Below are 141632 nucleotides of genomic sequence, written 5' to 3' on the forward strand. Positions count from 1 at the left end.
CCAAGAGTTCCCGTGTCTGAACACTTTCAAAAAAAAATATTTAGTACTTTTACATATGAAGACTTAAAATAGACATTTTTCAATATTTCATACATTAAACTATGCTCTGCTGGCAGTTTTTTCAGAGTTCTGGTTTTCTTTCAGGCTAAATATCGTAGAACTACCTGTATTCTGTTGAAAAATGAAGAGTTCTCGCTTCTGAGCAAGATATTCATATTTTTAAAAAATATTTTTGCATCTCAACAAATTAATTTGATATTTTTCAACAAATTCAATCTTCAACTATGCTCTGCTGGCATTTTTACAGGAGTTCTAGTTTTGTAATTGGCTTTTTATAATAGAATAACTTATATTCTGTTAGAAATCTAAGAGTTTCCGTGTCTGAACACTTTCAAAAAAAAATATTTAGTACTTTAACATATGTAGAGTTAAAATTGTCATTTTTCTACATTTCATACAATCAACTATGCTCTGCTGGCAGTTTTTTCAGAGTTCTGGTTTTCATTCAGGCTAAATATCGTAGAACTACCTGTATTCTGTTGAAAAATGAAGAGTTCTCGCTTCTGAGCAAGATATTCATATTTTTAAAAAATATTTTTCGTCGCAACAAGTTAATTTGATATTTTTCAACAAATCGAATTTTCTACTATGCTCTGCTGGCATTTTTACAGGAGTTCTAGTTTTGTAATTGACTTTGTATAATAGAACAACTCATATTCTGTTAGAAATCCAAGAGTTCCCGTGTCTGAACACTTTCTAAAAAAAATATTTAGTACTTTAACATATGTAGAGTTCAAATGTCATTTTTCTACATTTCATACAATCAACTATTCTCTGCTGACAGTTTTTTCAGAGTTCTGGTTTTCATTCAGGCAAAATATCGTAGAACTACCTGTATTATGTTGAAAAATGAAGAGTTCTCGCTTCTGAGCAAGATATTAATATTTTTAAAAAATATTTTTGCATCTCAACAAATTAATTTGATATTTTTCAACAAATTCAATCTTCAACTATGCTCTGCTGGCATTTTTACAGGAGTTCTAGTTTTGTAATTGACTTTGTATAATAGAATAACTCATATTCTGTTAGAAATCCAAGAGTTCCCGTGTCTGAACACTTTCAAAAAAAAAAATTTAGTACTTTAACATATGTAGAGTTAAAATGTCATTTTTCTACATTTCATACAATCAACTATGCTCTGCTGGCAGTTTTTTCAGAGTTCTGGTTTTCATTCAGGCTAAATATCGTAGAACTACCTATATTCTGTTCAAAAATGAAGAGTTCTCGCTTCTGAGCAAGATATTCATAGTTTTAAAAAATATTTTTCGTCGCAACAAGTTAATTTGATATTTTTCAACAAATCGAATTTTCAACTATGCTCTGCTGGCATTTTTACAGGAGTTCTAGTTTTGTAATTGGCTTTTTATAATAGAACAACTCATATTCTGTTAGAAATACAAGAGTTCTCGTGTTTGAGCACATTCAGAAATAAATTATTTAGTACTTTTACATATGAAGAGTTGAAATGGACATTTTTCAATATTTCATACAATCAACTATGCTCTGCTGGCAGTTTTTTCAGAGTTCTGGTTTTCTTTTAGGCTAAATATCGTAGAACTACCTGTATTATGTTGAAAAATGAAGAGTACTTGCTTCTGAGCAAGATATTAATATTTTTAAAAAATATTTTTCGTCGCAACAAGTTAATTTGATATTTTTCAACAAATCGAATTTTCAACTATGCTCTGCTGGCATTTTTACGGGAGTTCTAGTTTTGTAATTGGCTTTTTATAATAGAACAACTCATATTCTGTTAGAAATACAAGAGTTCTCGTGTTTGAGCACATTCAGAAATAAATTATTTAGTACTTTTACATATGAAGAGTTGAAATGGACATTTTTCAATATTTCATACAATCAACTATGCTCTGCTGGCAGTTTTTTCAGAGTTCTGGTTTTTTTTTAGGCTAAATATCGTAGAACTACCTGTATTATGTTGAAAAATGAAGAGTTCTCGCTTCGGAGCAAGATATTAATATTTTTAAAAAATATTTTTCGTCGCAACAAGTTAATTTGATATTTTTCAACAAATCGAATTTTCTACTATGCTCTGCTGGCATTTTTACAGGAGTTCTAGTTTTGTAATTGGTTTTTTATAATAGAATAACTCATATTCTGTTAGAAATCCAAGAGTTCCCGTGTCTGAACACTTTCAAAAAAAAATATTTAGTACTTTAACATATGTAGAGTTAAAATTGTCATTTTTCTACATTTCATACAATCAACTATGCTCTGCTGGCAGTTTTTTCAGAGTTCTGGTTTTTATTCAGGCTAAATATCGTAGAACTACCTGTATTCTGTTGAAAAATGAAGAGTTCTCGCTTCTGAGCAAGATATTCATATTTTTAAAAAATATTTTTCGTCGCAACAAGTTAATTTGATATTTTTCAACAAATTGAATTTTCTACTATGCTCTGCTGGCATTTTTACAGAAGTTCTAGTTTTGTAATTGGCTTTTTATAATAGAACAACTCATATTCTGTTAGAAATACAAGAGTTCTCGTGTTTGAGCACATTCAGAAATAAATTATTTAGTACTTTTACATATGAAGAGTTGAAATGGACATTTTTCAATATTTCATACAATCAACTATGCTCTGCTGGCAGTTTTTTCAGAGTTCTGGTTTTTTTTTAGGCTAAATATCGTAGAACTACCTGTATTATGTTGAAAAATGAAGAGTTCTCGCTTCTGAGCAAGATATTAATATTTTTAAAAAATATTTTTGCATCTCAACAAATTAATTTGATATTTTTCAACAAATTCAATCTTCAACTATGCTCTGCTGGCATTTTTCCAGGAGTTCTAGTTTTGTAATTGGCTTTTTATAATAGAACAACTCATATTCTGTTAGAAATCCAAGAGTTCCCGTGTCTGAACACTTTCAAAAAAAAATATTTAGTACTTTAACATATGTAGAGTTAAAATTGTCATTTTTCTACATTTCATACAATCAACTATGCTCTGCTGGCAGTTTTTTCAGAGTTCTGGTTTTCATTCAGGCTAAATATCGTAGAACTACCTATATTCTGTTCAAAAATGAAGAGTTCTCGCTTCTGAGCAAGATATTCATATTTTTAAAAAATATTTTTCGTCGCAACAAGTTAATTTGATATTTTTCAACAAATCGAATTTTCAACTATGCTTTGCTGGCATTTTTACAGGAGTTCTAGTTTTGTAATTGACTTTGTATAATAGAATAACTCATATTCTGTTAGAAATCCAAGAGTTCCCGTGTCTGAACACTTTCAAAAAAAAATTTAGTACTTTAACATATGTAGAGTTAAAATGTCATTTTTCTACATTTCATACAATCAACTATGCTCTGCTGGCAGTTTTTTCAGAGTTCTGGTTTTCATTCAGGCTAAATATCGTAGAACTACCTATATTCTGTTCAAAAATGAAGAGTTCTCGCTTCTGAGCAAGATATTCATATTTTTAAAAAATATTTTTCGTCGCAACAAGTTAATTTGATATTTTTCAACAAATCGAATTTTCAACTATGCTCTGCTGGCATTTTTACAGGAGTTCTAGTTTTGTAATTGACTTTGTATAATAGAATAACTCATATTCTGTTAGAAATCCAAGAGTTCCCGTGTCTGAACACTTTCAAAAAAAAAATTTAGTACTTTAACATATGTAGAGTTAAAATGTCATTTTTCTACATTTCATACAATCAACTATGCTCTGCTGGCAGTTTTTTCAGAGTTCTGGTTTTCATTCAGGCTAAATATCGTAGAACTACCTATATTCTGTTCAAAAATGAAGAGTTCTCGCTTCTGAGCAAGATATTCATAGTTTTAAAAAATATTTTTCGTCGCAACAAGTTAATTTGATATTTTTCAACAAATCGAATTTTCTACTATGCTCTGCTGGCATTTTTACAGGAGTTCTAGTTTTGTAATTGACTTTGTATAATAGAATAACTCATATTCTGTTAGAAATCCAAGAGTTCCCGTGTCTGAACACTTTCTAAAAAAAATATTTAGTACTTTAACATATGTAGAGTTCAAATGTCATTTTTCTACATTTCATACAATCAACTATTCTCTGCTGACAGTTTTTTCAGAGTTCTGGTTTTCATTCAGGCAAAATATCGTAGAACTACCTGTATTATGTTGAAAAATGAAGAGTTCTCGCTTCTGAGCAAGATATTAATAGTTTTAAAAAATAATTTTGCATCTCAACAAATTAATTTGATATTTTTCAACAAATTCAATCTTCAACTATGCTCTGCTGGCATTTTTACAGGAGTTCTAGTTTTGTAATTGACTTTGTATAATAGAATAACTCATATTCTGTTAGAAATCCAAGAGTTCCCGTGTCTGAACACTTTCAAAAAAAAATATTTAGTACTTTTACATATGAAGACTTAAAATAGACTGCTGGCAGTTTTTTCAGAGTTCTGGTTTTCTTTCAGGCTAAATATCGTAGAACTACTTATATTTTATTGTAAAATAAAGAGTTCTCGCGTCTGAGTATCATTTTATTAATTTTAAAAATTACTTTACCTTTCGAACTATTTTCGAAACGAACGTTCTTTTTTTCTGTTTAAAAATTTTTTTCTTCGTGAAATTAACAGAACTATTGTTAAAAATTATCAGGAACTATTTTATTCATCCCTATGAGTGCAGATCTCGCCCCGATTTTTATTTGCAAAAAAATGATCTGCTACGGGAAGTCAGCAGATCATTTTTTTACATAACTTTTTCAGGGGTAAAAACGGCAGAACTATTTATAAAACCTATCAGGAACTATAGAACTCAGGTGCATGCGAAGAGAACTCCATTTTTTTTTTGATCTGCTGGACAATGCTCTGCTAAGTTCACAGACATAACGGATGCAGAGTGCAAACAGTGCGGCAGTTTATCAAACATATATATGTATGTACCTATATATTAATATATAAAAATAATTTATTTAAATTATATATTATATATTAAAATATATATATTAAAGGTAATACTGACGTCTTGCTTTTTTAAATACACATGTGGCCAGCCTTTTGCGACATATATAAATCGTTTTCGTATGATACAATTCTAAGCTATTGCACAAAATAGCCCATAATTAAGCTCACACTAAAAGAAAGTGTGGATTTTTTTATTTTGATACTCTAGTAAGTAAACTAGACGAGTTAGTATACTCGTAGGTACTTCACTAGAAGTAAAGGGTAAAATTGATGACTAAAAGCGACGCCGGCTGTAGCCAATTGCAAAGTCTTTGTGAGCCAGAGGCGTTTACTAAAGTTACTTCTTTCGTTATTTGTCGAAATACCATCAGGTCACGAAAAGTGTTCTACGTAGAAGAAAAACGCCTCGAGTCCTCCTAAAGTTTCCCGACATGTTTGTTAAAGTCGCTACGGAATTAACCTTAGATAAAGTTCCCTGTATCCCGCACACAGCATGGAACCTAGTGTATAGATGCGTTTTGATGTTGATAATAAGCAATTTAGTCCACCAGTGAACAGCTAGAAGCCGGCGCGCGTTTATCTTGTGCAACTGACAATTTTTGTTTGTGATTTTATTCAAATTTAGATATGAGGCCATAGAAGACACACGTCTAAGAGGCACGATGGGGTATGTAATCCCCTGAAAAACAGACTCAGAAGAACGAGAACATGTAAAATGGGCGAAGACGTGCTGAAATCCAAATGAGCGGCTGATAAATATATCGGAAAACCAAGCTATTTTTACCTAGAATTGGGTATCCTATACTGCTCGTACTCTGGGATACTTTGAAGAGTATAATTACATTATAATTCCGTAATATTAAAATAAAAAATATTATTTAATTACGTGTTCTGACAAATTCTATACCAAATATTAATTTAATATGTAAGCAAAGGGTTGAGTTCATCAATATATTTGTTTATTTGTGTATATGAAATTATCTAATTAAAAAGTCCATAAACTAAATAAACATTATTCAAAAATATATAACAACTAGTGGACCCGGACGCGGCTACGCCTGCTTGAACTATAAGAATATTTATTAAATATATTTATGAAATTATTTTCAGTTTTCAATAGAATTAGTAAGAAAATATAAGCTGAATAATCAAAAAGAATAATAAGTAGAGACGTATTATTAGAATATCTAAGTTATTGAAATGAATCAACAAAAGTAGTAAAAATAACTGAAGGATATTCTTAATATTAGAAAAAGTACCTAAAGTTTTCCGTGCGTGCGAACATAGGTACTCGTAGATATCGACTCTATGAAATAACTAAACATTTCTCCTTATTAAGTAGGATAATTTTAGCGGGCAATATCAAATAAAATAAGAAAAGAACCAAAGTGTAGCTTAAATTAATTATAAACAGCAAATAATTACATAAACATTTACAATAGTTCGAAAATGTATGAAAATTTATAAAACCGTCAAAGTCATCTGCCCGTAAGCTAGGTCATTTGGAATCAGTGACATCTCCTTAATTATTTATTAGAATGCTATACAGTAAACTATAATTTCAATCTAGATAAAATGTTAAGAGTGACTATTCATAAGGATGAATATCAAAATGTCGCGGTAACGGTTGCGTAGCGACGCGACGGTTGTTATTAACATGGCAGAATAAATTGCATGTCAAATTAGAATGTACTTTAAAATATATTAGTTTATATGTGTAATGTAATGTTATATAGCCTATAGCACTTCTGAAGAATGCAGCTTTCATACAAAACAAAAACAATGAAAATCGGACCAGTAGATCCAGAGATCTTAGCGTTCAAACAAACAAACAAACAAACAAACAAACAAACAAACAAACAAACAAACAAACAAACAAACAAACAAACAAACAAACTCTTCCGCTTTATTATATTAGTATAGATGAACAATTTTATAGAGAGCTAAAACGTGTATGGTTGCAATTGATATACGGCTTTTAATGAACATGTTTTAAAATACAAATTGAAATATCAAATTTAGAGAGATGTAAAGCTATGTGAATAACTTTTATAAATTCCAAGCCAACTCGCTAAAGTAATTATAATTTTTCCAACGTCGCCATTGTACTACAAACTCCGCTCACGCAAACTTTTAATGCGACTTAAATTCAAATGCTATTTTACAGTTTCTCTTTGAAGAGTTAATTTTAATAAAATAATAATTACTAACTTGTTAAGTATGTACTACAGTTTTGAGAAGATTTTGTTATACATTTTTGATGTCACTTGTTCTGTTACAACACTTATCTTTTTTTTAGTTTAGATATTTTGTGCGAGTGTTTTTTTTATAAATTATTGTGAATAAAAATGGTGTTATTAAAAAAATTAGAATATAGAATATAGGTTAGTTAGATGGAACCTGAGAATCTAGTGTTAAGACACTCCGTTCTCATTAAGACATTTCCGTTCCCCATTTTCCGCGGAATTCCGGATATATATAATTTAACAAATATACATTATCGAAAACATAAAATTAATTGAAATATTCGATAATATAGTGAGATATATATTATAAAAAGGAAAAGAATAAAACCCTTATATATTCAAATAAATGACACTAAAGCCAAGCTTCAATGTCATTTGCAAGAAGCTCGAATTCCATGCAAATAGGTGCCATCAATCGAAGGATCTCTCTATCACAGACAAGGGACAAAGGCCCGCGAAGCTAGATCCGGAAGACTTATTACATCAACTAAAGTTTCAGAAAGATGTCTTTATTTTACCTCAACTCTGATCGAATATTTACTATGTAGGTACGGTTTGAAATAGCTCTATCATGTTTACGATGAAGTATAAATCTAAAAGCATTATATTACACTTTGAAAATAAAATAGCTTCTAACATAAGTACAATAAAAGATCTCTATTATATAAAGCCAAAGTATTCTTTTATTGTTCTTCACATTGTATCCCGCACCCGGCAGCGTAACCAGAAGGAAGCTGGGAACCTAGCTCGGAACCTGGGAACAGCAAAGAGGACTAGAAATTCTAGTAGTAATATTTTTCCTTCTCGTAAAAGAATTACATAAATAAACACAACATTTAAAGGTTAACAATCCCTATTTAGAAGAAACTTTTCTCTAGCCGGATATGTTTCAATCAATTATACGTACTTTCTGAATCAGCGAGCTGAGAAATGCATGGCTCGTGATCTAAAGCTCACTAGAGGTATGCTTTTCGAAGAACTAACAAACGTTTCCCTCTTATACTACTTGACTTGGAAAGGAAAACTTAATATATACATATAAATGAATAGTATATTTACTTTTATATATAAAATTCATTATTATTACTTCTTTGAAATTGACATGTTGCTTTTATTTCCTTTAATAAAACAGTCCTCAATCAATACAAATGTAGAGGAATATTTTAAACTTTTAGACAATTCTTTAGATAGACAAAATTTCCATCGGTAAAGTTTATTTAACAATGTATATTTAACAAAGCACTATTTCATGTCTTCTCAAATAGTGCTTTAATCAAATTGAATCGCACACTGCGCTATGAGACTTGGGTAAAACGAATAATATTATGGAAACAAGATACTTTATATTCTAAGCACGATAAGTCGATTAGCTTTGCTTTTCATATTGTTGACTGTACGAATTTTAAATCAACTTCATCTGAAATAAAAATTGAATTAGTACAAACAGTAAGAATTACATTTTTTATAAAATTAAAAATCAAATCAGCTTCACGCTGTATCCCGCACACAGAAGGAAAGGCAGGAGGTCTTGATTGTGGTGAAGCTAGAGTTAAATTTATCTCTTTTATTACCTCTTCATAGTGTTGCACTATATTAGTCACGAGACCTTTAGCTGACCTTTAGCTTCATTTGCCTTGCCGATAACGAATTCCTCGGTATCAGAGTAGTAGAGGCATCTCTTAATGTGTTCTCTTAAGGCGACGATAGCGTACGCTGTGCTATTGTGTGGGACGCTCTTGGCGGTCTTAGTTTATATGTCACATATGGTAGACGTAGACATCTACAGTATTTCGGTAGCTCTTGACTTAGGGCTGTCATGAGATTTGGGCAGATATTTTTGGCTGAAGCTGGAATGGATCGCAGTACGTCGATAACAGTACCTTTATCAATCTGCTTTCATATTATAAATGTTTAATATTCATTAAAATAAGAAAGAACGATTATAAGCAATAACATAAAAATGCAATAGTTATTATATTTCAGGTTAAATTTTTTCAAACTTGGATATTTAACAATTTAAATTCTTATAAATGAACGCCATTGAGGCGACGTCAAATAGCTTCTGACTCTATACGATACTGTTTAAGTTAATTCCCACACCGTATTAAGAACAATGATATTTTTAATACACTACCTATATTTTTATTTTCATTGGCATTTAAATATATTGACGGCGTTGGATAATGGCCACCACTATAATATTTAAAATATATTTAAAGGAAAATGTTCAGCTATTTGCTTTTTTTAGTTTGACGCTCTATCCCGAACACTGCAGGGTAGATACAAAGAACGTGGGAACCTAGTGTTAGGGCACTTCCAATCAAATCAAACGAATTCTGGAGGCATTGCGTGTTGAGTAGCGGAACTCAACACCGCGCTTTGCCTCATTACTACAGCGAGGAAATGAAAATATTAAACATTAAATTTCCTCAAGTGTTAATCGAACACACAATTTATCAAGTTTACAGTCTACCTACATAATAATAAATCAGTAAAGCACATACAAGACGATAATCAAATACAAATCAAAAATTTCAAATGTAACAAACAACAATTTGCTAATTTATAATGAAGTAAAATCGTTTACTTTATATATAAATAATTCATAACTTACAATACGACAATGGCCATTATATTCTGGCGGCGCCAGCAACCGACTCGCTTAGGACAGAGCGTGTGCGCTCTTGCAGAAAGAGTGGCGTAAGGAATCGATATTAACTATTTTACTTAAATAAAACGTAGAAAACAACGAAGGCGACTTTTTCGCAACGTCACCTTGACACGAGGTAGCCTTGATACGAGTGAAAATGTCTCACCGTGTCATCCCTCAATATTAATACACATTAATTTCAATTGTTCTTTTCTATAAATCCTCGTTTGTGGCACAGATTAAACAAAAAAAGAAACTGTTTCAGTTACAAAAAGAAAAAATGCGGCGGGTTTTAAAGATTTTAAGCAAAAAAAAAACAAGTCATAATACTGTGCAAAGTACATAAATTCATATGGATGGGTACACACACACTACTTTTCAATAATATTATATTTATTATAGGTACTACATGTTTAAGGTGAACCTGGAATGTAAGTTATCTTATAATATCATAGGTATTTGAAGCAGTCAAAGTCTAAAAAAATAGTCATATAATATACTTTTTAGATCAGTCGTGGGTTCGATTCCTACTCGAAGAAATCAAATATTTAATATTTTCATTTCTTTACTCTGGCGTTGAAGCAAAAGCTAATTGCCTCTAGAATTCGACCGAAAATGGGCAATAGAAGTGTCTTGATGAAAACGTAGTCTTAACACTAGGTTCCCAAGTTCCCTCTGACCTTTTGTTCGACGTAATTATTAAAAATATAAAAATGTATAACTACATTATGGTTCCGAGTTCAATTTTTACTGGGAGAAACAAACTCAAGACTTACGAACAAAGAAAGGTATCATGAAGTTCTCTACCTCTTTTGAAGCGGAAGATTTATGAAGGCAAAAATGAACAAAAAAAATATGCTTTTCATTTTATATTATTTATATTATATTTTTTTTTACAAATACACTAAATATATGTTTCTACAATAATCAAAGACATAAAGTAAATTGTAGCTTTAATAAAAACATTTTGAATTGTATCAATACAATAAAATCTAATAAGAAGTGTTTTAATGATAACAATAAAGCTAATTTATTAATAATTTAGGTCAATCACGCTGATCGTGGCCGTCATTTTAGCACTCACCCTGACATTAAAGGCAATACAGTGTATTATTGGTAATACTATATAAGTTACGAAAACTAAGCAACAGGCATCATTTGGCAATAGCTCACTGCATCCAGGAGAACAGGACAATGAAGACCAGCGTGGTATTTATCTTAAGTATCTTAATAGTAGTTACATATGCAAGAGATGTCCGCCACAAACGAGGATTAGATCTCGACGACTCAGCATCTAATCTATGGGAAAAAGGTGATGGTGGGGACCACCATGGTGAACACCACGCTGAGGACGGTGGATACGGAGAAAAAGGATACAAGGGACACCATGGATATGATTTTGGCAAAAAAGGACACTCATTACATGAAGGAGACAAAGGCAACTTCGGAGAGAGTAAAGGTCACAAAGAACATCATCACCATGACGATGGGTACTACGGTGAAAACCATCATGGAGAAAAGGGTGAAAAGGGAAATAGTTATGAAGAAAAAGGGCATTTCCATAAGGGACACTCAACTAAAGGTCATCACGGAATTCATAAATTAGATGAATTTAAGAAAGACAAACATTTCCACGATAAGCATGGTGAATCTGGTTTTGAAGAAGGGTATGGTGGCCATGATCATGAAGGTAGCTACAAGGAAGGAGGGGATTTCCACAAGGGACATAGCGAAGGGGGTTTTAATGAACATGAGCACGGCCAAAAAGGGCACCATGAAAAGGGAGGTCACCACCATGACCACAAGGGCCACCACGACGAAGGTGGCAACGAAGAATACTGGGGCCACCACGCAGGACATGGAGACAAAGGAGGACACGAGGATCACAAAAGTTGGGATTGGAAAGGTCATTGATTATTATGTATAAAATACATGTTGAATTGAACATGTATTAACGAAATGATTTGATATTTTTGACTGTGGTTGTATTTTACTCATTTGCTAATTTATTACAATAAACTTTTTTATTTATATGTGCATATATTGAATACTTCCGCCCCTCAAAACATAATTAGTATATTTAACAATTTTTTAAATTTAAGCCCTACAATTTATAAAATCTATTAATATAGAAATTAAAAATCACTTTATAAACAGAAAATGTTAAAAACTTCATAAGGCCACATGCACTGCTAACTCATTATAAATCAAACTGAAAATTAGTTACTTCTAAAAAAAGAATAAATCGAAATAATCAAAATGTCTGCCAAAATCTCTCTATTCTCATAAAATATATTATAATAATTCTTTATTATAATATATTTTATGATATATATACTCTAAAATTTTAAATGTAAAAAGATTTTGTTATGGTACTGCCATATAAACCAACACTGAAAATGTAAAATATTCTATTACAAACAACATGTTGTTTAACCTAAGTTTAATATTGAAGTATCCATGGATATGTTTCATATCCTTGGAAAATAATTTAGCCTGGTTGTGTATTTACTGTAGCAAGTTGCGGTAGTTGCTAATTTCCACAAAGAGGAAATGATAAAACAAGGCTCCAAAAGCTGTATCATAGCAGTTCCAATGTTGGATTCTACGTTGTTCAAATAAATAACTTTAAATTGCGTTTTCTGCATTATTTTATGAAAGTTTCTATTTAAACTTATATCCTTATTACTCATACATAATAATTCGTCCCGTTTTGACGCAAAAGTTAATGAAGGGATTTAAATGAATCTGATAGTTTATACATCATAATAACGCATAGGCTATAAACGATTTTTGTATAAATTTTGTATTATTTGACCATAATATTAATAAGTTTTAGCGAAGGAAGCCGCATTTGGGTTCCTAGTATTTTTTAAATTGGATATTGCAAGACAGTAGCAATTACCCGTGACTGTTATAGGATAGATGATATAGAACAAATGAAAGGATTAAAATCGTCTTTTTTATTTTCCATCTATTCTAAGATAAATTGCGTACGTAATATGCGTGGAATCATAACTCTAGGTTTACTTTGCCTACTCTGATAATATATTAAGAATACGCGTGAAATTAAACATATTATTTTTTCATTCTTATAATCAGAAATTAAAAAATCGAGGTATACGTGGCCTTTGATTCACAAAAAAAAGAGTTAGATGGTAAATGGCAAGATTCCAGATTTCAGAAATAAAAGACACAAAGTAAGAAATAGTTAGTGAAATAAAGTATTCAGTTGGTAAAGTTCGACAAATTTAGCTTTAGTCTTAAACGTGGTTGGTATTCAAATTTTTTTTTAAAGTTGCGATTTCATAAAAAAATTGGAATATATATTTTTTCATTTTATCTTTATCTAAGAAAAAAGAAAACGATCACAAATAAATCACAACAATCTGCTATTAAATGGAGCTTATGATTTGCGTTGTATCCCGCACATAGCGAGGTAGGCAGGGGGAATCTGGGAATCTAGTGTTAAGACAGTCCGTTACCCTTTAAGACACACTTTCCGCTGAATTCGTGAGGCTCAGCTCCGCGATTTGTATGGCCTTATGAATATAGCCGACTTCATTCCAACGTAATTTTAAACATATAAAAGATCTCAATATACCAAAACTAATAAAGTTTGAAGTCTAATACCAGCTTGTAATTAATTCTATTAATATTGTAATAACATTGGACTGTCTGAGTTCACTGCATTAAGTAAATGGTGTCGTCCAAATAACGTGTCCAGTATGTATTCGAATAACATAGAATATAATATTCTTTATTACGCACAAAAAAAACACGAACAAAAGTACAATAACGATACATGTTTATAAGATGTAGGCAAAGGTTGTAAAAACAGTCAAATTCTTCAATTGATCACTAAATCTAGTGAAAGAAGATCTATTAATTTCATACAAAAAATCTAACAAAAAAGTCAAAAATATAAATAAATTGAATGCTTTGAAATAATTATAAAAAAATAAAATAAAAGTAATAATAAAGAATTTTTTTACATAGGATTATAAATTTCCTATTATAGGTATTTTTGAAAATCAATAAACTATCATATTAGGTATTATATATTATTTTAGCCACTTTCATTTCTTTCATTACTACGAGTATTATGCTTGGCAATACTAATCACGTACCACAAGAAAAACCAAAGCAATTCCGCCTCGGACCACGCCGGCTAAGCCGCTCAATCCTGATCGACAATATGTATTACAAAATAAATCACGTTATATTTCAGGGTGTACTTTGTCACATAACTAATGATACAGTCATCAAAATGTTAAATACCTGGAAGTGGAAATCTTTCCTATCGTTCATTACTTTTACAACCTTGACACTATCGAGCGACAATAAATTTCTTAATCATAGCTGCTAACTAGTATAAAATATCATCGGTACCAAAGCAGGTATCAGTCAACAACTGTAGCTTGTCTTACCAGCCATGAGAAGTCTTCTAGTGTTATGTGGGCTTGTAGCCTTCATTGCCGCGGTCTCCGCTAGGGAGATCCGGGAGAAGAGGGAAGCAGATCTGGAAGTTGCAGCCTCAGGTCATCACTGGGATAAGGGTGGCGGCCATGAACATCACGGACATCATCACCACGACCACGGCGACCATGACCATAAAGGACACAAAGGGCACCATGAACATCACCATGGCAAGCATGGCCATCATCACCATGAAGGCCACAAGGGACACCACGGCGAACATGGCGGTCACAAAAAGCATCATCATCACGATGAAGGATATCACCACCATCACGGGCATGGGGAAAAGGGAGAACATGGTCACGGTCACGATGAGCACGGTCACTGGCACAAAGGACATGACACAAAAGGACACCATGGCGTTGAGAAACATGATGAATTCAAAAAGGACAAGCATTTCCATGACCACCATGGCGAAAAAGGTCATCATTCCCATCACGGTGGACATCATCATGAGGGCGGATACAAGAAGGGTGGTCATTTCCATAAAGGACACAAACACGGTGGTCATCACGAACACCATCATGGCAAGAAGGGTCATCATGAAGATGGAGGACACCATCATCACCATAAGGGACACCATGGAGAAGGTGGTCACCATGAGCATCATCATCACCATCATGACCATGGCAAGAAGGGAGGTCATGAAGACCACAAGCACTGGGGACACAAATCTGGCCACTAAAATGTGGAGCTTAGTAGTTAACAAATTGTTAATTGTTGATTTTACATGTTTATTTTGTTATGTTTTTACTACAAGAAATAAAATCATTTTTAATTAATTCATTAAAATATTTATTTCCATACTAGACAAATAACAAAAATAAAATATTATTCAATTTATACATTAAAGTATTGCTCATATATGTGCTTTATCGATCACACATTAATCTAAACTACAAAAGGTGGCAATCACAAAATTTTAAAATCTGAAAATACATAATATGTATACTAATATGTATAATATACTATAGTAACTAAGTATAATAAAAAAATGGTTAAACTCAATTTTCATATTAAGCATATATTTTAAAAATTCTTCTTTAAAAATCGTACCTTTGTAATTAAATAAGATAGTTCGTGGATTTGCTTGCTTGAAGCACATCATCTCTATTTCCAATTTTATTAAAAAAAAACAAGAAAAGTAGCTTAAATCAATCTTTCACATTTACGTTATGATAATACTCCGAGTTAGCAACATAAAATTACAAAGAAAATGAAGAACGGAGTGTTTTAACACTGGCCCTCTACCTTTATATTAGAAAGAATCTCAAAAGCACGTATATAGTAAATATATGTAATAAAGAAAATAAATTTATTATTTATTTAAAGCCGTCGTGGCGCAGGGGCACAAGAGAGCGACTGTAACGCGACGGGTTTGTGTTCGATCCCTACTCGAGGGAACGAATTATTATTTATTAATGTTTTCATTTATTCAAATTCGGCGGAAAGTGAGCAACTACCCTGCCGGGATGTACGCGATACAGGCTACAGTTGATTGACTATTACAAATTTATATTCCTATTGAATAGCAAATATTTTTCATAGCTTTAAATCTATGATAAACCTGTACCTTAAGGTGCAGACGAAGCCTCTTGACGCATACATCAACAAAACGACGGACTTTGCGGGTCCTGCGGCTGTACGTATGTACATATATTGAAGGATAGCTACGCAATCAGTGAACCTCCCTTTACTATGTTTATACAAGTATTTAAAATTGAATCAAATCAGCCCACATATCCCGGCAGGGTAGGCAGAGGAAACCTAGTGTTAAGACACTCCATTCCCCACTTTCCGCTCAATTTTGGAGGCATTGCGTGTTGAGTGGCGGAACTCAACGCCGCGCTTTGCCTCAACACCAGAGCGAAGATATGGTAAAATAAATTTAAATAAATATTTCCTTTCCTCGAGTGGAGATCGAACCCAGAACCAGTCGATTTTGCAGCACACTTTGCGCCCCTGCACCATGACTGGCCTCAAGTATTTATTTCTATATATTAAGATACATCTTGAGCCACACACACACACAATGCTCTCCTGTTTTATAATTACTACTTTTTATTTTAAAAAAGTATGCATACAAGTATATTATACATTTATACAATCATAAAAAAACCATACACCATACATTTATTAATTTTATCATAAAAGATAGAAATAGTATCTCTTTGTATAATGTATATTATATTAAGCAGTGAAATTTATAATAAATTTTAAAAAAACTTATTTCTATAAGATCTTTAACTAGAAATTAGTTATTAATTTAATTAATAAGTAAGTATAAGATTTTGCTTAAGTTTTAACATCAAAATAAACAAGGAAAAACATTGTCTTTTTACTGAACTACACAATAGGGGGATGTAGCGTTACTTGTATAAATCTTGTAAAACGATGGATTGCCTATGTCAATGGGTGCGCCACTGTAACAGACACATACATCTACATTACAATATTTCTCTATCGAAAGTGTTTTTATAAGCCTTTTTCTTTCTCATAAAACATTTTTAACAGACATTTAAAATAAAAAGAAATGAAATTCCTCAATCGTTGTATTTCTCTTCAACCAACTTCAAAAAAGAAGATGTTCTCATTTTCATCCGACTTTATAAAAGGCAAGAAAGTGGGGAACGGAGTGTCTTAACACTAGGTTTCCTCTGCCTACCCTGATGTGTGCGGGGCACAGCGTGAAACTGACAATATAAATCATAAATTACTCAAAATCAGATTGTGAATATTTTTTTACGTATAAGAAGGCAATACATTTAAATTTAATATATGTACATATATTATTTATGTATTGAGTCCTGAATTCGGCGGGAAGTGGAGAACGGATTGCCTTAACACTAGGTTCCCAAATTTCCTCTGCCTACCCACCCTGCTATGAACGTAAAACGTGTGAAAATGTAAATAGGATTAATTACAACTTTTCATTTAATAAATTATTTCACTTGGTACTACTAATAATAATAGAAAGTATTGAAACCTAACACAGAACAAATAGTCATAGCATAAAAGATATTTAATAAATCTTACAATAATTGAAATTAAATAGTTAACCTTGACAATACAGTACAGCCAAGCACTTGCCGTCTATTGCAATCATTGCCTAATATTGGTACTGTGAAAATTGATCGGCAGTGTTTATAAAACGTTGTTGACTATAATAATATCCATAGATTAATAAGTGTCAGTAAAAATAACAACAAGCAGCATCATGAAGGTGGCTCCTTTATTGGGCTGCCTCATAGCCCTCATTGCTTTAACAAGTGCACGGGATATCCGAGAAAAGCGTGCTGCCGATCTCGAAGCTGCAGCTTCACATCACGAGAAAGGGGGAGGTAAAGAACACCACGGACACCATCATCATGAACACGGCGGTAAACACCACAAGGGATATAAAGGACATCATCACCATGAACATGGCAAGAAAGGACACCATGACCACGAGGGCCACAAAGGACACCATGAACATCACGGAGGACATAAAAAACACCACCACCATGATGACGGCCACCACCACGAACATCATCACGGTGAGAAAGGCGAGAAAGGCCACGGATTTGAAGAAAAGGGGCACTACCATAAAGGACACTCTACCAAGGGTCACCACGGTGTTCATAAAATAGATGAATTCAAGAAAGACAAACATTTCCATGACAAACATGGAGAACACGGCTTCGAAGAAGGCTATGGTGGACATCATCACGAACATGGCCACAAAAAGGGTGGTCATTTCCATAAAGGTCATGACCATCATGGACACCACGAACATCATCACGGTAAGAAGGGCCATCATGAGAAAGGAGGTCACCACCATGAACACAAAGGTCATCATGATGAGGGTGGACATCATGAGCACCATCATCACCACAGCGGGCACGGCAAAAAGGACGGCCACGATGATCACAAGCACTGGGGATTTAAAAAGGGTCATTGATACCTTTTTCATAGTTGTTGTAATATTTTTCACGATTGTTATTGAATGTAATTTAAATATGTTAAAGTAGGACATGTAAATAAACACTTATTTTAATACAACTCTATATTTTTTTCACACTCTTAAGTTAATGCTGGTAGTAGCCCTATTGGCTTTTACAGCGACACCGGGTGTCGGGTCCCTGAAAGATTTGCAGGCACAATGTGACTGCTTGAGAGGATGTCGACGGCGGCAAGGGCGTCTCCTACGGGACTCGACTTTTGGACTTCGGCTTGCAGCATTGAAGTCCGAGTTATTAACACCCAATAATCGACACCTAATTATCGATTTTCTTTATAATAACTCCGAATACAAATTATCTTGTACTAAAATACAAAAAAAATGTGTATTTTTTTATGTGTATTATGTGTTATATCGTAAGTCCTTATACTTTAATGTAATGATCCTTGCCTTTTGTTCAAGAGAGTAGTTGTTTCTTTAAAATGTAAAACTTATTACAACGGAGTGTCTTAACACTAGGTTCCCTCTGTCTACCCTGCTGTGTGTGGGATACAGCGTGAAGCTGATTTGATTTGATTTTTGATATAATTTTTCTATTATTTCATACTAAATCCTCTTAAATCATTAATCCTCAAAAATTAGAATTATTATCGACTTCTTTCATACAATGTTAATTTTTCTTCTACTTAGTCGTCATCTAAATGCTCCCGCGATTTGGTACGGAACAGACAGACAGATAGAGATTATTGGCTTACACTTGACTAATTTAATTGTTATTTTTATAAAATGAATAAATAAATAAATCAGCTTCACGCTTTATCCCGCACACAGCAGGGTAAGTATCTCCTAATTAGAGATATTACGTTTAGTCGATAATTTTAACAAAAAATAATCGCATAATAAAAAACCTAAAGAAAAGTTTTTATAGCAGCAACAATGGCGATTATATTTTTTTTAATCTCTCTATTTTATGAACCACTACAAAATTATATAGTATGATTTTGTAAAATAAAATTATTAAAGGTAGCATAAAACTAAGGGATGAAAAACAATCGAGAAAGCATGCAGTGTGGTATGTCTTAAGATATATGTATCTAATAAAAAGAAAACAAAAAAATCACAAAATACCACCAAAAACAAAAAATGAAAAAAAAAAAAACATTTTTTTGTTAAATGGTATGGAGGTTTCTATAAAAGATTTTGTATTATGCCATTACTCTGTGAGTTATGCGCTTCTAAAGTAGAAAAAAATGTGCCAACTCTCCCTGTAACTTTTCAAATACGGAGAGGAAAATTGTAGAAAAATTGGGATTATAGAATTTAATTAAAACTTCCAACAGAAATTCGTTTAAGAGATATGATAAGTCAAATTGAGAAGCTTATCCTTTTAGTCTAATAACTTTAATCTTTGTTTATAATGAATATAAATAATTTTAATCTTATTACTATGTGATATTAGCATTCTATTGATAAATCTATGGTAATTGTTTATGGTAAATTGATGTAATACTAGTTGGAATTTTATTCTAGTAAGAAAGATTTTTATTATTAATATTTTTATTAAAAAAGTCTGTAAAAATGACATATCATATCATATAATAATATAATGGCGGTGGTGGCAATATACTCGCATGTATGCTTTTTGTTTGCTGCTAAGGTACCATTAACAGGCGACTCGGTCTTGGCCGGTTTTAAATATCATTTCGGCTTTGAATATGGTTATTAATTTCATATATCCACCTCTGGTCTGTCCGCAATTTGCAGGAAAAGCGTAGGTATTAAGCGCTGACATTTACTATATCGCAAATCTGATGACTGTTACCTTTGCTGAGAATGATGTAATTAGTGAAAATATCCCCCCGGATTAATATCACATTAGCTTCTGTAGGTGAAGGATTTAACGCGACGTTAGATGAAGCCATAAATCTAGTGTGAGGTGTGACATCGCTAAGCCCTCGCCCGCTCATTAATTAGTGTAAAAGCATTATCGTCAGAATACATCTTATCTATAGGTTATGTGTCCAAAAAATCACCCGAATTAAGAAAACGAGAGGCTTTCATTAAAACAAGAAATCTAAACTTAAATAAAACACGTACACGATAACGAATGAATACAGATGTAGAATGAAATTTCTGGTTACATACGTATGTAACACTCCGTGGTTCTCTTTCTCCAAAAACCAACACATAACGTGTTGAATGGCGTAACATAACGCCACATTTTATCTTGTCTATAATAATGATTTAATTATAATCACACTACTATGGAATCAAAACCACCGTCATGCTTCAGAAAGAAAAAAAATAGTAGCACAAAGAAAGAACATATTTGTACAATGTATTGAGTGCAAAAGTTTTGAAAGGCTCTTACTACAGTAAAGCAATAAAAATATTGAAAAAATATGAAGCGAGTAGCATTCTTTGACAATAAGTGTTCTTTCTTAGCGACAATTGTTACAGAAACTCTAACAACAGAAGTTGTAACAACAGTGTAGAAATTTTTAATATGTATTTTACTTTGACAAGATACTTGGACGCTACCGTCTTTATCAAAAGATGCTGAATTTCGTATAAGTAAAATATTGTATTCCTCCATATTCTTCGAGCTATTATCGTTTGATTACGATTGTAAGTGCAACGAATTACTTTTCCATGCAAATGCGTAATATTTAAATGCTTACACAGTTCCAGTTAAACGTTTGAACTTTCTGCTTTTTCGTTATATTTTAAATATTTGTAGTTTTTTTTCAGCTGTTTAAGCTCAGTTTCAGTCATAAAAGTAGCGACTTAACAAATTACCCGTAATATGTTCTTTCTGACTCTCCCTCATTCATATGTTTAATAACGTATTTGCTCGAAAGAATTTATTTGTATACACAGAAAAAAATATTTATCTAATAATTATGATATAAATATTATTTTTATCATTCAAACAGGAAACCGAACATAAAAAACAGCATACTCGTATTGGCCATTGTTGTCTTAAAAATATTTTTCTGTTATATTTTCTCGAATAAACGCCTAACTGTGAAAAATATATTACTTTCCTTACCTTTCGTATTTATTTAATACCATTGCTTACAGCTGAACATTTAATTTTGTTTTTATATCTAGACAGATACTTATAGAAGTATGTAGAAACTATTTGATTAATTATTTTTTACTCAGTGTTGAACAATGGAGATCAAAAGACTATAACATTTCATTTATTAAAGTCAATTAAGCTCTTTTTAATCACGTTTTTACTGTACAACTTAATTACCTGTTCCAATAATTTCAATTAAAAATAAAGTGAATAATAATTTTAAGACATGTTCAATAATTTTAAAATAAGATAAAAAAGCTTTATTTTCTTATAAATTATTATTATAATTTAATGTTTTTAAATACTTATTAAATAACATTATCTACCATAATAGCTATGTAAATTCAGGTCATTTTGAATTGTCCCATTTTCAATAGCACATTGCTATTATTAAATAAATATTTGACCAGACATTGTGTGTAAGATATTGCAAGCCATGTCAATGTGAACAGTATAAAGTCTATTTCGTGAGCATTTTGGAAGACTTTAATGGCCTTTTTTGTACCCATATTTTTTGTGGTGATCATGTCCTTCTTTTTTAGCGTGATCGTGATGATGATGATGGTGTTCATCGTGTCCTGCGGAGTCCTTGTGTCCTTTATGTTCATGGTGGTGACCTCCTTTTTCATGGTGACCCTTTTCCCCATGCTCATGTTCATGATGTCCACCATCATGATGACCCTTCTTGAAGTGACCACCTTTTTTGTGCCCGTGTTCTTCGTGGAACCCACCATGTTTCTCTTCATGCCCAGAATCTCCTTCTTCGTCAAAGAAATGTTTATCTTTTTTAAACTCGTCAACTTTGTGTATTTCGTGGTGTCCTTTAGTGGAGTGTCCTTTATTATAATGACCCTTTTCTTCATACTTGTGGCCCTTTTCTCCTTTTTCACCCTTATGATGTTCATCGTAATGTCCATCTTCGTCATGATGTTCTTTTTTATGACCGCCGTGATCGTCATATTCACCTTTGTGGTGTTCTTTATCGTGATGGCCCTTCTTCCCTTCCTCATGGTGATGATGACCTTTGTAGCCCTTGTGACCTTTCTCCCCATGCTCATCATCATGATGGGCATGATGCTCCTTGCCACCGCCTTTCTTAAATTCGTGATTTTTACTTTCTTTTTTGTGTTCAGTAGCGGCATCTTCTTGATCGATTAATTTTTCTTTACTCGATAATTCATCTTCTTTCGAAGAAAGTCGTCTCGCATGAGCGAAGGCAATTAAAGTGACCAAACCTACGACTAATATTAATCTCATGCTTAAAATTTCGAGAGACGGCTCGGTGCAGATCAATTGTAATTGAAATTGGCGACATTACTGATAGCGCACTAGTTTTATATAAGGAGTTGAGTAACCGCCGCCAAGTAGCGCGTCGCGAGACAATCTCAATAGTTCATTGTCGCAAGAGTGTACAACTATTTCTGGTATAAAATATAAATATTGTGCATATTCAATATTGTTATATACAACTATATAAACATAGCTATGTTTGCCGATGTCGATGAATTGCCTCGGAATAGCAATAGTCATTTTATCAAATGAGACAAAACATCGAAAAAAATAGAATATACATTGACTAAACCTAATTGCATGCCATATATATATATATATATTTATTTAATTTATGTATATCTTTTTGCAATTGTAAATATAGCTTATATTTAATTATTTTTTTGCTTTTGTAATATTATATATGTATGTATGTCGATATTGATATATCATTATTTAGCAGACATTATTATGAAAACTCCTAAAATAGATACCTACTATATTACTTAGATATGAATTTGATTAGAAACTTTTAGTTAAATCATGAAATTTGCTGTTTATCATTTTTATTATATTACCTACCCTTGACCTGGACTCACCTGTTGTTCAATTATTCAAGGCTTGAATTTCGTAATATTTATTACTTATTGTCCAGATATAACATAATATTTATTAAAGAAAATATACTTGGACCAGTAAGTGAAGTAATGATTTAAGATAAATCAACGTCGACACTCTGTTGCCATTGCATAATTTGTACTATTATCTATGAATTTTCATTACTTTTAGATTCGTTTTTATTATATAGATTAGAAATATTTTAATTATAAAGCACAATAGAAAAATTCAATAAAAGACATGAATGTTGTATATTTAATTTTCTTTGTATTTCTATCTGTATGTAGAAACTTTTAAATTATTTTTAACTCAATGTCCAACAATCGATGCTTTATTTAATTTAAATTAAATTTATAATTTTCTGCTTTACGTTTTATCTGGCATAGAGAGCTTATAACATTCCATTCTCCGCTGTGAAAAAGAATTCAAAAGATGGTGTGTTTTGTGGGAAACGGAATTGTCTTAGCAGTAGGTTCCCAGGTTCCTCTGCTTATCCTAAAAAATCCGGGTAATTCGATTCGGATTCGCCCACCGAGGCTGCCGTGTCAATTTCAAAATTGCTGGTCAACGGGAAGCACAATTTAAAAAGTTGGCAAACATCAGTTTTCAATTATATGCACTCATTTTGTATGAAATGAATTACAAATATAAGTTTATAATTTAAATGTGCTCTATAAAATACCTATAAAATATTTACTTTTCAGATGTTATAATTTATTTGCATTGTGAATTCTCACTTCGGCCGAATTTCATGATTGTAGGTCCACGGGATATGACTTTGATTACACGGCTAATTAATACAAAATGAGACAAAGTCAATGGATAAATAAATACTCGTAGCTTAGCTTTTTTATTGTGCTTCAAGGGACGATAGACCTGATTATCTAATATAGCTTGATACCTGTACGCGATCTCGAGATAATCGATCTTGACATTTTTATCTTTTGATGCACAGCACATCACATTTTAGTATGTTTTTTTTTACGAACCTAAAAGGGGCAATGTCACAAAGAGACGATAGGGTGACACTGATCCAAAAACCAAAGGTTCTGCATAAGCCAGGCCAAATCTAAAATTCCACACCTATATACATGTTTAAAATAATTATATAAAAGACAATTAGATATGTAATGTACTATAATAATATATGTTAAAAAAAAAAAAAAGATTGTCGGTAGGAGTCTCATCCAACCCCTCTAGTATAAGCTCTAGATATAAATACAGTTTAAATTGTCCCAAAATTAAGTACGCCACATTAAAATAACTTTCTTAAAATAAAAAAAGGCACGGGCAACTATGCGCCCGTGGATGTAGTTTTTAAAATAAATTAAGAAAAAAAAGAAAGGGTCACATTTTTTCCTATCAAGCTACGGAACCTAAATAACAAAAAAAACAATAACAAAAAAAAACAAAAAAATAAAGAGTTTGAAATTAGAACCGCACTTTGTCGTTCTAAAGCGCCTAACTAAAAATGATTTATTTCCTCAAGTGAGGATCCAATACAAAACCACGTTGTTAACAATGAGACTGTCTCACTGCGCCACTATAACGTTATTTGGCATTAACTATTTTTATGATTATATTAACCCAAAGTTTGATGAAGCAAAGGGTTTCAAACACTGTTTGTAACTGTACATACTCGTAAGTAACATAATTGTACGTAACAACTCAGCCAAGGCTATTATTACTTTGATTGTTATCAAAATTGTGTTGTCTTATAAATATTTAACATGAGGCCAGTCGTGACGAAACAGGTTGTGGGTTCGATTCCCACTCGAGGAAATGAAATATTCAATATTTTCATTTCCGCCGTTGATTTCCGCCACTAAACAAACAATGCCCCCAGAATTCGGAGGAAAATGAAAAACGAAGTGTCTTAACACTAGGTTCCCTGCTGTGTGCGGTATACAACTGAAGCTGATTTACTTTTTAAGAATAAAAAAGCAGTATTTTTCACTTAGGTATCTCTTTATCGTCTATACTTCAATGCCGAGTCGCAATCTCACATTAGCGTCTTGGCCGTAAGGATCGGACGAGATTTATCTAGACTTTTCTCAGTCCAGCGGCAGCGCCTGTGAATTATTGACTTAGAAATGGGTACTAACTTATTGAGAAAGTTATCAATTTCAGTTTGAATACAGTTCAAATGCAATCGGCGGTTTTCTGTAGAAAACATCGGAAAAGGTCCACTGCAATTGCAGCCAAGGCTCATTTATTGTTTATGTCAAAGTAGGCCGATATCGGACACTGGTCTACTTTCTCAATATTTATTTAAGATGTCGATGTCGATGGAAAAAATTCTACTAATAAACCACAACCAATAGATTTATGTAACTTTGTTGTCGAAACAAATATACTATGAAATTGTTTAGTTTATATATTTAAAAGAAAATGTTTCATTCTGCCGCAACATTATAACTGACCGCTACTGACAATGAAAACTGATTTAAAATTAAGAAACAAACAAAATAAAGTTAAACATTTTATTAACAAAACATCACAGTCAATATTAATAGTTACAAAAACTTAACAAAAGTGAGCTTATTCAAAACAATACCTAGTCAATGGCTTAACTGACTTTGTACATAACACATGTACATTTGGCTTATTTATGTCCCTTCTTGTAGCCCCAATGCTTGTGGTCCTCGTGGCCGCCTTTCTTTCCATGATCATGATGATGATGATGATGCTCGTGATGACCGCCTTCATCATGATGATCCTTATGGTCATGATGATGTCCTCCCTTTTCATGGTGACCCTTTTTACCATGTTCGTGATGATGATGTCCACCGTGCTTGTGACCCTTATGGAATTCACCACCCTTCTTGTGGCCATGTTCTTCATGATGCCCTCCGTGGTGTTCGTGATGACCACCTTCATGATGATGATCGTGGAAATGTTTTTCTTTCTTAAATTCATCGTGTTTGTGGACACCATGATGTCCTTTAGTAGAATGACCCTTATGGTAATGTCCCTCTTCGTGATGTCCATGTCCCTTATGACCCTTTTCGCCATGGTGATGTTCGTGATGATGACCATCATCGTGATGATGGTGCTTTTTATGTCCACCATGCTCATCGTGATGTCCTTTGTGGCCTTCGTGGTGATGATGACCTTTTTTCCCATGCTCATGATGATGGTGACCCTTATAACCTTTGTGTACTTTGTCACCATGGTCATGATGATGATGTTCATGGTGTTCTTTTCCGCCTCCTTTATCCCATTTTCCTCCATGGTGACTAGCAGCCTCCTCCAAGTCAGCAGAACGTTTCTCCCTAGGAAGCTCCCGGCAGCTGACACACGCCAGCGCCGCTAAAGCGACACAACAAAGTATTATTGTTCTCATCTTTCCACTGTGTCTCCTGAATGAAGGCAGGTGACTGATATCTTTGGGAATGACAGAAAGCGTTTTATACTATCTGTTTTCTTTAGTAAATACTTGTGTAACTTAAACGTCAAGGTTGCAATTTTGTCGTAGAAGCGAGTGGTAACGACGCTGAAACTGCTCTCTCAAAGAAACAATAGGTAGAAAACAGCCTTTTCTCTTTTTACTAAAATATACCGTTATTTAGATGTAGTTGTTTTTTTTATAATACGATAAGTGCTATATTATTATATATTTTACACTTTTTATTTTCATATTCATAAATAAGTATATAAAAAAAATAAAATAATATTGTTCCTTTTTGAACAAATAGGCTTATACCGAAGCATAACATTGAGGCCGTCGTGGCGCAGCGGCACAAGGGTGTGGCTGTAACGCAACGGTTGTGGGTTCGATCCTCACTCGAGGAAGTTAAATTTTTATTTACGTTTATATTTCCATTTCTTGGCGTTGAGTTCCGTCACTCAACACGCAATGCTTCCAGAATTCGACAGAAAGTGGGCAACGGAGTGTCTTAACACTATGTTCCCTCTGCCTACCTTGCTGTGTGCGGGATCCAGCGTGAAGCTGATTTGATTTGATTTTATAACATTTAACTGACTTCTTTAAAAGAAGGAGGTTATCAATTCGTCTGTATTTATTATTGATTTTTATTGTTTGTTACTTCAGATCTTTCAACTGGTCGAATCGATTTTGATTTTCTTTTTATTTGAAAGCTAATGCTTCCAATGTAGTCCCACTTTAATTTTGTCCATTTCTGACAAGGATATCCATGAGAAAATCAGTCTTACATTTGCGTTAAGCATGTACGCGACAAATGTACGAATAACTCAATATCCCCCCCAACGGATTTCGATAATTCTCTTTTTATTAGAAAAGGTAAAGACTTGAAGGGTAGTTTCATCATCGGGATCCTGATTTTTTTTTTTCTTAAAAAATATTTTGGTTGTAAAAATAAAGCAGCCTATAATTTAAATTTTTCAAGCTTCCTGAGCGGCATTTTTACGATTTATTAATATGGCTACTGATGGCCCTGATTAATATGGCTACTCTGTCAAAAATAAAGCGTGACTTTATATATTACCTACCAATTTAATTAAACAAAATGTACAATGTATCTATACATATATCTATTCTGTAATTTCTTTCCAAGAAGCCTATACTTCCGTTACATTAGTCGTAGCCAGGCTTTGGACTTTAACTTGCAAAGGAGGTTTTGAAAATTAGAAACAAATAAAACACCATCATTTTATTTTCCTTATTTAATTCATACAATCTTCAACAAAATAGTGAATTACAAACTACAATATTCATTAACTATACTAGGGCTCAAGTAGTATTTAATTGAAACTAAATATATTTCATCCATATATATATTTATATTATAAATCACAATACCAACTTTTAGTTGAGGAAATTATTTAAATAAGGAACATACAACTAATTATTACACGCGATACACAAGTGTTACACACCTTAAGAAGAAAATACACCAATGGTTCAGTCATAAATTACATATATATAGTACGTGGGGTACATATTCTAACACATGGATATGCCTGCAACATCACAGTGTAATATGTTTTTAGTTATAGGATAGTTCCCCACTTCCGCTGATCTTTCAAAATATTGCATGTCAAGTCGGAGCTCAAAACGCAGCGCTTGGCTTGTTTGATCAGAGCGATGAAATTATAATAATTCCTTCCCTGAAGAAGAATCGAAGCCACAACCGTCGCGTTTACAGGCAGACGCTGTGCCTCTGCATCATGATAACCTCTATATTTAATGTTATTTAATAATGCTTTTACCTTCCGTACCTTCATTATTTTAAAGAAAGCAAACATGTTACTATTGTTAGGTGTTACTACTGATGTTACTGAAGCATATTCATGTGAAAATAGCCACACCCTACGGTATTCGTTGGTATTGGAATAAAGGTTTGAATTTTGATAATGAATAACGGTCGCGTTTACAATCCGATGCAGCGCCACTGAGCGACGACCACCTCGAATTTTAAAAGTGCTATTTAATAATTATAATTATGATGATGTCCGAACAGAAAGATGTAATTTCTTATAATATATTATGTAGTAATTATTGACGAGTATATTGTTTAAATCTAAAATTAAACGAAGCCACAATTTTTATAGTAAATTTTATATATAATCACAAAGCTTACTACACACTAACCCTTTACATTATAGAATCTGAATTTATGATTATTTAACTTACGATACGGGGAAATAACAAACACCAAATACGTTTTGTTATACACCACTAATATATGTAAAAAAAAAAAAATTCTGAATAAAATTTCTCAGATCAAATATAATATATTGCGTCAAAAGACATGTTTTATAACAATTGTCTTTACGAAAATATTATTAACGCAGCTTCGAAAAGAAGATGAATCGATGAAATCATTATAAACTTATTACATAAATATAAATGTTATTATTTATCGTATTTAAAAATACCTTCACGATGATTGAATAAATTTTCTTATGTGTCTTATTTAGATCCATTAATGAGATCGTAACCGAAAGTCTATAAAGCCTCATTAGGGTTAGCTTTAAAATGAGTAAAAGATAAGTAAAAATTATATATTTTTTTAAATTTTTGGTTCACTATTTATATTACTTACTTACCGATAAGAAAAGTCTTCGTAAACGTAATTTAATGTAAACAACGGATAAAAATATATGCTATGATAATTATTGGTCAGATTGGACAAAAGAAAAGACAATAAATTAAGCATACAAGACAAGATATCTTGTATTTTATTGATTATTCCATCCCTTCTCATTTCAGTTATAGAATTCATTCTCTAAAAATCTTACTTTCAAAAAAATTCTAATACGATCAGTTTATAGCATTATGTGCAATTTTTTATGTATTGCAAATAACTGCTTGGCTAATGTTATAAAAAGCAATATTTCTATTATAAAGTATTTTAGATGTATTTTTTTAATGCTGTATATGTTTTATTTCGTTTTTTGAAACACTAATTATAACTATTATTTATAAAATATATAATACACTTAAGCCAGTCGGGGGCCTACTTAGTACGACATTGATTCAGACAGTTCCTATGCAAGCATTATAAATGGATTGTAGCACACTTGTTGTTTTAATAGTTGATAATAAATACAAAAATAGTGCGTAATACAGAGGTATAACTGTATTTTTAAAATAATTAATGCAAGAATTAAAGTCTGTTACATAGTCCTTATATCAATTAAGATGAAATCCTCGCTCGTTGGTAGCAGCCAACAATCGTTCCCGAAGCACTTCTTTACATGAATATTCTGGAAGTTTTAGGTAGTGTACGCAAGTGTTCACTGAGGGATAAGAACCGTCCCCTGCATCCACCTGTAAATATAAAATATGTCATTATTTATTTATGGAGTATCGCGAGTAAATCGAATAAAACTAAATACCTACTAATAATCAAAAATAAAAATGTTTCTATTCACGCCATTTTACGATATCATAAATTATTTACTTTTTTTTTTAAATATTTTTTTTCAATTCAAAATAAATCAGACGGCAAAAAATAGGTCAATATAATATGATATATATAAAAGGACTTGTCCTCACTGACTGAGGTAAGACGCACGCACAGCCGTAACCGCTGTGCGTAGAAACGTGAAATTTGGACAGATGTTTACTTTCGTAATCTGGACATTCACTAACGCCCAATATTAATAATGTATCTCCTATCTCCAGTTAACGTCTATCTCGTACTGTCCGACATGTCTATCCAATCACTAACCTGTATGCCTACCTCCATCTCTGTCTATTTCAATCTATGGTAGCAATTTTTGGATTAGGATTGGTTATTAACATTGGGCGTAAGAAGGGATTTTAAATCGGCACCGATTTTTATAAAATTTGAAATTTAGATTTTTAAAAGTATTTAATTGAATGCGTTTTTCATAGTTTTCGGTTTTAAGGGTGCAAATAAGGGGTTGAAAGATTGTATCGATTTTTTTTAATCGGCACCAATTTTTATAAAATTTGAAATTCAGACTCTTAAAAGTATTTAATTGAACACATGTTTCATGGTTTTCTAGAATTCACCCCTAAATAAGCTAGCGAAGCTGCGCGCGTCCGCTAGTATGATATATGAACTTATGAGTATGCTAAATATGTTACAATACACACCTTTCTAACAACTGTGAGTCGCGGGTGTAAGTTGGCGAGTCCGCCGGGCGGCAAGCTGCTGCAGCCAGTCGCGAACTGCAGGAACGCTTTGCGCTCGCGCCACGACATCTCTACCAGCACTTCCACCAGGCGGAGGAACCCGGGACTATTTAACAAAAGTTGTTTATTTGTTTGTTTATTAGCTGTATGTTGCACATAGTAAAGTAGTCAGAGGGAACCTAAAGTTAAGACACTCCATAAGGCCATACCCCAAGCACCGTCCAATTTACGTCACATTGCATGTCAAGTGAGAGAAATCTACGCCGCGCTGTCTTGTTGCCATAACGAGAAGAAATGAAAATGATTCAATCTCTCAATTCTTCAGTATATAGACGTTGCGTCGCTGCGCCACGACGACCACAATATTAATTTATAATTATAGTAATTAATAATTATATATTTTATAAAAATATTTATACATACAGTATACAATAAAATACAAATATATACACAATGTGGCCTTATGTATGTCCTCCAGGCGTGCTCGACGGGCTCACCTGTCACGCGTGTAGCCCAGCTTGGGCTCGGTGTACTGCAGCAGGTGGTCGCGCGTCCAGGCGGGCCCCCGTTCGCCGCACAGCAGCAATCGCAACTCGGCGGGCGAGAAGGCGCGCAGACGGCGCGGCGGGAACACGGCCGCGAACCCGCGCCGGAACGCCAGCGTCTGCCGCGCCACGCCCGCCATCACCATCCAGCGCGCGCTGCTCTCCGCATACGCGCGCGCGCTAGACGCGCTCACCTGTAACAGTCTGGATGTAAACTACGGAGGTCGTGGGTTCGATTCCCTCTCGGGGGAATTATATATTTTCACTAGCGGACTCGGGTGGCTTCGTCCGCTTAAAGTATATGAATGTTTATTAAATTATTTTCAGATTAGGGGGTGATGGGTACAAAAATATGGGTAGGTAAAACGGTCATTAAAATCCAAAGTTCTCAAAATTTACAATTAAATACAGCGTGATGCTATTAAAAAAAGATAAAAAAACCTCAATATGTTCTCCACCGTCGCACAATGGATACACAGCGACCTCGGCAGGGGCATTAGAAGCCACGTGAGTCATAGTAAGTGCTAGTTCTTCGAATGTAGCGCCATCTACGGTGAGTCGTGCTGTCGCCTGATCACGCTCCTCCTCTGATAGGGACATATCACGCTGTATAGCTTCGTATTTTTCTGCAACTTCTAGTACATTGGACAAAAATCTGAAAAAAATGTAAAAATTGTGATAATATTAAAAATCTAACGCAACTGAAATTGGCAATATAAATGTCTTTGCTTTTAACTTTAACGTGGAATAAAGCCATTTTTATACAACAAGTGAAAAACGACTTAAACTCTTTTATGTAATCTGCCCTTATGAATATCATGGAAAAAAACATACCTGTGCCTTATAGGATCAATTTCTTCTAAGTCTTGATTAACCAATTCATCTCCACACATTATACGCAAGAATGGGTCCGACAGAGGTAGGTCAACTAGTCGGCCGTCTTGAAGAACCTACACATAAAACAAAACAAAATAAACCTATAGTTATATTATAATTTGTTTGATTAAATGCGGTAATCTCAGAAACTATTCGAGTATTGAATAAACCCAGCGTAGCGAGCTTAACTCGCGCCCGGGGCAAAATATTGTCACAGCGCCCCCCAGACGAACACAATATAATTTCATATGTATGTTTAAATAGTTTTGCGGACTATTTGGCGCCCCTTTATGAGCGGAGTCCGGGGCATGATGACCCCCCTTGCGTCCCCTCACTACGCCACTGAATAAATCCACTGCGCCTGTGGTCAATCACGTCAGGCACTTATCAGAATGTGTCATATATTATCACATATAATTGTTTCAACTCAGTTATATTTAATTTTGATTAGATTATTTCTTTAAATAATTACTATTTAATGCCATGCCATGTTTCATACAGAATCGTTTGTTATCTATATTTGACTACGGCGACCTAGCCTGGGTAAAAAGATAAAATATTAATAAATGATAAAATAATTAGTAAATATTTAATTTAAATAATCACTTTTACCTTAGCTAAAAATACTCCTAGGAACCAGAAATATTTGCAAACTTTATCACAGATAGTAGAGTCTTGTGGTAGTGGTGCGGGGAACAGACCCCCAGCACGCATCACGTAGTAGCCCTGAGGTTTTTCTGTATAATACAAATAGACAATTTATATATTTAAAAAAGGTATAAAAAATTGAATGCGCGAGACCAGAATCAATTTGGAAAGTTTTCAATATTTTTTACATTTTCTAAAACATTGTTTTCATTTTCAGTGTGGAATATTTTAGTAATGTTAGAAAAAATTGAAGACACATGTATAACGGTGATCATTAGCAATATTCAAATTACGAGAAGTTTGGTTAATTTGACGTCATAATTTATTAAATACATACTGTTAGCATACTGTTAGACATTCTCTGGACAAAGCGAGGCGTTGAGTTTCGCCACTCAACACACAACGTCCCGTAAATTCAGCGATGCGTGGAGAATGGGCCTAACACAAAATCAATCTGCTCACGTTGCTATAGCAGGTATACAGAGTATTCGTGGTACCTTCGGGCAGTGTAAGCGGCAGCGGCGCAAGATCGTGGTCGGCGGAGACGGGGCTGGCGGGGCCGGCGTCGCTCAGCCACATAGCGAGGTCGGCACGCTGCAGCTCGGCCGCCACGAGCGCGTAGAACTCGAGCGTGGGCCCGAGCCCGGTGCCCTCCTCGCCCGCGAACTCCACCTCCAATACTGACTTGCGGTTCGCGTGCACTTGCATCACCTACACAGACAAATAGTACATTTGTTATTTTATTCTTCTATCCATCTTTTTTTAAACCATAATTAGCTCTACAGTATTGAAAAAAATATTAGATATACTTTGTAAAAAAAATAACGTTGTAGTGTGTTGTTATTTTAGATTATATTATAGATTTCAAGACTTACATTAAAAAATATATAATAGATTAACATTAAAAATAAAAATAAGTAGAGCACTTTCCTGACCTATATAACCAGTGTGTGCATATGCACGTGATGGTTGTAGGTTCTATTCCGAATTACAAAAATAATTATATTTTAATTCTTTTTCCAAATGTAATAAAATAAAATCTGCGATGCAAAATTTTATTTTAAATGTAAATTACATATTCGTAGTTATATTTCGGAAAAATTATAATAAATAACAAACATTTACCTGCATAGCAGATCGTAACAAATTTGGATTTCGAGGTACTCGCACTCGTTCATGCCTTAATCGTCCCATACGGAATTCCGTTGCTTCCAACTCGGCCCTCCTTGGGGAGACTGTATTACCGGTTCTAATAAACAAATAATAATGGTCAAAAGTAAATTCAAAATATGCACAAACATGCATAATATGAAGATAAGGACAAGAACTACATAACAGAATACAATTAGTATATAATATATTCTTGTTATTTATATATCCATATTTATGTTATTTCTACACTTACAAACTATTTGTATTCATTCTTAAGATTTTATCATATTTGTTTTTCTTTTAATTACAAATACTAGCAATGACAAACCATTACTCTGACTGTAAACTCGGTGATTATGGGTTTGCACTCAGTGAGAATAGTTTCAATTTCAATTGTCTCGTTCCGGTAAGAAGATAAAATTCGGTCTCGAGTTCCACAAATCAATACACAATGTCTCAGACAACATGAGCGGACAGTGGACGATGAAGTGTCTTAACACTAGGTTCCCTCTACCCACTCTGTTATATATGGAATACAGTGTGAAGCTACAAAAACAATAACGCACAAATGGAAGCAAATAAATGCCTATACCAACGAGATATTTATTTCTCTTCCCTATAATGTATATTTTGTTATTATCTTTACCTCTGTCTATCAAGTGCGCGATCACGTTGGGCTTGCAACCACACAATAGTGCGTGATGTTCCAAAAGCTGTGCACGCAAAGAACATCTGCCTTGTTTCTAGCGGGAAAAGGAATGGACACCAATCGTTCAGTTGCTGACACCTGAGATAATAATATTTCATTAAAAAATAGTTGTGAATAAGAAATTTCATGCAATATTTAATTTTATTACAGCTTTATAAACAAGTATTTAAGTATAATAATTATCTTACTAATATGTGTATGGTAAGTAGTGAAAAGATATAATGTTTTTTAGTATACGTAAAACTGACAATTTTAATAATGTACGTAGTATCATTGCTCACACATGTGATTTAAGGCTGCACGTGCTCTTCTCTGGAACGGAAAACTAACATTAAATATTTAGGTATAATCTTAGACGAAAACCTTCGTTTCAGTGAACACATAAGAAGCTTATCCGATCTTATGAGAAAATTAATCTACATTTTTAAAAATCTCCGACATGTAATTGATTTTCCAACAATGAAACAGATATACTATGCCTTGTGCCAGTCTCTTCTCACTTATTGTATAACAACCTGGGGTGGAGCCGTGAAATCCACTATAAATATTCTTGAGATTTCGCAACGTACTATTCTCAAAGTCGCTACTTTTAGACCACGCTTATATCCTACCTATAAACTTTATCAGTATTGTGAAGTATTAAGCGTTAGACAGTTATATCTGCTATATGTTATCCTCAAGCAACATTCTAAGTTAACTTTTGATCCCAATGTTATAACTAAGCGTCGAAGTTACATGGTGTGTGACTTACCTAGCAATTTAAGAACTTCATTTGTTAAGCATTTTTTCCCTTACATTGTCCTTACATTTATAACAAAATAAATAAAATGTTAAATGTTTATCATTTAACAAAAGAGTCATGCAAACGAAAGGTGTTCAATTTTTTACATGAGCTCTCTTACGAAGAAACAGAAAACCTGCGTTGTAAAGACTTAAATCTTTCATGCTATAATTTAAACACACAACATACACATGCACAAAACAAATAAATAAAAATCAAATTACACATCCTCTCACACTCACTCAGGCACAATCTCATAATACACAAAGAGAGGTCACGTCACACTTAGACCCTAATTGTAATTATAATTTTTCAACAGGCTAATTATAAAATTTTCTTGTGGGGATGGGCGCTGTATACCAGAATACAGGCAACTAGTCCGGATACAGAGGAAATCTTTAAACATTTCTTTATATTTGTTTAGCCTAAGTTTGTATCTAAAACTTATGTTTACTTAAGCTAAGTTGTTTGTAAAACTGAATAAAGTTTTTATTATTATTATTATTGAAATAGACACTGTGTACCAACCAGTGTGGTGTAGCCGCTGCGGCTAAGGTAAGAGGGTCCTGTAGTTGATGATGCAGTTTGTTAGTGAGCTTGGTGGAGAGGAAGGCGCCGGCGGGCAGGCCGGGGGCGGCCGCGCGCAGCCTCCGTAGCGCGCGCACGCAGCAGCTTAACATCGCGCCCGCCGCGCCGTCCGCGCCCCATACACCGCCGTCCTCTTTTAAACACAATAAAAAAAATGCTTGAAAAATATTACAAAATTAAAAAAAAGAAAAGCCAAAAATGACAAAAATGTGGAAAATAAAAAAAAAGTAAACATGCAAACTAGGACTATTACTAAAGATTATGATGTCAGAAGAAGTAACAAAAAAAATATTTTTCAGTAATATATGACAGCTTACGAAACAGCTTCACGCTGTATCCCGCACACAGTAGGGTAGGTAGAGGGGACCTAGCATTAAGACACTCCATTTCCCACTTTCCGCCGAATTCTGAAGACATTGCGTGTTGAGTGGCAGAAATGAAAATATAACATTATTTAAATATTTCCTTTCTTCGAGTGGGGATCGAACCCACAACCAGTTGCGTTTACAGTCACACTTTGTGCGCATGTCAACGCAAATTGCGGCGATCCAAATGAAGAGAACAGTTTACTAACCAGGGTCACCGGGTTCGTCGTCTTCACTGTCACTAGATAATGCAAAGATATCCGCGCCTTCAATTTCTTTGTAAGTTAAACTGTAAGAGATTTATTTTATTTAATATTTTAATATACCATACACCTAATTTATAATGTACAAAATATTTTTTTGATATTTTAACTAATTTATTACACTATTAATTTATCTTTGACCTAAAAACAATATTCGCGTTTTAAATTTAAATGCACTTACGTATAAGTCATATCCCTATGAGTATCGTGTGTGGGTAATCGAGCATTAAGCGCCAACACTGCCCTATAGATAGTCCAAGATGGCCGTTCCAAAGGAAAAGATACACCTCCTGCACTCAACACTAAACGCAGAGACGGTAATTTAGTTGTTGGTGGAGGAGTATTTCCATTTGCTTCTGGAACAGATCCACTGGTCGTTGCCTCCGCATTGTCATCCACGTCGGAATCTTCATTAAGTGGTATATCAAGATCTATTCACAAAATGAAACATTATCTTGTGTATATAGCTTCAAGCTGTATTCCGCTCAAAGCGGGGTAGACAGAGCAAATCTGGGAAACTAATGTTAAGGCACTTTGCGTCCCGTTAAGACAATTTCCCATTTAACTCCATCGAATTCTTGTGGCATTGCGTGTTGAGTGGCGGAACTCAACGCCGTGCTTTGCATTATTGCTAAAGCGAGCAAATAAAGACATTAAATATTGTATTCCCCCAAGTGGTAATCGAACCCACAACCGTCACGTTTACAGTCAATGTTTCTCAATGAACACTGTGAGATCATGTATTATAGTAAATGTATACTAACCAACAGTTTGATTAAGATTGGTCCGTCCCGGTCGAGGGTCGAAGGCTGGTATTAGAGCTGAGAACTGTCGTTTAAGCACGAAATCGTCTTCCCAAGGCTTTCGAGATCGCGTGCCACCGCAGCCGGCACTGCGTACCGCCTCTAACGCTTCTTCCTCCATCAAAGAGAGAAGGTTACGCGACACCTGTTGACCACGGAACATTTTTAAAGTGTTATTCACTAAAAAAATTTAAACGTATATAATTTTTTTTTGGATTTGGATTACCAAGAGCCGCGGGTTCAATTCTAGTTTTATAAAACTTATGCATATTTTAAGGACAGTTTAATATTTCCATTTCTGCGCTCTGGTATCGAGGCAAAACGCGGCATTGGGTTCAACCACTCAACACGCACGCCTCCAGAATTCGTCGAAAAGTATAGTGGAGCGGAATGTCTTAACACTAGGCTCCTTACACTTTAATATTCAGTTGTATCTAAGTTTTATAGACAACGGTGGCAAATGGGTAGGGTTGACAAAAGTCAACTTTCTCCCTATTCATGTATGTAAGAGTGAAGAAACAATTTCTAATTATTATATAATTCAAAGACATTAACTTCATTTTCCAAGAAAAAATGCCACTACGGTATATGACTCCAAAATTATCTATTTATGTATAATCCATTAAAAGTATAATTACTCACCACCTCTTGATAAGGTTCATTCTCCTTATCACTATCTAAAGCATCGTCACCCTCATCATCATCTTCTAGTTCTGTAAGAAGTGCTGGAGCCCGGCATGATTCAAGGAAATCTTCTAATGATACCTAATCAAAATTTATAGTCGTTACTACCTCCAAATTGTAGTAAATTTACACACAAACACAAGAAATCTTATATTAAGGCACCCCATTCCGCACCACCCAATTTACGAGACATTGCGTTAGAGTAGTAGAACTCAAGGTCGCGTCTTGGCTTCTTACTTGAACGACGAAACGAAAGAAATCATTTCCCGTGTTAGAATTGAACCCACAACTGTCGCAGGCACAATGGAACATTGTCGGACTGTAAATAAGCACAATAGTTATGGATTCAATCTCAACTTGGGAGGAATGATTTAATTCTCCTGCTCTGACAAACAAAGCGCAACGTTTAATTTCGTCATGTAACGTTTCCAAAAATGGGCGATGAGTAGGCACAAGTACAAAACGGATCTACGGGACGGACTTATTACTACGTTCCCTCTGCTTACCCCGCTATATACAGCGTGAATGTCTTTTTTTATAATGAAATGTTATTTATTACCTGTTCACTTTCACTAGTAGTGGAAGATAAAGACAGTGTTAGTGCGTTTTGAGCATTCGGCGCCAGTGAAGGGTAGCTTTGCGCAGCTGACAACAATCCCCCAGGGAAGTTACTGGAGAGCGCTAAACGCACCAAACTAAATACAAATTAAACATTAATTAACCTGCCTATACTAATTTAATAAAGCGGAAGAGATTGATTATTTAAACGCTAAGATCTCCAGATCCACTATTCTTCAGAAGTGCTATAGACTATATAAAATTACATTACACATATATACTAATATATTAAAATACTTTCTAATTTGACATGCAATTTATTCTGCCATGTTAATAATAACCATCGCTACGCGAACGTTGCTAAGCAACGGTTTGTAAAGTTTATTTGTTGTTTTAAGAAAACGTCACCCAAAATGAACTTGCCTAACGCATACATGGCGTGCGCTGACTCAACCTTATAAGATACATAAAAACAATGTTTAACAAAAATATTGTTCCTTAAATAATGTTTAAAAGAGTCCGCGATGGTATATGTTTATCTCTGAAGGTTGATCAAAAGTAACCATTTTAATTAATTTACGTTAAATTTATTGGCTTTTTGTTAATGTATTTTTTATATTTTGATATTCATCCATATGAAAATAAATATAGTAGTCACTTTTAGCATTTTATTTAGATTAAAATTATAGTTTACTGTATAAAATTCACGTCACATGTCACTGATTCGAAATTCGGCATAGTATGACCGACGCGAACGGGCAGATGACGTTGACGGTTTTATAAATTTTCATATATTTTCGAACTATTGTTAATTTTTATGTAATTATTTGCTGTTTTTAATTAATTTAAACTACACTTTGGTTCTCTTCTTCTTTTCTTGCTTTGGTATAAAGTTTGGTCCTGCGCGACATTGCCCGCTACTTGTTATTTAATGTTATTTAAGTATATCTAGGATAACTAATACTACATAATAACTAAAACTGAGTAAATTAACCAATCCAATATCTACAATCGAAAGACATGGCATGAAACTTCACCCATCTAGTGGTAAGTAGCAAAATCGTGGGGCACGTCCAATATCTACAATCGAAAGACATGGCATGAGACTTCACCCACCTAGTGGTAAGTAGCAAGTGTCGTGCCCCACGATTTAATTTCAGTTGACTGTATCCATGAAATTATTTTTTAGCTTTTAGTACATTTATCTGCAATATAAAACCGTTTAACTTAATTTTTTTTTTTTTACTTTTTTATTGATTATTTAGGCTTATATTTTCTTACTAATTCTATTGATAAATGAAAATAATTTCATAAATATTCGTATAGTTCAAGCAGGCGACGCCACGTCCGGGTCCGCTAATGTAATATAATTTTTATTGTATATAAAAATATTAAATATGTATATCAGAACAAAAATTTAACGACAAATTCATTTTATCACAAATAACTATCACTTATGCATACTATAAGTAAAAGTAACCCTATCTTGGACCACCAAATACACATACGAAAACATGGCATAGCTTTTCTAAACTATAGTAATTTGTAACATAATATAATATATTTATTGTACCTACCTGGGAAATAATCCTGTTGAATGATTGGATCGAGCCGCTCGCTGGCTGCCGGCTCCACGCCCCACTCCCGCTCCTCGTCCGACCCCCAGTGACTCCAAAAGCCTTGCTGCTCCCTGTATATAAAATATTTAGAATAATAAATAAACATAACAACCAATAATTGTACAATAAAAAATTATTCATATATTTTTAACAATGTTGCACCACAACTACACAAGCATTTTAAATTTACATTATAGTAAATTATTAAAATGTTTTATATTTTAAAATTACTTTACTAACTTGCTGTGTCAGGTCAGGTTCACTAGCACTCATAGCACCTGAAGATTGAGCGTCTTTTTTGTGCTCGCCGAATTGACTCTCGCCAGCCTCATTCTCTTCACACTGATGACAAGAGAAAATTTTCTTTTAAATTCGATTTATTAAGAATTATTTTTAAGCAAGTTAAATACAAAACAAATACAAAACCATAATACAATTTTAAAGCAAAGCTATTCAAAAATTTTAAAAACATTTTAAATGCATAAAAGCTATGCCATAACCATTTTAAAAAGTACTTGGGAATTCAAAGTCCAAAATCGAAAAACTATACACAACAAAAATAAAACAATATTAAAAAAAAATTAAGTAGCCACTTTATACATCGATCGACTAGAAAGCACACATTTATCTAAAATACGGTGACAGATGTTAGGCAAACCAGAGCAATGATTTATATTGATAAAGCAGCGATTACACCCTACTAATTACAATGCACTACATCATGTAGGACAGTAGATATAGGAATGTAAGACACCCTATTTCTTCCTTCTGGCATTACCCTATTTGTCTTTGTCATATCCAGCCTTGCCTAGTGTAATAGGAGCAGTATAGTGTAATCGCCGCTTTACAGTAGGTACAATCCAGAACCGATCGCTACAATGCTTTATATAGTACCTGTATATGCAGCCTGTTTGCGTTATTGCGCAGCGTGTGCAGCAGCGAGGCGGGCAGCAGCTCGCTGGAGAGCAGCGCGTTGGCGCTGTTTCTCATAGCGTCGCCCGCCCAGCACCGTGCCGACGTCTCCTTGCACACACGACACACTATTGGCGCCACTGTACGTGAGCTTGTCAGGTGCGTCAGTGACGTCACATACGACCCGACTCACCGACATACGACGTACAGCAACGCCATACAATAGCACAAACAAAACTAGCATATCACAAGTTAGCGAATAAAACTACTTACAAGTCTTGTCATGTTATTTCCATGAATCACAAATTAAACTAATTAAAAACATTTTACAACATTTAATCATCTTACCTGTTGAGAAGCCGAGTCCGGTAGTGGTTCTTTGGCGGGATACGGTTTCGTGATGTCAGTTATACTTGTGGGTCCCATTTCCATGTTGGTGAATGAAGTGTTGCCCAACTCTGTCATGCAGTTGTTGCCTTCTGCGCCCAATGTAAGGGATTCCACTATAGTTGCTAGATCTAAAATTTAACTTATAATGAAAATTTGTACATTTATAAAAGGTTATTAATGAGATTTAATTTTTTCATATATTTTCAAAATATTACTAATATTACCCGTATTGATGTGATGTGTAGATGTATTAATAGCAGATAAATCAGTGGCATGTGTACGTGGCCTAACCATATTTCCACCAACTTCCTCCGATATGTTGTCGGCTGATGACGCTTGCTCTGTCGATGCCACTGACATCTGTGAAAACAACCATTTATATACAGTGCATTCTTGATTTTTGCTTAATTCCACGCGTATCACGCATATAACTGGGTAGACAGGGCGAACGTAGTGTTAAGACACTCAGCTCCCTAGTTCCCGTTTAGTCATGAAGACGATGAACATTAAGTGCCCGAACCCTACACCCCATTATGTCTTACCAAGACAGACATCGCACCCATAACCATTGCGTTTACAATCAGACGTTGTTCTGCTGACAGTAAACATTATTTATTATATTGTATAATTGTGTTAAATATACGCATTAATACCTGTTGATCTGCCGTGGCATCAGGTAGACTTGGTGTAGAATGACTTTTACGAGAAGAGCGCGCGCCTTCTCCAGTCCCGCCTGTAACCGCTCCGCCGGTACTTGTGCCACCACTTACCACTTTTAAATCAAATTTACCCTCTGCACCCATACGGTAAGAATTTCGACCGCCGTGATCCCACCTGATACACACAAAGTACAATAATTGGTTGAGGTACAGTCCTCTTATATAGGTTACACACTAGCCCGTATAAAAAGGAATAGTTCAATAAAATATTATTTTATTACACGGATTAACAAGTATGTAGCATAATGTAACAATGTATAATATATATAATTTTTGCATTTGTGTTTCAATGTCGGTTCACAAATTATCGATAGATTACAATTTCGCGTTTAGTGAATGCGTAAAATTGTGAACTGACGGTTTTTAAAATCTTACGATAACATATACATTGCAAAATTATACTTTATTCTCCCAGGAGCGACGATGATACGTAATAATAGTTCTAATAATCAAGAGTTGAGACACGGTCTAAAAAATTTGTCTTTTTTTCCTTTTTAGAATACCAAAAATCAGCTCAATTGACAATGTGTGACAAAACTTTTCTAGAGACATTGTTTTAATTTATGTATGCTCTTAATGGAGAATAAATATTTACAAAATTCGATTTAAATATATATTATCAAAACGTGAGAGGTTTACGCACGAAAGTAAATAGCTTTTATCTAAATGTACTAGCTAATAATTATGATGTTATAGTTATGACTGAGACTTGGCTTAATGAAACTGTATTTGATCATGAGCTAATTGATCGCAGATATAATATATTTAGACGAGATAGATCCTCTTCTTTATTTTGTTCTCATAAAAAAGATGGCGGTGGCGTAATGATAGCTATATTAAAAAAGTTTGAAGTAATTCGCAATATTAACAGAGAGTCTTCGTGTGAAGACCTCTGGATTACTTTAAGATTAGGTAAGAATAATACTGTTAATATATACGTAATCTATATCCCACCACTATTGAACGATTGTTACGTTGACACTTTTTTACGAAATCTTTCATGTGTGCTGAAAGAGCTTAATAAAAATTCATCCACAATGTTAATAGGTGATTTTAATTTAAGTGATTTACTGTGGAAGTATAATATAAGTAAGTGTTTTTTGTCTCCTTTAACATCAGAAAACCATATAGTAAATAACTTTTTGGACAATATCTTTTATAATAACCTTTACCAATGTAATAATGTTTCGAATGGAAATGGTAAAATGCTCGATTTGGTCTTCTCCACTGATCCCGCTTACATTACTATAAATCATGCTTCAGTAACTTTAATACCATCAGAAATTCATCATCCTCCTTTGGAAATCTCTTATCATTCGTCGTCAGGTAGCAGTCTTAAATACAATAAAATACTGTCATATAACTTTACAAAATGTGATTATGAGTCTCTGAACTCTGTTTTGGAATCAATTAATTGGACTTCTATTTGGGAAGGAGATTTGCATGTTGACGATATGGTTGAGAAGTTCTATTCAACTTTAATGCCCATTATCGATAAATTTACCCCTCTTAGAAAGCCTCAAAATGAGAATTTCCCTAGTTGGTTTTCTTTGTCACTTATAAAAGCACTCAAAGAAAAAGCCAAATATCATAGAAAGTATAAAATGAATGAAAACTCTATGGATAATTTAAGTTATATTATCTTAAAAGATCGTTGTGAACTATTATTAAAGGAATGTTATAGTAATTTTAAAATTAGTGCTCCTATTCATCTGCAACGAGATCCATTGTATTTTTGGAGAATTTTCAAAGAAAAAAAGAATAATTGTTCTTCGATTCCTAATGAGATGAACCTAAATAACGAAAAAGCGGTTGGAGGACAAAAAATTTGTAATATTTTTTCCAAATATTTTCAGAGTGTTTATAACCTAAGCCAAAGCACTTCCACATCCGTAGTAAGAACATCTTATACTACAATGGATAATAAGCTATCATTTGGCAAAATGATTGTAGATGAAGTAGATGTTTTGAAACAACTCCAATCAATTAATGTACATAAATCTCCTGGCCCTGATGGTTTGTCTCCTTTATTTTTAAAAAAATGTGCACTCCATCTACATAAGCCCTTGACTAAAATATACAATAAGTCATTAGAATCTGGTATATTTCCATCTAAATGGAAAGAGGCTTATATAACACCTATTCATAAGGGCCAAGATGCATGCGATGTGACTAATTATCGTCCTATTTCACTGTTATCAAACTGTGGTAAAATATTAGAAGCAATTGTCAACAAAAATATTTTATTTCATATACGTAGATACATAAACTGTAACCAGCATGGTTTCCTACCTGGTAGATCTACAACATCTAACTTAGTTTCATATGTGTCTAACATCGCGGAAGGTTTAGATAATCAAAAAGACGTTCATGCTATATATACTGATTTTAGAAAAGCGTTCGATATGGTAAAACATGACTTATTACTAAAAAAAATTGAACACATGGGTATACATGGCAGTTTGTTAAGATGGATTGAGTCATACTTAAATAACCGTTCGCAGTTGGTATATATCCGTGGATTTAAATCAGAACAATGTAAAGTAACTTCTGGGGTTCCCCAAGGGTCACACCTTGGTCCATTGTTATTTTTGATATTTATAAACGACCTATCTAATGATATTAAATCAAGTTTTAAATTTTTCGCAGATGACTTAAAAATTTATCGAATTATTAATCACGACTCTGATAAGCACATTTTACAAGCAGACATAAACATTATTAGTAATTGGTGTAATTTGAATGAAATGTATCTCAATGCCAGTAAATGTTTCTTTTTAAAATTTTCTCGTAAAGTTGATGTTGAAAACGTTACATATTTTATTAATAATTTACCTTTACATGAAGTGACAAGCATTCGGGATCTGGGTGTCACATTTGATGGCTCGTTAAGTTTCAGAGCACATTTCGAAAATATAATAAGGAAAGCTTCCAAATTATCAGGTTTTATCAATAGACAATTAAAATTATTTAAGCAACCACATATAACTATTCTATTATTTAATACGTTTGTGCGAAATATCCTAGAGTATTGTAGTGCGATGTGGAGTCCTAGCTATCAAATTCATATTAATACATTGGAAAATGTTCAAAAAAGGTTCTTATATCACATTTCTTACTCAGATAATAAATGCCATGAGTTGAATTCCTATGTAAAACGGTTAGAGTATTATAAAATTTCACCCCTCTCTACACGTAGGAAGGTACTTGATATCATTCTACTCTACAAGTTAATTAATGGAATCATTGATTCACCTGACCTCTTGTGTCGCTTAAATTTCTGTGTACCACGGCCCAGCAGTCGTTTGCGAAATAGAAAAACATTTTGCCTTCCTCTCACTAGAACCAATGTTTTAAGCCACTCACCCCTACATCGCATAACTGCTTCATATAATGCTATATGCTTTAAGTTAGACATTTTCAATCATATGTCTATATCCTCTCTACGTCGTATGTTAAAAGAAATTGTTTAGATTTTAAAATTAATATAGTTTTAGTTGTAACTATTATTTAAGTTGTCAAATTAGTCTTTGTATTTACGTTTTAAAATTGTTAAGACTTAAAATTTTATTTTTACATATATATGTATGTGTATTAGTTTTTTTTTTCACTGTTACCATAAGTTACGCTATTTTTGTTTACTAAAATGCATGCTGTGTCTACATCTAGAAAAATGCAATCACGTGTAATTACTATGTTTATGATTTTTTTCTTTATGTCAATGTATTTTGTTTTGTGGACCAATAAACAGAAAAAAAAAATGTGTAAGCTGAGAAAATGACAAAAATTGTTTAGGATCCAATATCAATGATCCGTTGCAGTACTACGAAAATAAAATATTTGTTCATTTTAATGAAGTCTTAATATTTTAACGCATTATATTATTGCATATAATAACAATACTTTCTTTATTTATAACAATACTAGCGGCCCGCTCGCGGTTTCACCCGCGTGAACTATGTTATTATTAATTTCTGTCTCCATGACTACGTCCTAGTGACGTCTATGACAAAATTTGAGACTCCTAGCATTTGCAGTAACGAAGTTCCATACAAACTTTCGACCCCAAAAACAACCCCTTAGAAGTCGAATATTGCTAATTCCCGTCTTGGCGAGCACCTTCGTCCTATAAGTAACTCCTATGCAAAATTTGAGATTCCTAGCACTTGTAGTTTCTGAGATTTCGTGATGAGTGAGTGACCTTTCGATTTTATATATATAGATATATAGATAAATAAACAAAAATTAATTAGTAAATTACTGAAAAAAACAAAAAGAAATTCATTTTGAATCGATTAAAATCAATCATATATTAAATGACAGATATGACAGCTGATTGATATTGACACCTTGTCTAATGATGTTTTTTTTTATTTTACTCGTTTCGTCGATTACGATGCGTTTTGCTTTGCCATTTGTTTAATATTTTCAACGACTACTGCTTGGTTTTTACGGATTGTAACACTGCCTGCTTTGTATGACCTTGGCTTCCCCACTGGACACCGAAATTGTTTAGATCTAACGATCGCCACTCTGTGGATATGGATAACTGTGTGAAATTTGCGATAGCTTCACTTTGACCAAATCTCCTTTAGATTGCCAATTAGATTGCCAAAATTGACAGAATTTTCAGGGAGAGAATGATGTACTCTGAATCTATTAAATCATACCATTTTCATCTCTTTATATTATAGGCCCAAGAACTTTTTACGGCCAACGTGGTGTCTCCTAGATCATCAAAATCTGACGGGAACAAACGAGTTGTAGTTTCGATGCCTACTGCAGAATGATTCTCTCACTCTAGTAGAACAAATTTCACTCCACACGTCTCGAACTATATCTACAATTTCTACCTGGCTTTGCAATAAGAGTGAAACTCACCTAACGTCAACCCATCCGTTATGCAGGTCAGAGGTGACGGTGCCCATGGAGGGGTGTGCGCCGTCCTGGTCACGCCACTTCCAGTCGGGGCCGCGCATGACGCGCGCACCCGCGCCCAGACCGCGCGCGCCCCGCGACCAGCGGCGTGCGCGCGCGCCTGACCCCGCGCTCGCTGCTGACGCGCTGGTTGACCCGCCCACCTGTTTCGGCGGAGCCTCCACTACTTTAACAACCTGAAGTACAAAAGTTATTAATGAGTCAAAAGACTTAAAGGCATAAAAGGTACAAAGATAATTAATTATTTTAACTATAAAATGTTTTTTCTATAGACAAAGAGGATCCTGCTTGTTAAGCTTGCTTACCTATACACGAAATGTATTATATGTTTAAAGTTTAAGATAGATAAAATTTTATATCAATATCTACAAGAACCCCACACTCACAGACTTAACCGAAATTCAGCTACAAATTTCCACAATATAATAAGTCACACCTTGCCATATATTTCAAGACCGGATAGCGACAAGTAGCAGCTCTGGCCACTCGCGTTCTTTCCATTCTGCTGTACGCGCAGATAGCGGTAAGGGGCGTCGCAGCGCACACGCCACGTGGCCGTGCTGCCCGGCTCCTGCAGCGCCTGCTCGTCGCTGTGCGCCACCAGCGTGTTCCAGCTTACGCCGTCCATTGACATCTACAATAATATCAGTCTTATACTTTTTTGTTCACTATTTATTTCATTCAGTAGACTCGTTTGTGGTACGTTTACGTTTCATTTGTTACTGAGACTCAAAACAATTTACATTTAACAATTTAAATTGTTTTGAGTTTCAATATTGAAAATTATATAACTTCCTAATATAACATTATCTACAGCTTAAATTCTCACTTACTTGAAACAACCAATTTCTAAGAGCAGACCGTCCATATCCTCTAGCGTGTCTTAACGTATATGCAGTAGGTACAATATGGACACCCAAATCTACTGCTATAAAAGCTCTTCTATCGTCATTTGTGTGACAATTGAGAGGTTCTGGTGACCGAGATAAGGCATCTTCAGCACGACCGTATGGTAACTGGCGACCGTCCGACGACCACACGCTGACTAGTCCATGTGCTCCTGGATTTACCCATTCACAGGTTCCACCATTACTTCCAATGAAATACAAAACGCCGTTTTCGTCAAAATCATGCTGCAATGAAAAAAAATTATCACTCCACAAAAACAGTAAAACTGGACTTTTTTTATTATATGGGTATTGTATCATAAAATATTTTGAATACTGAAATAGTTGTAATGATACAATAATAAATAAATAAATGTCGATGAAATCGATGTGTGGATGTCGATGAAAGTCTGTTGATGCTCATCATAAGTTTATGATGTGTTATGAACTGTAAGTGACAAGATGCATAATGAAACAATCATAAAGTCCACAAGAATAAAGTTATGGGTATCAACTAGTATATTACATAGTAACAAAAATAAATATATTTGCATAGACTTACGTCATATGTGAAATTCAGTGGTGCTTCCGATTTAATCTTCTGTATAAAATGGTAGGTAGACCGTTCCATGTCGTACCACTGGCGAGCGACTGACTTGGCTAGGAACTTCTCGAGCTGACGTACTGTCGTTAGAGCTTCAACTTTTAAATTTCGCCCTGCATTGTTATTAGCGACAGATTCCTCTGATGTATCGTCATTTGCTCGTTCCACTCGAAGTCTGCCATTATTAACATAAAAATGATGTAATAAAATTTGTACCGATGAATAATTTCTGTATTTTAGAATATAAAATGCATTGTCAATTAATAAATAATTTAATATTCACATTAATATTTTTCTATCAAATAAAAAAATATTCCTGTAATAAAAAAATATAAGCAATTGACATAAATTGCTATAAGTCTTAATGAATGTTTGAGATTTAGGTTTTATAATAATCGTTGACCTCGGCAACATGATCAATAAATATGAACAAGAACAATGAGCACATATGCATACCTAATACGTTTAGTGAGATGATGCAGCGTGGCAGGCTGGTGTGCGGGCGCGTCAGGCGCGGGCGCCAGCACTGGCAGGCGCTCCACGCTCTCTAGCACGGCCACGAGGCGAGCCGCCAGCGCCGCCCCTGCCACCCCCACGCCGCCCTCCTCCGCTGAGCGCGCCCACTCGCGCAGCACGCACTCGCGCTCCGACAGCTGCCCCGCCGCATCTGTATACACCACCTCATACACATCAAGCGCAAACCTTATACGTACATTAAAAAAACATTTTTATACTGAAAAATATTAGGAAACAAGACATTTTAATGTAGTAACAAAAGGAGTTTAAATTGTGACATACGTTGACACGTGAACAGTTTTTCATTATATATTTTTATAACAATTTATTGTTTAATGTTATAATACAAATCTAAATAAATTAATTATTAAAAAATCATAAAAAGAACAAATCATAATTAATAAAAGAATAAATAGATATTCACCATTTGGTTGCGGTGATAACACTTGCAACAATGCCGGTGCGAGGCCCGAGGACTGAAGTTCATAAGCTGACAATAGTTCTTCTCCACACAATAACTCATGTAACTGATCCAGCGATTCTCTCAGTTCGTTACGCCAATCTCCTATTCAAATGCCAAGGTTTAATGAGAAAAAGTTCTGTTTAACATTTATATTCTTTTAACACACTTTATCCATATACAATCGATCTATATAGGAAGATATTATATTTTTTTTATAGAGCTCATCTGACTTGCTAGAAAATGGGCATACGTGTTCAAATCAGATAATATTTTAATATTTTATTAAGATTCTATGTCCTAACAAAACGAAATGTTTTCAAACCTGTCGGTTGCACAGCGAGGCGCTGCAGCCGCGCCAGTAGCGCGCGCAGGCGGGCTACAGGCGCGCGCGGTTGACGGCCCGCTGCGCTCGCCAGGTGCCGCGCGTACAGAGCGCGCGCGCGTTCCCCCACCTACCAGGGCCACAACCTCTCTATTATTACTTGGATATATAATCTAGAGGCTAATCTAGTCTGTTAATCATAGTTGCGGGTTGTATTTCCATTCAGGGTAGTTATTTATTTTATGGTGTTAAGTTCCGCAATTCATCACGCAATGCCTCGATTTCGGACGGAAAGCCGTAAAGTCTATTTTCACATACAATCGCCTATAATAAACAATATTATTCAATAAATGTCATTCGAAATATATAAAGCTCATACGTACGTATTTTAGACTATATAATTCTCGAACCATCTATAGCTATTGAAATGGAAGACAGTAGTAAATATCAACTGTGATGCTTTATAAAAAAAAAATTAATATATCCATTTCCAAAATTTAAAATATTTGTAAAAAAAATTCTAACAAGTGAAGCTTATACTGTTCAAGAATATTTAGAGGATAAACATGTATGGAACTAATGTCTATTGAATGTAATGCAGGATAGCTGCCAGGTAATGTAATAAATTGTACCATTGACTTTGAAAGGAGCAACTGTTGAGTTTCTTGCCGGCTCTTCTCAGCAGAACTACCATCCGAACCGGTGGTAGCTTTTTGTTTATATGTTCATTCGACGATTCAAAGGTGCTTATAATAAGTTTATTTGAATAAAGAATAATTTGAATTTGTAACTTTATTTATTAGTTCATAAAGATGTATGCAGTTCAATTAATTGTGGATAAAAATCCATCTCAATCTATTGTGAGAAGTCACCGCACCTCTACTACTTGGTAGAAAGAAATATCTGTTTCTGGTAATCAAATAAGGGACGGCGTTGAGTTACGCCACTCACCAGACAAAGTCTCAAAGTGTGAGTATAGTGTCTTACCACCAGATTCCAACTGCCTGCCCGCTACATGGGATACAATGTGAAAGTAAAAAAATATGAATGTAAAAGGTAACTATCTAATTTATTTATAAATACATGTTATAACCTGTGCTTTTTGGGCTTCAGTTTTAGCAGACAGACGACTACGAGCTGATGTAGTGTTGCCATTATTAGGAACTGGTACTCTGCGATCTGCCCATCCGCTGGCTAATTCTGGACCTATAAGAATTTCGCACAATTAGTAGACAATGACAAACATTTAGAAATATTACTTCATAGTGGATTATGCCCGGAAAGCAATTTCTTATAGTTCATCTCATTCATCTCATTCATTACAATATACATTACATCGACCACAACGCCTAGTGGATCGTATTATATTTTCAAATCATCCAGGAATCCAATATACACAAAATTTTATCCAAGTTCGTCTAGACCTTTAGGAAAAATGTAACAAGACAATAATTTAACTACATAATATATAAGAAATTTGATTAATTATTATTAATTTATATCTTACATCCGTCCGTCCGTCCAGTCGTGGCGCAGGGATACAAACTGTACTGTATAAAAATATCGAGTGATTGTGAGTTCGATTGCCACTGGAGGTAATGAAATATTTATTTGAATTTATATTTTCATTTCTTCGCTCTGGCGTCGAATCAAAGCGCGACGTAGAGTTCCGCCACTTAACACCCAAAGCCTCCACATTCGCGTTTGGCTCGATATGTGGATACAACGTGAAGCTGATTTATATTTTACGTACCTAAAAATGTTTCAGCAGTAAATGAATGTTTTGTTCCTCTATTTGATTCGAAAATAAATCCAGGTAAATCTTCTCTTAGTATCGTTGTCTGCTGTTGTCCATCGGTATTGTGAATATGAAGCTCCTTTTCTCTGCAAAAAAAAACACCACAATCAAAAAGTGCCTATGACATTGACGAAGTTATTTTTTATGGGGACAAGTATCATTACCATTTATTTACAACCTTTCGTAGTGTGTAACTTTGCAGGATACGTACACGTAACAACTTACGTCTGCTTTAAAATTAATACATCATATTGAAGATTTATATCTTGAAGATTTATATCTTCAATATGATATATTAATTTTAAAGCAGACGTAAGTTGTTGTTTTAAGTTATTAATATAATGGTGATCTCAACATGTATGTTACTAACCTTTTACATGACAAAACCCAGTTTCCAAGAATCAATTTCGTCGGACCTGGCTTAGACAGTATACTTTGAGGTACGCAATTTTTTACAGATGCTCTTGCTCGTTGGAGTTTATCAATAAATTCACCACGGTTCTCTGAAAAAAGTTTATTTATTAAATATATTCCATAATTAATATGAAATAAGACAAATAAAAGACTACTAAATTCAACATCGCTCTTAATCATGCTCTCATTCCTGCGTGGAATGGTATTTTTTTTATTTTTAAAGTGTTAATCCTCTCTTAGGAAAGAAAAATACTCTTTAGAACACATATAAAAAATCCTTTATAAAACTGTAGAGAAATATTTAATAAATTGCCAAATGATAATGAAATAGTGGATATTTGGAAAAATCTCCCTACAGAGATGCTAGCAACACACAATAAGCACAAGCATATAAAAATTTCGACGTTTTTTTTTTTTTTTTTCGAACATGTGGATAATGCTGTTAGCCCTATTGGCTTTTACAGCGACACCGGTTGGGTAGGGAAGAGGGTACTCTGTCCCTGAAGAAATGCAAGCACTAAGTGGCTGCCTGTGAGGAAGTCGACGACTGTAAGGGCGCCCCCTGCGGGACTCGAACCTCGGCTTGCGGCCGTCGAGCGGACTGGGATTTCACCTATGCTAAGCAAACCAGCCGCGACATGAAGTCGCGACTGGGGACAAATTAGACTAATCTAAGGGAGCTAACGGTGCCTAACCGCTGGGCCCGACCGCGCCGAGACGCGATCGAGCCGTTGAATAAGCTGGACTTCGTCGTCGATTCCGTCGACGACGGTGTTTGTGTCGTGTGTGAGTAGTGTGTTTCCTACCTACATACGGGGCATTCGCTATAGTAATGGCGTCATCGGAGTCTAAAAGGACGCTGCGCGGGCGTCTACGTCTAGGGAGTGCGTTAGGGATGTAATCATACGCATTAACGATGAGGGGATTCGCGTGCCAGCCTGCGCGCTCAAAGTAGCGCTTCGCTAAACGTTTGCAATGCTCGTAAATCAATTCCAGTTCAAAGTCATAGTGTCAGCTTATTTCTAAGTGACATTTTACTACGCTTGTTTATGAGATAGTATAATCTATTAAGAATGAATTTAGCTTTGTTGCAAGCTTTCGTGACGTGGGGTTTGAAGGAGAGTTTAGAGTCTAATGTGACACCTAGATATTTGACCTCTTTTTCCCAGGGAATGGCTTTATCTAATAGATAGATGGTTGAGATTTGCTCTGAAAGAGCGCGAGGGAAGAGTATCGCTTTACTCTTCTCTGGATTAACCTCGATTCTCCATTGGCGGAACCACACACAATTTCGACGTAGCCCGATGAGAACGTATGACTTAGTTGGTCAGAACGCTTGGACGGTTTTCTAAGAGACGCAGGTTCAAGTCCCACTATGTTGAAATTTTTATGTTTTCTAAAAAGTATAGGAATTGTAATTTTGATCTAAATCGAATACCACTTACTATTACGAAAAATTAATAAAGCTAAACAATACAATCACGTAAACATTGCTAGTCTGATGTTGGTTCGAGTCGCTATGTAGAAAGAAGTGAGTGCTGGAACTGAGCTCAAAGTGGTAGACTCAATAAATGTTGTTTATTTAGCTGCACACTTAATTTCACATAATATAGCTAGCTACGTAGAAACCTAATGCCAAATCACTCCTATCTCCACTTTCTGAAAAAAATCGAGAATCTGAAGAAGTTATTTTCTCTAATTCGTCATTCGTCAGAAAACATAACAACAATTGTGCATAATATAAAAACCTCAAGTCAGTTTTAGGCCAGCCGCTCAATTCTTTTCGTAGAGTGAATAAAAATTGGTATTTTAACTTCACACTTTACCCCACATATATCAGCTCACCTGTATTATCAGTCTGGTGCTCGGGCGAGCCGCTGGAGTACATAGTGGCCAGCTTGCCGTCCAGCAGGAAGCGGAACCAGCCGTTGGAGCCAGTGCTGAGCTCGAGCGCAGCCGCGTCGCCCCACACGTACAGCGCGTCGCGGCCGCGGCACAGCGACCACTCGCCCCAGCAGTACGCGCAGCCGCTCGCCAAGTTCGTTGCGTCCTCACCCGTGCCTGCCGTCACACATTAGTTAACCAACCGTCCACAAAGCGCTTTATCTTCTTGCCAGAACGACTACATGTACATAATTCAATCCCCCGATCCTCAACTCGTTACCAACTTTGAGTTACTTAACTTTGTTGTTGCTGAGTGACTTGGCAACTACTTAGTTTAAAAAACTAAACTTTGAAAACGTAACGAATGAACGAAAACGAAATTAATACTAATTTATATTTCGTTAAAACCACTGACAACAAAGTAAATTGGTTGTTAGTAAATTCAGTCAGTAGTTAGTTATGGATACCTGTACAGACTGACTTGTATTTAAATGAATAAATTTATATAAAATGTTGTGTAAGAAATATATTTTTAATAACTAATATTCAAAGTTACTGACCAGCGGCAATTACCGTTTCTCCGTCGATAGATATCTGAGCCAAAGGTACCGACGCAAGGGCTTCCACTTTACTGAACACTCCTAGACGAGCAAATTGCTCTAAGTAAATATCAGCGGCTTTCACCATCAACTCTTCGGCAATGCCTATAACGGTCAAGTGACCATCATCGTCATCCTGCAAGTAAAAAAATATAGTTTTAATTATTACAAGATATTTTTCAATTTAGTTGTACACAAACAATACAAAGAAGTAAGAAGTTTAGTGCTGTCCATGTCTCAATGAAGTTCAACATAGGAATCAGGAATAGGTGTGTGTCATTAATAAAACACAAGTACACTATTTAGTCACTAAAACATTAGTATTTTGGTTCAATATTTCATTTTTAAGCATAAGTTGAGACAAATCCTAACTCTAGAGCAAAACAATCGAATAGGACGGGCGATTTAATGCAGGTAAATTTCGATGGTGTGATTTATATTAACCAGTATGTATAAAAATAGTTTTAAAATGATAAGAAAAAACATTACATCGCTATTATTGTATTGCTATTATTATTTAGTATGGCTATTATTGTTTTATTAGTATTTTTTTAAGAAATGTGGCATTATATTTAATTAGTTACAAAAATTTGTGACCAATAGTGAGTTTGTTCGAAAGAATAATTTTAACAATATTTTACAAATAAAGTGATAGTTTAGAAAATATGATATGATTGCTTGTTTTTATTTAAGATGATCTTTATATTTATATATTCTTCCATCATCCGAACAAACTATTTTTATAGAAAAATGTTAAAAAGTAACAAAAACTAAAAACTATTATACACAAATATTATAGCTAAACACAAACTGTAGATTAAAACATATTAAATGGAAGTATGCAAAGAAAGTTAAATAATCTAAGTTATAAAATAATATTTGATCTTATAATAATTCCTTTATTCAAAATTGTTAACACATAATGTAGAAATGGCATTTATACATTATAGCTAGATTTAAGATATTTTATAATTTGACGCGTTATGATTCAATCTGTTTATGTTTAAAAATATATCAAGGGCCACATTAGGATTGTGCAAAAAATCTAGGGTACATGAGTATATTTTCAATATGTTTAATGTTATGTAATATTCATAAAATATAATCGGATATCAATACAGTGTAAACTCTATACAACAACACTCAAGGACCACTTATTATGACAGAGAGACAAGAAATATATATTTGTCTTTTGTTTGCATGTTTAGGAGCAACTAAGAATATGTAGACTAAGATTTAGGCGATCTATCACTACCAAACAACAGTTTTTACGTGCATGGTAATCCATATATTCAGTACGCTTCACGCTGTATCCCGCACACACCAGGGTAGGCAGAGTGAATCTAGTAAATATTTTAATAGTAATTCTGACATCGCGTGTTGAGTGGTAGAAGTTTCACCAAAAAAAATAACATATAAAATGTTGCTAAGACGATGGTTAGCACTAATACAGTGCTAACCATCGGATCTCATGTAGAGCCAGGTTTCTTCTATGTACAATATTTAACTTCACAAACTCAACGTCTCAATCAAGGTGTGTAGCTTGTTAGTTTCGTAATATGGATATAACGTGAAAAATTTATCCAATAATATTAATATTGGATGATTTTTTCACGATACGCTATGTGGCGGTAATAAACGACTAAGCTTAAGTCTTAGATTTTTACTTAGGTGTAGTTTTAATAGAGTTTGGGAACAAAAACTATAACTACTTACTAACAGTACGAGGAACTTGGTGTCATCTTTTCAATATATTAGATGAAAATTATTTTTTTAGGATATAATAGTTGTATGAATTTGGTCTTAATGGTTTATATTTGTGTTTATTATTTTTATTGTGTATTTGTAGAGTTAGGGTTTGTGAAGTTAGAGAGCGTATTGAGATCGGATTTTTAAAGCGTAAGCCCTCGTCTTCATTACATTTTACACGATAATGTTTATGGTGGGTTTTCATTTCTTTCAATAAGTGATTGACAAATCCAGAAATAAATTACCACGACAATCTACTGGGGATGTGATGAGAAGAGGTGAATGGCAAATGGTTATTACCATATCGGTACATTGTTGAAGGTACGAATAAAAATGTATTATTATAATAACATTAAAATAGAACATAACATTAAAACTATAATAGTAGAGGTTTAATATTAAAAGTTTTTAACAGTGGTAAAGTCTGTATAGAAACACTCAGACAACTTTCCACTATCTAATTTAAAGGGGAGAATTTCTTGAAAATACTGAACTATGTATTTTTATTATTTATAGGAAGGCTAGCAAAATTTATGGAAGAACAGCTTCCATCGTCTAGTTTAGGGGAAAAGAAGTAAAAGTTTAAAGTTTTATGGTGTAAATAAAGATAGTTGCTCCAAACATACATTGTACAGATATAAAAAGAGATCACACTTAAAATAATTTTAAAAATATATAAGTAAAAAATAAACATTCTATTAAAAACAGATAAACCAATCAAAATAGATAGATTTTGACGCAGGAGCATGTCGTTAAATCAAATAACGTTATTTGAAGTTTTCACTGTATATAATTATTATACATAATAATCATGTGCCCTTTGTTGGGATCGATCACACCATCGTAACATTACCGCAGGCGGTCGTATATAGCGGCTGCGCAGGTAGCGCTGCGGCGGCCGCCGTCCCCAGCACTCGCCCTGGCCGCACAAACCTCGGTCTCAATAAATCACTAACAAACTTTCTAATAATTGTAGTCGCTACTTAACTGATATATTATAAATTATATATAATTAACATGATATCCAAATATTTTATAATTTGCTATATTTTTATTATTATTAGTACTACTACTACTACACTACTACGGACACTTGGTCCGCACTCTTTTTTGTTTTTTTATTATTTCTAATTTTCAATTTTATTATATGAATATCTTAAAATATATTTTCTAAATGTCGACTTATAAGGTAGGTGATTAATTACCTGCGCGTCCAGCACCTGCGCGACGAGGCGCGTGAGCAGGGCGGCGGCGCGCGGCGCGGACAGCGCACGCAGCAGCGGCGCGGGCGCGTAGTGCACCATCTTGCGCACCAGCGACAGGCACGCGCGCCGCACGCCCGCGCCGCCTGCGCCCACGTAGCGCGCGCAGAACACCGGCACCAGGCGCCTGCAACGAAAATACATATTATGCTATGAAGCTAAGTATACTTTTGTAGCTATAATTTCGCTACAATCACGAAGAAATTATATGGCCCAAAACGACACTTACAATCGTGGTATTATCTGACTTGTTACTGTGAATTCCATCTACTAATCATATTATTTTATACTCTCAAATAAACAAAAGCGTTGGGACATTCCAAGCTAAGACACACATTTTAAGCTGAGTGGGTGAACCACTCAGCTAGAAATGTTTAAAAAAGAAAGAACTGAATACTAAGTTCATAGTTTCCAATGAGTAGCTAAAATCTACTTTTTATATATGAGAATGAATGTTTGTTTCATTTTCACGGAAAAAGTAATGAACGAATTTAATTGGAACTTTACATTAATATAGCGTATACATGTAAATAACATATTTACACACACAAAAACTTTGTATAATTAACTATTATATAATAAGAAGATTAAGCGGATGAAGACACTTTTCTACCACTCGTATTATATACTACTTACTCTAAATATATAGCAGCCATCTCCTTATCTCCAGTTTCAGGAAAGTCTTCATCGTTAGACGAAGCAGGCGAGTTTTGATTACTCACTACTAACCATTCACCAGGACATTGTAATATCGCTGCTACTTCTCTGTGACCTGAAAATGTTTATATTTTTATTAAAGTTGAAATTACGATCATTGTTTCAAAAAAAATAGAATGATTTATAACACAGGTTAATATTTTTTCGTCACGTTAAACTAGCACGTAAAACGTTCAGTTCAAAAGCAGAAAGACCTAAGTGTTAGAACACTTCGTTCTCCTCAGCACACAACATATTATAACACACTGCAGATCGAGTGGTGGAACTCAACGACGACAGAGTAGATTGGAACTACCAATCCTTGCGAATCATCATGACATCTTATTATGTTAAAAGTAACTTTTCATACTATTTTATACAATATACAAAATAATAAAATGTTACATTTATACCTTGATCGTGTCTTTCTCTAGCTTTATCTAATGGAGTCTTGCCGTCTTCATCGCGAAGGTCTGCATTTGCGCCGTAACGAAGCAGTACTTTGGCGATGGCCGGTCTACCAAAGCATGCCGCATAGTGAAGTGAAGAACTTCGTTGACCACGGTTTACGTCTGCACCTGTTTCCAGCCAAAGCAAAACAAGTATTATTATTAAAATACACAGAATTAGAATTCGAATTTCTGTGATTATAATTATGTGTGTGAGTGTTCGTATGAAGTGTAGGTGTAACGTTATATCATGTAAAAGGTATAATAACCTTTTTCGCAGAGAAATTCAACCATCTCGCGGGTGCCAAACGCGGCAGCCCAATTGAGCAGTGTCTGGCCGACGTCGTCCGTGAAGTTGACGTCCACGGAGCCGGCGCTCACGGCCGACACCAGCGCGTCCGTGTCCTTGCCGCGGATGCAATCTATGAGCTGGCGGTGCGACTTGTCTCGCGTGCCCGCCCCGCCGGAGCTCTCACCGCCCGCACCACTCGCCCCACTGGCCCCACTAGCCCCACTTGCGCCGCTGCAGCTCGACGCTCCGTTGCGATTTGCACCCCTGTTACAATAGAGTATTACGCCTTTTTCTTAATATATGTCTTATCTCTATACTAATATCCTAACAAGACGCTAAATAAATATAACATTTTTATTCAATCAAGAATCAAGAAGTGCCACAAAAATGCATTATTTTTTTTTTTAAACGTTAATGTAACTTACGTCTGTATAGCATGCCGTCCTTCGCATAAGAGGACCAATAGCAAATCGACGAGTCGCATACATTCGAGGCACCATCGCTCGTCCGCCTGCACTGCTGCCTCTATAGCCGAACATAAATCCAACCTGACAAGATCCTAAAAAAAAATATTACATGTTATTTACATAGTACAAAACACCAGGTGGGCACACTTAGATTTTTGGAACTATGAAATGGATCGTAACGTGATTTTACAATACACATTTTGGGATTTCACAGTTCTCATATGCATTCTTCAAGTTACTTAGCAGTTTTTTTTTTATTATATTCTTGCTTATACTATAAACATAAGTTTGTAGTGTAAGCAAGAATCCGTACTATTGTCACCTTATACAATTTATTTTATTATTTTTTTTCTTTACATATTACTTAGAACCAGACTTATGTTATTATATACATATATTTCTATATTTATACACTATCTCCTTAAGAGAGTTCAGTTGTTATTAATTTCAGTTACCACTCGTTAACTTACTACAGTTCTACTTAGCAGTTGTAAGTATTTCTGTAGGGAGATTTTTAATAATTTCTGCAAGTCTATTCTAAAAATCTTATACAATCTCAAAAAGTATGATAATAACGCTTTTATTAAATATTTTTCTATCCTTGGTGTGGAATCTTTTTAAAATTTTAATAACATGGTACATGTATATTATATAAAAAAAATACGAAAGTTGTTGCAACCCACGCGGGTAAAACTGCCGAACACTGGTTATTGTACAAATACAAAATATTATTCATTCAAATAGATTATTGCAAGCCTGGTACGACTATACGACTGGTCCGTACGAAATAAGAGCTTAGTAGGTTTGGGAGGCAGTTTTTTTGGCAGCCAAATACAACATAAACATTATAGTTTTTATTTTTAGATATTTAAAACCTATACTTAATAATTTCAAATCCTGCAGAAATATATTAATAATTTATATACAAACATGTGTAATTTGTGCAGAGCCCCTACAGAGTGTTGACAGTAAGCTGACAGTCGTAGATACAGAAGGCATAAGACATTTGTCATCAGAGTTTTCTGTTGCTCCTAGTCGACGAACTAACTCTTGAATCAAACCTGCGAAGTACCATAGCATTATTGAGTTATATGACCATTACCTGTTGAGGCGGTCACTCGCCGAAACGGGTTACCACCAAAAAACGTTAATCATGGAACACACTTGGGCGAAGCCGCAAAACGAACACTAGTTTATTAAATATTTTGAGCCTAGAATACGCATAGACATACCATGTTCAGCGAGCGGTGCAGGATCAGCGTGAGCACGGGCAAAACGGTCAGCCAGCGAAGCGAAGCAGCGAAGAGCCGCGTCGGCCACACGCGCGTCGCTGTGCCGCAGGAGCGACGAAAGCGAGGACACGGCGTCGCCTACGCGAGCGTCGCCTGGCTCCATTTTACCGCATACTCTATGGAAAAATTCAAATTATTTCTTACTAGCTTTGTTTGCGTCTTCGGCCTTTTATGCTCTCCGAAGCCCCTGTCTCATTTATGCAACATTTTTCATTCCTACTTCACTCCTCTTGGTCGTATCGTGATAGCCTACAAAACATTTAATCGATCTATGGACTATCCAACACATACTCGTATTTTTGTGTTGCCGTATATATAAATTATAATAATAGTACTAAAAAAGGTATGCATGAAAACCGCTACCCTTCGATAATTTTTCGTTGTAACCCTTCGTTCAGGCTTACCCAATAGAGCAATATGTTTAAACAAAATCAAAAGTAATCTTTGAAAGAGAAAATCTTTGGCTGATGTTATTATGTTATTCCTACCTTTGTACAAATTAGTAGATGTACAGTAAAGCATATATAAATAAATAAAGTAATTATAAGGGTTCAATGCAATGTTATAGCATTGTAATGTAAAGTTCATGTTTTGAAGGTTAAAGATATTTTATTATTTGTCATTGATATATGGATAGAAGTAGAAGTATATGTTATGTTTTTATCAATGTACGTAATTTATATGTAATATAAGATTTCGTTTAGAGAGGATCGAGGGTTAATGTGTAGGAACTATCAAAAATATGAAATCTTAAAGTAGGATTATGGTCTATGGAATCAAATTTGGATGGACTGGCTATTAGGCGATTGCTAATGGATATCTGCCTTTACAATGGTGTTAAATTAGTTGACGAAAAATGACCGCTATCTGGTGGCAGAACAGTCATTTTGCAAAAAACTGAGCCAAGAGCGGTAATGCCCCAGGCACAACACTGACCTCCATAACAAGAAAAAGAATTCACCGTAATAAGAAACTTGTGAGCGTGTTTCCCGGCATAAAACCCCTGCGCTCAGCTGGCCAATAATGACAAGCCAGAGGTGGGGAATAGATTACAATTCCCTTCTCGATGTTTCCTTAGGTCATGGAGCTTGCCACTTCCCATCAGCTCACCACAAGCTGCCCAGAAAGCTTATTATTATTAAAAGTATATGTTTACCTGGAAACCACAGCCATAGCAGAGTGTAAGGTATCCTTATGTACTGAGGTTCCATGATGGGTTATGAAGTGTAATACTGAAGGTAAGCCACCCCCTTCCCACACTGCTCCAGCTTCACGAGTGCATACAAGTTCTAGCACCTTAAAAATGTTTAATAAATTTTAAAAAAATGTTCAATAAGTTAAAACAAAATGCTTTGCAAACATTTGCCTTTATACTGTACAGCATGGAAATAGTGTTAACACATTCCATTCCCCAATCCATGCACTGTCCAATTTTTGGTGACAGAACTCAACTTTGTCTTCTTGTTAAAATGAGGAAATGAAAATAATTCATTTCCTTGATTGAAAAAGAGGCTCTGAACTGTCACCTGTCACAGTGCCACAACAGCATCATTTAAAATATTAGTTATACTTTTTATTACTGAAGTGATGACTGTAAATAATTGTGCAGGTAAGCTCATGTTATCGGGTAATCTCATATACAATATTATTAACAATTTTTCATCGTAAAATCTGACAGCTTCGCTCAGTAACTTTATTTGTTATGTTATGTTAAATCTAAAATGGATAGAAAGATAAAAGCCGATCTTCATAGCCGAAAAGCAAAATGATGAGGCAGTAATCAAGAAATAAAGAATTGATTAAACTTGATGAGAAAAAAAACTGAGTTAAATAATTTAAAATTTAATTTGGTTTTAAAAATTACAGGAGGATGAGATTTAGTTACATTTTTTGTAAATATCAAGCAGCTTTTTAGTGCATTATTTTTCTTCATCGCAATATGGTTCAATGGATGTATTCATTAGCTCTGAATAAGTTTACCGTGTTTTAATAAACTATAACAAATATTGCTTTTCCGTAGAAGCACTGTTTTCGCTATTAACAGTGTCTTCATAGTTAATCATGGACAAGAAGCACAAACATCCAGTTGACAAAAACAGTGACAAAAACAAATAATATTGAACAATATCGAGACATGGACCACCCAGACACAATATTATTGACAATATGATTTTAATTGACAATATTATTGTACTATTATACTTACTTTTATACACTGTTCTGCAAGGTCCTTGCTAGTTCTATTATTTGGGTCGACTGTCAGCAATCTACTACAAATTGCTTTAACAGCACCTTCAATTGCTACAATTCTTCTTGTACATTCAGCTGCAACAAGTAATATGATTATAGTATTTATATAATATAATAACTAGAAAATACAGCAAAATTAAATAGCAATAGATATAAATAAGCAATACCATTGTAAGGTCACTGTGTTCAGTTATCATGGTGGAAGATTGCCTAACCATAACACAATGGTTGTGGTTTCAATCCCTACTCAATGAAGAGTGAATTATTTTTAAATTGTCCACATTTACATGGTCCGGTAAGACAAAGTTTGCCATATGTCAAAATTGAGCTGGAAGCAGAGGATGATCTCTACACTAGCTTCTCTTAGTCTAGTCCAGTTACAATATCACTATGTTCAAATGACTATAGGAGAAAATGTTAAGTTTTCCCATTTTTTAATATTGGGTTTCCCAGTCTACTTTACTGTATGCAGGATACAGCTTGAAGTTAAGTTAAAATGAAATTACTACAAAAGGCCTTAGAGCATGTATGTTTACCTGACACATCCAAGTAGTAAGTTATAGCCCTAGCTGTAACTTCTAGTACATTATCTGGAGCACATTCATCAAGGAATATTTTACATAATGCAGGTAAAAAAGTTCTTGGAGGACAGCTAAAAAATATATAATATGTAATATATTTTGATTTTAGTACATTACATATAATTAAAAAAAAACATGCAATTAGAATTTTTTGGAAAATAAATTGAAACTTTCCATCATTATTTTTATTGGAAAAGTTTTATGTTAAATAACTTAAATTGTAAAATATTTGTATATTAAGAAAAGAATTTTCATATTATATCTGCATATTAACACTGAACACAACTTCCTTGTTACAATGAAAATATGAATAGAATATTTCAAAGATCTTATTAGAATATTTTTGTTAAACATTTCTTAATAAAATAAAAAAATATGTGACTTTATATTTTTTATGTGTGATACACAAATATACAACATATAACTTCCATCCATGGATTTCTTTATTTATATATATTTTAATGATTACTCTCAAAGACCAAAAAAAACTGTTGATATTCTTAGACTAACTTTTAACATTGGCCCACACACTACCTTTCAAAACATCTGTCAACATTGTCTGACATTAGTAGCAGCATACATAGCTGCTCCAAGGCAATGAGCTGCATATCTCTTTCATCGCCTTGGCCAGTCAGCAGCCACTCCAATAATGTTTCAGGATCCACTTCAGCCATCTAATAGAACAACATAATCTGCATTATATACAAGCTTAAAAAATGATAACTGCACAAGTCATGTTCCCTTATAATTTTCTGATCATAAAAAATAAAGTAAATAAAAAAATAATGAACTCTTACCTTAAGGCCTTATTTAACAGACTTATCTGAAAACAGTTTTAAATACATTATAAGTGATAAAATAAAAAAAATTACACTTATATGGATCTTATCAAAGTAATAAAAAATATATATTATTCTTAACAATCAATATACCTTTGTTGTTACAAGACAGCAATTGTTATTAAGCAGTATTTTTATAAGAAAAATATAAAACATGATTTTAGTTGTTATTGTCATCATAATCAACCATCACTTGTTATTAATAGCTTATTTAAAAATAAATAACATTTTCACTATTGTTCGTATTAGATAATTATCATAAAATATTGAATCCTTTCTTCTTAAAGATAACATTTGAAATGTAATAATGTATTTTATATTTTTATTTAACTAATTTAAGGCAAACAGAAATGATTAAACTTTATCCTTAAAATGTACAATTTAAAAGTCGCAAAAAAATACCATCTATATCTAAAACAATCACAATTATAATGTAGGTTACTGTTCCTGTTATAATACGAAGAATAATGTACCTTTCTCTTTTGTGCATTTTAAAGACGAATATTAGGTTTCTATAAATTGATAAAGCGCAAAACTACAAAGACAAATCTTTTTACTTAACTACTGAAGTATTTCATAAAACGAAAACAAATATAAATTAGGTAAAATAAAATAATAGCACTGTAATGTCTTCCACTTACACTCAATGAGCCATGACGGTAGAGTGTTTTTCAAAGTTAACTTCACTAAATATCAGTTTTAAAACTTGCTATTCTAAAGAATGATACCTTATAAATCTAACATAATTCATTTACACGTAAATAAATTTTTGTAATAGTATAGCTAATTTCACATATCACTCGTATTCATCAACTCCAGAAAAAGTTCCACAGATTAAAAATTGTGTTATAAAATAAAACAAAATACCATTGACATATATTAGTCTGTGTTACCATATTAAATATATTTTTTCTCTAGCAGGATTCCTCTGGAAAAGAATTAGCTTTACATCTATAAAAAAAGTCATAATTTATTAATGATATTAGTAGCTAGTGTAACTTTAATTCTTTAGATTTATTGATAATTCTCTCTTAGTTTTTTTTAATCTCGATCAAATTAACAAATCTTCACACCTTTGAAAATAATACCATGTCCATAAAAACTAACTAAGAGCTTCTCTATGTTCTATATGTCGACGTAGGATTATAAATACCGTTAGTTCATAATTTTTTTCACGATATTATAATTTATCGATACGTTGTAGCGTTGTCCCTCATTGGTAGCTTTTAGTCTGGCCGTATTTGTACAATAATATTGTCAATAAAGTACGCATTGTCAATAATATTGTGTGTGTGTCTGTGGCCGGTTTGTCAATATTATTGTAAATTTCTAGAAATTCTGTTTTTGCCCAAACAATATCGTGGGGAGGGGAGGGGGAAGGCAGGCTTCAAAATTACTTAATTAGCTTCACGCTGTATGCCATACAGCAAGCAGCGTAGGCAAACGAAACCTTATATTTTATTTCCTTGAACGGGAATCGAACCCACAACTTGTCTCGTTTACAGTCACACTTTGTGTCCCTGGGCACGAATGACCTTTGTTAGTTGTAGTTCATGTAATAGTTGCCTTTTTTTAAGTAAGCTAAATGCAATAACTAAAGCAATAGCTTTCTAACCAGTTTAGGTGTAACACGTCCATATTGTATTGGCATTGGGTTCAAAATATGCCATTCGCGCAAACTCAAACCGAGCCAAACACCTCGTTTACACACATTCATAGACAATATACATATACTAGAGACACACTTTGTTAGTTCTGTTTTTTATGAAAATGATTTTTTTATGGGAAATTTGAAAACAATTTTATTGCAAATTTCACACCAACACCTTCTTCTTCTTCCTGGCATTAATCCCGGCTATTACCGGGGTCTGCCTTCCTACTTAACCTACTCCACTTTGCACGATCTTTTGCGTCCTCGGTGGTTAGACCATTGTGACCTCCCGCCATTTGGCCCAGGCAGCGCTTATCCGGCCATGGACATCGTGGTCGATGCCTCCAGACTCGTGCATAACGGATCCAAGGTACCTGAACTTCTCCGACTTAACGGCTGGCTCAGGACCTATAAGGATGGTGCTCGAGTCCCGGCTCCCGCAGGCCATGTACTCTGTCTTCGACACATTTAGTTTAAGACCGCCGTTCTCAAGCGTACCCTTCCAGAGGTTCACTTTACGCTCCAGCGTCAGTCGGTTCTCGGCAATGAGTGCTATGTCGTCGGCATACATCATCAGCCATGGAGGATGGTCCTGGATGTGAGCCGAGACAGTATCGAGCACTACATTGAATAAGAACGGACTAAGAGCCGAGCCCTGGTGAACCCCCACTGTAATCGGGAAGGGTCTAGTGTCGCCAACAGCAGTCCTAACCATAGAAGCGGAATCGTGGTACATGCCCCTGATAATCTCAATATAGGCCTCAGGGATCCCTTTGGATCGCAATGCCCACCAGATACACTGACGAGGCACACAGTCAAAGGCCTTCCGCAGATCTAAAAAGGCCACGTGCAGAGCTCTCCTTTTTTCCCTGTATGTCTCCATCAAAGTTCTGAGGGCGAAAATGGCGTCCATGGTGCTCGATCCTGGCTGAAATCCATATTGAGACTCAGAGACAGTACACTCTCGGCGGAGCCTGAGGTCGATCATGCGCTCGAAGAGCTTCATGGTATGACTCATAAGCTTAATGCCCCTATAACTACCACAATCACAATTTCACACCAACACCATCATCAGGTTATTCTTGATACTGCAGAACTTAATAAAGTAGGTCCCTACATGTAATTCCATTGCCCATGCCACACAAACTCCTCAATTTTAAGTTGAAAATAAAACAAATCATAAAAACACCATTCACTGGATATGTTTTATTAAGATTACGGTATATTTACATAGCTGCAAGTTACATTTTACGAAGTCACATTTTTATTTACCTAATTAATGTTTAAACATCAATTTTAAAAATTATTGTTCTCATTACTAATGATTTTGTATAGATCTTCTGAATTTTAGTCTTACTACTTACTCCTTTTGACAATGATAGCATGCACAAGATACAGCGGACTTAAATATCAGGTTCCTCTCTCCATCCAAGCATAACACTTTAACTGGTATCTGAAAAATAACATTCGTAATTCACAAGACTAAGTGTTACACCTACATCCAACTCCCCAAAAAAAAGCTCATGCCAATTTTCAAATCCCTAAGTATATCATAATTAGTATCTAATATATTTTCGAGTAGTTTTATGTTATGCTATAACTCTTAACAGGATTCCAAGAGGCGAAAAGACTTGAAACCAGTTCATTCAAGTACATTCAAAGTTATGAAACGCTAAACCCTTTTAAACATTTCTAAATCTTTAAGTGTTATTATTATGAAAGTAGCATATCTTTAAATAAAAAAAAATCTCACACCATATAAATTTATGTAGATACTGTTATGATCCACAATTCTCATTAATATAAGAAAATGTCAATATAATAAACAGATATGAGATATGTATATAAAAGCTTTTCGTTACCGCGCGATTCATAGATAAAGCACAGACGAAACTACTGGACTTAGTAAACGTAAACAAAGATACGGCGAGCACTACTTATACTTTATATATAAAGCGATTCGTTATAGAAGCCGTTATATAGGTCGTCATAAGAAAAAATCCAATACACTTTTTTATTTTTGGTATTATATAGGTACATACAAACATATGGTAACTAATGGTACTTCCTTGCCATTTATATAAGGTACCTTCTTCTATACAATAGAAAGATACACTTACATCTTCAGATTCCATGATGTTGCAACATTGCCCTAAAGAGGTTACAGGATGCCGTTTAAATCCCAGCATAATGCTTGGTAAAGACCAAGATTCACAGTATCCACGACACGCATTTGTAGTTATTTCAAATTTAAGGCAATCTGGTATTGTTATGCTTTTCTTGTGACCTACGATTTGATTTAAATTGATAAGGTGATATATCTTAGAAAAATAAAAAATCTTACATATTTTTATTTATTATAAAACTATAGGTACATACCTCTCACGTGACAACCAGGCCGTTTCCATGATTCAGAGGCAAATAAATGACTAATAGATAAGAAGAATATTAAGGATTTCAAGAACATTGTGTTTGTCTTAGGTTTAGCTATGGTCTGCTATGACTGAAATCCTTTTCCATATTTATCCGTTTTATTCCTGTTCTTTCAGAATATATGCAGGGTATGGAAACCTGTGGTTTAAATAAAAATATATAAGACAACGTTGTAAATATACGGGCCACAAGGGTGTGACTGTAACGCGACAGTTGTGGGTTCAATCAAAAGAATATTTTCATTTCTTCACTCTGGCAAAAGCCACTCAACACGTAAAGCCTCGAAAAATTCGGAAAATGGGGGACGGAGTGTCTTAATATTAGGTTCCCTGTGCCTGCCTGTTGTGTGTGGGATACAGCGAGAAGCTGATTTAATTTTTTAAAATTATATTCTAACTAAAAGGTAATGTAAGATATCGTTACCCAAAATGTTAGAGTTGTTATACTTATGATTTTTTTTATTCGATTTCATAAACTTCTTCGTTCTCTTAATTTATGTTCTAACATAGCTCTTGTACGTATAAAAAGCAAAGATTTTCAGATAATATATATATTTTTAAGTTTTTTTGCTTTGTAAAGATAATAAAGCTTTTCTTTCATTTTTCATAAAACGTTTACAACCTCTGAAATATTAACATAAAAGCGCTATTGTTTCTCGAACGTTTAAATACACTCCATTAAATAAGAATAGCACTTTTAATTATCTGTAACAAATGATAAGTAGATATGTATGTAGGTAGATATGCAACATTTTTAATGGTAAATTAAATATTTAATATTTTCATTTCCTCGCTTTGGTAAAGAGGCAAAGCGCGGCGTTGAGTTCCACTCAACATGCAATGCCGCCGGAATTTCAAGGAAAGTGAGGAATGGAAGTGTTTTAATGGGAACGAATTATCTTAACACTAGGTTCCTAGGAACCCTCTGACTATCTTGCTATATGCGGGATACAGCGTGAAGCTAAAATAAATAGATACGTAGTTATAAGTATCAATAACTTCATTCACTTAATTCCAATTTTCTTTATTTTGAAGTTGTAATATTATTTCTACGCTTACTTTTTGTTTAAGTTTATGGAAAAGTGTGAACTTTTAAAAAGTTTTAACTTTTACACAAACTTAACCAAAAGTTAAATCATTTTATTTCTTATTTATCATTTTATTAAAATATTTCTTTTTATTACAAGTAACTATTTAAGTACATTGGGTAATTGTATGTGTATTTACTTACCTAGTGTGTCTCTACCTATAATATTTTGCGACTAAATACTTATTGAGTGATAGGTAGTTTTTGTGCGTTTTAGCTAGAATTCGTTGACACGACAAATATGCCTACTTAAGTAAGTATATCTGCCATTAGTAACCTAAGTATGTGTAGTCTAAAATTATTATACATACCCTAAATATACGATAAAAGCATAGAAGGATAATTATAGTGTAAGTAATACATCTTCTATAGAACCAGTATTTATTAAAAAACAATATTTACAATATTTTTTATTTAGGTGCTTTGTGCCTTCAGATTTGATGCACGGACGGACGGCGCAGGTCCATCGCTCGTAATGCGCGACGAGCGTGTTCGTGTTCATAAGTAGCTACACTTGTAAGAAGACAGCGTCGGGCAAGTGTTATGTCTCCAGTTGACTAGAAATTTAAATACCTAATTTATTACATTTTCATGTATTATAATATGCGTTTCAACAGAAAATAAATGATATAAATTATTACCAAAGCAACATGGGCTAAGTTAAACCAGATATCAGAACGGGATTCGGGACTCATAGCATAATAAATAGCTTGTCTAAAACACGGCAGGATTAGATCCCATTGATTGCAGTAGAGACAACACAGTCCTAAATTATTATAAATTTCAGGGCTCGGTTCTCCCATAGCCAGTAATCTCCTGAAAATCATAATTACATACTCTACTTAAATTTAAAAGAAAAAATAATGTTTACACGAACATATAAAATATCTCTAGATAAGCTCATGTCTGTAAATATGGAAAGAAAGTAAAATTATCGTGACCAAAAAGCCTTATTTTATAATTTTTGGCAACCTAAGATATCTACGAGTAGGTATGTTTTTATATTTCATTTAGTATCTTTCTTTTTCAGGCTACTGCATAATAAAGTAGAAAGAGCAAACCGAGTGTTAAGACACTTCATAAATGGTATAGAATCATTTCTTAATATTTATGATTTTTTTTTATATATCTAATATAAATAGTTACACAGCACATGCTTATTTGTAAATCCATCCATACTATTTGGTATATTACCTGTAGTACCTCAAGGCAATTTCTGGTTGATCATTATAAAAATTGTACATCGCAATATTAGCTATAGCTTCCATATTTGTCGGATCTTGAATTGCAACCATTCTATAATAATTAACAGCTACTAAAAAGTTACCTAATTGCTCGTGCACACGTGCTTGCTCTAATAGTAATGGTATATATTCATGAAAAACAGAAAGACCTTGTTTACAGATTTCAATAGCTGAAAGAGGTTGATTTAGGCCAATGTACATAGAGATTAGTCTTAAATATATAGATATGTGTTTATTCGTTTTTAGAGCTTGACGTAAACATTCTTCCACATTTCTATACATGCCAAGTGATTCATAGCAACGAGCAAGTGAAAAATTCCACCACCAGTCGATAGTGTTATCTGCTTTCTGAGCCTGAAAAACAACTTCCATAGCCTGTGGAAAATACTACAGTAAATAAATTGTATCAATAGAAATTAGTACCTATGTAAATTAATTAGTTGAGGACATTAGTAACTAACCTTCCTGACATTACCTTCACAATAATAAATATATTCAAATAAAGTTTTCGCAGAAGGAATAAACAATTTGTCATTTTTGCTTAAGAATCTCAAAGTAACTGGCGCATCTAAAGCAAATGAAGTGCCGCCAGCTAGGGCGGTCGCGGCACGAGATGCTCTCGATGCGGTATGTAAAACAGTACGTGCCGTACGAGCACGTGCAGTATTTGTACCGGCTCGAGATTTGATTCTCGCTGTCGTTGGTATCCCATCCTGAAAACGAATATGCAGTATACATACAACAGCACAAATTGATTAAAAAGTATTTACTACTACTTTTTAAATTAAAAATCATTTAAAAAAAAATAAGATAGCATAAACATTATATCTATCGATTAATTAAGATAGAACAAACATTCATTACATGTTAATTAAGCGTATTAATGTTACTAATACTTATTTCCATCGGTTAAAATTTAATGTTTAGTATACATATAATATATCTGGAACCACTAGACGGATTTGAATGATTTATTTTTTCTTGTTTACCCATTAATCCTACGAGGACATATAAAAGATATTGAAGACTAGCTATAATATAAAAAGTAAGAAAATGTTAATTAATTATTGTGGGTGAGGAGCACTTTCTTATGACAAAAGAAAGCCAAAACCCTGCTAAACTTTATAAAATAATCCTTGCAAAAATTTTAGCATGATGAGCATTTCTTGTATACATGTGGAAATTGTAAGTCTGGAACACGTCATGTGGCATTCCAGTCCATTGACTATGATATTCGTAACTATAAAAAATAAGCGCCTTTGGCTTCAATTATAAGTATAATTCAATCTGAGTGTTTTATTTATATGGAACAAGTGGAACTTCTAGAGACCACCTACACTATACCTACCTACATATATGTAATCTTATCAAAAAATACTTTTATAAGAAGTAGGCTTGAGCTTTAAATTTGATATACCTACCTGTATATTTTGCGAAGATTTGGCAGCTCTCTCAAACGATGTACCAGGACGTGGTGTTTTAGCTACAGCTGTTGAAGTTAAGTCATCTTGTTGAGGATAAAAGCACACCTCTTCATATGCATTACCAACTATTTTGGCCAGAACAGTCATCGCACGCATACGTATATACTCAATCATTCTGTCATTTCTATCCTGCAACACTATGTCGCATAGTTTTAGGCATTTATCAAATTGTCTTGTTTTATACAAGTTTAAAATCTTATAATCAGTGTCCTTTTCCATTGTAATAAATAAATTCTGGTGTTTGTATTGCGACGTTGCTAAGAAACGTACCAAACTTTAAGCAAGTCTAGCGTTCTACCTACGAGTAATACCAAAATAAGACCAGATATCAGATAAGTATCTGCTAAGATTGTATTTACATCTTTAAAATTGTATTATGATCTCGGTAGTAATTTCCAGTCTCACAGTCATTTCTTCCAAAGTCAGTCAATTTGTCCATTTGGGTATACTTAATGGGATTTTTTAATCTGATCTGATACAAATCTCTCAATAATAACGAGAAATATATTTAGCTACCCTAAAAGTATCACTCGCGATCAATAAATATATATTATTCAAAAGGCGGCGTTGAGTTCCGCCACTCAACACGCAATGCTTCGTTTTTTGGAATATTTATTTTATTTACAGTTGATGAATTTATTTGAAAATAAATGAAAATTAAATTAATTTAACATTATTTGAGGTTTTAATAATATCGAGTTAGGAAGTTAACAATTAAAAGTATTAACTTTTAATTGTTCATTAAAATACAATTCAGTAGTTTTGCAGGACTGTATTTCACTTATTGTAACAAAATCAAATAATCATCAATACATGGATCATATGTTTCCATATTTCGAAGTTCTTCATATTTTAGTGATGCCAATGAATCCAATATTGGTTCTGGATGGCTTCGTGGAAGAGATTTAACTTCTTGTTTCACTTCTGTCTCCGGGACTATGCGAGTATAATGACGATCCCTTATCTGAAATTATTAAAGGATCATATATTATCTACTACATATATTAAATTTTCATAAGTTTTCTATAAAAAGTATTTCTCTTTCTTTAGTGTGTTAAAAAAACAGAATAATAATACTAATTTTACTTTTCAAAGTGGAGTAGACTGTAAATAAATACTGTTACTGTAAGTGTGACGTTAAATAAATTATTGTTTCCCTGTTCCAGTAAAATAAACGCGGGATGGTTCGAACGCGGTGTTCCATATAGGAAAAATTCTACGTAGGTCTCAGAAATTTTCGTTTAAATATAAACATAAAATAAATAATAGTTTGCCTTTGTATTAAAGATGAAAAATAATAAGAGCATAAATCTGCACCTGTTCTATTGTACAGGCTGGCAATCCAATGCTGTCCCAACTATCTGTACCTTTTGCTATCAATAATGGCTTATTATAGTTTATATTTTTTTCTTTAAGAGCAGTTCCATTTCCGAAACCAATATCATGAAATATCTCCTTTGCTCTCCTTACTAATTGAGCTTCTTTAGATGAATAAAAAAATATACTCGCATTGTATACTAAAGCGAAACTTCTTATAGTTGTACATATGTGTTTTCTTATTTCGCTATCTGAAATGAGAAACATGATAGCTTTTAAGGTTTTTTTTAAATATTTAGTGTTGCGGTGAGACAGGGTGAGTGGTCCGTGACCTTCAAACAATAAAGATGGTTCATTTTAAAAAACTTATATATAAAAAGATGATTTCAACGCTAAAATCAAGAAAGTTTGGCCATTTTTTATTAAATAACATTTTCTTATCTGCAGATAAAAATACTAACTGTTTTCATATATTACCTATATACCCAATATTTAAATACACGACATATTTTCATTAAACCTTGCACACCACCACACTACCACAGTAAGTAGAGCTAGACAATACTAAAAAAACAATTCCAACATACCATAATTTTTAAATAAATCATATTTTCCTCCAATAATAATTAATTCAGGAAGTATTGATTTATCTGCATAAGTGTCTTTCATTGTTTTGACGCATGTTTCCATTGTGGTCCATAAGGCTTTTATCTTACTTAAATCTAACACTATACAATAATAACATGTTCCTTGTTGTGGTATCGATGGCAATACGTTCCGTAACATTTCTAATCTGCCTCCGTATTCCCACACATGACAAATAACTCTTTCTATTGTTTGTTTTTGAGAAGATTTTCTACCAAAAGAATATTCCAGAACGAGTGTTTCTTTGGGCACATCAGATTTTTCTAAAAAGTTGTGTAATAAATTTGATTTCCCCTAAAACAGTAGAGGTAGCTTAAAAAGTTGGTTCTACGTAACATGTATATTTTTCTATACTTATTTGAAAAGTTTGTTTGGTTGAATGCCTTATTCTCAGGAGGTAAATACATACCAACTGGTTTGGATTGAAAAAGTATTGGATTTGGTTCATTTATCGAGCAAAGCTAAGCTTTATAGCTTTAGATCTGTTAGCTAAGATTAACGTTAGATCGTTTCTATGAAAGTAATCCACCGTCACTACGTTCACTCGCGCACTTAGAATTTATCAGACTCGAGTACTTAGGTAGTTATTTTCATTTGACCACGGGAGCAAAGCCGTAACCATAACCTAGTCTATAAATATTATGCGAAATTAAATTGAACTCTACTCACCGCAGATTTGCTGCCGATGGTAATTATAGTACGAGAATTATCATCAATCATATCATTTGTATGTGATTTTACTATATCCTCGGCTAAATCAGGTACAGACATATTAATTTAAAAATCAAACAAAACTTTTTTTTTGATGTTAAATGGATATTTGTTTCTTTTTTAGTTGCTAGGAAACAACACCTACACATATGAAGCTATAGCCTATTAATAGGTAAACCTATAATAACTATAATATACTCGAATTTAAAAATCACGACGGCTTATAAATCTACTAACAATTTTAAGAGAAAGAAATTTCAATAAATGGAAATTTCTCAATATAACTTTAATAAACTAAAACATATTATGTATAAAAAAAACAAATATATGATTATTATAATAAATTATAATATGATAGGTAATTGAGGCCAGTCGTGGCGCAGAGGTTGTGGGTTCGATTCACCCACTCGAGGAAATAAAATATTTAATATTTTCGGTCTAGTGTCGACGCAAAGCGCGTCGTTAAGTTCTCAACATGCAATTTCCGGAATTTTATTAATGGGTACGTACCTATAGTATCCTGATTTGGTGGTAATGGGAAAGAACGCTCTTTGAAAATTTTTTATTATTGAGTTTTGTAATCGGTCCATAAATGGTGGATAAATAAATATAGTTAATGAATATAGACATCCTTTTCGATAAAAAATCGTTTAATAGATTTTTTTTTTTTTTATGGAAGAAAGACAAGGCAAACGAGCGTTCGGGTCACCTGATGATGATCACCGCCGCCCACGACCCCGTGCAGCACCGGAGGAGCTACAGGTGCGTTGCCGGCCTTTAAGGTGCAGATAGACGCGCTTTTTGAAGGTACCCATATCGTACCGACCTGGAAACACTGCCGCGGGTAGGCCATTCCACAGTTCGGTGGCGCGTGGAAGGAAATTTCTACGAAACCGCACAGTAGTGGAGTGCCACGTATCCAGGTGGTGTGGATGGTATTTAAGTTTGTGACGTACTGTGCGGTTGGAAAATTCGGCGGCAGGTAACAGGTCGAACAGTTCTTCAGAACACTCACCATGAAAAATGCGATAGAGAACGCACAGCGAGGAGACGTTTCTACGCAGAGCCAAAGTGTCAAGCCTTTCACAGCTTACTGGGTCCTTAATGATTCGAACAGCTCTACGTTGTATGCGATCAAATGGGTCAAGCTGATACTGGGGTGCACCAGCCCAGAGATGAGAACAGTACTCCATGTGTGGCCGAACCTGGGCCCTATATAGGGCCAATCGGTGTTTTGGCGTGAAGTACCGTCTCGCTCTATTGATGACCCCCAGTTTCTTCGAGGCCAACTTGGCCTTGCTTTCCAGATGATCGCGATACTGGCAGTCACTCGAAACATTAAGGCCCAATATGCAAACCTGTGTCTTCAGGGGGTTAAATTGGACCAGGTTCTTTTCACCCCATGAAGAGACAATCTCGAGGGACGCCTCAACAGAAGACACAAGTTTATTTCGGTACTGTTCAGCGTTTTCCCGAGAAAGACTTGCGCGGCCGGAGTAAACAGCGTCCACCGTGCTGTCATCTGCATAGCAATGAATGCTAGAATCTTCCAGCATGTCATTGATATGCAGAAGATACAGCGTGGGGGACAGCACGCAGCCTTGGGGAACGCCAGCGTTCACGGGCATATGATTGGAGCAAAAACCGTCGACAACGACCTTGATGCTGCGCCCAGTGAGAAAGTTGGCGATCCACCTGCATAAGTTCTCGGGAAGCCCATAGGATGGAAGTTTGGCAAGGAGCGCTCCATGCCACACTCGATCAAAGGCCTTCGCCATGTCCAAACTAACTGCCAGGGCCTCTCCCTTGCTTTCAATAGCCGCAGCCCAACGGTGGGTAAGGTAAACCAGAAGATCACCGGTTGAGCGACCATGGCGGAAGCCATATTGACGGTCATTAATCAATCGGTGATCCTCTAGATAAACCAAGAGCTGGCTATTGATGATGCTCTCCATGACTTTTGAGAGTAGGGAGGTGATGGCAATAGGCCTGTAGTTAGATGGATCGGATCCATCGCCCTTCTTCGGGATCGGGTGGATAAGAGCGCTCTTCCATGAATCTGGGACTACGCCGACTGAGTAAGAGTGCCGAAACAAACGCGTTAGCACCGGTGTCAGCTCAGGAGCACAAGAACGAAGCACTAAGGGGGAGATGCCATCTGGTCCGCTCGACTTATGGATGTCCAAAGAGGACAGAGCTCGCCTTACAGCTTTTTGGTTGAACTTAACCTCAGGCATTGAGCTCTGGCACCGCGGGATGGTCGGTGGCGTTGATCCTTGGTCATCCAAAGTCGAGTTCGAGGCAAAGAGAGCGCCCAGGAGATCGGCTTTCTCCTTCGCCGTATGGACCAAGATGTCATTCCCCTTGCGTAAAGGCGGAAGCGAAGGCTGGCTGAAGTTGCCGAGTGCCGCCTTTGAGAGCGCCCAAAACTGGTGAGTTCCGGACGGGTAGCTCTCAATCTTCTCGCCGATTTTGGCGATATGCTGGGACCTTGCTTTGGCAATTTGCCGCTTAAAGGACCTAGAGGCCCGGTTATACTCTCTTTTTGAGGCTTTCACCTTCGGATCCTTAGTAACCAGTGCCTCGGCCCAGATTTGATATGCCTCGCGTTTGCTAAGGGCAGCAAGTTTGCAAGACGTATCAAACCAAGGCTGTGACTTGCCACCGATGGGCACTACAGTGCTAGGAATGTAAAGTTCCATGCCCTGCAGAACCACGTCGGCAACAGCAGCGGCACAGGTACTAGGATCATCAGAAGAGAAGCAAACCGGTCCCCAGGGATAAGATGAGTAAAATGTACGCATCCCATCCCAATCTGCTGACTTGTAGTGCCAAACGCGACGAGTTGCGGGTGTTCTGCGACTGCCGCGCTGAACGGGCACGACACTCCGTACCAGGCAGTGGTCAGAAGACCCCAAAGGAGCATCGACGACCACCTGGTACTGTTCCGGGTGCGAAGTCAGCAGAAGGTCCAATAAGGAGGCATTGTGGTTGTCCACGTCCGGGAGTCGCGTAAGCGACTCGACCAATTGGGACAATCCATTCGCCGTAGCAAGGTCAAAAACGGCCCTCCCAGCGTGGTCGGTGGTGCGTGATCCAAGCCAACTGGCATTGTGCGCGTTAAAATCGCCAAGTATCACGACCTCAGCAGAGGGGATCTGTGAGAGCATATCGTCGATGGCCGATTGCATGTGCTCCATGAGCCGATCCGTTTCCGCATTGCCACTGTGGGACCTGTAAAGGCATGCGTAGACTCGGGTTCGATCGTCCGAGTCAACACGGAGCCAGATAGTCGACAGGTCCCGACCTTCAAGATTAGCAAGACGACGGAAACTCAGGTCCTCCCTTACGTACACAGCGACCCCGGCATGAGGCATAAAGTTGTGTTCTATTTTATAGCCGGGGTATTGGAGGTAGGCTGTGTCGCTCGGTCGGACAATTTGAGTCTCCGTCAGAAATAACAAGGCCGGCCGTGCCGGCTCAAGATGGTAGTGGACGGCATTCAGATTGGAGTGAAGACCCCTGATATTGGAAAAGTCCACGTTTAGTGTGGTAGGGGTTGCCGTGGGGCGTACGTCTCGTTTGCCTTGTTTGCAATTTGGTCTTGTGCGCGGTACGTTGCCCTCCCCAGAATTCGAAGGGCAGCCTGAGCTTGAGGACTCAGGGAGGGATTCTCCAGCACCGGAGGTGCTGGTACCCTCCTGGGGTAGATTCTCTTTATGTGCCGCTTTCATATTCCAGGGAGGGGTGGGGGTTGGGCTCCGGAGCCCGGCATTACCTAATGCGAAACGCAGTGGCATAAAGCCACTACTTAACGCCGGTTTTAAATGCCGGGGGTGGTAATGATCCGGTCGAGTCTGCCCAAACGTGTTGCCATTGCTGGCGACGTGACTCTACCACACGTACTTTAGTCGCCTCTTACGACACCATCAGTACCAGGGTGATCCTATTCTAGGCCGGGATCACACGGACTAACAGCCGACTGTTTGATTTGCAGATTTATATATTCCCAGCGAAGCCAAAACAGTGTATAATGTAAAAATAATTACTTTGCCCCTTTATTATTTGCCCGTACACCATATCGACTAAAAGTTGGTCAAGGAATTAATTAAAAGATACCTTCGGTTCCTAACATTGTATTTCGGAAATTAAATCAAAAATGAATGAATCACAAATTCCAATTCGAAATATTCCTGATTTAAATAAACTTTTATAAGCATGATTGAAATGAATCAACATAAAGCAACCACCGCCTCACCGGCTGCCTTCCAGTAACTCAAAAATTGCTGTTGTCAATGTCAATGTTACAATTTAATTATTATTTATTACATCTACAGCTATTCTAAATGAGATTCATTCAATTGATATTAATTCCTTAAATGTTATCCAATAAATATTTCTAAAACAAATTTACTTGTTAGTAAGAAAGAAAACATTACAGAATTTTATTATGGACACCCTATTCTATGACCATAGCAGATTTATTAACTTTTTGGATGCAATACTTAACTAGGCATTGCAAGTTTGACTTTGTTTCTTGTCCCTATTGTACATCTGTCTCTGTCTTGTGTAATACTATTGTATATGCCTGAGCCTCTTCTTGACACCATCAAACATGAAATATACATAGGTTGTTTGTACATAAATTTATTCAAATAAGTAACTAAAAAAAAAGGCAAATTTATTCACTATTTTTATAATATCTACTTTATTATTGAGAGCATGAGAGTAATTTTGGCATATTAACATTAAAATATTTAATTACCTAGAAATAAAAGAAATACATTGTTATTTATCACAATGTTAATCTGCTTCATGTTTATTATTATTATAGAATTATTAGGAAATTAAATTGGTTTACTTACAGTATCAAACAATTTATTTGCAATCACCAATCAGTTACATTCAGTACTTTTAGCAGATGTGATGTGCTTTTAGATTTTGTACAGAGAGTATATACTCTAGCTGCGACTTGTTGTCTGTACGAAAGCTATATATATTAAATTGTGCTTTGAAGGTTCACAGAGCTGTAATTTTTCAAACAACCTGGAGCAACCTAACAAAAGGAGGTATGTCCCAGCTTATACTCCTCTTATGAAAACTAAATTTGGTAACCATCATTTTGCAAACCAGTCGAAGTGTTTATATAATGCAATAAACATAATATTAACACACACACACACACACAACATTCAAACACACACACACACACATACACACATACCCAACCACACACCACCCACGAACAGACAAACACATGCACACGTTTTAGCTTAAATTGATCAATATACATAAATTTAGTTATTTATTATTATTGTTTGTTTTCTATATATTTTGTATTGTAAAGTAGCTATAATTATATCCCATTTATTTTTGTTTTTGTTTCCATAATGAATGTATGAAGTGTTATGGAAGAGCGGGGCCTCCTGTTACAAGTACTAGTATTATACTAGTTACTTACTAGGTTGGTCTCAGTACTTTCTATGTAGCTGTATAATATGTCAAACTAAAAATAAATATTTTTATTTTTTTTATTTTATTTATGTATTTCGGCATTGGTAACAAGGCATGGTACTTGACATATAAATCTGAGTATTATATTCTGTATTCTTTGCAGTATTAAGATATTAAAATTGCTACAACTGCCCCACAGTTGTATGTCGAGTCATACAGGCTTAAGGATTGTTTTATAAATCAGCAATTTATTATATTGATAATATACTGTTCCGTCCAATCAATAATTTGAGATTCTTGTATCGGATGTTGAGTTCATCTCTTTTACTCTTTAGATGACATCAAGTGCCTATCCAAGTGCATTCCCAGGTATTTTACTCTATCTGTATCTGGCAGAATGGTTTGATTTAGCTGTATGGGAGGACAGTCGCCTTTTCTAAGGGCAAAGGTGATGTGTACAGATTTTGTAACATTAGCTTTTATTTGCATTGGTTCAGCCATAAGGATTCACTGTCCAGTCCCTGTTGTAGCATCTCAGAAGCCACCACAGGATCTGAGCTGCTAGCCAAGATTGCCGTGCCATCGGCAGTAGTTACACCATCTGTTACTGGTAAGTCTGCTGTGCAGAGGATGTACAACACCGGACCCAGTACTGATCCCTGAGGAACTCCAGTTTTAATTTCTAGATAAGATTTCATTAATTCCACATAGCTGTGGGGAAGGTAGGTTTATTGAAAAATTAAAAAAAAAAAGTGATAATTTATGAATAATTTATTTGAAAATTAATATTAATCAACATCATTAACTTAGGATTAATCTATTTGAATTGTAATTTCAGACTCTGATATTCCTTTTCTTTGACCATAATTTCTGTATTAATAGATTTTAAGACCTCTTGAAATCTTTGTTTTAATGTCATATTTTCCATTCCAGATATTTCAAGTTGAGTTTTTTGCTTTCTTTGTTTTAGTTCCTCTAGATCAGTCGCAAGTTCCTGTAGTCTTTGTATGTCATAAGAACCGCCAGAACCTGGATTCTTAGACAAGTCAACCTGATAATTACTGTGTTTACGGTCTTTTTCATGAGAAGTATTGCCTTTATATGCAACTGATTTTTTTTTAGGTGGATTGAACATATCAGATTGAAACTGAGTTGGCAAATTATATCCCTTAATATCATATAATGCATTTGTGGAATTAGTATCAAGTAAAGATTCATCAGCAGGTTCATCAATATTTACATTATCATCTTCAATATCACTGTCACTTAGGGCACCTCCAAATATATCTTCTACTTTTGAAGCTTGATTTGTTTTTGACACATTTGTTTTAAGGGGTTCCTTTCTATTTTTTACCTTTGGAATTGTTGCAACTGATTCATTACTCTTAGAAGTGCTTCCTTCATCCTCGGTAACTACTTCCCACGTAACGCTTACAGCCTCATTATCTGCTCTTAATAACCTCTTTACTTCTTTTTCTATTTCAGGAGCCTCTGTACATTTTTTTCTTAATGTCTTACGAAATCGTCGTTTTCGAACATTTTTTGTCGGTGGTGTAATGCCATGAGGCCAAAGATATTTTTTATCCACTTTTAAGGGATCTTTTCTTTTATTTTTTGTAGGAGATTCCTCTTCTACAATAGGATCTAATTCTTCTTTACATAACATCATTTGACAAATATCCGCACACTTATACAAGCTTTTTCTATCGATACTTTTCCATGACTCAATAATTGTAGGCAAATCTACTATTTTAGCATATAATAGCCAATGATCAAGTCTTACTTCTCCATGTCGCATATCATCATGGATCTGAATTGAAAACCGATTTTTGAAATTTTCACCAGACTTTATTAATTCACTTAAAACCTTCCCCGGTTCTTCAGGCAATCTCATGATAAATTGAGCTTCTAATTCTACAGGATAATCACCTTCCCTTTTTTCGCGACTCATTTCGTAAGAAAAGATTTACTAAATGCAATTGTCAGAAATAATTCTAATAAATGCTTAATCGTTTACTTTCCTAGGAACAGAAAATAAAACACTATACGCAGACCCGTAGACAAACGAGAGGAATAAAATAAAAATCGTTTGTCAATTTTTCAGCTTCAGAGCACAGAATCACATTACCACAGAATACATATGTCATATACCCAAAAGTAAAAGATCCGACCAGAGAACACATTTACCGTTCTGTGCATTTACCCAATCCCATGGAATCCGAGCTACCGTAATTTAAATTTAAAAAAAAATTTTAGCTTTTTTTGTTGCTTGTATTATTTGTTCGTTGTTTGTCTTTTTATAAATAATTTTGAAAGTCATAACTTTTACTTTATATAATGATATTCACAGAACACATATACCCAAAGGGTAATGATGCTGACTGTTTTTTCCTTTAAATCTTTATTAGATATTGTTTGTTGAATGAATAAAAATTCATTACAGGATATTGTCTTGTACAGGAGATAGGCGTTAAATAGTACTTTTGCCAAATCCTAAAATAAAAAAAATAAGCCAAATGTCAATTGTCAGTTGTCCTTGTCACTAGTATTCATTGAAAATATTAGTGTCAATCTATAAGGAATGTCAAATTGACGGCCTATGGAATCATTATCAATACCATGTATTTTTTTGTTTATCTTATTTTAATATTCAGATGATATTTAAAATTATGAATAGAATTTGTACTCCTTGTTAAAAGAAAAATGTTATGGAGGACAAGAGTGTCACAAAAAGGACGCCAATATGGCAAAACTGTGTCCATTGCCCAAACCTGCTGTTCAACTCTGCCACGGAACTCGAAAGGTTAATTTTATTAAATCTATCCTACCTTTTTGTCGTTAATTTCAAAATTCTCAATCTACCTTAGGCGTAGTTACGAAATAATTTACAATATAATATAATATATTATATTTTAGTAATTATAAATCTCTTAATATCAATTACATAAATTAACTGTATAAGTTAATAAAGGATTTTTGTAATTTTTATCTTTTTTCATATTTTAGGCATATTCAAGAAAAACATAGCATTAAAGAAGGCAGTATTATATTATGTCAATATGGACAAAATGGAATATGTTCAGCACTACAGTTTGGAGACTTACGGAGAGCTGGATTTAAATATCATGTAAGGCAATATCACTTGTATAAAAATGATGCATCAGAGGGTTGGACGTTTTACTCCTCATCACAAAATCTTCCTGCTGTATTGAATGATCCTAACAGAGGCAAGCAAAGCAATTTTTTTACTAAAACTTGGGGTGATGGTTTTGTAGATAAAATTGAAATCTACTCTAGTCCATATTTACCTGAGATAAAATTATTGCATTTTGAATCATATTGTAAAAAAATATCAAAAAAATATAGGAGACATTGTCAGCTAAAAGAAAATATTTCAAGTAAAGTTAAGACACCTATTGTAGAAACAGTATGTGAAGTACCTAAAATTTTTTATGAACAGACTTTAGCATTAAATGATCCAAAAGTATTTTGCAAAGTCTTTCCTGGACTTTCAAATACTAATGATATAAACTGTACTATTAGAGCATTACAAGAAACATTGAGCACATACCTTGATGTAATAGAAATGAAGATATCAAAGCAGGTTGCCCAAAAATCAGATGCCTTTTTTCATGCAATGCTTTCTCATGATACTATTATGGACCAAATGGCCAAAGCTCTTAGTACAGTTCAAAATACTAGAAAAGATATAAAAAATGTGAAAGAAAACCTTAGTGAAAATCCACTGAAATTAATAAGCTTAACGAGAATTAATCAAAACCTTAATAATGTGCATGATCTGTTAAAATTAATGGGAACAGTGCAACAAACTCAACCCATGATCCAGCTTCTCCTTAGTACATCTGACTATGTTGCTGCATTAGATTTAATAAGCTCAACTCAGAAAGTATTATGTACTCAGCTTTCAGGAATTCAAGCATTCCGTCACCTATCTCCCCAACTAACTGAAATGAAAAGACTAATTCATAAAATGCTAAATAATGAATTTCTAAGATTCATTGTAACCGACCTTAATAGGCCTCTTAAAGATTACTCTGAACTTCCAGACAGAGATAAATTAGTTTCCATTGTGTCAGGAATTTTACGATTAAAGGAATTTGACTTCTTGGACATTTTTAAAACAGAGGCAATGACTTCAATACAGGCTACTATTAAACAGTGTGTAATAGAGATTATTTCAGAAAGAGATGGCAGTAACGAAATTGTTTTGAGGGGCTCCAATACAGATACATGGTTACTATGTAATGAAGGAATTATATTTCTTCAGAAAGTGACACCAAATTTAGTTATTTTATTTAAAAGAATCTTATCTATTGGTAACATAGTATTAGACATAAGCCAAATGGGTGACATAGCTGGAAATGATAATGAAGAATTTTGGTCACAAGAAGAATGGTTACTTGTAGAAGAAAAGGTTAAAAAATTAATTATTTCTCTCTCTGACTATAGCAATGAAAGATGTGCCAATCTCATAGTAACTAAGACTGATAAAGAATTTGCATTGACAGATCTATCGCAATTATCTAAATTGTCAGACTTAATAGAACACTTCTCTAAAGAATGTGCAAATATTACAGGTCATAACAGTAATGCAATGAAATTAGCATTAAGAAGTTTTGCTATGAAATATATCCAAAATTTGCATTCTGAACGCAGATCCCAACTAACAGTTGCACTCAATACTGAAAGGTGGAAAATGGCAGATCTACCATATGAATTACAAAGTGTCATTAATAAAATAAGTGTCTCTAACGAAATACCTCTATTATTGGAATATGAAAGTGGGAAACCTGATGGAAAATACTTAATAATTGATTCTGAAAACTATGCCGTTGTTGCTACAGTTCAACTATTAATAAAAATATTGTTAGAATATTGTGATGCAACTAAACAATCTCCAGACATTGTTCAATATTTAGTACATTGCATGTTGGAGCTTATTCGATTATTCAATTCTCGATGCTGTCAGTTAGTTTTAGGTGCAGGTGCTATACAAAGTGCTGGGTTAAAAACTATATCAACATCAAATTTGGCTCTAGTGTCAAGGTCACTGCAAGTTATTTTATGGCTATTACCTTTAATTATGAAATTATTAGAGAAACTGCACTCCAAAGAATTATCTTTAACTGGCTTTAAAAGCATAGAAAGTGATATTGCTGGCCACAAAAAAGAAATTGAAAGCAAAATTTGTATAATAGTCAGTAATATGCTTACTTCTCAATTAGTTGGTTGGGAAGCCAAACCTCCAGTTCCTTCACAAACATTCCGTAATATATCTAAACATTTAGTAAAATTACATGAAGCCCTGATTGATATTCTGCCATTAGAACAAATACGTAATATTTATATGAAAGTTCATGATAACTTCAAAGATAAATTACGAGAGCAGCTAAATAAAATGAATATAGTTGCTAATGGCAGCCCTCAACATGGAGTTGTTACTTCTGAACTGACTTTTTATTTACAAACTCTGAAGACACTAAGAGTCATTAATGAAAATGATACTGAAGACAACATACTATATGATATTTGGTTAAATTAGCTCTTAACAAAAAGCATATATTACTAACGCAAAATTAACTTTATAGTTGCCTAAATTGAATAAATGCTTTATGAGTACCTTAAGCTAAATAAATTACTCTTGCAACAAAGGAATTTACACTAACAAAAATTTTGTGTTATGAAAATATGGAAACTAAATAATATAAAAATATTTTGGTTAAATATAAGTTTACCATTCTCATAAAATATTCCCAAATATATATAAAATCTGTGTGATATATTTTAAATTATTGTAAATAAAATAATTATATAATACACTCCAGTGAAAAATAATTAAAATATTTGACATTGTGTTAAGTGTGTGCATTTAATACCATTTTTTCTATTTTAATGTGGGTTTTATTTTTTACTGGTGAAATCATGTCTCATTTTACTTCAACTTTATAGAACACAAATTCAAGAGAATATGCATATGAAAGACTTGTTAGTGACTTAATAAATATGTAATGATTATTACAATGGTTTGAATAGGTAGCTACTTTTATATAGTGATATAACAATAATGTTCATAAGATAATGTAATCAATTTTACTTAACATGTTGCCTTGCTAATAATCAACCTTCTTACAAAATTTTTTATATATATACTACAAGGCTGTAGTTAAACACAGCTGTGAGAGGCAAGGATTGAATAAATATTAATTGCTACATATAAGGCTAGTAAATTTAATTATGAATAATTAAAACACATAATTTAAAAATAAAATATAATTTATTTATATTGATATTTTTCTTAATATTTAAAAAAATATTTGCCTAACAATTGTAATTACAATATTTTATTTTAGCCTTCATTTCCCTTACAAGATTAAGGAGAACAAAAAAACTCAAATAAAAATTATTTAAGGTCATAAAAGTAAGAAGCCATAGGATATCTTATTAAAAAGGCTATACAAGTACAAACTAGTTGAAATAATAACAAATACATAGTTAATTGAACTTCTCTGATTGGTCCTAATTTTATTAAAAATAAATTTAGTAAAGTCATATTATTCATAATTATGGTATCACTATCTTCTACTATGTCAATTAGTCTAATTGCCTTTAGAAGAGATATTATAGATTTATTAAGAAAATTTATATCTTTTCTTAAAATTATAGTTTTACTGGGATAGAGTAAATCAGTTTCAGCACTATATTTAGGTAATCTGTGTCTAGGGCAAGGTATCATATGAAAAAGTTGTGGTACTGAGTAAATAAAATTGATTATTTGTGGCAAGAAGAACAATAAAACAGTTTTACTGAAGTGGCTGAGAATTGCAACAACAGCAAAAGTCATACCTGATACATAGCAAAATGTATCTCCAACAAAGACTTTTGAGGGATACCTGAAATATAAAAAATGTATGAAGATTTTATTGATTTTTAAATTTATTTTAATTTAAAAAAATTAAAGTCATTGTCATATAATATATAACTGTATATGTGAAGGTTGTGGGCTTGATTGCCACTCAGGGGAAATTTTTAATTGCCTACACAGACAAGACTACATAAGATCCTCCACTCAACAGATTTTGATTGTAACAGAATGTAGAACACCAGTCTTGGCTGTAGGTTCTTAGAACCTAGAGCTTAAGAGGCACTAAGGGAAAAAAAATGAATCTCTACAATATTTCTTACCAATTATGTTTTAATAGGGCCAATGTTGTTGCCAGGTATGGTATCATTATGTGCAATGAAAAGCTGTGTGCTTTAAACTGATCACCTTGTAATTCAATTATGTCAAAAATGATTATAGACAGTGCTATAACAACTGATTGGCCAACTTCAAGACCATTGATACCGGCCAAAATGTTAATAGCATTAGTGCAGAAGACTGCTAACATCCCCATGTAGATATAATATAAAAATCCTGAAATAATTATAATGCTATTACAAAATGTTTTACATAATGTACATTAAAATTGTTGTGGTGCAGTAGCACAGAGTGTAACTGTAAATAGGACTGGGAATAAATTATTCTCCACTCTGGTAACAAGTAAATTTAGTTGTCTGTTCTTCAATGAACAAGCAAATCTGAAATAATAGGCTGAAGGTAGAGAAGAGAATGTGTTAACCCTAAGGTCCTATACCTACCTTCTATGTGCAGGATATAAGAAATTTGGCATTTTAATTTACTAATATAGTGAAAAATGTATAGTTGTATACATACCAATATTAACAGAGCCTCCAAAAAACTGCCGCAAAGGTATAGGCACAATAAAGGTAGTTGAGTTAAAATTTACATAATAAACAACAAGTAAAGGTAGAGATGCTATAGTTGGAAGCAACAATTTATATCTCCATTTTAGATTCAACACATCATCTGCAAATCCCAAGAGTAGCATGCAACATATTGATAATAATGCTGCCAGCAACTCTGCAAACTTAAAAATAATAAATTTAAATTGTTTTTTCTAGATAATTTTCTATGCTATAATGAAATTAATGAAAGAGACTTTTTAAAAAAACCTTAAGACTTTGTAATGATATTATAATATTAATGCTTATATATCTTTAAAATAATATAAATAATATTCAAATTCAAATTCAAAATATTCTTTATTCAAATAAACTTATAATAAGCACTTTTGAATCGTCGAATGAACATATGAACAAAAAGCTACCACCGGTTCAGAAGGCAGTTCTGCTGAGAAGAGCCGGCAAGAAACTCAACAGTTGCTCTTTTCAAAATCAATGGTACAATCACAATCTGTTACATTAGTTGGCAGCTTTGATATTTTTAAATTATTATTACCTCATTATGTGGGAAATTTCCTCTATCCATCAGCCCATTTCCAAATGCTATTGGTATAAATAAAAATATTGTCACCAAAAACACACATCCTGATATAACACCTATTGCTTCTGGTCTAAAATGTTGATGATCAAGTTTATTTTTTAAGATTAAGTTCAATCATCATGGTAATATTGGCTGTCAACCGAATTTGTTAGTTACAAGTTCAAAATTGAAGACTGAATTGTATATTATCGATTACATTTTTATAGAAACTAAATCTTGAAATTAACATTTCTTTAGAGAAGAATAAAAAAGTACTGAGAGAAAATATTTCAAATAAAACAGAATTTTACAAAAAAAACATAAGTAAATTAGTAAAATACAGACGTACGAATTTGCTAGTTATTTGAATTATACTCACATTTTTTCTTTGCTTACTTTACAAAGATCAATTCCAAATAAACCAGCGGTAATAAAAAGATTTTTCAATTTAGGTATTAACTCATCAGTTATGAAATAAGCTATTACTGATAACAGAAACAAAATTATTATGGACCACATTTTAAGCAAAAATACAATTATACATGAATAGATTAAGAATGTCGTGAATATTTTTATAGTGTAAATAGAATTTATAACAATACATAGTATTCCTAATTGTGTGGCATTTCATTAATTTTCCGAATAAACCTAATAATAATATTAAACAAGCCCGACAAATTTTGTTAGTTCAGTTGTTGTTACAGGTTACCGCATCCAGTTGTCACTTGTCAAGTTGTCATGTCACAATAAAATACGAAAATCAGAAACAAGCAGACTTTGACGTTTTACTCTAGTGATGTCAACATTTGCTACAATGTGTTTCTTGAAACCTTATCAAGAGTCGACACGTATAATATAACTTCTGCTACGGTACCTACGGTACGGTAGCTTGTATTTAAATACTTTTATAATGTATTATTATAATAATACACTCAAAAATCACTCTTATATAGAAAGACAAGAAATCCTTAATATTATTCAAGTTATCTCAAAAAAGGGAGAGAGGATTCTCAAAAAAAGTGAGGATCTTAATATTCGAGCAATCCGTATTTTTATTTTGTCCACTACGATATTATCTGTAACTTTTCGTTAATCGTTATACAAATAACATTCATCTATCTACATACAAGACGTCCTCTTCGCACGTTAAAGGTCCAGAGTCCAGACAGTTAGCGTGATTACAGCTTGCCACCGAAAACACACGCTGTATGTTAATCTGTTCAGTTTCAATAAGGCTAAGAATACAACGTTTTAAACATCGATATTTGAAAATAAAACTCATCTTAATACATCTGTTTAAGAAAGCAATTTAAGAAAAAAAAACTATTTTTTGAGCCCATCACATAGGATGATTCCCTTAATCATAAACATGAATATAGAAATATTACTTTTTTGCTCTTAATTAAAAAATATTATTGTTTCCCTTATAACTTTTTTTCAGTTTATTATTTACTTCTCTTTAATCCGTTCAAAATCCCTTGAGCGTAAGAGCCAGGTTTATTTTGTAGGCTTTATTTATTTTTTCTATTTTATCTCAAGTAACTTTTCTTGAATTTACTTCGTATAAGCAGAATATAATTATTTGATTTTATTAATAAACTTGGATATTTGAAACCTTTTTTTATAATTGACAAAATTATTCGAATAGTGCAAAGAAAAATATTAGCACAGGTAACTTAAATATAATCCAATGACAGCAATGGTTCCACCCACCAAGTTGTTGACAAGTTGACATTGATGGCACATAAATTGTGACAGATGCCTATTGTGATATTTTCTTATGTATTTACCTGTTTATAAATAAATTATCGTCATTATTAAAACAAGGATTAAATTGGTGTTAAGTGAATTTATTACCTCAATAGAAATCAAATTTTGAAAAACCACTGAATTAAAAATGAGCACTATGGATGAGATTGAAGAAGAGTCGAAGGCAGCTGCAGAAAAAATGGTTATGAACATGATGCAAAGACCGGGACAATTAGAAAAAGTAACTAATATTTATTTTAAATTATTTACATGCATGAGTGTTGATTAAATTATTTAGTAAACAATATATTAACTTATTTTAGGTTGAACAATATAAAAAAAGAATAACACACAAGAAAGCGTCAATTGAAGCGCAATTAAAATCTGCTGTACAAGGGAAACTTGATGGTGTGAGTGTTGGATTGAGACAATTACAAGAATGTCTAGATGATGTCCACCAAATTAGTGAAAAGTAATCTTGAAATTAGTCCATTTATTTACATAGAATATTAACTCCTAATATTATATATTTTATTGCCTAAATGTGCCTAATATATCTAAACAATAATTGTTTTGTTTTGATATATCAGACACATTTAGGTAATAAAATATATATCTATGACTTAAATAAAGAGGCAAATGTGATGTTTGAGGTTTTAATTACTAGTCACAGATAAGACAAAGTGTAGGTACTCTACATGCAATGTCTCAAAAATTGGACAAATTAGGTATTGTAGATTCCTTTTGCATTAAGTAAAAAAAAGCTAAAAAAATATTGCATGTTGAGTTCTGCAATTCAACACACAGTACCTCAAAAATTTGGGGGGAAATCAAGGATGGAAAGGAAATATCTTAACAAAGAATGGAGTGTCTTAACACTAGATACTCCTCTGCCTACCCTGCTATGTGCATCCCGCACACAGGGTGAAGCTAAAACCAATGTGTCTTAATATTTACATATGTATGTATAGAATGGATGAACTGGAAGAATTATTAAAAGGTGTTCCCCCATTGGTTGCATCTTTACAAGCTGTTAGAGAGGAAGATTCACGCCACTCTCAGTATGTTACTGCCATGGACAGCTTGAAACACATATTCACAGTACCAGAAAGTGTTGCTAAAACTAAACAGTGGATTGGTGAAGGGAAATTATTGCATGCTCATCAGGTATATAATAGTTCTTTTAATTTAATTCTAAATCCTACATATAGCATGATAGCCAAAGGACTTCTTCTGAATGTCTTAAGACACTTATTTCCTACTTTTCACAATTTTGGCATGAGAAAATGAAAATAATTAATTCTCTAAAGTGTGAATTAAATGCATGACCAAAACTTCATGTCTTCTTCAGTACATACAGTACTACTACTAATTTATTAACTGTTTTTAATTTTTGTGTCTCAAAAAATGTAGTGTCTAAGTGACTTGGAAAATTCAAGAGATGATTTACTTTATGAACTTCATAGACTGCCTAATCAATCATCTCATGACAAAATTATGCTAAAAGCCTATTTTGAAGATGTTGAGATGGTCTCAAATTTACTAGAAAAGCAAATTAAGCTTATCTTAGCAAGAACTTTGAACACTGTACGCAAAGAGCCGACGGTAATTGTAACTGCTCTGAGAATAATTGAAAGGGAAGAAAAAAGAGATCAGATGGCTCTGCAGGTATAAATACTTAAATACATATTTTTACATATTTTTTTTTTCATATTAATTTTGTGTGGGATACAAATTTTGGGTAAGGTAAGGAGCGGGCATGGCATTATCTTTTTACGTGACCTAGAAAATGAAGATAATCCATTCCAAAAAATGTACATCAAACTTCGAAACTTCAAAATGTCTTTATATTATTAAAATTTCTTAAATCTTTTAAAATATTTACAGATATTTTTGTACTAAACTTCATATACATATACATTTATTATTAATTATTGATCAGTAAAGCCATTCTTATACATATTAGTTATAAATTAATACCTTAATACATTTCAGCAACAAGATCAATCAGGCTTTATGCCTCCCGGACGCCCTAAGAATTGGCGTATCAAAGCATTTGAAGTGTTGGAATGTGCCGTAGCTCAGCGAGTGGAAGGCACTCGTGTTGATGAAAGGGAGGACAATAAACTCTGGTTAATAAGATATCTAGAACTAACACGACTACTCATATTGGAAGATCTGAGAGTGGTTAAAACATTGTGCGTGCCCTGCTTCCCACCACATTATGATATTGTCAACAAATATGTTAATATGTATCACACATGCTTATCATCTAGTGTAAGTATTATTAAATACTAAATAAATAAATAGTAAATAACAACAAAATTAGTAAATATAAAGACTGCATACGCGCCGTCAAGACAAGTCCAATGACCGACGTATTATTTATTAAAATTCGTTTATTACTTTACTTACGTGCTGAATACATAACCCTCCTTTCCAAAGTACTTATGGCTTAATCAAAATCGTGTCAGCGTAGCGCATTAATGTCACACTGGAAAAGCGAAGTTTTCGATCCGCATTTTAGGCAATTTCTATTTGCTTACCTTAGAAGACGAAACATTGATTTCCACCACTCAAAAAATCTATGAAGTATCTTGATTGAGAAGTATCATGGTGATAAATTGTACTGCTTTTGTATAATAATGAATTAACTAAATTTCATTTCAGTTGCAAGATGTTGTGCAAAGTGGTTTGGAGGGAAATGAATATGTAACTTTATTATCTTGGATACTCAACACATATCCTGGAGTTGAGCTCATGAACAGTCCCGAAGTAAACATTGATGTATCCACATTACCACCGCTGTTGAGTGATGAAATTGTACAGAAATTAGAAGATGAATATTTAAAGGTTTTAAAGGATTATGATAATATAATTGTTTAAAATGATGGAGGTGTTCGACTGCCATTTGGGGAAGGATTAATTTAATTAAATGTTTAATGATATGATAATGTCTCATAAAAGTAGTTATAGTATTTCGGTACTGGATAGATTACATGTTCATTTTATTTAAGCTAAAGAAGGGCAAACATGAGAATAATATAAACATACTAATTATAGCGCAATAACTAACTGAAGAGGCCAGTCATGGCGCAGGGGCACAAAGTATGACTGTAAAACTGATTGGTTTTGGGTTCGATCCTCACTCGAGGGAAATGAAATATACTATATATATAAATTACCTAAATTTATATTTCCATTTTTTCGCTCTGGTGTCGAAGCAAAGCGCTTCGTTGAGTTCCGCCACTCATTATGTGGGGAACGGAGTGTCTTAACACTAGGTTCCCCCTGCCTACCCTGCTGTGTGCGGGATACAGCGTGAAGCTGATAAAAAAAAGATTAAAAACTAATTGTAGAAAATGGAATCAAACTACATGGAGTGGATGGAGAAAACTCTGGAGTCAGAGCGTGCGGAGTGGGCGGGTGAGCGCTCGCCCGACGTCGAGCCACACACCAACGCGTACCACACGCACGCGCCCGTCATCATATTTCAGATGATCGATCAGAATTTACAGGTAACTTGTTAATCATATCTTTTTACTAAGTAAATATTGTATTGCTTTTATTTTAGGAATTTTCAACTCTATCCTAAGGTCCTAATAAAACAACTTTAAAAATGCAGTATTCATTTGATAAGTGCTATAATTATGCATTAAATTTTAATAATAAGTAAAGCAAAATATTCATTTTTAAATGTCGCACATTGTTGGCAAAAACGCTGGGCGCCATGTTTCCCGTAAAATTAGATCAAAATTGGAATCTTTTACATGATTTTTTAATTTATTATATTACTAACATTTTTCAATTGCTACCTAAGCTATATCAATTGTACATTATTAGTTTTACCATGGAGTTCGTACATTATGCTATTTGGGAACCATTTTATGAAATAACCGTTTTAATTTAAAAGTGCTTTTTAGGTTACTGAGACAATAAGTAAAGAGATAACATTCAAAGCCTTGTTGCTGAGTATTGATCAAGTCACACGCTTCGGAAATATGTATAGAGAGGGTGTTATACAATTCAAGGTAATCATTTTAATTACTATCAATGTTATTATTATAGTCAACCTGTAATGTATTTTTGTTACTTTCACTTTAATATTATATAATTTGCTATAATAAATAATCATTTTATTAAATTATAATCTTATGATAACAACTAAATAAAAGGGGGCAATACTTTAACTTATAATATGTTATTGATTTATTTTTACTTTCCATATTAATAATAATTCACTTGATGTCAAACCTTTGTACAATGTTTTCTTTTGTATCTTCATGACAAGACACGGTTCGCAGGTTTCCGTATGAATTTGAAACATTGTGCCTAGTCGTGGCACTCGTCGTGCGGAGACCGAGCTGAGGGAAATAAAAATAATGAATTGTCTCGAGCTATATAATAGGTATTTGACGGAGACGGAGTGTCTTAACCCTCTGAGCCTATCTTGATGTGTTGCAGGCGTCGCACTTCGCGGACCGGTCGCGCGTGGCGTACTTTACGCACCACGTGATCACGATCGTCAACAACTGCGAGCAGCTGCTGCAACTCGCGCGCCAGACGCAGGCGCGCCGCTGCCGCCCCCTCGCGCCCCACCACCACCCGCCCGCCGAGCGCACCTTCGCGCGCCTGCTCGACGTGTTCCAGGTCTGTATCCCGCATTCACCAGGGTAGGCAGAGGGAACCTAGTGTTAAGATATTCCGTTTACCACGTACCACTGAATTCTTGGAGGCATTGCGTGTTGAGTGGCGGATCTCAACGCTGCCCTTTGCCCTCGACACCAGAGCGAAGAAATGGAAAGATAAATTTTAAATAAATATTTCATTTCCTCGAATGGGGATGGAACCCACAACCAATCGGTTTACGGTCATACTTTGTGCCCCTGCGCCACAACTGGAAAACTATTTATTGTAGTGATGTACTATAACAATTTCATACCATTCGGAAGTGTAAAAAAAAATATCCATTCATTTTATTTTGTATAATAGAATCATATAGAATTTAATAGACTACGATTATCTTGTTAACTACAGCCATATCAAAGTGAAGGAAACTACTGTTACTTTCCGTTCCCCACGCCATAAACTGTCGGATTTACGAGACATGAATATCATGAATAAAGATCAATATTCTATATGAGGTACTTTGCATACATCTCATTCTTTCATTGTACTGCGGGCTATTTTTGCATGTTTGTCCGCACACATTGCATTCATTCAGCGGGATAGGCAGAGGGAATCTAGCAATAAGATGCTTTATTCTCAAGTGTCGTATTTTGGTACGTTCACCCCTTTTCTATTAAATATCTTGAAATCGCGCTACTACTACTAATGGAATGATCACACCAATGATCATTCCACATGTGTGTGTGACGCGCGTAGTCCGCACTTTTTTAGAATATTGTTTTTTTTCTGTAACTCAATACTGACTTTCTTAGATAATCTAATGCATTCTTATAATATTTTTACAATTCTAACATACCAACCATGTAGGGTCTCAAATCGTTCTCAAAGAAGGTAACATACTTAGGAAATAAATAATGTAATGGCCTTTAATTTTTAAAATTTTGCAACAGAAATTAAGAGATGAAGCAGCTCAGCTTCTCTTAGAAGAAGCTTTCTTGGATCTGGAGGAACACTTTGATGACTTATTCACAGCAAAGTGGCTAACATCTAGCATACCTGTTGACACTATATGTGTCACGTTAGAAGATTACTTTCAAGATTATAATCACTTACGAGAAAAGAATTTTGAATATGTGATAAACGAAGCCCAAAATCTCGTATACAAAAAATATATAACAGCAATGTTGTCGAAGAAAATCGTATTTAAAACTGTGGAGGAAGCTCAGACTGCAGCAACTAAGATAGTCAAAGAAGCAAATCAGATAAGATCGTTCTTTAGAAAAATTGCTTTAAATGCTGAAGGAGTTAATGTGGACTGGCCGTTTGATGTCATTAAAATGTTAGCTGAGGTAATCTAACGCCCAATTATTTAAAAATAGTTTTATGATAAGAGGAAAATAGCACTGCTGTAAACTCATTATGCTTAAATAATTTTTTTTGTTAGCGGGAATTATGGAAACGTGTGAAGATATAGAAAAAAAATAAATGCTAAGACCTACATTACTAAACTATTAATGAAACTGAAAAGCTTATACGAAATATAATATAATTATTTTTAACCTATTAATTATACATATACACATTGAAAAAAAAACGTTTAAGATATTGTAACAAGAGTATCGCACCGCAGGTAATACGGTGTCAAGATATCGAGATGCTCTCGCTAGACCTGCACGGGCTGTTGGAAAAGTGTCCCGAGGTGTCGGAGGAGCAGTTGGCGCGGCTGCTGGCGCTGCGCGGGGACGTGTCCCGCGCGCACGTCCGTGACACGGTGGCGCACGTTCGCGCGCACCGCCCACCGCCGCGCGACTCCGGCCGGGCGGCGCCGCTCGCGCCCCTGCCGCGCCTCTTCACTGACATCACCTTCAGCGACCGCCTGCTCTCGCACTTTACTATGTAAGCCACACTGCTTCTAGTGCACTACCTCGTGTAACACACTAGATATAGAGTAGTATTATTGCAGGTAGGCACGTAGGAACATAATTGTAACTGTAAACCTGAACCTATACTATACCTATTTTTATACTTATTTATTTCTTAAAGGAAGCATTTTTAGCTTAGTTGTACTGTTATTTATAGCTCTTATTTAAAGTATGTATATCGGATTTAATAAAAAAATACAATAAAATAAATCAACTTACTATTTTAGAATTTTAGTAGAAATTATAAATAATAACTTTAATTGTATGCATAAGAATAAAATTGTAATATGTTTATTAAAAATGTCAAAGAAAAGTCTTAATAAACCTAGTTGGGTTTGATCTGAAGACTTTTCATGTATCTTATATTTCGTTGCTCGTCCCATGATATAAAAGAGGAAAGAAAACTAAAAATACTTCATATAAAATTCTATTTATATTTGAGTCCTTAATTTTTAAAAGAAACTTATTCGAAATATGATAACAACTTTATTTTTTGTGTAATGTTTCGTTCATTAAACTATAGATTCAAAGAGGCCTTGAAACTTTTTATTACTGATGTTCTAGAAATATTGAAGACCGTCGCCAAGCACAAGCATGTGACAGTTATGGGTTCGATTTCCACTGGGAGGAATGCAATATATAATATGTTCATTTCCTCGCTATGGTAACGAAGCAAAGCGCGCGTTGAGGTCCGCCACTTAACATGCAATGCGTCGAGAGTTCAGCGGAAAGTTAGGGATTGAAGTTTCTTAGTCTTAGTCTTTAACACTGGGTTCCCATAATCCCTCTGCCTGTCCTGATAAAAAAACTTCATTAGGATATTCGTGTTCTTATTGTTTTAAAAAGAAATTTGTAGCTTGTTAAAGTTATGTATAAATGAAATAATAAAAATATTTGAAAAGTATTAAAATTTAGAAATAAATTATTATTTATATTTATTACCAGAAATATATCTATATACACGAATTTAAAAAAATAAAAATATAAACAATTATTGATTTTTTATTGAACTAAAATATTTTAACTCTACATTTAATTAAAATTGAATGTATACATGTTATAATTAAAAAAAGTATTTTAGACTTGACAAAAAACTTATTGAAGTCAGACATTTACATGTAAGTTGTAACATGTGGTTAAAATAACCGAATATTACGAATATGATGTAGTCTATTTTAGAACTTTTAACACAAATTGGCATCGGAAGTCAAAAATATTCAGTAACACAGTGACTTCATAGCGGAACAACGTTTCGTACACTGCGCCCTACACTAAACTAAATAAAAATATATATGTACATACAAAAGCGTTCCCACAACTTCGTTTGTATGGACTATGAAACGTAAAATCCCCTTTTTCCATAATCTCGGAAGATTTTCGAGAAACACTTAAGTCCCGACAAATATTCGCCAAGAACTTACATGTATATATTTAGCTATGTCTGTCAGTTGTTTAGTTAGTACCACGTACAAAAAGATAGAAAGATAGATTGTAGTCTTTTTCAAAAGGAATTAATAACTAAAATCTTATGTCTGAGCGGCGTATCGCGATTATCCCGAGGTAACTACAGGCCAATTGGCGGCAGAAGGGCGGGCGGCAGTCAGTTGCGCGCGCGCACCTCGCAGCGATGTGGGGCATTGTACTGCTCCTCTACTTGGTCACAGGTGAGCATGTTTATACTAACCACTGGTTGTTATTATTATTATTATCATCTACAAAACCAACATATTAATTACAAATTATGTTTCACAACAATGGTACCTCTAATTCGTTTGTGATTTTATCAATTTTTCTTTTAAAATACCAGTTACAAATTTAATTTATCGAATCGAAGTATTAGTTCTAAGTTGTTTCATGAGTATGTTATAATGCATAAAATATTAAATCTAGATTTATAAAAAACAGTCTAAGTGATTAATAGTTATTTTCGCTTAAAATATTTACGATTCGTTTAATTAACGTATTTGGGAATGTTCCAAATACCTATTAAATCGGCGAGTTTTCAGCAAAGTCAATTGTTTACAAATATCTTAAGATATTTTAAACACCAAAAGCATTAAGTGACGTCTAAAATTGTTATTTCTATTAGTTTCCCATAAACCTTTTTACTCACATTAAACACCTTAAAACCGTATGGGTTTTTTCATGATTTAAATATTTTTTAACTATATATACATATATATGTAAAATCTAAGATGAAATACAGTTTCTTAATATAATTTTTAAATAGTTGTTTGTGTGTCTGTGATCAAACAAAATTTGTTTACAATACAGTTACCTAAAAAAAAAATAAGTACAATATTTATTTGAAACGTGTTATATCTATAGTACGGATCGTAGGGGAGTCGAGAAGTGACAAGGCGTCCAATCTCGTAGTCAATGAAGCGCTACTGCTCGTGATTAGATAATAATACTGACATATCTATTTATCAAATAATTCGGATAAACGGCGCGTGCGAGCCACACTTGAGGTCGCTGCGAACCGCGGAGGTATTTTTAACATTCCCGGACCAACTCAAGGTTGCCCAAGATAGTCGCTTATTCATTCGGATATGACCTAATTTTCTATAAAATTTATTTATAGATTCACTTTGGTTATCATTTTAATAATACAGAGAATACCTACTTTAGCCTTATAGTTATAACATTGCAATTTTAAATTCATCGTGCCTAGGTAAGTTCACGTTCAAGGATCAGTCACAATTTTAGGAAAGATACCTAAGATATAATGTAGGATATAATTTATTGCTAAAGATTATAAGCATAGCAACAAATAACAAAATTTGCTAAATAAAATAAGCTTTCAAGTGTCTCACTTTGGCCATTTTGTTGCTTGATTTAATAATAAATAAAGTGGGAGGTATCAAATATGTTTTTAAATAGATTAAGTGGATAGTTTTATGGGACATTAAGTAACGACGATTCACTAAGACAAGATAAATAGATGTAGACTAGTGAAACTGACCAAGACAAAAGAGAACCCAGTGAAGAGTCACACCGCCGACTGCTCTTTCCACTTTTGACCAAGCGCTCTGATCACTTATTTAGTAGGTAGGTACTACTAGTTCTCATCGAGCAACGTCAAAATTCTTACACGCTTGTTACAAGTTACTCATTTATGTTGTTGGCATCGCTTTAGGAAGATTTTTGGATAAAGGAGAAAATATTACAAACATTTCGAAGATGTACGTGTACAAACAGACTGACTTACTCTATGAATGTTTTTCGTTTTCCTAAATTATTTTTTCGCTAATATGATTACTCAATATATAGACACTTTTTCTACTGTTTTATTATAGTGTACTAGTGGACCTGAACGCGGCTACGCCCGCTTGAACTATACGAATATTTATTAAATATATTTATGTCAGTATTCAATAGAGAGATGCGTTAAGCAAGCTCATTTTGGGTGAAGTTTTCTAACAACAAACTTTGCAAACCGTTGCTTAGCAACGGTCACATAGCGACGGTTGTTATTAACATGGCGGACTAAATTGCATGTCAAATTAATAAATATTTTAATATATTGGTATATATCGAAAATATTACAAATATGAGAAAAAAAAGTATCCTATGTTCATCCCGAGACCCTCAAGTATCTCTATATGAGTATGTTATCACTATTTAATTAGCGGTTTGGCCCTGATTGCGTAAAAGACAGACAGACAGACAGAGTTACTTTCGAATTTATAATATAGGTATGGATAACTTAGATATAGATTTTAAAACGTACCTACTTTTCATACATTAAAATAATAGAATCGAACCTGTTTCTATTGTATTATTTCTCAATTATTGATCATCATAGTGTATATTTCTTTCAGGTGGTCATCAAATATCCATATCAGAGTTTTCAGTACCACATGAAGTAGAGTTTGGCGAAAATATTACCTTAAAATGCCAATATGAACTTTCTCCAGGGGAGTCTGATAAAGCACTCTTCGTTAAATGGTGGAAAACTACAAAAGGCAATGATTCATCTGATTATAGGCATCAACTATATCAGAGGATAGCAGGACATTCTCCCGAGGTCACATCCAAGGATATAAGTCAGTACCTAAACATAAAAATGTTATAATATACCTAAGTATGCACTTTTTGATGTCTTTCAATAATCACTACGGATTTTTAATATCACACTTTATTCCCATTTTTATTAGGTATATTTGTTTTTGTTGATGGGATATTATAAAATAGAAACATTATGAGATATTATAAATATAAATAATTACATGCCAGTATTGAGAGACATGATCTATAACGTATTATGTATATTAATTTTCAGAAATAATTGAAGATGACGATATTTTGTTGCAAAACGTGGAAGTTGAAGACTCTGGCATCTACGAATGCGAAGTATCCAATATTGATGAAGTGCGCAAACATGCCGAACTTGTTGTGTATAGTGAGTATATCAATAAGCTGAAGTTGAGCTAGCACCTACGTGTTACGACGTCGTAGCGCAGTTAAGAAACTGATATTTACAGCGGTCTTTGTGAGCTCGACTCGTCGTTGGTGTTTGCCAACTCGCTGCCCTTAGCAAACGCGAGGCATATCAAATCTGGGCCGAGGCACTGGTTACTAAGGATCCGAAGGTGAAAGCCTCAAAAAGAGAGTATAACCGGGCCTCTAGGTCCTTTAAGCGGCAAATTGCCAAAGCAAGGTCCAAGCATATCGCCAAAATCGGCGAGAAGCTTGAGAGCTACCCGTCCGGAACTCACCAGTTTTGGGCGCTCTCAAAGGCGGCACTCGGCAACTTCAGCCAGCCTTCGCTTCCGCCTTTACGCAAGGGGAATGACATCTTGGTCCATATGGCGAAAGAGAAAGCCGATCTCCTGGGCGCTCTCTTTGCTTCGAACTCGACTTTGGATGACCAAGGATCAACGCCACCGACCATCCCGCGGTGCCAGAGCTCAATGCCTGAGGTTAAGTTCAGCCAAAAAGCTGTAAGGCGAGCTCTGTCCTCTTTGGACATCCATAAGTCGAGCGGGCCAGATGGCATCTCCCCCTTAGTGCTTCGTTCTTGTGCTCCTGAGCTGACACCGGTGCTAACGCGTTTGTTTCGGCACTCTTACTCAGTCGGCGTAGTCCCAGATTCATGGAAGAGCGCTCTTATCCACCCGATCCCGAAGAAGGGCGATGGTTCCGATCCATCTAACTACAGGCCTATTGCCATCACCTCCCTACTCTCAAAAGTCATGGAGAGCATCATCAATAGCCAGCTCTTGGTTTATCTAGAGGATCACCGATTGATTAATGACCGTCAATATGGCTTCCGCCATGGTCGCTCAACCGGTGATCTTCTGGTTTACCTTACCCACCGTTGGGCTGCGGCTATTGAAAGCAAAGGAGAGGGCCTGGCAGTTAGTTTGGACATGGCGAAGGCCTTTGATCGAGTGTGGCATGGGGCGCTCCTTGCTAAACTTCCATCCTATGGGCTTCCCGAGAACTTATGCAGGTGGATCGCCAGCTTTCTCACTGGGCGCAGCATCAAGGTCGCTGTCGACGGTTTTTGCTCCAAACATATGCCCGTGAACGCTGGCGTTCCCCAAGGCTGCGTGCTGTCCCCCACGCTGTTTCTTCTGCATATCAATGACATGCTGGAGGATTCTAGCATTCATTGCTATGCAGATGACAGCACGGTAGACGCTGTTTACTCCGGCCGCGCAAGTCTTTCTCGGGAAAACGCTGAACAGTGCCGAAATAAACTTGTGTCTTCTGTTGAGGCATCCCTCGAGAATGTCTCTTCATGGGGTGAAAAGAACCTGGTCCAATTTAACCCCCTGAAGACACAGGTTTGCGCGTTAACCACAAAAAAACCCCATTTATCGTATCGCCAGTCTTTCAGAACACTCCCCTTTCAGCCGCGCCGAGTATCAGCATATTGGGCCTTAATGTTTCGAGTGACTGCCAGTATCGCGATCATCTGGAAAGCAAGGCCAAGTTGGCCTCGAAGAAACTGGGGGTCATCAATAGAGCGAGACGGTACTTCACGCCAAAACACCGATTGGCTCTATATAGGGCCCAGGTTCGGCCACACATGGAGTACTGTTCTCATCTCTGGGCTGGTGCACCCCAGTATCAGCTTGACCCATTTGATCGCATACAACGTAGAGCTGTCCGAATCATTAAGGACCCAGTAAGCTGTGAAAGGCTTGACACTTTGGCTCTGCGTAGAGACGTCTCCTCGCTGTGCGTTCTCTATCGCATTTATCATGGTGAGTGTTCTGAAGAACTGTTTGACCTGTTACCTGCCGCCGAATTTTCTAACCGCACAGCACGTCACAAACTTAAATATCATCCACACCATCTGGATGCGTGGCACTCCACTACTGTGCGGTTTCGTAGGAATTTCCTTCCACGCGCCACCGAACTGTGGAATAGCCTACCCGCGGCAGTGTTTCCAGGTCGGTACGATATGGGTACCTTCAAAAAGCGCGTCTATCTCCACCTCAAAGGCCGGCAACGCACCTGTAGCTCCTCTGGTGCTGCACGGGGTCGTGGGCGGCGGTGATCATCATCAGGTGACCCGAACGCTCGTTTGCCTTGTCCTTTTTCCATAAAAAAAAAAAAACCTGAGATGTCTTCAGAAGGAGCGCATAGGAAACCCACTACGTGGGTTTATACTAGATTCTTATTGCTAAATGCTACAAATACAATTGCGTACGGCGTTGGGTTCCGCCACTCAACGCATAATGCCTCCAGAATTAGGCAAAAATTTCTTACCATATTATTTGTAATTTGAGATCTCGTTTATCACTATTATATTTTGTAACGTGCAAATATTGATTTTAATTTTTTTAACGTTGACAAAAATATTTTAAACACAATTATTTTATTCCAAAGAAATTACGTACAACAACAAAGAGAGCGAGAAAATAGTAATTTTAAGATTTTTCACGTAGAGTCAAACTTCACTGAAGATATTATATACATATTATCTTAATATAAATTTTCTAATAGAATTGGGAAGTGGTCCGGAATTGAATATCAGCATAAACGGATCGTCAGACGAGTCTGGTGCGAATTTGGACGGATATGTACCGGTAAGCGTGACGTGTGAGGCGAGTGACGTCTCACCTGAGCCTAGTCTTGTCATCACCGTTAATGGGTATGTATCAGGTACAGTGTTGCCAGATTTTATCTCAATGAAAAGCGGGAACTGAACTTTTTAATCAAAAAAAGCGAAAATCTTTCACCAAAAGCGGAATACAAAATTAAAATAATGAGGATTTAATTTATTATTTATTCATTTATGTGAGTTTTAAATAAAGCTTGCAAGGGTGATAGATATCAATGTAAAACGTTTTTTAATGGGCAAACAAAATTTGTCGGAAAGTGGGGAACGGAGTGTCTGAACACTAAGGTCTCTCTGCTTACCCTGAAATGTGCGAGGGATACAGCGTGAAGATGATTTGAGTAACAATGCATATTTTGATGCACGTTTATAAAAGAATCCGTGATTTCCAAACCTGCGTAGTACTATTTCTGACTAGAAATTTTTATAATTTTTAAACACTTATATTTGAATGAGACATATTTAAAAAATATGTATTCAGTATAAAATCTCATCACTCATTCTAAGTTCCAAATTTCTCTTTTTGTGTCTGTGTGTGTTAAAAATGTGTCTCAAATTTAAAACGTTTTAATCTATTAGATAGGTATATATTACTCTTTTCGAGAATCCGCATGTTTAGAGATAGGTAAATAAAATATTTGAAAATTACAGAAATCCAGTCGAAGGAGAAAACATATTAGAGGAGTCTGATGAAGGCGTTTACGACATAACACAAACTGTAATTTTAAACGGAAAAAATGTAGATGAAGCAAATATTGCCTGCCAACTCGTCATTGAATATCTGAACATAACACATCCCCACACTGAAATGCAAACTTTCTATGTCGATCCAACAGGTAAATTAATAACATTCTATAATTAGAAATTATTAATAAAAAGTATAAAAAACAGTTAAGTGCGAGGCACACCGAGAGTTCAGGTCAGAGTAACAATTTCGTGATTCAACGATCAAAAGGAACATAATTTATAAAACTTAAAGGCTTAAACTTAAGGCTACTAGCATTTTGTACGAAACTAACTATAAATATTAATTTGTAATTCTTTTTCTATACGTATAATGTGTTTTCGTATTGTACGTTCTCGCTTCTTGCCAAACTTTATAATTAGAAGTCCGCGGACTTTCCCTATAGGTTTTGCTACTATTTTTTCTACTAACTCAGCTATACTAAGCGTTTTTACTGATATCGTAAAAATTACAGTTTTTTTTAAATAAGTACATGGACTTAAAATTTAATTAAATAAGTTAAGATGAAATATTTATTATAGGACGGAAAATATCCTATAAGCGTAAACGGTCGTATCTTTTGATTGCGTTTACTTAAAAGAATAGTTTTTCCGTGTTTTTCTACTATTACCTAACTTAATCGTAAGCTAAATACTTTGGCTTTACTATTATTGTAAAATTTATTGTTTAATATATTAAATTTGATAATATTCAATATTAAATATATTGAATGTAATATTGAATATTAAATATGTATTTTCGGGGTCCAAAGGGAGACTTATTAAAAGTCATAGCTGAATCCATGTTATATAAAATAAATAGGTGAATATTGAAATGAAATGTATTTAATTGGGTATTATAAAAAAAATATATTAATATTGACGATGAATAAAGATCCATTCAGACAGAAATGAATAATAAAATGGAAATATCCGATACAAGCCAATACGAAGTGTCCGAAGTCGTAGCGTTATTTTGCCTTTGAGCTTCCGCACAGTTAAAGGCTTATTAACAAAAAGGGATGCATATATTATTAAAGCAAATATATAAATAACATAAACAAAAAAATATCCATATACATCTCTTGTACTACGCTTGAATTTCACGCTATTTTGCCAACATGTATTTGTTGTCGTTAATGACCATTTTCTTTTTCGTTAGTATAAATTTATTATTATTCTTGAATTTAACGAAATAAATGTTTTGAATTATTTCATAGGTATAAAATATTTTAGTAACGTAATGGTCATAAACGAAATGCTTCAGTAATGTTGTGTTGTCCGTACTAACGTGCGTTGGTTGTCGCTGCGCAGAGCGGTCCACTACGGAGGAGGCCGACGACGTCTCTACTACCGAAGCTTCGGCAGACCCATTACAATCCACTAGTAAGTCTATCACTCCCCCTTGACATTCTCCTGATATTCTTGAATATTTTGAAAGATATATTATAATAATAAAATTTACTTATATATAATTAAAAACTATTGAATCCCTAAATATAATGTTATACGAACGTATATAGTTACCATCGTATAAAATTAATTATATTTATATTGCTATACGAGACCCGTAAAACCTATTGGCCACATAAAACATATTACTAAACCTATTATTTATAGCTTATATGGTAGTTAAGGCCGTCAGGGACTTTATTAGCAAGTGGTAAAAGCGGCCCTCAGTGTGATTATATTTAGAGTAACATTAGCTACGTTAGGCGTGATTTATACATCGATTTATGTATGTGTATTGAAAACATTAACTCAAATTTTAATTCTTAACGCCAGCGAAATGTTAATTTAACTTACTTAATTTTACACAATTTTAAAATATTTTTTTAAATATTAACACAAGTTTAAACTTTACGTAGGTACCTAATGCTCTAAGTGTGTAACTACTATAGTATTTATTTATTATTCTTTAAAATTTCAATGCACCTGTACTTACTTATTATGTATACATTATATTTAATACATAGATTATAATTTATAACTTATTTCCAAATGAATACATACATGTTCTATATTTAGTTTTTTGTTTTTTTATAGGGGACACTGGCTTCGTACCGACCTCGTGCATCCTTCTAGTCATCGTAACGTTCCTGTTTCACCTTTTAATTATGAACTAATTTTTGTATGTGATACTAATATTTATATTTTGAAAAAAAATATATAAAGATTTTTTATTGCTGTTTTACCCTTTTTGCCTTAGGAAAACAGTACAAGTTAGATAATTCAAGCTGAAAAAAATAGTAATAATATTTTAAGGTGGTAAGTAAGAAAGGTACAATATATAAGACTAGCGGACGCGCGCAACTTCGCTTGCGTATTTAAGGGTGAATTCTAATAACCCCTGAAACATGTGTCCAATGAAATATTTTTAAGAATCTAAATTTCAAATTTTGTAAAAGGTGGCGATTTAAAGATTTTTCCATACAAATTTTCAACCCCTTATTTGCACCCTTAGGGGGTGAATTCTAGAAAACCATAAAACATATGTTCAATAGAATATTTTTAAGAGTCTAAATATCAAATTTTATAAAAATCGGTGGCGATTTAAGAATTTTCCCATACAAACTTTCAGCCCCTTATTTGCACCCTTAGGGGGTGAATTCTAGAAAACCATGAAACATGTGTTTAATTATATACGTTTAAGAGTCTGAATTTCAAATTTTATAAAAATTGGTGACGATTTAAAACATACCTATACAAACTTTCAACCCTTTTTGCACCCTTAGGGGGAGAATTCTAGAAAACGATGAAACACGTGTTCAATTAAATACTTTTAAAAATGTAAATTTCAAATTTTATAAAAATCGGTGCCGATTTAATTTTTTTTCCATACAAACTTTGAACCCCTATTTCGCCCCTTTAGGGTTAAATTTTTTCAAAATCCCTTCTTAGTGGATGTCCAGATTACGAAAGTAAACTTTTGTCCAAATTTAACGTTTCTACCATGAGCGGTTACGGCTGTGCGTGCGTCTTACCTCAGTCAGTGAGGACAAGTCCTTTTATATATATAGATGAATAAAATCAACTTCACACATGTTCGTATAAAACGTTTATTTTTAACTTAGTGTTTTGATGATTGACCACCTTTTAAATAACACGCATAAAGCACAATGTAAGCCTAAATATAAAGGTTACGTTTTTCAACATGTAAAAGTGGAAGACAAAATTAAACATACAGCTAGTTTAACAGAAAAAACATAATCAAAATGCATTGCTACAATCGTATATTGTTTTATGATAATATTAAAATAATGATTAATATAATAGATCCTCAAGATACGCGCAAGCATGTCCAGCCAAGTTGAAAAGCTGGAAACGCTATGTGTATTTTCCACGAACCAATTCGAGCTACTTTTAAGCTCTTCGACCTAGAAACTTTATTCGGTACCAAGGAAGATTATTATAATTATACATAAATAGGAAAAAACAATAAAATTATGAAAACATAAAATTATTGATAATTACTATCAAAAAAGAAAAAAAAGTTAAGGTGAAAATTAGATCAAGGAACTTAGGAAATTAAAGCGTTTTTAAAAATAACAATATATTAATGAATAATAGTAAATTATTTCTTTACAAAAAAGAAAAAGTATCCCATCGGGAACATAACTGTGAACTGAGAGTCAAGCTAAATGTCTAGTAATGCCTTTTCCCCACCAACCCAAGTATATCATCCTCAACCAGTACAAACCAGTTATCTAGTACAAATACAGGCATCCCTCGTATAACACGGTTAATTCGTACCGTGTTATATCGAAACCGTGTTATACGAAACCAGGTATACCATACTGTATACCGTGTAGTATCGAGACCTTGTCTCGTGTTATATCGAAACCGTGTTATACGAGACTTTGAAATCATACAAATAAAGGCAATGCGTACCGTGTTATATCGAAACCAAATCTTAAGGTGTAAAGTTTTATGATAGCTGAAATTTCGTTCCAAGTACTACATAAATGAAAAAGGAAGTTACCTTGATGTTTTTATTAAGAAAAATAAATTAAATTCAATTTTATGATGAAATACAAAAATTAAAAAATACAACAATAAAATATATTCAAAGACTAATAATAATAATTACATAGTATAAAACAAGTAGAAACAGCTTATTGAACGAAAAAAAAGTTCAAATTTAAAATGCATATTTTTCAAAATCGTGTTATACTAATATCATTTCTCGTATCGTGTAATATCGAAACCGTGTTATATTAGTCTCAATTCTTGGACCGTGTAATATCGAAACCGTGTTGTACAAGTACCGTGTTATACGAGGGACGCCTGTATACTAATTTGAAAATATAATACAGCCTATACATAAAAAATTATATATATAATTTTGAGGTTGAATTACATATATACCGAGTGAACACAACATAGAGATCTACGATTCTTTTGTAGATGAAGTCGAGAACGACGCAGATTTATATTTTTAATGAGATTTACTGATCTATTGTTAATTTTACATATATCAGAATTATAATATTTGAAACTTAAGCTATACAAAGACATTCGGAAATTATAATATTTCAAATTATAAACTAAGTATGTTATTTATATTTTTGATAAAATAAACTATAATCAAAGCGAAGTTGATAAAAGGTTGTACTATTGAGCTTAATGGCTCATCTGTCGTATTGGTATTGACGCTGTATCCCGCACATGGCATGGTAGGCAGAGGGAGTGATAAGACACTTCTCATTAGGACACTTCTGTTCCCTACTTTCTGCCGAATGAGGAAGTTTCAATTTTTTTTGAAAAACATACAAAAATTATTAAAATTAAATACTGTCAAAACAAACCCTAAATATCACATTAAATGAAAAAGTTAAAATATATACAAAAATAAAAGTATGACGTCACATCATCCGTCTTGACCACAAGAATTCATAATAGTACATATACGTTCATAGCCTGCGTTTTATGAGCAGTAATTAGTTTATTAATCGATGGAGTACACTGAAAAAAAATCCTATATATAGTATATTATCCTTATGTGATCTCGATTAAGGTGGTGTGACGTCCAAGTCAACGTCGGCGACCATCGATTGTATACTCTTAACTCGCTTATTTATTGCCAGAGTTCAATATTTTTGAAATTTTTAACCTATATTTTAAGTATAATATAATTTATACTATAATATAATAAAAATATGTATATGAGTTAAATTTAATAATTTCAATATCATAAAACTTCCTCATTCTGGAGACATTGAATGTTGGGTGGCAGTTTTGCCTATTTATTTATTATTATCTATTTAATATCATTTAAGTGCGTTGTAAATTATGCAATTATTACAATATACTTATAACATTATTTTGGCATGCGTTAGAGGAAGTATCTAGCAATGAAAATTATTTGGTCATGGGTAAAAGACCCGTTTACTTTCAGCATAATATTATAACATTTCTTTGGTATATTTATTAATAACTTAACGCTATTAAAATGAAGTAGCATCACATCATGTTCTACACTATTCTTTGCAAAAAAATTAAAATCACGAAAAATATACTTATATCAAAACAAAAGAAAGTTACAATTAAAAGTGTAAAAGACGAATGCATACTTCATGTACTACATAGCATTTGCAGTCTGCAGTCAACAAAATAAATTTCCACAAATATTAACACTAATTTAAATATATAATTTAATTAATTAGCTTTGATACACTTATATGGAACAAATTTAGGAACTTCTTAAAATAACATACTCAGGCCAAATTCAAGCATTGTAGCTGTTGAAAATATATTATTATGTTGACCACTTTCTTTGTGTCATGCTACCTTTACAGTTACTACCTAATCTAACCTCTAACCTATACATAATGTAATATAATATTTATTCACATCGTTAAAATATATTCTGTTGGGAGTATTCACAATAATGAAATACTTAAAACAAATACCACATACTAATTTAAATTGCCACCATTTACATAGCATTAATACATTTATACAAAAATATAATTTGCAACATCACAATCTACAATGCACAATAAGACAGTATCAATATTTTTGTAAAATAAGTTAAAAACATACATATTGATTAGCCTTGCTGTTTATATAAAACAGTATTTAGTAACACCTGCAATTGGTCTGTAAAGTAAAATGTTTTAAATAGTGTACAGTGTAATTATAAATAAATATATTTGTATGAAATGATTACTTTGATAAAAATTAATTCTCAAACAAATAAACAGATAATATTGACAATCACATCACAAATAACTATTATATATTATATTGATCTGATATACAATTTTTATACTCTGTACACTATAAGTAGCGGAATATACGTACATACATGCAAAATTTTATACAAAACTATTGGACATTCTAATTCAATCCTCCTTATTATTAAAATGTGTCTTTATGATACCACTACTTACAATAAATAAGCAGCTTGTGGTTGTTTTACAACACGACAATATATAATCATATAATTAAAGCTTATATATTTTATTTAAAAAAACAATAAAACAAATGGATGGAATAGAGAATAGCCCAAATTACAAGTTCGATGTACTTGATTACGTTAACAAATAAAAATAAAGGACAGCATAATCTTTCTGTTCTTCTGTCTTATGTGCACCAATATTTATATCATATTATGACAATATCAAACTCTTATCTCATTTAGTTGGCATAATAACATAAAGCCACCATAACACAAATTCAGGTGAATAATAAAAAAAAATATTATGGAATAAGCTTTGGTTTTCATTAAGAATAAATAGAATTTCCTTTGGATCTTAATTTTGGCATGAGATGGATATTTGTTACAATAACTGTTTATGTACAAGCCATCAATATTATTATTACACACAGATAACAATCTTATAGAGGAACGAAATGTTTAATTTCGATTAAATGACCTGTGAAAGCAAAGGAGTCTCTTCGGTTTAGACGCGGAGAGTGAGCCTCAGTTGTTAGTCCTACCCTTGTCGGCGGCGGGGCTCCCGCAAAGCGCGCCGGCGCCGGCCGCCACCGACGTCAGCGCCACCGTCTTGTCGAAGTCGATGGTGGTGTAGCCCACGGCCGGTGCCGCCTCCGCGCTGGCCTGCGAAGCCAGCCGTCCACGCGCCTGCGACGAGCACGACGCCGTGCTCTCCTGCTTCGAGCTGTTGTACGACTGGCTCTCTGGGGACGCAAGCTCCCGGGGCGCTTTGATAGCCTCCTTATTTGAATCTATGTCTAAAATGGCATAGTTGACTTCCATGTCTTCGATTGGCGACATGGAGACTGCAGTGTCTGATTCCGAAAATTTTTGATTACTCTTTTGGGTGTCTGAGGTACTGAAAAACTTCTTACTAATTATTACACTGTCCGTTTTATCGCTGAGCATTAAATTAGCATAGGAGTTTATTTCCGTTTTAGGGCCAATGGAGAAGTTGTAATAATCCACCTGTTTTGGTGTGACTGGTGTGGTAGGGATGGTGTCGTTCTTGTTAGTGTCAAACACATTTCCATCATTGGGTGCTATATTAACATAAAGTCTAGAAGTTTGCTGTTCCTGTTGCTCTAAACTTAGTTGAGCATAATGTTCACTTGAGTTGCTCATTGTAGGGGACAGATGATTTGTAGCAGAATTACTTGTGGTATTATCATTTATATATCTATTTTCTAGGAAATGTGTTTCGTCTTCAATATCTTTTATGGTATTTAGCGCTGTTTCTTGTTTTAGTGTATTTCGGAGCATTGCCAGATCTCTATTAAAATCATTTGTGTAAACGTGTCGATTATCTGTAGGAGGATCAGAATGGTTATTATTATGTTCCCTTTTAAAATCTCGCACTTGATACACATTAGTCACGTGGTTGCTGCTTGTTTGTGGTCGTGGATACAAAGGCATAACTTCTAGTATATCTGCACTAGACGGAGATCGAGGTGATTGGGGTATCATCGGAGGAACTCCTGAAGAGATTATATTTGAAAAATTGTTATTAAAACTAGGCCCCATGTTTTCTGGTTGGCCGTTATCTAACGATGAGCGATGCACAACACTGGCTTGTAAAGTTTGTCTTCCTTGTGGTGACGGGGTCAACCTAGACACTGGGTATGGCACTGAATCATGAACAACATTTCTGAGTTGTATTTGCTGCTGAAGAGTTTGAAATAAAAAAGGTGCTCTCCGACATCTAAATGCATATATACCTTCACCGGTTTCACATCTTCGCCCTGAAAACCATAACAAATAAAAAATTACAAAAATATAAAAATATTTATTATTTATTATATATTTCATAAAATATTTTCTATTATAAAAAGGTAAGATTTGAGCTTAGTTTTTTTTTAATTTTTTTTTTAATTTAAGTAAGTGGTACCAAAGTTTAAAAAATTTATAGATTGAGTGACCAAACTCAATATACAATATTTGAAAACAGCTGCACGCCATAGCATATAACAAATAGTACAAAAATAAATATGTATCTCATTTTAAATATTTAAGTTAATAAAAAAGTAAAGCAATAGAAAAGAGTAAATTAAATGATTACCTGACTCAAAACTAAATATTTCTCCTTCAAAACCGTATCTTCGCAAAGAATGTAGTGGCCAAACAGTAGAATCTCTGCCTTCTCTATACAAAATTATATCAGAATCGGTGATTTCTAATTGTCCAGTGCACAAGTCGGAACCATTTTCGTCAATATTAACCACTCGAAAAACGTTTGGATGTAAGTCAGAAATTTCTTTTTTGCTTTGTAGACATCCCATTTTGAAATTGTTTAATCACATGAAAGATGTACTGTAAAGAAGTAATACCTAATAATTGTCAATATTTACCATTTTATTATTTAACCGAAGGATTTTCAGAGATTACTTACATAAAAAAGAAAAATGGTAGAGTTAAACGTACAATAATTATTCTTTGACTATTTACATTATTTCTAATATATATTAATATTACATTTAAGTTATGTACTTTGTAAATATAAATTATCAAACTTTGTCGTTTGACGTTTTGCCAATTGACATTTTAGCTTTGACTTATCACAAGTAAATGTGTTCTGTGATCACAAGGTACAATTTTTATTTCTTATACAGATAAGAAATAAAAATTGTACTGGTCACAGGACCAGAAATATTAATTTTAACTGATATTCGTAAAAAGTTAAAATCCCACTTAGAAGAAAAAAAACAATATTGGATGATATTGATGATATGAATCATATTTTTTTCATTACAAAAACATGAATACAAAAACAGTATTCTTCTTGATTTTTAACCGACTTCTGTAAGAAAAGGAGGTTATCAATTCGACTGTATTTTTTTTTTTTTTTTTTTTTTTTTTTTATTTTTTTTTTTTATGTTTGTTACCTCATAACTTTTAACTGGGTGGACCGATTTTGATAATTTTTTTTTTATTTGAAAGATATAGCTTCCCGAATGGTCCCATTTTTTTTTTGGTCCATGTCTGACAATGGTATCCATGAGAAAATCACATAAATCTTAAATTTGCATTATGCATGTGCGCGACTAATAGCCGAATAACTCAATGTCGCGCCAACCGATTTTGATGATTCTTTTTTTATTTGAAAGGATACACTTCAAGGATAATTTGGTGAAAGTTTGGTTAGGTTTCGATTATGGAATCCGGAGAAAATTGAGAAAGTTTGTTTTTTTTGGTCAAAAATTAATTATACTGTAATAGTTACAAGCAAAAACTTTTTAAATTGATGTCAGAAGTGAGATTCCTGATCATTGCATTTCTTTTCAACCAATCTCAAAAAAGAGGATGTTCTCATTTTCAACCAACTTCAAAAAAGGGAGATTCCGAATTCACCCGAATACTTTTTATGTTTGTTCTTGTCAATATACCAAAATGTAACTTTGCACAAAAATAATAGCTAATTAAATGAAGTTTTACATAGAACAATCACAACCACTCGTTGACAACCACTACCACCACCATCACCACTCGTTCAAGAAGCATCATTTTAAGATCTACCCATCACTAAAAATCGTAAAATAAATTAATTTTTAACAAAAACAAAAACCGACTTCTAACAACGAACTAAAAAGTGAAAAATAATTATATAAAGATTTTATAATTTTGAAGTCGGTGTCAAACTAATGCTACAACACCTTTACTACAATATCTAATTAATAAGCCTGTTTGTTTTACTTGGCACCGACTTCAAAATTATAAAATCTTTATATAATTATTTTTCACTTTTTAGTTCGTTGTTAGAAGTCGGTTTTTGTTTTTGTTAAAAATTAATTTATTTACTATATGTTTATAGGATGGTCCCGATACTCCCGATTTATTTATTTTTAAAAGGTTACATATCATACAGACTATAATAGTATTTATATACAGTACGGTATAGTGCGGCAGATATCGCCGCTGAGTGCTAACACTGCAGATCAAATTTCAAGCCGACATTAAGACAGCAATCAAATTTTAAACGTATTTTTATGTAATATTTTTGATAATATAACTAAAACCACAACTAACCTTACAAAAAGGAGAGCATCTATGAGAAGCAGACATGAGGATATTCAATAAGTATGATACAAGTGCACTTCAAGGTAGTTGGGTGAGAACGTATTGCTTAGTGTTCAGGGTGCTATGATTCAAGTTCAAATCCTATCAACACATAAAAACCTATCAAAGGGACGCCACCGCACACGCTTCATTTCGAAATCGAGTCGGTATTGGCAATAAAGTTCAAAACTGTTTAACGTTTACTAGTATTTTTTACTATTAGTAAGTATTTACATTATTGGTATCTATGCGTAATTGCATCACACGAAATGCAGGTATGGATGAACATCGTGAAATGAAAATAAAAATCCTACGTTTAAACTGTTGACGTATATGGGTTTGAAATATTTTACCCTATATGCTGTTCCCGTAAAAGGAGCGGAGCGAAATCTAAAATTTGCAGTCAAACGGTTTTATTTTATTTATATGTTTATAAGGGGGAGCCGGGTTACCACTTTAGTTCTACCACTCTAGAAAAAAAAATATCACTAGATACGCTACGCTACGCGATAATGGCAGTTTAATCAAATAACAGTAAATGGTATATGTGCGTTAGATTATTCTTGTTTTATATATTATTACAATTTCTTACACTGAATACAATATAGCAAAGGTTACAACAAGGATTATTATATCAATATTATTAATTTTAATTAAGTAATGTTATAATTAAATGGTGTTTACAAATAACCACCGAGGACGCAAAAGACCGTGCAAAGTGGAGTAGGTTGAGTAGGAGGGTAGACCCTGGCAATAGCCGGGATTAATGCCAGGAGGAAGAGAGAGAGGTGTTTACAAATAATATGTATGTATGTAGGCTAAAGTCTGCCAAGTTTAAAAACTGATAACGTTGTTTCTAATATTATTCCAAAGAAATTATGAATATAAAAGAGCTTTATAATTTAACAAAAGTTAGATATTATTTTATCTAACTTATTTAACCAATAACTGCCAAAATAATCACAATGCAAATTTTATATTTCCTGGTACCTATGTAGTCGGGTGTATGTGTAGAGAGACTCAAGTTTTATAACATAAATATCTTACGAAAATTTTATTACTTATGCATCCAGTGATTTGTGATTACATTATCAATAATTTGTATTATGCTACTGGAGGTAAAAGTCGTATAAAGAAAGAATATTCTTCTTCTTCCTCCTGGCATTAATCCCGGCTATTGCCAGGGTCTGCCTTCCTACACAACCTACTCCACTTTGCACGATCTTTTGCATTCTCGGTGGTTAGAAAGAAAGAATATTATAGTATATAATTAACAGATAATTTGAGCCAAGCGATTACAGCCCCACTCGTAGCCAAATTACGTAGATTTTTTTCCCATTGTTGTAATGCCCCCCAATAATTGATGGAATAAGTAACATTATAATCTTTATTAAACATTATATTTATAATTTATTTTTATATTATTATAATTTACGTCTTATTAATAGTTCACAGCTTTCAATAATAAGTCGCGCTAATTTAATGTTTTGGAGAAGCTCTTCCATATCAGATGATTTTTTTATTATCTTTGAAATCAGTTTTTGCAAGACAAGAATTGTAGTTTGTAACGATGGATTAGCAGGTATCGATGTATCCAAAATCTAAAATGAAAAAATAAACATTGTTAATATAAAACATATGTATTGTGTACTACGAAAGTATTATTAGACGGTTTTTCACACCAGTGTAACTCGATTGTTGTGGCCAGACTAGTCAATTTAACCTTCAAATGAATAATGGGCCTGTTTTAACTTCTAATAGTTGTCAAACAATTTACCGTGTTTTGCAAACGTTTATAGAGTTGCGGTGGCATAGATACGATCCATTCCGGTTGGTTGGATGAGTTCTCCAAACTTCGTTTTAGTCTCTGTATAGTTATCGCTAATATAGGTGATAGCACTAGCTCTGGTTCCGTGATCACATTTAGTATACTGTCCGCCAATTCATCATAACCCATATGGTATAGGCCAACTATCTGTAAATTAAATTCGTTTTTAGTTATATAAGATATCTTCAGAAAAAGGATACTGTAACACTCATACAAATAAATATTTTTCATTTGTCTGCCAAAGTGCGTCGTTGAGTTCGGTCTCTCAATGTTCAATGTCTCGATTCGGGAAGAAACCAGAGTCTTAAAATTAAATTCTCTCTGCCTACTCTGCAATAAAAAAGTCACTATAACTTACGTGCTGCCGTCTTACGAAGTTATCATCAATACCCCAAAGTTCTGCGAGGTTGCAAATATTTTCAATCCAATGTAAGCATTCGTCATTGTTATATGATTTATTCTTGTGATCATTGTCTATCAAGGATATCGTTTCAATAGCAGTGCGTATCAGTTTAGTCAAATATTTCATTCTCAGACCCAATAGTTTTTCAGATGATTTCAAACTAATATCATGTTCAGCAACATTTCCAGCTAACGCTTCCAATAAATATTGATAGTCAATGTCATACAAACTATCTAGGGGTTTTGTAAATTTTAATTTGAAGTAGCATTGGTAATATATAGTACACGAAATTTGATAATTCAAATTCAATATGTTTTTGTTGACATTATTTGTATCTTGTGCAACTTCAACTAAGGAAGGCGTACTTTCATCCCATATTTTCTCAAATTGTATATGTTGTTTTTCTTGATCAAATGATTTTGTAGCGTATGAATGGAATCGTTCCAAATATTCATTGGTAGTTTTCAGAAAACTCAATAACTCGTCAGTATTCATTCCTACATCTTGTATGCATAAATGATCTTTAGGTACCTTCCCAACCTTATTGACTAAGCGACAACTCGCTTCGAATACTTGTTTGATATATGTAGACCAAATAATAGAAAACAGTCCCACTTGCAAGTGCGTGTCTGTTATATATTGTAAGCAATGTGTAACTGCAGCTAGCGTTTTGTTGTTGTTCATTGATTTTTGCCACGCCATTGCATATTCCCAACACATATTAGCTAGAATATAGTTAGCCTTAGTGCTGAGTGGAAATTGTCGTATTAGAAGTGACAGCCATTTAAAGATTTGTGGATTGTTATCAACATGATGACGATTGTTTTCCATAAGCAACAATTCAGATCTATCATCCTCTACTAAACATGATTGTGTATTTGAAGCATCAAAATTTCCTATTAATTCGTTTGCAACTATAGCTTCTGGTGGAATACCCATCCAGCATAGCCATTTTGCGATTAGTTCAGTTACTGAGCCCTTCCCTCTCGTGTATATATATTTTAAATTAATATTCATGTCTTCAAACTGCAATTTTGGCATAGCTTCCCCCTTAAAATTGGCCTTAAACATTAAGATTATGCTCAATATAGATATATCCTCTAATTTTCCAATTAAAATACCCCATTTAGCACTTTCCTTTGTAACAGATTCCCAAGCGTCTTCTTTTTCAGAAACACTGCATTCAAAAATATTTGCAACAGCCTTACATGACATAGCGACTATCATTGTTCGTAAAGGGCAAGGCAAGTCGACCAACATGGTGCGAATATTTTCCCACCACGGAGAGAGTTCATTGTATGTAATATTCATGGCATCCTTTGAAACTCTTATCACATAGTAAAGTATGACTATCATTTTCTCAATCAAATCAATGTTAATTTGATCTAAAGGCATATTCATAATATGAATTATTACAAGTTTTACTATTTCCTTAGGTTCGATTTTACTACTTTCGATATAACTACTTATCATACTTAGATCATCCAATTTCAATATAGATTTAAAAATATCACAAGATAAGTTTAGTGTTTTTTCTGTGGGTATGTCGGACTTTAAAGATATGTATTCATTTCTCTCATCCAAAACGAAGCATGAAACAAAATCTTTATAATTATTAATCCGGTTGTCGGCGAAAGTTACTTTAATGTGTTGCTGTTCTCTATAGTTACTTTCTTGGGCTAGAATTAATAATCGTTCTAATATACAATTATCATCTTCTAGAAGATGGAATGCACCTTCGTAAACATCACTATAGTTTTGCATGCATTCTTGCAATTTGAATGTATCATATACCTTTGCAATTAAATCTTGCATATCGTCTGTATCGTCTTTGTTCATACGCCGATAAAACTGCGTGACTAGTGCTAAATTACCAAAGTAAATTACAATTTTTTCATTGTGCGCGGTTAATTCATTCTTACTAATGTTGTCCCAAAATAGTTCTAAGCAAGAGATCAAAATGTCTATACATTTATCACAAGATTTTATTAATAATTCCACGCAATGTTTCTTTATCTCTAAAGTTTTTAGTTTTTCTGCACTTTGTATAATGTCAGTTTTAATATCATCTGAAAATTCAGATGATTTTTTTATAATGTCACGAATACTTCTTAAGACGTGAAGATCTTTCGATCTGTCGAGATGTTCGCCTCCCAACGAATAATAAAATGGAATGTTAAACTTTTTCAGTTTGCCGTCTGGATCAATTAATACGCATTGAAATTCCGGTAAGTTTAATTTCTTGTGTGTATAATTTCTTTCGGCGCCGACAAGTCCACACGTGTTATACAAAAGTTTGCCATTCTTAGTTGCTGTAAACACTGCTATTCGACTTCCTCTTTGCATCATTCTAATGTCAATAAGTCCCTTTTTAGGATTATAGATGATGAGAAATATTGCCCTCCGAATGTCTTTGATAACAGAAAGATGAGGTTTTTTGTGTTCTGCGTCAAATATCTGAAAATATAAAAGTTTTTCTATAATTTTTGTAACATATATTCATATAGTTATAGTGAATATATTTATTAAATGAAATTATGGATTACTCAATAAGTTATTTTTTTTGGCTGTAAGCGCGTAATTATTGTAAGTTTTCCTGCTTTTGTAAGTGCGGCGTTGATATTCTATTCTACGATATTGACCAAAAGAAAAATGTTTTAAATTAAGTGTTTTGACAGTGACATTATATTCCTCTGCTGTATTACTATTCTCGTACTACTGTGATAATTTGGGAACACTTAATTAAAGATATTTTTTTACAAAAAAAAAATCACGAAACTTTGCAATTTAATAAAATTTATATATAATACAATAAAATTTCATAAAAAGAGTACTACAATTACCCTACATTTAATAGTATTTTAGTATCGACCATTTTAATATGGTCAAAAAATCAAATGTGTAGGTGACGCTTTTTATAATATTGACAAAATTAGGCAGGATTCTTCTAGGCAATCCAAGTGTAATCTGTTCTACTAATCATGTATTATTCATTAACATAAGTTTAATTAAAAACTGATACCTGCAGGTTTAAGCGGTGGAACTCAGGCCATTTTAACTCATTTGATTTATAAGTTTTATTATTACAAGAACATACATGAATCATCAAATCTGGATAATTTGATTGATTTGAATTAATTATTTATATGAATATATATTAATGATTTAAAAACAGCCCGCTCAGACAGCGACAACGCCCCACGCTCCACCACTAGTGGTGGAGTGAACGATCATCGAGGGCTGTCGGCCGAAGCCGCGCCCGCCTCACGCTCAGGGCGCCGCGCCACATCTCCTCATCGCGGCTGGCACGATCTCACATGTTATGTGGATCTCGTGAAGAGCTTACTATAGAAATGATCCTATGAAGTAAAGTCTTAACCCAAAGTGAAGTGAAGTTTTCTTTTCCTCCAGCGCCATGGCGTTGGGAAACGGCAGCTGGGCGGAAGCCCTCTCGCCGTGGTTTCTGGCGGCGGCCATTACGATGACCGCGTCGTTGTGGTGGGCACTAGGCCCGGTGGGGTTGTGTCTGCCGGGACAGGCACAGTTCAGAGGAGGCAGGGGGGGGGGGGATGAGCATATGCCACCTGGGCGGTCAGCCCAGCCAGGTGAGACTCGCGGTTACCCGCGAGAGGCCCAGCTTAGGCGACCAGCGACCGAGGTGACTGCTCAGGAAACGGAAACGGGGGGAGAGGGGGGGATAATATCCCTCGGCAGGCGTCTTCTCTCATCTGGTGGTCGGGTGTGGAGTGGCGCGATGCTACGAAGATGCAGATGGTCCGATGCATCGGCACGGCGGAATGCGTTAGACGCGAGCCGGCCGATGTGAGCCTCCAGGCTTTCCATTTTGAGGTCTTTGTGGAGTGTTGCGTTGCGAACATAATATGGTGCCTGGGTCACTCGCCGTAAGGCGAGGTTCTGGACCACCTGCAGGATTCTTCGTTGGTTCTCGCTGACGAGGGCGTACCACGCCGGGCTAGCGTATGTCAGGTGAGGCCTAACATACGCCTTGTACAACGACAACTTTGTTCTTAGTGGCAATCTTGATTGAAATAGCGGGCGCAACAGGATCAGCGCAGTTCTCGCTGCGGTGGCCGCTTTCTTGACATGCCCTGTCATGTTGAGTCTTCTGTCTATCACAACCCCCAGGTAGGTTGCTCGGCTGCTCCAGGGGACCTGCTGGCCCTGCAGGATCAGCGGAGGAGGCTGTCTCCTCTGGGTACCAAAGCTGATCGCTTGGGTTTTTGCGACGTTCAGCTCGAGCCTCCACTTCGCCAGCCACTTCGGCAGCAGGTCGAGGGCGCGCTGTAGCTTCACGGCTGCATGTCTGGGGTTGAGCGACTTTGTAAACAGGGCGATGTCGTCGGCATAAAGTGCCAGCGTTGTGTCCTGTTGGATGGGGATGTCGTCGGTGTATAAGGCGTAGAGGGCTGGTGAAAGTATGCTGCCCTGTGGAACTCCGGCGGCTATGGGGTGGCTGGATGACCTCACATTCTCCACCCTTACCCTGAAGGTCCTGCCGTGGAGATAATCGGCCAGGATCTGCGCGACGTAGTGGGGGATGCCCGCGTTCAGCACTTTGTACATCAGCCCCGGATGCCACACGCGATCAAACGCGCGCGACACATCGAGAAAGGCTGCTGTGGCACTCTCCTTTCTGTTGAACGTTGTGGTCGCGTAATGCACCACTCTGGCTACCTGAAGAGTGGTGGAGTGCCCGCTACGGAAGCCAAACTGTTCGTTGCGCGGGTGGAAGTGCGCCTGGAGAAGCGGTAGTAGCAGCTTCTCGAACAGTTTGGCCACCGCACTGAGGAGGGTTATGGGCCGGTAGCTGTCTGGGATGCGGGGGTTCTTCCTTGCCTTGGGCAGCATAATGACCAGGCCCTCTTTCCACGCCCGGGGGAAGTATCCCAGGCGCAGAATGGCGTTGAAGAGCCTGGTCAGGGCGGCGATGAACTTGCGGGGTAGGTGGCGTAGAGCGCTATTTGTAACGCCATCCAAGCCTGGGGCCTTCTTCAGCTTCAGCTTCTTCATCGTTTTCGCGACGAGCTCAGGCGTGAAGAACGGAGGTGCAGGGAGTGGTCGCTCTGGGTTGGCCAAAGTGCGGGCGACGTCGGCCTCCATTCGCGCATGGTAGGCGGGTCGTTTGCTGGCGTTTGGTTGGAACGTGGCTGCCAAGTGTTCCACCAGTATCTCTGCTCTCTCCTCCGCGGAGTACCGGAGAGAGCCGTCTGGGTGCACCAAGGGATGAGTAGCGGGCTTCTTCTTGGTGAGTTGGCGACACAGACGGTTGAGGGAGGGCTGGTCCTCATCAGCCTCCTCAATCCGGCGCTCCCACGCGTCGGCACCGACGTCGACGAGCGCTTTGCGCACGCGCTCTACGAGGCGGTTGAACCGGGTTTTCACTGCTGGGTCCCTGGTTTGTTGCCACTCAGAGTGTACCCTCCTCTTCCGCTCGATGAGGGCGCGGATGCGTGCAGGGATGGGCGGCAGAGTACGGGGGGTGGCGGGCGTTGAGGCTTCCTCCATCGCTTGTCTTAACCCGAAATTCAAAATCCGTGATGGTCATTCTACGCGAGAAAATCTTGCCAGTGCGATTCAGTTATCGCTTAGAATAGATCAACGCCATCTAGCGTCAGTTATTAGTACTTTGATACAGCATCATGTACGCGGCCACCGTACCGTAATGGAACTGGGTCAATCTATATCCGCGATGGTTGACAATTTCGATCTCCACTCGGGGAATAATTATATTTCAATTATTTTTACTTAGACAAATTCCCAAAGTGGTTGAAAACAGTACCTTTTAATTATATTATATACCCTGAGATCCGGCCGTTGAATCCTGCATAAACGAGTTTTCTTAATTAAACCTATATTAATGAATAATACATGATTAGTAGAACAGATTACACCTGGGTTGCCTGGAAGAATCCTGCCGCAATCACCTTTAATTACATTTTTTCGTAACTCGTTTTTGGAGAAAATTGCACCCATACGTTTTTTATATGAATCGCACATCATTTGAAAGATAATCGCATAAGGAATTGGAAAATTAAGGGTTGCCAGCTCTCAGTCTGCGGCAAGTCTAGGGTTGCCTGGTTTAAACATGTCACTAAATGTTAATAATTTGCACTCATGTGTTTTTTAATGAATTATATATCAAATTAAAGCTTATTTTTTTCTGAACACTATAAAACAGGGTTGCCTGGAAAATTCCTGCCGCAAACAGGGGTTGCCAGCGTTTGAAATATTTTATTCCGGTTCCGTTTGACTATGAGAATAGACGATGAAATGCGCGGTCTGCCTTATGTTTTAAAGTAAAATATTATATAATAGAAGGTCAATCTTAAAATCAATGTTTATTCTAATTGTTTACCTGTTAAATGATGATTTTAATCATATTAAGTACACGCAGAAAACTATTTAAAGATCATAGGGCAGAAGAAATCATCCTTATTTTTCAAGTAAAATAATGAATCTATAATATTGAGTCTTTGCAAAATCTATTTTCTAAATACTAATATTTATTTATTAATTTAAATAACCCTTTCAAAACAACTAAATTATCTAATTAAGTAAATGTTTACAAATATCGATCTACTATAAGGTATTAATTACAACATGTTTCCTTAATATAATGAGAGGTGACAATTATTGCGGATATTTTTTTATTAATTAAGAAAATATGGAAAATTACATTTCAATAAACAATCTCTCTCTCTCTTCGCCCTCTGCTTGTTTGATTTGACAACGCCGTCCGTATCCGTAGAAAGAACTATGGCGCCCATCTTTTTGGTACGAATATTTACGTTTTTGCAAAGTAAATGAAAACTATTCAACTAATAAAAACTATTAAAAAATATAGATAAAAAAATGTCGCTAGCAAGAACTTGTCCGTCTATGCTGATAGTTTTTAAGGCATTTAGGTCTGAAAGAATTGTTCTTATAATTATAATAAAGCGTAATCACTCACTCACGTCCCTAACTTAGTGTAATCAAAACTGAGGCAATTCCCACGGCCACAATTGTCACATTTTATTAAACTATAGTATTAAACATTAAAGTATACTTTCGTTTTGCATTAGAAAATAATTAAAAAATACTTCTTTATATTTTTGTAATGAACTTTTTGTAACACTGTAAATGATAACCGTGCATTGTGTCACTATTTAAAAAAATGTCACTGTATTTAAAATTCATTTTTTGGCGAAACAATAACATAATTTTACACTTTTGGAAAGATTCCTCGTTAAATTCTATCACATTTTCACATCTTCATTTTTGTCAAGTAAAAACGTCTTTACTTCAAAACGATAGGTAAGTAACTAAGTGCTGTGAAATTCTTCTCTCAGCCCTCCGAGGAGGGAGAGGGGAGACGGTGCCAGGGCTGAGCCCTCAGACCGTGGTGGTCTTTCTCCGCCCATGGCCATGGGCGCGTCGTTGGGGTGGGCCAAGGCCCTGTAGTTGTGTCCTAGGGACTGGGGGAAAGTGGAGCGGGAGAGGAGGAGCTATAGTAACTAAGTAATATGCTCAAAAACAACTCATTTGGCCATCTGCACTTTTATTGCATTTAGAAACAATACATCTTCGAAAATAATTTTATTGCATTTGGTTTGCTTTGTATCGCGCCGCAAAATGTTTATCTGTAGTAAAAAATAGCCAACTAATTAATATTTGCCGACTCTTGGTCATAAACCGTAAATAGCGTTTATTAGTCGGCATTACTGTCGGATTTTCTTCGAATTTATATTGCTAATTTAGTTTTGTTTATTATAATTCTATTATATATATTTCTTTCCTATGCAAATTATTAAAAATTGCGTGAGAAAAAATCAAATCAAATCAAATCAAACAAGTAGAGGACGAAGAGAGAGAGAGAGAGAGAGTTCATTGAAATGTATTTTTCAATATAATTAATAAAAAAAATATCCGCAATAATGGTCACCCTTCTTTATATTAAGGGAACATGATGTATATGTATGTATATTAATAGTTTATAGAAGATCGATATTTGTAAACATTTATTTAATTAGATAATTTAATTGTTTCAAAATGGTAATTTAAATTAATAAATAAATATTAGTATTTAGAAAATAGATTTTGCAAAGACTCAATATTATAGATTCATTATTTTACTTGAAAAATAAGGATGATTTCTTCTGCCCTATGATCTCTAAATAGTTTTCTGCGTGTACTTAATATGATTAAAATCATCATTTAACAGGTAAACAATTAGAATAAACATTGATTTTAAGATTGACCTTCTATTATATAATATTTTACTTTAAAACATAAGGCAGACCGCGCATTTCATCGTCTATTCTCATAGTCAAACGGAACCGGAATAAAATATTTCAAACGCTGGCAACCCCTGTTTGCGGCAGGAATTTTCCAGGCAACCCTGTTTTATAGTGTTCAGAAAAAAATAAGCTTTAATTTGATATATAATTCATTAAAAAAACACATGAGTGCAAATTATTAACATTTAGTGACATGTTTAAACCAGGCAACCCTAGACTTGCGGCAGACTGAGAGCTGGCAACCCTTAATTTTCCAATTCCTTATGCGATTATCTTTCAAATGATGTGCGATTCATATAAAAAACGTATGGGTGCAATTTTCTCCAAAAACGAGTTACGAAAAAATGTAATTAAAGGTGATTGCGGCAGGATTCTTCCAGGCAACCCAGGTGTAATCTGTTCTACTAATCATGTATTATTCATTAATATAGGTTTAATTAAGAAAACTTGTTTATGCAGGATTCAACGGTCGGATCCCAGTCTAATATAAGTTGTTATTGGAAACTTTCAAGATACTGTATAAGTTATGTTGACAAACCTAAATTTGACATTATTTTTCATCAAATTATAACAAAATAAATAGACTTAAAGTTCAGTAACTTTCAAGTGTTTAAGAATTATTAATTTATAACACTACAGACATTTTGAAGAGCTTAGTAATTTTTTAAAATAGGAAAAAACCAGAGATGAAAGAATGCATGAATGTAGTTTCAGCGGTAATAAAATAAAATTATAAAAATATATTTAATTGACAACATTCATATTCATGCAGTTTATGAGTTAATACAAAAATAAGTATATACTATGTTTTAGGACTTACCCTTTTTTATAAAGATTTGATATAGGCACATAAAAAAACCAAAAGAATAAATCATAAAAAAATAGAACAATTGAAATAAACATACCTGAACAAAAGCACACTGAGCATCTCTGCATCCCTTAAACAATCTAATGATACATCCTTTGGTGATGTCAAGGACTGCTACTCTTCCTAAGCTGTCAGCAAATGCAGCAAGTCGTCGATCTGGTGATATAGCGACTGTAGTACCATGTCTTTGCACATCATATATTCCATTCCGCATGGATAATTGTTCAGCTCTTATGGTAGGCTCAGTATTCATAGGAGCACTCTCAGTAGACCCTCCTAACCAACCACTAAAATAAAAAAAAATATATACTTAACAATTATTAAAAATATAAAAAGTACTGGGTGCTTCATTGTCAATTGTGAAAAATAACATTTAATATTTTTATTTAATTTATGAAATTGTATGGTTGATTTTTACAGGGTGTTTTTACATTGTGTGAAAATCTATATTTTTAAAGACGAATAACGCCATGGAAAATTGTGGTGGTCTGGGTTTAGGTAGTTTACAAAATTCATTAAGAATTTAATTAGGTAATAAGACTTACGGTAATGCTGATTTTATTTTGTTGGCTACTGCTCTAGCAACATCTTGTAGAGGTGGAGTTGTCCCACCTTCTAAAGCATAGTGAAAACCCATAAATGGTGATATCCCTGATGTGAGAATTAATGTATTTACAGGAGGAATTGATCTATACCTGCAGTAAGTAAGTAATATTTTATATACTTATTTTAATAGAAACAAAGAAATTAAATTCAAATTACAAATAGTAAACCATGTATCATATCCGCCATAAGTAGATGCTGCTAGGAAGTGATCATATGAATTTTTCAAGTCTAAGCCCAAAACAGCAGCATCATTTATTTGTTCTTGTTCAACAAAAATCCATTTTCTTATTTGAATGTTTCTGCTATCTATAGTATAATCATCTTTGATACCAGCTTGAACTGTAATTAAATAGGAGTTTAAATTAATAATGATGACTTAAAATAAAGCAACTTTAAAATCTATTTAGCTATTTACCTTTGGCCAGTTGTGCTTTAGCATTTCTAAGAGTTTGGAACAAACTAGTCCCAGATAACACATAAATACCATTTTGAAATAATATATGAATATCATCAGGCAACGTTCCATATGTCCCTGTATGACATGATATTTTTAAAACAGGTTTTTCTTCTAGTTTTTCTTGTAACAGAAGATGACCTGTATTTGTATAAAATCCAACACTTCCGTTTATAAATCCAACAATAATACAAAACCAATCTGGTCCATTCTAAAATAACAGATTTAAGTTATTTTAAATTATACTTTTATTACTACTATTATATAACAATCTACTTATATTATCTAGGTACTTTTACTAACTTGAGAAGACTGTGGAGTCGGGCAAATGGATAACGCCAAGACGTAAGTCGCCTCCGTTGGGAGAGTACCACTCCAAGATACTAAGTAAGTATTACTATCTAGCGAACTAATCCATTGTGCAGTCAGAAAACAAAGGCGTTTTTTATATCCAACTGCTAATAAGTTACCACAGGAAGATAACGAAACAGTACATTTTGATAGCCAAGATGTATCTAAAAGTAACAAAAAAGAAATTCTAAAACAAAATGTCATAAAATACACTATTATTTTTAGAAAAATTGAAAGTTTTCTTACCTTCTTTCTCTGGTATAAAAAGTGCTCTCCCTAATGTTAATATATCACCACAGTCTGCTATTTGTTCTACATTGCACATTTTATTATTTAAACACAAAGGGTACAATCATGTAAGATACAGGTCACTAACACAGAACACATTTACTCACTAAGTCACTAATCAAAAGATGACAAGTGACAAGTAAAACTACGGTAGTATAAGGTAGTTATACGAGTACGATGGCCAATTTCGTTTATTGATACTAACTGATACTGTCACTGTCACTTGCTGTCACTGGACTCACTAGCTATTTGATTTGGCTAATCCGCGAATTGGTCTGTCAATTATCAATACTATAAAAATTTATAAGGAATTATTGATAGAACCATATATTTTTGGCCCGCCATAATAAAAGAACTGAAGTGAACATTGCTTTCTTTTCACATGTAATCTTGTATGTTAATTTTTTTATGTAGTCATCTCTCATATTTTCCTTTCAACGTGATATTAGTAATTTAATAAGACAAGATTTATGAATATAATAGCATAACATAACTTAATATGACGGTCTAGTGCACTCCTATGTTTGTTATAAAAGACATACTATAATATATGAAAAAATCACAGTAACTACTCCATCAAAATAAAAATGAAGAAATGTAGAGCATGTCTTAATATGGAACATGATGAAAAAATGTGTCAACTTGATGATAAAATCATTGAATGCTTTAATCTGCTCACCAATTTAAGTGTAAGAAATTATAATATAAGTTTGTTAAGACTTTGTTATACTACCTTTTGCTTTTAACTTCACTCACTTTGATATCCATAAATTATTATTACAATAAATTATTTTAAGTCTTTGTTATCATTTATGTTAATCTTAACAACTTTTAAAATTACTTTTTAAAGTATCCCAAGTCCTTGACTGTTACTATTAAATATATATGTACAAACTTTCATGATAATTGATTGAATAATTTTGATATTAGAAGTCTAACAAACAAGCTCACTGTCACATTTACAAAAATATCAACAGTCCCTATTTTTCAACAAACATCTTAAAAGAGAAAGTTTACAGGACAAAGGTACATCATGCTCTTTAAAGAAAGAATATAAACATTACTATATATTTATACTCTTTTTTAAAATGTACATAAAACTTTTTTCTATTCTCCTGTTAATCTTTAGATTTTATATGTAGAATTATACATATGGTACTGTCCCGATAATAATTAAACATACTTCAACAGATTAAGCTCAATGATATAATGCCACAACAAATATGTGAAAGCTGTCTCGGCATGTTTAACTTGTTTATGGAATTTAGAAATAAATGCTTAAGTACTAACTCTATTCTTTTAGACATGCACATAAATGAGGTATATATATTTTTATACTATTTTGTTCATTCAAATGTATAGTAAAAGACTCTTTCTTAATATCACACTGTATCCTGCATATAGCAAAGTAATCAAAGGGAATCAATTTTCAAGACAGCATGTAGACTGGCAGCACTTAATACCATGATAAGTCTTGTTACCAGAGTTGAGAGAAATGTATTGTAAATATTTTTTCCCTTGAATGGGAATACGACCAACAACTATAGCGTTTACAGCAACACACTGCTGCTCTGCCACAATGATATGACTAATACAGTACTAACATTTATATCTTATTTTAGATTATTAAAAATGAGGAAATAACAAGCAGTGATTGTATTGATATTAAACTAGAACACATTAAGGAGGAACATAGTACATATAAGCAAGATTTTTTATCAGATGATAATGATAGTGTATACAGTACAATTGATCAAAATGTTACTTATGAACTAGTTTTAAAAGATATAAAGTGTACAGGTATGTCATATGTAGCACAAATAAAAATATGTAAAACAAGAAAACAGTAGTTATTTTAAAATATGCCTAATTATTAAAAAAATTCCAGAAGTTGATTGTAAAAAACTAAAAAGAAGAATCAATAAACCTACAGCAACTATTTACTCTTGCGGTGAGATCTTTTTTTTATTTATTTAATTAATTAATAAGTTTATTTGAAATATTTTCACAAATGATGTTTCAGGTCTATGCATTAAAGAATTTAATAACAAAAAAATGTTGCTAACACATTTGAATGAACATAAAACCAACAGTGACAGTGTTTGTGATTTATGTTTGAAAAAATTTACTGACTGGCATCAACTATTTTCGCACCGACTTGAACATTTGAGAAATAAAAATGAGAAAGAGTGCCATATATGTTTTTCTAAATTTACATCACCACCATTTCTTGAATATCACTATAAAAAAGTCCACTCTATGATCAATGTAAGATATTATTGTTTTGTGTATATACCTATATTATTCTTATCAACTGTTATGACTGATATTCAAGGTTTTAGTATTAAAGAAATCCTGCATATACATACATGTACAGGTACATAGAGTGGCCAGAATCAAGACACGCCATACTTCACTTTTCACCTGAATTCGAGATATTAGGTGTTTTTTATAGCTTCAAGCTATATCCCGTGCATGTACACATTTTGTACTAAGACACTTAGTTCTCCATTAAGAAACTTCCGTTGCTCTCTTTCCACGGAACTCAACCCCATGCAGTGCCTCATTACCACAGTCAGGAAATCGAAATCACAACTGTCGTGTTTACTTTCACACGAAGTACCACTGTGCCCCAACAATTATAGATAAAAGAATCATTAATTAATTTATATTATAAAAAGCTTTATATCATATATATTTTACCTATACAGAATCCAATACTTCAGTGCTTGTTGTGTAATGAAAATTATACAAGTCCACAACGATTGCGAAGCCATATTTGGAAATCTCATATGGAAAATAAATATAATTGTGATTATTGTTCACAGAGGTATTTTATTGATATTTCAATAATAATTACTACAATAATTACTATATTATTGAGGCTAGTTGAGGTGCAGGGTCACAAAGTGTGACTGTAAACGCGACTGGTTGTGGGTTCGAGGCCTGCTTGAAGAAATGAAACATTTATTTAAATTTATATTTTTATTTCTTCGCTCAGATGTCGGGGCAAAGCACGGCGTTTAGTCCCGCTACTCAATACGCAATGCCTCCAGAATTCGGTGGAAACAGAGTGTCTTACTCAAACTCAAATAATGTTATTCAAATAAGAAGTTACAAGCTTTATTTTTTAAACGTCAAATAATCTACCACCAGTTCACTAAAGTTAATGCCTCAGATCTGAGAAGAACCGGCGCAAGAAACTCAGCGGGATTTTTTTAAATCAATCTTATACAAATACAATATATTTAATTATTTGTTAACTTAACTAAACTTAACATTAAGTTCCCTCTGCTTGCCTTATTCTGTGCGTGATAATTATTAATTTGATTTGATTTATACTTTTCTATGTAATATTAACTTTAACTTGTCTATATTTCAGGTTTAATGATGAAAATAAATTTAAAAAGCACATAGCCCTACACAAACAAAATAATGTAATGGGAGATGTAAATCCACATCCACGTGATACAAGTAGTGCTAAAAATAACTCGACAGTAAGTAGTGAACATTATTATTAATATTTTAAATGTTTAATTTTTGAATGTTGTGGGACTCGACCCCTGCCTCTTAGAAGCGCAGATCCGTTAAAATTTTATACGTTTTCTAAAATATTTTTCTTAGTGTGGAATAACACTAAAATATTACAGTTGAAATAAGTCATTCGGATAATCGAAAATCCGAATAATCGAATCTATAAAGAAAAGCTGTTTTTTTGCGTATGTAGCCCAAAATTGTTTTACTTCTATTAAAAGCAACAAGTATGTACATATCAACGAAAATCAATGTTTATTAAGAAATTATTAAGATTTTCCAACATATGATTTATACACATAAATATGTATAAATTACGTACATATTTACTTACGTACAAATAAATTTTCTTAGCTCTCATTCTAGTAGGTTGTATAAAATAATAATCGCGGTTGATAGTCCGGATAATCGCGACTCCGTATAACTGAGGGCCGCATAATTGAGTTTCTACTGTACTATTAATATTTACTTAGTTATAAGCATTGGATTGATGTATAGGCATACACCTGGCTAGCACAGGCCGTTAATTGGGTAATGCACTTGGGTGGTGGTTAATATGAAATTACAGAGGCTGTTAATACTGTATACATAAGACTAGAAAAATGTATTAGGCTAGATATAACTTTTTTTTCGATCTTATTTCTCAAATTTATAAACCGATATTTTTTAACTACTATATGATACGAAAGGCCCATTATGAAGCTATATTAAGGAAAATGTTAATTTCTTTCTTTTGCTAAATTTTATTTTCTATGATAATAATCTTAGAAACTTTATAGAAGCCAATGTCTCAATGTCAGCTGTGCAGTAAATGGTACGCTTCCCCTATTAAAGTACGGGAACATATTCGAAGAATGCATTCTGACAATATTTATATTTGTGATTATTGTTCTAAACAGTAAGTATTTTTATATTTATATTATTTTATTAGTAAAGCCCAGGGGCACAAGTTGTGGAATCGATTCCCACTTGAGAAAATTAAATATTTATTATTCTTATATCCTCGTTCGCGGAAAGTGAGCAACGGAGAATCTTAACACTAGATTTAAAGGTTGTCTGCTACGTGCGTGAACAATAATTTTAGTTGATAACGTCATAAGGAAACATTGATGAAAACCTTTTATAAATTGAATTAAATGCATTAGTGCTCAATGGAACTGGAGAAGAGGATATTTTACATTAATTTGAGTTTGATACCTTTACACCATCTTGAACATAAATACACAACACGACAGACGCACAAGAAAGTGATTCTATTAGGGTTCCTCTTTTTTCTTTTGAGATACATAACAATAAATTACTATTTTATTACATATTTATTACCTTAGCATGTTTTTATTTCAGATATAGTTATAAGGACGTCTTAAAATCTCATATAAGAAGATCCCATTTAGATAGTAAGATTTATACCTGTGACAAATGCGAATATAGTTCTACGTTTATGACGAATTTAAAGGTTTGTTTATATTTTTTTCCAACTTCACGCTGTGTCCTGCATGCAGCAGTAACGCGTTGAGAGGTGGAACTCAACGCCGTGCTTTACCACTGCTTGAGAGCGAAGAAATGAAAATATTGAACATTTCCTCGAGTGGGATCGGACCCACAACCTGTCACGTTTGCAGTCACACGTTTGTGTCCTACGCCCCGACTGGCCTGAGTGGACTGGTATAGTTTTTTTATTGTTATTTATTATTCAAAGTATCTATAATTTTTTTGTGACAGTACCGTTGTCGAGACCTCTCGTCTCGATTTTACATAACAAAATAAAAAAATGGTTAATAATAATAAAAAATGAAATAATCAGAAAAAACAATCTGAGGGGGAGAAAAGAAGTTAAGTTGAATTTAAAATACCGGAATTATTTAATATTCAACTTAACTTTTTAATGAAGTGTAAATGTCTAAAGTACATATATTTTTATATTATATTGGATCATGTATTTATTTTTAATAATGTTTTAGTTTCACAAAATAAGAAAACACACGACCAAAAAAGTTTATTGCAAAGTATGTTCCAGAGTGTTCTGTGACCAAAAGACGCTCGACGCTCATAAGTGTCAGATTTCATCGTTAGTTTGCTCCACATGCGGAAAGGTGTTTAAGGGAAATAAACAGGTACCTTGTATATTCTTAATATTTTTAAAGTGTTATTCTACACTTAGGAAAGATGAATACTCGTTTTAAAAACGTAGCGGGGTTTGAAACCGTTATAGTTAGCATTTCTGTGGGGAGACAACATAAATAAGTTGTAGCAATCATACAAAAATTTCGACGTAGCTTGATGGGAGTGTATGGCTTAGTGATCAGATTGCTTGGGTTCATAGAGGCGCGGGTTCCCATGCATACGCTACGTTCATATGTTTATATGTTTTCTGAAGAAGGTAGCTCCTTACTTACCTTTGTTTTGTTAATTTATTTTTGTCAAACATTTGAAAAATATAATTGCAACGTTTTAAAATATTTTTTATATTACATTTAGAAGAATTAATGTTTATGTTTTTAATTGTATTTTTAGCAATAATGAGGAGTAAAGAGACATGGTTAGTAAAATGTTCATTTATTATGTATCACAAAATATACTAAATTTGTTTGCAGTGTACTTGTTACACGTATAAATATCTTTACAGATGTTTAATAATAATGTGTTAAATAATAAAATGCTACATATCGCCAAAGAAACATTGGTGACCGTAGTCACAAATGGGTAGACTGGACTTTGTGGACTTGTAATGATCAAATTGAAAAAGATTAAATACTTATTAAGAAAATGTATAAAAATTTAAATGTAGCGGGATATGAAGCCACGCCTCTTAGGAAACCGTCCATTTTTATACGTCTTCTTATTGAGTACTTTTCTTACTTAAGTGTGGAATAACAGTTTAAATATGTTAAACAATATGAAAAAGCATATTGTTAGCAAGTTACTGCTGTGAAATTCTTCTCTCAGCCCCCCGGGGAGGGAGAGGGGAGACGGTTCCAGGGCTGAGCCCTCAGACCGTGGTGGTCTTTCTCCGCCCATGGCCATGGGCGCGTCGTTTTGGTGGGCCAAGGTCCTGTAGTTGTGTCCTAAGGACTGGGGGAAAGTGGAGCGGGAGAGGAGGAGCTATATGCTGCTCAGGCGGTCAGCCCAGCCGGGTGAGACCCCTGGTTACCCAGAGGAGGCCCAGCTTAGGCGACCAGCGACCGGAGCTGCAGCTCAGGAATCGGAAGGGGGAAGGATGTCCCTCGGGAGACGGCGTATATCCGGTGGGCGGGTGTGCCACGGTGCGATGTCTCGAATGTGAGGGAAATCCGAGACATCAGCACGGTGAAAGGCGCGGGCTGCGAGTTGGATAATGTGTTCGTCAAGCCTCTCGACGCGTAGGTCACGCTGTATGGTGGCGTTCCTCACAAATCGGGGGGCCTGGACAACATGCCGGAGTGCCACGTTCTGGGTTGTCTGTAGCAAGCGGCGTTGGTTCGCGTTGCAAAGCGCGTACCACGCCAGTGAGGCATACGTCAGGCAAACGGGTTGTTAGCAAGTTAAGCAATGAAGTAATTTATATATATATGATACAGCTGTACCGTCACATGGTGTCGCACGAGGCGGAGGGGCGGTACGCGTGCACGCGGTGCCCGGCGCGTCTGCGCTCGCGCACGGCGTGGCGCGCGCATCGCGACCGCCACGACGGCGTGCGCGGGCACACCTGCCCCCGCTGCCCCGCCGCCTTCTACTCACCCTCCGTGCTCATTAAACACATGCGCACACATACCGGTCAACAATTTTTTATTTATTTGTTATAAACAATTTGTTTAAAAAAATAGATAAATCAGCTTCACGCTGTATCCCGCACTCGGCAGGGTAGACAGAATGAACTTAGTGTTAAGAGACTTTGTTCCCCACTTTCCGCCGAATTTTGAAGGCATTGCGTGTTGAGTGGTGGAACTCAACGCCGCGCTTTGTCTCGACACCAGAGCGAAGAAATGTAAATATAAATTTAAATAAATATTTCATCTCCTCGAATGGGGATCGAACCCACAACCAATTGGTGCAGTCACACTTTGTGCCCCTACGCCACATAGTTTTTAGCTTCACGCTGTATCCTCTCTACTTACTCTTCTATCGCATGTAGAACCTTATGTTAAAACTACATTTTGAAATAGGGGACCTAACGTCAAACCTAATGTTAAATCCTGAACATGGTCTCGTTTTTTGTCATTCTATTTCCCTATTCTCGGACAATGCATAACAATGGGTTAACTATATTTCTCATGAAAAGTAGTCGTCATGTTTTTAATTTTATTCGTGTGGTAATGCGTGTTTAATAATCAAAAAGTTATTTATAATTAATAACGTCCAAGGGTAGAAATTTATAGATTAACGACTATATTTAACAGTTTTTCTGTTTAACGTGTCGTAAAAAATGCAATATATTTTTGAATTTATTGCATATTAACTATTGAAGACCTAGTAGAAAAAAGAATATAAGAGTAAACCTAAAAAAATACATGTATTTGTTTGCACTGTATGGAATTTGCTCCTTTGTCTTATGAGATTTTAAAAAATTGATATGTTTAATGTGTTCTATGTTTCATGTTTTACATGAAGTATAACAATAAATTTATTATTTTATCCAGGAATAAAGCCATATGTATGCAAAATATGTGGAAAAGGTTTCACTGGTAACAACAACTTGAAAGTGCACATGAAAGTCCATGGTGAATATTTGATTAAAAAGAAAGTTAAAAACGAAGATGAAGAAAAATTACAAAAATTATAAACATAATTTTCCATAATTTTGCTGACACCAAATGTTATTACACTGCTTTGATTAATGAAATAAAAATATTTATATTTTTATATAAATTATTTTTTATTTTAGAAATAGTTTACATCTAAGTAAAAAAGTGGGTAAACATATCACATATAAAAAAAAAGTCTTTGGCAAGTACAGCAAAATGTACTAAAAATGTTCCTAATAAAGATGAAAGTTATGTGGATAGACCTTATTCTCATATTGACAAGTATGCACAATATAAGATAATATATCTATCAATCCTTGCAATCGACGTTCTATTTTGTAAGACACCTTAGGGGCCGTCCATAAAATACGTCACACGAATTTCATATTTTTTTTACCCCTCTCGTCACATGTGCTGGCCACGGTTTAGGTCTACAAATTATTAAATTAAAACAGCATTTAGAACATCACATTTCGCTTGTCACACCTCGTCGCCCCCTTCCTCCCTATTAACGTGTGACGTAATTTAGAGATGGCCCCTTACTGGTATAATAACAAATAAACATGACAAACCGAATCACTTTTCATAATGATCTTATTAAATACAATTACAAAAAGTATGATTATACAAATTACGAAATGTTAATTTAATAAATGTCTTATATTTTTTTCTATAAAAAGATAATTTTAAATTTGCAGGATTATGTTTGTGTACTTTACGTTGAATGTAAAAAATGTTTTTATAAGATAAAGTTATATAAAAATCGTGGCTAAGATTGGCAGTGTGGATTTGTAGTAAATGTTTAGTAGATATTTTTATAACCGAACATGATTTTCTGAAAAATCCTATAAATCTCTATAAATAATCTTTAAAAAGTAATAATTACTAGATTAAGCTTACTTAACGTGAAATCACTCACAAATTAATATATTTATGTAATAAACTTAAGAATGCATCTAAATAATGTTTACAAATGTTTTGTCTATTTAATATTAATGTGGAAAAGTTTTTTTTTGGAATATTTTCTTTTATATCTTTTCAAACACACATTTTTAGGTACTGAAAGTCCATGTTATTTAAAGTCAATTTACATAGCATAGCTTACACTGTTATAATTGAGCTTTTGTAAAATAAACAATACTGTAAAGTTGTCTGTATAACATAACATCTTTATAAATAAAAAATATTGATTTTCAATAAATAATAAGGCGGAGTGTGTAAAGCCTACCACTAAAAATACTTACATTATGTAGCACTGCTAATAAATGTTAAAATAAAAACTTTATTTATTATCATTAACAGTTAAATCTGTGAATATTAGTAAATATTTTTTTTATTTTTTTAATATAATTACTTAATATTATGGTCAATACCATTACAGTACAAACTTTTTAATAAAAAAAAGCCAATAATATCTATATTGTCGCTAGATTTCGTTGCCATAATGTTTATTCGGTAATCTTACAACAGTTTCCTTGGTACCTATCTTGTCTGTGTCTATGAGAGATCCAGAGCTATATTTCTTAGTTTTAGGTGCGAGAGGCGGAACTTCACTACAAGTGGAGAAATTATCGTCTAGAACTTTCGAAGTGGAACCGGCAGTGCTAAATTTCTTCAAACTACTAGTGGCAAGCGATCCGTTAGAAGATGAACAGTGAGGGGGCAGCAGTGGCACCCTCTCTTGATGCTCCTTGGTGGAAGTGGAGGGTCGATGTCCGCAACTGCTGCCGGATTCAGACGCCGCGCAGTCCGGACAACCACCCATTTGAATCCACTCTTGTATTCTAAAAAACAAATATTTTTTTTTATAAAAATAAATGGCACCTTCACATTTTCCACTGCATAGCAGGTTAGGTATTAGGCAGTGAGCATCTATTGTTAAGAGACCCATTTCGCATTTTCCAGCCAAATTTCGTGATATTATCCTGGTCTTAACAATTATCCATTCCTTTGAGTGGGAATCGAACCCACAATCATCGCGTTTACAAAGAGACATCTCACTGCATCATGGCCTAAAAAAATACGGCCAAATAGAATAGCAATATTATATTGATAAATTTTAAAATTATGTTTAAAATATTTTACATATAAATATTTAGGTGAAAGGTGTAAGGAGTAAAAATGCAATTTTTATCAAAATTAAATTAATTAATTTAAGCTGAGGAATGATGACTAGAGAAAAGGAATAAATTAACAAAAGGGATCTGCTGAAATTCATTTTTTATAAATGTTGTTCAGTATTTTACTTGCCTATTAACAATTTCTTCAAAGTTTGGCCGGCGTTGTGGAGTGTGTTTCCAACATTCCTTCATTAGCGCATACATGGAGGCAGGACAACCAGTTGGTGCGGCTAGCAACTCCCCTCCGCGGACCATCGATATAACTTCTTGGTTACTATATCTAAAAAAAAAGTATTACCAAATTAGGCACAGAAAATTCATTGTCATAAGACGAGATGACTTTCTTCTCAATTGTGAACAGAACAAAGAAATGTAGATAGTTTATTCTCCAGAGTGGAAATTGAACCCTCTACCTTGTAACTTTTTTCTGCTTCTTTTTAATTCTGCATTCAAATATTTGTTTTCCATGACATTATCATCATAGGTGCTGTGGCACAAGGTATGACTATAAATGTGACCACTCAGGAAGATGTATTATTTTTATTTATACTCTTTGGTCAACAGACAAGCCATGTTTTAGCCATTCAACACATAATCGAGAATCGAATGGAAAGTTTGGAATGGTGACTTAACGCAAGTGACATTTATAATCAGAAATAATGAGATTTAATTATTAATTTCAAAGAATATGATATATTAGATGGATTGATAAATACTAGTCAATAATATATTCAACAAAATTATATATTTATTTATTATAAATTACCCATAGTATGGTTGTAAGCCATAGCTGTAAATTTCCCATAATACAACCCCATAAGACCAGATATCACTTTCTGTTGTAAATTTACCATACAGTATCGATTCTGGGGGCATCCAGCGTACAGGTAAAAGACTTTTAGATTGCACCTGAAATTATATGTATATACATGTTAATAATATGAATTTTTAATGAAGTTGAAGTTATTATTTTGACAACAATTATATATACTCACTCTATAATAATCAGAGCTATAAATATCTCTGGACAACCCAAAGTCCGATATTTTGACAATAAAGTCATCTGATACGAGGCAGTTTCTTGCGGCCAAATCTCTGTGAACATAGTGATGTGAAGCGAGATACTGCATTCCAGATGCAATGTTATGAGCAATGTTTAATAATCTCATTGAAGGTAATCCTTTACCAGATGGAGGTGCACGCCCCATCAGAAATTCATGGAGATCTCCGCGTGCCATAAATTCAAACAACATGCACAAAGGCTCTTCCTTAAGAGCTACTCCTACAATACAAACTATATTATCATGTGTTAATTCTGATATTAAATCTATTTCTCTTCTAAAATCAGCCTTTGTTTTAGCTGATGCGTTTTCTTTCAAAGCTTTAACAGCCACATATTGGGTTTCACCACTCTTTTTCAAAGCTCCTTTATAAACTTTACCAAATGCTCCTTCTCCCAGTTCTTCCAAGAATTTGATCTGCGATAATGAGTATTGTGGTATTCGTAAAACACCACTGCCACGTGTTGTACTATTGTTTAAATGTGGTTGGCTACCACTATTTTGGTTTGTCAATAATTCATTCATTTCTATGGGTGAATTCAATCGAGAGTTTCCATAAATATTTTTATCAGCATTTGGCAGATTTATATCCCTAATAGTAGCTGCATTGCCTTTATTTTTATGTCTATAAAAGAGGCAAATGATAAAAGCAACAATAACAAATGACAACAGAAGAAAAATAACAACAATGTAAATCCAAATTTTATGAGCACATTTAGGTATATCACATAGTTGTTCTGTTCTGCCATCATTATCTATGAAACACCATGGTTGTGATTTAACACCTCCAGGATTTCGACAGTAACTGTGTCTACCAGTCAACTCTGGAAATTCTGAAAGTTTTACATATAGTTGTTTGGACCATTTAATGCATTGCATACCATTACTTGCCACACTCACTTTGCCTAAATATCCACTACCATTTTCCCAATAGCATTCATCATCTGACACCATTAAAGTTCCTATACCAATTTTAAGACAATCTGGATCATTTTCTGGTAGATCTTGACATTCTTCCAATGTCAATTGTTTACCAATATGGGGGTGCCTTTTGGCAATAGCATATTCTGTTTGGCAAAGTTCATTTTCAAGTATTTCACAATCTTGTTTGCATACACGTCTTAAGATGGTTGAGTTATAGCGGTAATTAAATAAACTTTCAGTCAAATTCTTATCCAATGTAAATGGAACCATAATATTATGATCTTCTAAAGTTATTTTAGTGAAATTATTATTTAGTGTATCAATATGCTGTTCTTTATTCAACAAATTATCAAAAATATGTCTAGCTTCTTTAAAATAATTTTCATTAATCAATATTGGATTTCTACAAATAGGAAAAGTTGAATAGCATAAACTAGGTAAAGCATA

The 141632-nt window shown here is 34.2% G+C and overlaps 18 protein-coding genes and 1 non-coding gene across 29 annotated transcripts in view; 7 read left to right on the plus strand and 12 right to left on the minus strand.

The window, feature by feature from the left end:
- The first annotated feature begins 10812 nt into the window (after positions 1 to 10812).
- Positions 10813 to 11780, plus strand: LOC146528821 (uncharacterized). Its single transcript, XM_085203567.1, has one exon. It carries the CDS (start codon positions 11061 to 11063, stop codon positions 11778 to 11780), a length of 720 nt encoding a protein of 239 aa, XP_085059693.1. The 5' UTR covers positions 10813 to 11060.
- A 2503-nt stretch (positions 11781 to 14283) lies between these two features.
- LOC146528822 (uncharacterized) lies at positions 14284 to 15030 on the plus strand. The gene has a single exon (XM_085203392.1). It carries the CDS (start codon positions 14302 to 14304, stop codon positions 15028 to 15030), a length of 729 nt encoding a protein of 242 aa, XP_085059518.1. The 5' UTR covers positions 14284 to 14301.
- Positions 15031 to 17562: 2532 nt separating this feature from the next.
- Positions 17563 to 18285, plus strand: LOC146528823 (uncharacterized). Its single transcript, XM_085203434.1, has one exon. The coding sequence runs from the start codon at positions 17563 to 17565 to the stop codon at positions 18283 to 18285; it is 723 nt and encodes a 240-aa protein (XP_085059560.1).
- Positions 18286 to 21639: 3354 nt separating this feature from the next.
- On the minus strand, positions 21640 to 22661 carry LOC146528824 (uncharacterized). The gene has a single exon (XM_085203369.1). It carries the CDS (start codon positions 22625 to 22627, stop codon positions 21857 to 21859), a length of 771 nt encoding a protein of 256 aa, XP_085059495.1. The 5' UTR covers positions 22628 to 22661; the 3' UTR covers positions 21640 to 21856.
- Positions 22662 to 25765: 3104 nt separating this feature from the next.
- LOC146528825 (uncharacterized) lies at positions 25766 to 26660 on the minus strand. Its single transcript, XM_085203327.1, has one exon. The coding sequence runs from the start codon at positions 26601 to 26603 to the stop codon at positions 25863 to 25865; it is 741 nt and encodes a 246-aa protein (XP_085059453.1). The 5' UTR covers positions 26604 to 26660; the 3' UTR covers positions 25766 to 25862.
- A 1229-nt stretch (positions 26661 to 27889) lies between these two features.
- On the minus strand, positions 27890 to 65594 carry Ufd4 (ubiquitin fusion-degradation 4-like). 4 transcript variants are annotated; one of them, XM_085202619.1, is made up of 46 exons: positions 65404 to 65594; positions 64721 to 64746; positions 64458 to 64597; positions 63879 to 63994; positions 63299 to 63417; positions 62249 to 62388; positions 61033 to 61208; positions 60731 to 60861; positions 59759 to 59892; positions 59311 to 59597; positions 59006 to 59170; positions 58533 to 58668; positions 57840 to 58023; positions 54847 to 55021; positions 54248 to 54463; positions 52359 to 52491; positions 51944 to 52074; positions 51284 to 51396; positions 50191 to 50320; positions 49830 to 49970; positions 49346 to 49556; positions 48848 to 49064; positions 48232 to 48531; positions 47835 to 48032; positions 47342 to 47574; positions 42395 to 42575; positions 41966 to 42101; positions 41700 to 41869; positions 41334 to 41459; positions 40680 to 40781; positions 40398 to 40510; positions 38822 to 38957; positions 38221 to 38343; positions 37540 to 37723; positions 36957 to 37206; positions 36722 to 36801; positions 36088 to 36280; positions 34716 to 34856; positions 34043 to 34166; positions 33415 to 33628; positions 32882 to 33006; positions 32228 to 32343; positions 31835 to 32048; positions 31346 to 31587; positions 30810 to 30954; positions 27890 to 30014 (listed from the first exon to the last, which is right to left on the minus strand). In XM_085202619.1, the coding sequence occupies exons 3-46, from the start codon at positions 64595 to 64597 to the stop codon at positions 29877 to 29879; spliced, it is 7179 nt and encodes a 2392-aa protein (XP_085058745.1). In that variant the 5' UTR covers positions 64721 to 64746; positions 65404 to 65594; the 3' UTR covers positions 27890 to 29876. The 4 variants fall into 4 exon arrangements, with proteins under 4 accessions (XP_085058745.1, XP_085058743.1, XP_085058744.1 ...); XM_085202617.1 differs by having other exon boundaries at positions 41334 to 41462; XM_085202618.1 differs by lacking the exon at positions 64721 to 64746 and having other exon boundaries at positions 41334 to 41462.
- Positions 65595 to 67605: 2011 nt separating this feature from the next.
- Positions 67606 to 68919, minus strand: Gpa2 (Glycoprotein hormone alpha 2). The gene is made up of 3 exons (XM_085203316.1): positions 68793 to 68919; positions 68534 to 68700; positions 67606 to 67866 (listed from the first exon to the last, which is right to left on the minus strand). Exons 1-3 carry the CDS (start codon positions 68878 to 68880, stop codon positions 67774 to 67776), a joined length of 348 nt encoding a protein of 115 aa, XP_085059442.1. The 5' UTR covers positions 68881 to 68919; the 3' UTR covers positions 67606 to 67773.
- A 1402-nt stretch (positions 68920 to 70321) lies between these two features.
- BBS8 (tetratricopeptide repeat protein 8) lies at positions 70322 to 72951 on the minus strand. The gene is made up of 5 exons (XM_085203264.1): positions 72598 to 72951; positions 71638 to 71889; positions 71127 to 71551; positions 70574 to 70748; positions 70322 to 70489 (listed from the first exon to the last, which is right to left on the minus strand). Exons 1-5 carry the CDS (start codon positions 72877 to 72879, stop codon positions 70364 to 70366), a joined length of 1260 nt encoding a protein of 419 aa, XP_085059390.1. The 5' UTR covers positions 72880 to 72951; the 3' UTR covers positions 70322 to 70363.
- Positions 72952 to 73423: 472 nt separating this feature from the next.
- On the minus strand, positions 73424 to 79976 carry LOC146528829 (cytoplasmic dynein 2 light intermediate chain 1). 3 transcript variants are annotated; one of them, XM_085203169.1, is made up of 5 exons: positions 79844 to 79976; positions 75292 to 75374; positions 74565 to 74916; positions 73978 to 74228; positions 73424 to 73624 (listed from the first exon to the last, which is right to left on the minus strand). In XM_085203169.1, exons 1-5 carry the CDS (start codon positions 79974 to 79976, stop codon positions 73442 to 73444), a joined length of 1002 nt encoding a protein of 333 aa, XP_085059295.1. In that variant the 3' UTR covers positions 73424 to 73441. The 3 variants fall into 3 exon arrangements, with proteins under 3 accessions (XP_085059295.1, XP_085059297.1, XP_085059296.1); XM_085203171.1 differs by lacking the exon at positions 79844 to 79976 and adding an exon at positions 75844 to 75981; XM_085203170.1 differs by lacking the exon at positions 79844 to 79976 and having other exon boundaries at positions 75292 to 75528.
- Positions 79977 to 81540: 1564 nt separating this feature from the next.
- LOC146528830 (uncharacterized) lies at positions 81541 to 82938 on the minus strand. Its single transcript, XM_085203168.1, has one exon. It carries the CDS (start codon positions 82736 to 82738, stop codon positions 81605 to 81607), a length of 1134 nt encoding a protein of 377 aa, XP_085059294.1. The 5' UTR covers positions 82739 to 82938; the 3' UTR covers positions 81541 to 81604.
- Positions 82939 to 83330: 392 nt separating this feature from the next.
- On the plus strand, positions 83331 to 86701 carry scat (VPS54 subunit of GARP complex scat). Its single transcript, XM_085203163.1, has 2 exons — positions 83331 to 83590; positions 83794 to 86701. Exons 1-2 carry the CDS (start codon positions 83496 to 83498, stop codon positions 86348 to 86350), a joined length of 2652 nt encoding a protein of 883 aa, XP_085059289.1. The 5' UTR covers positions 83331 to 83495; the 3' UTR covers positions 86351 to 86701.
- Positions 84494 to 89883, minus strand: Alg7 (Alg7 dolichyl-phosphate N-acetylglucosaminephosphotransferase). Its single transcript, XM_085203167.1, has 5 exons — positions 89511 to 89883; positions 89108 to 89222; positions 88523 to 88736; positions 87991 to 88222; positions 84494 to 87698 (listed from the first exon to the last, which is right to left on the minus strand). Exons 1-5 carry the CDS (start codon positions 89648 to 89650, stop codon positions 87209 to 87211), a joined length of 1191 nt encoding a protein of 396 aa, XP_085059293.1. The 5' UTR covers positions 89651 to 89883; the 3' UTR covers positions 84494 to 87208.
- Positions 89884 to 90843: 960 nt separating this feature from the next.
- Positions 90844 to 98425, plus strand: Sec6 (Exocyst complex component Sec6). 2 transcript variants are annotated; one of them, XM_085203164.1, is made up of 11 exons: positions 90844 to 91121; positions 91204 to 91352; positions 91852 to 92047; positions 92294 to 92548; positions 92876 to 93157; positions 93551 to 93733; positions 94240 to 94398; positions 94804 to 94911; positions 95345 to 95530; positions 96460 to 96858; positions 97140 to 98425. In XM_085203164.1, the coding sequence occupies exons 1-11, from the start codon at positions 91029 to 91031 to the stop codon at positions 97407 to 97409; spliced, it is 2280 nt and encodes a 759-aa protein (XP_085059290.1). In that variant the 5' UTR covers positions 90844 to 91028; the 3' UTR covers positions 97410 to 98425. The 2 variants fall into 2 exon arrangements, with proteins under 2 accessions (XP_085059290.1, XP_085059291.1); XM_085203165.1 differs by having other exon boundaries at positions 91107 to 91121; positions 91204 to 91290.
- Positions 98426 to 98956: 531 nt separating this feature from the next.
- On the plus strand, positions 98957 to 107415 carry LOC146528834 (V-set domain-containing T-cell activation inhibitor 1-like). 2 transcript variants are annotated; one of them, XM_085203172.1, is made up of 7 exons: positions 98957 to 99095; positions 101256 to 101480; positions 101717 to 101836; positions 104395 to 104542; positions 105161 to 105345; positions 106547 to 106618; positions 107279 to 107415. In XM_085203172.1, the coding sequence occupies exons 1-7, from the start codon at positions 99059 to 99061 to the stop codon at positions 107356 to 107358; spliced, it is 867 nt and encodes a 288-aa protein (XP_085059298.1). In that variant the 5' UTR covers positions 98957 to 99058; the 3' UTR covers positions 107359 to 107415. The 2 variants fall into 2 exon arrangements, with proteins under 2 accessions (XP_085059298.1, XP_085059299.1); XM_085203173.1 differs by lacking the exon at positions 106547 to 106618.
- Positions 107416 to 108281: 866 nt separating this feature from the next.
- LOC146528835 (uncharacterized) lies at positions 108282 to 114421 on the minus strand. Its single transcript, XM_085203182.1, has 3 exons — positions 114064 to 114421; positions 113734 to 113984; positions 108282 to 113416 (listed from the first exon to the last, which is right to left on the minus strand). Exons 2-3 carry the CDS (start codon positions 113951 to 113953, stop codon positions 112161 to 112163), a joined length of 1476 nt encoding a protein of 491 aa, XP_085059308.1. The 5' UTR covers positions 113954 to 113984; positions 114064 to 114421; the 3' UTR covers positions 108282 to 112160.
- A 2675-nt stretch (positions 114422 to 117096) lies between these two features.
- Rab3-GAP (Rab3 GTPase activating protein) lies at positions 117097 to 129010 on the minus strand. Its single transcript, XM_085203174.1, has 9 exons — positions 128784 to 129010; positions 128490 to 128701; positions 128148 to 128397; positions 127900 to 128071; positions 127672 to 127821; positions 127164 to 127413; positions 117914 to 120415; positions 117505 to 117702; positions 117097 to 117328 (listed from the first exon to the last, which is right to left on the minus strand). Exons 1-9 carry the CDS (start codon positions 128860 to 128862, stop codon positions 117152 to 117154), a joined length of 3990 nt encoding a protein of 1329 aa, XP_085059300.1. The 5' UTR covers positions 128863 to 129010; the 3' UTR covers positions 117097 to 117151.
- Positions 121134 to 121334, minus strand: LOC146528837 (small nucleolar RNA U3). Its single transcript, XR_014879138.1, has one exon. It is a non-coding gene; the product is annotated as a small nucleolar RNA U3 (small nucleolar RNA).
- A 50-nt stretch (positions 129011 to 129060) lies between the features above and the next one.
- Positions 129061 to 137204, plus strand: LOC146528838 (uncharacterized). Of its 4 annotated transcripts, none has more exons than XM_085203176.1 (12): positions 129061 to 129514; positions 130017 to 130145; positions 130448 to 130625; positions 130714 to 130776; positions 130849 to 131093; positions 131537 to 131655; positions 132208 to 132322; positions 133139 to 133257; positions 133704 to 133815; positions 134321 to 134473; positions 135917 to 136112; positions 136976 to 137204. In XM_085203176.1, exons 1-12 carry the CDS (start codon positions 129413 to 129415, stop codon positions 137116 to 137118), a joined length of 1674 nt encoding a protein of 557 aa, XP_085059302.1. In that variant the 5' UTR covers positions 129061 to 129412; the 3' UTR covers positions 137119 to 137204. The 4 variants fall into 4 exon arrangements, with proteins under 4 accessions (XP_085059302.1, XP_085059303.1, XP_085059304.1 ...); XM_085203177.1 differs by having other exon boundaries at positions 129062 to 129217; XM_085203178.1 differs by lacking the exon at positions 135917 to 136112 and having other exon boundaries at positions 129062 to 129514; positions 136976 to 137097.
- The window catches only part of Ror (Tyrosine-protein kinase transmembrane receptor Ror), a 5651-nt gene continuing 1205 nt past the window's right edge, over positions 137187 to 141632 (minus strand). The window contains exons 1-4 of the mRNA XM_085203175.1: positions 140196 to 141632; positions 139967 to 140109; positions 139331 to 139480; positions 137187 to 138864 (exon numbers count right to left, since the gene is read on the minus strand). The exon at positions 140196 to 141632 is cut by the window's right edge and continues 1205 nt beyond it. Coding sequence (XP_085059301.1) covers positions 138507 to 138864; positions 139331 to 139480; positions 139967 to 140109; positions 140196 to 141632 — 2088 coding nt within the window. The 3' untranslated portion in view covers positions 137187 to 138506. The remainder of the gene's footprint in view (positions 138865 to 139330; positions 139481 to 139966; positions 140110 to 140195) is intronic.

The sequence above is a fragment of the Heliconius melpomene genome, chromosome 19 (assembly GCF_056956725.1).
Source record: "Heliconius melpomene rosina isolate 202511_hmr_F chromosome 19, ASM5695672v1, whole genome shotgun sequence".
Classification (NCBI taxonomy): Eukaryota; Metazoa; Arthropoda; class Insecta; order Lepidoptera; family Nymphalidae; genus Heliconius; species Heliconius melpomene.

Excerpts from the sequence above, each read along its gene's own strand:
- Sec6 (XM_085203164.1), top strand. The coding sequence starts at position 91,029 with ATGAGCACTATGGATGAGATTGAAGAAGAGTCGAAGGCAGCTGCAGAA. Across the intron at positions 91,353-91,851 it reads GTCCACCAAATTAGTGAAAA|AATGGATGAACTGGAAGAAT; the intron begins GTAATCTTGAAA and ends ATGTATGTATAG. Across the intron at positions 96,859-97,139 it reads TCATTAAAATGTTAGCTGAG|GTAATACGGTGTCAAGATAT; the intron begins GTAATCTAACGC and ends ATCGCACCGCAG.
- LOC146528838 (XM_085203176.1), top strand. The coding sequence starts at position 129,413 with ATGAAGAAATGTAGAGCATGTCTTAATATGGAACATGATGAAAAAATG. Across the intron at positions 133,258-133,703 it reads TGTGATTATTGTTCTAAACA|ATATAGTTATAAGGACGTCT; the intron begins GTAAGTATTTTT and ends TTTTTATTTCAG. Across the intron at positions 136,113-136,975 it reads ACACATGCGCACACATACCG|GAATAAAGCCATATGTATGC; the intron begins GTCAACAATTTT and ends TATTTTATCCAG.
- LOC146528835 (XM_085203182.1), bottom strand. The coding sequence starts at position 113,953 with ATGGGATGTCTACAAAGCAAAAAAGAAATTTCTGACTTACATCCAAAC. Across the intron at positions 113,417-113,733 it reads AATATTTAGTTTTGAGTCAG|GGCGAAGATGTGAAACCGGT; the intron begins GTAATCATTTAA and ends TATGGTTTTCAG.
- LOC146528825 (XM_085203327.1), bottom strand. The coding sequence starts at position 26,603 with ATGAGAACAATAATACTTTGTTGTGTCGCTTTAGCGGCGCTGGCGTGT.
- LOC146528823 (XM_085203434.1), top strand. The coding sequence starts at position 17,563 with ATGAAGGTGGCTCCTTTATTGGGCTGCCTCATAGCCCTCATTGCTTTA.
- LOC146528824 (XM_085203369.1), bottom strand. The coding sequence starts at position 22,627 with ATGAGATTAATATTAGTCGTAGGTTTGGTCACTTTAATTGCCTTCGCT.
- Gpa2 (XM_085203316.1), bottom strand. The coding sequence starts at position 68,880 with ATGTTCTTGAAATCCTTAATATTCTTCTTATCTATTAGTCATTTATTT. Across the intron at positions 68,701-68,792 it reads GCCTGGTTGTCACGTGAGAG|GTCACAAGAAAAGCATAACA; the intron begins GTATGTACCTAT and ends ATCAAATCGTAG. Across the intron at positions 67,867-68,533 it reads ACATCATGGAATCTGAAGAT|ATACCAGTTAAAGTGTTATG; the intron begins GTAAGTGTATCT and ends GTTATTTTTCAG.
- Ufd4 (XM_085202618.1), bottom strand. The coding sequence starts at position 64,597 with ATGGCTGAAGTGGATCCTGAAACATTATTGGAGTGGCTGCTGACTGGC. Across the intron at positions 40,782-41,333 it reads CAAACAGGCTGCATATACAG|TGTGAAGAGAATGAGGCTGG; the intron begins GTACTATATAAA and ends TCTTGTCATCAG. Across the intron at positions 36,281-36,721 it reads CGACGAACCCGGTGACCCTG|AGGACGGCGGTGTATGGGGC; the intron begins GTTAGTAAACTG and ends TGTGTTTAAAAG.
- Rab3-GAP (XM_085203174.1), bottom strand. The coding sequence starts at position 128,862 with ATGTGCAATGTAGAACAAATAGCAGACTGTGGTGATATATTAACATTA. Across the intron at positions 127,414-127,671 it reads AAAATAAAATCAGCATTACC|TGGTTGGTTAGGAGGGTCTA; the intron begins GTAAGTCTTATT and ends TTTTTATTTTAG. Across the intron at positions 117,703-117,913 it reads ACTTCGTAAGACGGCAGCAC|ATAGTTGGCCTATACCATAT; the intron begins GTAAGTTATAGT and ends TTTAATTTACAG.
- LOC146528821 (XM_085203567.1), top strand. The coding sequence starts at position 11,061 with ATGAAGACCAGCGTGGTATTTATCTTAAGTATCTTAATAGTAGTTACA.
- LOC146528822 (XM_085203392.1), top strand. The coding sequence starts at position 14,302 with ATGAGAAGTCTTCTAGTGTTATGTGGGCTTGTAGCCTTCATTGCCGCG.
- Alg7 (XM_085203167.1), bottom strand. The coding sequence starts at position 89,650 with ATGTGGTCCATAATAATTTTGTTTCTGTTATCAGTAATAGCTTATTTC. Across the intron at positions 89,223-89,510 it reads AAAGTAAGCAAAGAAAAAAT|ACCAGAAGCAATAGGTGTTA; the intron begins GTGAGTATAATT and ends TCAACATTTTAG. Across the intron at positions 87,699-87,990 it reads GCCCTATTAAAACATAATTG|GTATCCCTCAAAAGTCTTTG; the intron begins GTAAGAAATATT and ends TTTATATTTCAG.
- LOC146528830 (XM_085203168.1), bottom strand. The coding sequence starts at position 82,738 with ATGAGTCGCGAAAAAAGGGAAGGTGATTATCCTGTAGAATTAGAAGCT.
- BBS8 (XM_085203264.1), bottom strand. The coding sequence starts at position 72,879 with ATGGAAAAGGACACTGATTATAAGATTTTAAACTTGTATAAAACAAGA. Across the intron at positions 71,552-71,637 it reads GTGAAGGTAATGTCAGGAAG|GCTATGGAAGTTGTTTTTCA; the intron begins GTTAGTTACTAA and ends TATTTTCCACAG. Across the intron at positions 70,490-70,573 it reads ACTTAGCCCATGTTGCTTTG|TCAACTGGAGACATAACACT; the intron begins GTAATAATTTAT and ends TTAAATTTCTAG.
- LOC146528829 (XM_085203169.1), bottom strand. The coding sequence starts at position 79,976 with ATGTACAAACAACCTATGTATATTTCATGTTTGATGGTGTCAAGAAGA. Across the intron at positions 74,229-74,564 it reads TGATTTATTTAAAAATTATG|ATAGCGAAATAAGAAAACAC; the intron begins GTATGTTGGAAT and ends TTCTCATTTCAG. Across the intron at positions 73,625-73,977 it reads CAGCCTGTACAATAGAACAG|ATAAGGGATCGTCATTATAC; the intron begins GTGCAGATTTAT and ends TAATAATTTCAG.
- scat (XM_085203163.1), top strand. The coding sequence starts at position 83,496 with ATGGAGGACAAGAGTGTCACAAAAAGGACGCCAATATGGCAAAACTGT. Across the intron at positions 83,591-83,793 it reads TCTGCCACGGAACTCGAAAG|GCATATTCAAGAAAAACATA; the intron begins GTTAATTTTATT and ends TTCATATTTTAG.
- LOC146528834 (XM_085203172.1), top strand. The coding sequence starts at position 99,059 with ATGTGGGGCATTGTACTGCTCCTCTACTTGGTCACAG. Across the intron at positions 99,096-101,255 it reads GCTCCTCTACTTGGTCACAG|GTGGTCATCAAATATCCATA; the intron begins GTGAGCATGTTT and ends TATTTCTTTCAG. Across the intron at positions 106,619-107,278 it reads AGACCCATTACAATCCACTA|GGGACACTGGCTTCGTACCG; the intron begins GTAAGTCTATCA and ends GTTTTTTTATAG.